Source organism: Chlamydotis macqueenii, chromosome Z (genome assembly GCF_036417535.1).
Source record: "Chlamydotis macqueenii isolate bChlMac1 chromosome Z, bChlMac1.mat, whole genome shotgun sequence".
Taxonomy (NCBI): Eukaryota; Metazoa; Chordata; class Aves; order Otidiformes; family Otididae; genus Chlamydotis; species Chlamydotis macqueenii.
The window spans coordinates 49229206-49371461 of NC_141593.1; the positions used below are offsets into that span (position 1 = coordinate 49229206).

The 142256-nt window shown below is 42.5% G+C and overlaps 2 protein-coding genes across 13 annotated transcripts; both read right to left on the reverse strand.

The window, feature by feature from the left end:
- Window positions 1-9785: 9785 nt before the first annotated feature.
- PIGG (phosphatidylinositol glycan anchor biosynthesis class G (EMM blood group)) lies at window positions 9786-99291 on the reverse strand. Of its 12 annotated transcripts, none has more exons than XR_015261448.1 (16): window positions 98851-99290; window positions 95105-95310; window positions 93800-94009; window positions 92124-92312; window positions 90445-90586; window positions 87776-87988; window positions 79356-79573; window positions 73387-73668; window positions 62218-62675; window positions 48979-49170; window positions 43675-43984; window positions 34013-34176; window positions 25747-25858; window positions 25255-25318; window positions 16347-16400; window positions 10012-10132 (listed from the first exon to the last, which is right to left on the reverse strand). XR_015261448.1 is itself a non-coding variant. In XM_086770641.1 (13 exons), the coding sequence occupies exons 1-13, from the start codon at window positions 99008-99010 to the stop codon at window positions 9993-9995; spliced, it is 2970 nt and encodes a 989-aa protein (XP_086626767.1). In that variant the 5' UTR covers window positions 99011-99289; the 3' UTR covers window positions 9786-9992. The 12 variants fall into 12 exon arrangements, 8 of the variants coding, with proteins under 8 accessions (XP_086626767.1, XP_086626771.1, XP_086626769.1 ...); XR_015261447.1 differs by having other exon boundaries at window positions 10088-10218; XR_015261450.1 differs by lacking the exon at window positions 34013-34176 and having other exon boundaries at window positions 10088-10218; window positions 98851-99291.
- A 25781-nt stretch (window positions 99292-125072) lies between these two features.
- On the reverse strand, window positions 125073-125933 carry LOC147596328 (E3 ubiquitin-protein ligase Topors-like). The gene has a single exon (XM_086771352.1). It carries the CDS (start codon window positions 125931-125933, stop codon window positions 125073-125075), a length of 861 nt encoding a protein of 286 aa, XP_086627478.1.
- Between the last annotated feature and the right edge of the window lie 16323 nt (window positions 125934-142256).

Below are 142256 nucleotides of genomic sequence, written 5' to 3' on the forward strand. Positions count from 1 at the left end.
TTGGGACCAGGTAGAGCTATTTTGACCCACTGGTAAGTCCTACAGCCTATAACTTCCCAACACAGCACTCTTTGAGCAGCTTTCATTTTTTGTATCAGGAAAAGTTCAGCTCAAGTCTTCCTGTCTCACCAGATATAACCAACTCTCAGGGTAACAGCTGCAGGGGATTTTGAGTATTTTGAACTTCCTGTCTTCCTGCTGGTGACCGATACACAAACCATGCAGTATATTTGCTGTGTGAGCTGTGTTGTGTCATGTTCTGCATCACTAGTGGTCTTTGCAGTAGACATCAAAAAATATAACACATTGCAGTGGTAACATCACAGGCATAAAAAAAGGCATAGACAATGAAAGTTTTACCAAGTATTTTGAAACTAAGTGTCATGCTGAAGCCCATCTCTAGTGGCTAGCACCCTCGTTCTTAAGTTGATAAATACATCGTGCAAAAACGATGCTATGGATCGAACTTGAGTTACACCATAAGCTAGTATCACACTGAAAATGTGTCCTCAACACTCTGTCAGTGGGGAGGACAACAGTGTTAAACTGAGTGGGAGAGACGGCTGCTGAAGGAACAGGGCTACCTCTCACAGCAACCCAAGCTTTTTACCAAATCTTGGGAGACAGAGGTCCTTTGGGATGAACCTATGTCCCCCATCAGGCAAAACGCAGGAATTAATGTTCACAGGCCTAGTTCTCAGGCTGAAGCCAGAAAAACAACTTCAAAAAGTAAGTCACCTTTGTGTATGTGTCCTACCAAATGTACCCAGCATGAGTCCGCAGAGATCACAGCAAGGCCACAACTTTGACTTCAGGCTTGATAGGCAAGATTAATACTTTGAGGAATCATCTGAATCATAACAGAAGCAATGACAAAATAGGACCCTTCATCATCGAATCTGGGAATCCTTAAGCTACAGAGGCACTGAAGCTGGCATGGCTAAGGACAGATGGCATTAAACCTCTCCTTTCAGGGATGCTAACTTCTTGCATCTAACACATAAATCTATGGCTACATAAAACAAAACCAAAATTAACAACAGTTTTCAGCTGTGATGTTTATCTGTTAAAAAAATGTTGTGGTTTAGGCCCAATTGAGACCAGACTATGCAGTCTCTCTCTCACTCCCCCCACCCTCCAAAAGAATAGGGAAAGATAATATAAGGAAAAAGGCTCGAGGTTTGAGATAAAAACAGGGAGAGATCCTTAGAGTTACCATTACAGGCAAAACAGACTCAGCTTGGGCAAAACTATTCATTTATTTCTAAAACCAGCAGGATAATGAGACAGAGAACAAGATAACCTCCCCCCACCCCTCCCTCTTCCCAGGCCTAACATTATCTCTACCACCTTCTCCCACCAAATGGCACAGAGGGGATGAGAGAATGGGGGTTACGGTCATTTCATCACACGTAGTTTCATGCCGCTGCTTCGTCATCAGGGAAAGAACTCCTCACATTCCTCCCCTGATCCAGCGTGGGGTCACTCCCATGGGCTACAGTCCTTCATGAAACTGCTCCAGCGTGGGTCATCTCTTCCACGGGGTGCAGTCCCTCCAGAACAGCTGCCCCAGTGGGGCCTCCATGGGCCACAGCCTCCTTCAGGCATCCGCCTGCTCCAGCGTGGGGTCCTCCACGGGCTGCAGGTGGATCTCTGCTCCTCCGTGGGCCTCCATGGGCTGCAGGGGGACAACCTGCCTCACCATGGTCATCACCACAGGCTGCAGGGGAATTCTGGCCAGGAGCTCCATTACTGCTCCCTCTCCTTCTTCACTGACCTTGGCATCTGCAGCCGTTCCTCTCATAAGAAATTCTTCACAACAGGCAGGCAGACGCCTCTCAGAATCATTTCACATCTCATCTCCTCTCCACTTCTTGCAGCCAGGCTGGGCCGAGTTGGGCCCAGTCGGCTGCCCAATGGGAGGCCAGAGGGTGAGGCCTGCAAGGCCCCAAGGCTCGCGCCTCACCCTCTCTGCCCCTGTTCAGCTTCTTCACATATTTTTTTTCTTTTTTCCTATTTTTCCCCTTCTTAGATACGTTATCGCAGAGGTGTTATCAGGGAACATTCTGCTACCAGCTGGCTCAGCCTTGGCCAGCAGTGGGTCCGCCCTAGGCCCAGCCGAATCCACTGAACAAAGGGGAGCAACTTCTAGCAGCTTCTTACAGAAGCTCCCACCATAGCCCCCTCACTAAATAAAACCAGAACAACAACAAAAAAAAACCAAACCCAAAACTGTGACACAGTTGTTTTATTTCCTGTTTGTTATTTTTTTTTCTTTTTGTTATGAAATCAATGACAAAGCTCATTGACTTCAGGAAACAGCCGGTGAAACAGCCAGTAAAAAATGGCAGAGTCAGCTTCAGAATCCTTGAAAAGCATTGGCTGGAAGAGACCTCTGGAGCTCACTGGAGCTCACCCAGTACAATCTCCAGCCCACAACAGGGCCAGATAAATGAGGCTGCTCCAAGGTGGGAAGATCTCCAGGAGTGGAGGTCTAGGCCCATCCCAGACAGTAAACACCCAGAGCAGAAAAGGCTCCTCTGATCTCCTGGCAATGTCCCCTACTGCAACTTGTGCCTCTTGTCTTTGGGGCTGTCCCTATGCCCTTCTGAGAAGATTCTACCTCCATCATCACCATGTCCTCCCTTTTGTGAGCTGACTACAGCCAAAAGGGCTCCCTGATGTTTTCTTATCCCCAGGCTGAAACAAGGCACTAATCACTAGGAACTTATGTAATTAAAATCTATTCATGGTTAACAAGACTTAACATAGATTGTGGTGTCCTCTATGTCAACGACCAGATGGAGTGCATGGAGCTCTCCCTGGGGATGTATGAGCAGCCCACGGAGAGCTTATGGGTCAGGATTAAAGGGAGGGCAGGGACATGTGACATTACTGTGGGGATCTGCTACAGACCACCCAATGAGGAGGACCTCGATGAGGCCCTCTGTAGACAGATAGGAGCAGCCTCATGGTCATGAGCCCTCGTCCTCATGGGGGACTTCAACCACCCCAATATCTGTTGGAAGGACAACACAGCAGGGCATAAACCATCCAGGAGGTTCCTGGAATGTGTTGATGATAACTTCCTTCTCCAAGTGACAGAGGAGCCAACAAGAAGAGGTGCTGTGCTGGACCTTGTTCTCAACAATAAGGAGGGGCTGGTGGCGAATATGGAGCTCAAGGGCAGCCTTGGCTACAGTAATCATGAGATGATGGAGTTCAAGATCCTTAGGGCAGCAAGGGTTGCAGACAGCAAGCTCTCTACCCTGGACTACAGGAGAACAGACTTTGGCCTCGTCAGGGATCTGCTTGGCAGAGTACTATGGGATAAAGCCCTGGAGGGAAGAAGGGCCCAAGAAAGCTGCTAAATGTTCAAGGATCACCTCCTCCAAGCTAAGGAGAATGCATCTTAACAAAGAAGTCAGGCAAAAACACCAGGAGGTCTGCATGAATGAACAAGTAGCTCCTGGACAAAATGAAAAATAAAAAGAAAGTCTACAGACGGTGGAAGCAACAACAGGTAGACTGGGAGAAATACAGAGATTGTCCAAGCAGCCAGGGATCAGGTAGGAAAGCTAAAGCCCTTACAGAATTAAATTTGATCCCTTGACAGGGATGTCAAGGGCAATGAGAAAAGCTTCTAGAGGTACATCAAGGATAAGAGGAAAACTAGGGAGAATGTGAGCCCTTTCCAGAAGGAAACGGGAGACCTGGTTGCACGGGACATGGAGAAGGCTGAGGTACTCAACAGCTTTTTTCCTCAGTCTTCACTAGCAAGGACCATCTAAGCAGCTGCTGAAGAAGGGCAAGTCCATGGGACGTGATGAGATGCATTTGGCAGGTCACGAGGAAACTGGTGGATGAAGTTGCTAAGCCATTATCCATATTTGAGAAGTCATGGCAGTCAGGTGAGGTTCCCATTGACTGGAAAAGGGAGGACATAACCCCTATTCTTAAAAAGGGAAAAAAAAGGAAGACCCAGGGAACTAGAGGCCAGTCAGTCTCCCCTCTGTGCCTGGCAAGATCAGGAAGCAGATCCTCCTGCAAACCATGCTAAGGCACATGGAAAATAAGGAGGTGATTGGTGACAGCCAAGATGACTTCACTAAGGGTAAACTGTGCCTGACCAATTTGGTGGCCATCTACCACTGGGTTACACTGTTGGTTGATATAGGAAGAGCAACTGACGTGATATACCTGGACTCGTGCAAAGCATTTGACACTGTCCCACACCTTGCCCTTGTCTCTAAACTGGAGAGACATGGATTTGACAGATGGATGGACCACTTGGTGGATAAGGCATTGGCTGGATGGCTGCACTCAAAGAGTTGCAGTCAAAGGCTCAATGTCCAAGTGCAGATCTGTGATGAGTGGTGTTTCTCAGGGGTTGGTCTTGGGACCAGCACTGTTCAACATCTTTGTCGGCAACATTGGCAGTGGGATTGAGTGCACTCTCAGCAAGTTTGCTGACACCAAGCTGTGTGGTGTGGAAGACACACTGGAGGCAAGGGATGCCATCCAGAGGGACCTTAACAGGCTGGAGAGGTGGGCCCATGCCAACCTCATGAAGTTCAACCAGGCCAAGTGAAAGGTCCCGCATGTGAGTCAGGGCAATCCCAAGCACAAATAGAGGCTGGGCAGAGAATGGATTGCAAGCAGCCCTGAGGAGGACTTGGGGTTGTTGGTTGAAGAGAAGGTCAACATGACGCAGCAATGTGTGCTTGCAGTACAGAAAGCCAATGGCATAATGGACTGCATCAAAAGAAGCATGGCCAGCAGGTTGAGGGAGGTGATTCTCCTCCTCTGCTCTGGTGAGACCCCACCTGGAGTACTGTGTTGAGTTCTGGAGCCCCCAAAATAAGGATGTGGACCTGTCAGAGCGAGTCCAGAGGAGGGCCATGGAGATGACCAGAGGGCTGGAGCACCTCTCCTATGAGGACAGGCTGAGAGAGTTGGGGCTGTTCAGCCTGGAGAACAGAAGGCTCCAGAGAGACTTTATAGCAGCCTTCATCTAAAGGGAGCCTACAAGAAAACTAGGGAGAGATTTTTGACACGGGCATGTAATGATAGCACAAGAGGTAATGGTTTTAAACTGGAAAAGCGTAGATGTAGATTAGACATAAGGAAGAAATTCTTTACAATGAGGGTAGTGAGTGTCACGGCCCACTCGGGACTCGTGATGGTTCTTTTAATGCGATCTCGAAGTGCAAAATTACGGCGAACACGCCAAAGGGGTTGGTTTCAATCAAACAGCACAAACTTTATTATTTTGCCCGTAAAGCGGAGTGCAATAAGTGAAAGGGAGTGAAAAGGAAAAGTAAAGATAGGGAAGGGAAAAAAGAAGATAATAGCTACCACCGCGGGTCCAAGGCGTCCCTATGGTCCCAGGTCCAGGCAGCGTCCCGCCGGTCCTCACGATCGATGTCGATCCTTGGTGGGGAGAGCTCTTTGGGGGTCTCGTTGTTAGGGGTCGACCTTTTATGCCAAGTGGCAAACCTTGCTCCTCCTTGCTTCGGGATCTCCGCCTGCTCTCGGCCCTTAAGATAGAAGTGTGGTTTTTGTACATTATAATTAGCAAAGTTCCGTTAAAGGGCACTTTCTCACCGTTGTTTTTGAGACAGCAGTTGTGATTCATCCTCCTCGATAGCAGCTGCACGGTTATCTCTGCCAGTTTTGACAACAGGGATGAGCCGTGGCACCTCTGCGCCACTCTGTCCGCCGTTTCAAGGATGTTGTACATTTTGTTGTTAGGCCAGAGTTGGCCTTGTCCATAACAGTTCTGTTCTGTTCCCGGGAGGAAAAAAAAAAACAACTGCATCTCAGGCAGGCTGCTCACAGCAACTCATGTCAAGCTGTGAGCCTAACTTTTAGGCCAGATCAAGTCCATAGTCCACCTGGAAGTCCTCGATGACAAGGTTGAGACAATACTGGTTTTCTGACCGACCCTTACAGTGAGGCACTGGAACAGATTGCCCAGAGAAGCTGTGGATGCCCCATCCCTCGAGGTCTTCAAGGCCAGGTTGGATGGGGCTTTGAGTGACCTGGTCTAGTTGGAGATGTCCCTGCCCAGGGCAGGGGGCCTGGACTAGATGACCTTTAAGATCTCTTCCAACCCAAACCATTCTATGATTCTATAAATACAAAGATCTGGAGAGGGTTAGATGAACAAGGACACGCTGAGGCTTTCTATTAACTTAATCGCTTTATCAGTAACTTATGGTAGTTTATTTATATGATAATCTAGTAATTCTCTAAGCAATTAGACAATTGTCCCTGGTGGGAGGCCACCAGGATTAGTCAACGAAAGAAACTCATCTCCTGGAAGACTTTGCAAACTGAAGGAGCTTACTGCTTGAAGGAGCTTGATTTGGTACCATCTCCTCATTCAGCTTAAGATCTTAAATTGCTTTGTCCTAGCATTGCCCCATAGGGACACGGGTCACCAGCCAACTGTGGGACCTCAGACCACTGAAGACAACCCCCAGAGCCCAGTGATCCAGTCCACCTTTAAGCCACACCTCACCACTTGGGCATCAAGTAGGCTATGCTGAAGGCCTTGCTAAAGTCAAGTTGTCCAACATCCAGTGCTCTTCCCTTCTCCACAGAGTCTGTCACCTCTTCAGAAAAGGCAACCAGACATCAGTTCTCTTGGTAAATCCCTGTTGGTCATTTCTCCTTCATCCAGTTCTTGGGAAATAGTCTCCCTCTCCATTATCTGCCTGGAGACGGAGGAGAGGCTGATGGCCAATCACTCCTCAGACCATCCTTACACTTCTGGAAGATGGTGCAGTACTAACCTTATGAACATCCCCCAGTTACAGCCTTCCACAGTTACAGAGAGGTTAGCCTACAACAACGTCAGCCAGCTCCCTCTCCTGCCCCACTGATCAGGGACCACGATTTCCTTCCCCTCCCTGTGCTGCTGAAGCACTCAGGGAAGCTTTGGTTATTCAGAGGAAGCCCTTCATGGCAACTTGCATGTCTGGCCCCTCCTGTGGCTGTGCAGTTGTGGAGATAAATCTTGTTTAATTTGCAAATACTTTATGTGAGGAATTCCGAAAATTGTCATGACCTTTACAAACAGCACCAGTGGGTTAAACCACATTCATCACCTGGTGCAAAGGCTCAAGTGCACAGTGTGGATGTTCTGCCACCTTATGTAGAGCCACGGAAAACCTGGGGTTTTCTCCTACAGAGCAGAAACACATATAGTATCTGAAATACAAATATTTTTTTTTTCTCTTTAAACCTGAATTTATTTACAGCTCAAGCTTAATCACACTCTGGATCTTTAGGACAATACCTGACATACGTTACAAGCTTTGCGTAGCAGTGAGCCGTACTGACTAATGGTGATCTGGTGAAATCTAGCAGAGGCAGCTATAGACCACTGTAACTGGCTGAACCTGGCTCTGACCAGCAGCAAAGATGTTGAGTGGAAAAATTTATCATGCTTCAAAACTTTATCCAGAGAGCCATACAACATCGCTCCTCAGAACATATCTGAGAAGTCTGTGCCTGTGCGCAGGGTACTCCTGGGGAAGCTGCAGTCTGGGCTGATACCACACCAGAGCAGGGACCATAGAGGACTTGGACAGAAGAAAATGGTATGCTTAGAATGGCAGAAACTACACCATGTACCATTCCTGCTTCCCACGTCACTTGTCTCCTTGACTGAGGGTTTGGGACATGCTGAACCTGACAGGGGGAGTTGGGATAAGGAGGGAAGGTGAGCAGCTAACTAGTAAGATGAGAATTTGTGTTCAGGCATTTGTTTTTTCTGTCCATTCAGACCAATTGCCAAAACTTTGTATTGATTTAAAATAAAATTATTTTCACATAACTCCCCAGTTCAAGTCTGTTTGCCTGCAGCAAGAACTGACTTATTTCTTCACTGCCTCAGCTTTGCATTGGCAGAACCTAAAAGCTAATGAAGTTAAAATAGTATTTCATTTGCCTATACCCAAAGAGAAAGGGTGGAAAATAATAAAAATGGCAATGTTGAAGTTGAAAGCACCATGTTTTCTTGAGGCATCACTCAAACTCATGTGTTAACTTGAGATAGAGATGCTGTCCAAGTTCCTCCTTCCTTCCTTTCCTGGTCTTGAAGACCTAAATAACAGTGTTTTTCCAAGCCATTTACTTTCTTCTGGATTCAATCTGGACATCTTCAGAAGAGAAAGGGGACGCTATGATTATTTAACTAAGTAATCTGAAGAAATGCAACCTTAATACACACAAAATAGTTTAGACTCCACTATTTGATAAAATGTCCAAGAGATATACTAGAAGCAAAAAATAGCAGGAGGAGTAAGAGCTCCTGTAAATGTCACTCCCACACATTGTTTTAAGATTCTGTACTCTGGAAGGAACTTCCCCTCCCCCTCTTCATTTCTTTATTAGCACCCTTTCTCTCCAAGTTAAACCTCTTATAAACATATTCTGTATGAAGGTTAGGGAGGATTGCTTAGGAATTAACCAAGTAAGCAAACAGAGAAGATATCAGTAATCCTCATATGGTTGCTAGGCAACAGGTAACCAGAAAAATACTGAGAATTATGAAAATGGTAGATGCATACAACATTCAGAAACACAAACTGTTTTAAATATTACATCATTGGCATTGAAAAACAATTTATTAGAAGTATTTCATTTTCAAACCAGCAGGTCACACTGAAAGACATTAAAATCCAGTAGTCTCTTCTCCAAATGACAGCAATATGTGACCAGGGTACTGAAAATTTTGTTGGTTTACAGTTGAAAAAAATTTCATTATTAGAGAACAGGATGGCCTATTACTAATGCACAGAAACTAAAGGCCTACTTTTTGAGATTTTGAAACATGAAATGAAAAGTGTATCCATGATCCTAACAAATGTGCTCTCAGCTACATAGGGCTTAAAAGCTTTTTATTTTCAGACTTAAAACAAAAGTTAAACTTCCCTGTATGCTTCTCTTCTGCTATACTTCTAATACATTTAGATTAAATCTTATATCAACAAAAATATGAGGCAAAAAACCCCACATAAAGAATACTGATACTAAGGATAGTCATCAATGTATATCTTCTTGACAGAAACAAGGAAAACATTGTTAGGAATTAATTATATCACATTTAACTGAGGCAGCTAGAGAGGTCATTAGGGGGAAGGTGATGCAAACATAAATTTATTCTGCTGGTAGCTTAGCCCATTAAACTATTTTCCTGCTCATGGCTCGTAACTCTCTACCCTAGTGTGGAAACCATGATCAAAAATGTTCAGTGCAGCTGCCACCAACTTGATTTAATATTTATACATTAATAAAAAGAAACACATTTTAGCAGTAAATGAACTCCACAGAAGATTACTTACTTTTTGTTAGCCCATTAGCATTTATCTGTTACAGATAATGACTGCACTCATCTTAAAAAGAAAATACTGCCTTTAAACAGAAATGTTGCCTATGCAAAACAAACAAAAATTCTCTTACCTGGGATATTTGTACAAAGATTCAATAATTTAATAATAATTTTTATGCATATGCTAGAAACAAAACAAACAAAACCCCTCAAGGCTAATGAATATAAGATCTTGTGAATGGCACCAAGAAATCCTGCATATTTTTAGGATTCAGTAGTCTAAGAAGGTAAAAATATTTATGTGCAAAAGATTTTTTTTTCAGTGCCTATGAGACACTGGTCTGTATTTATATTAAGATATACATTTTTAAATTAAAATAAGGTAGTATTGCCATTCTGTTATTTGGAGAGTGCTATAATGACAGCTATAAACAGAAGTTACCCATGAAAAAATAGTTTATTTCAATTCAACATTTGTAAAGCAAGCTCAGTTTTAAAACAGGACAGGCTCTTCAAATCCTGATCTTAACTAAACAAACAAGGTTACTCTTCAAATTCTGCACATCAATTCAAAGCCATTATTTTCCTTCTTCCATTCCAGTGACGCACTGGAAATTGCAGTGCAGAACTCTGTACCACACACTTCTTTTCAATCTTGCACTTTGTGAGAGTGGTTCTGATCCATGGCTGTGAAGAACAGGCAGACAGTGGCTGTGATGAACACATGCACTCCCTCATAAAGTAGTTTTGGCGAGAAGACACTCCATATGAACAGGTGGTAGCGCAGACCTGTTACCAAAACAATGTAGATGGCAACTGGAATTGAACGCATTAGAGCATAGCAGAAGCAGCCTTGACCCACTGCCGCTGAATTCCTGGTAACAAAAACAGAGGAGTTCATTCTCAGGCAAACTTAGTAAAGATATGTGAGTTCCTCCACTGTTTAGCATTATTTCAGCACATAAAGAATACTCACAGATCTCCACTTTGAGTTAGCAAACTGATTATTGATGCAACAATGTAATAATAAAGCTTGTCCTTATCACCTCTATATATCCTATAATAAGTAAGTATGTTTTGTGTAAGCATAGCAGCTGTCACCCAGTAGTTCACCTCAAACTTAGAAGGCTCTGTGCTTTAATACACTTTGTTCTAATTGTTAAAGTCTCCATCAAGCAGTTTCAAGATAGCTTCGTCTCTTGTTGGCCTTCCTGTGCCTTTCCACAGAATGTGGATGTTAAGAGGCAGACAAGCCAGACTTCAGTACTCCTCACAAAGCTGCCTAACCTATACAATGGATAATCAGATAAATCTGCTCCCCTTGTACAGGGCATAAAACTTGCCAGAAAACTGCTGCCCAAAGTCAGTAACACTGTAGAAAACAATATAAAAACATGCTATTAGAAAACTCTGTAAAGCTAGCTAACACTCTCCAGAGAATACCACATTCTTAGGCTTACATGAGCAATACGTTGCATTCCTGTTAACAGCAGCTTAGCTCAGCTGGGCCCGCTGTATTGCAAGAAATGTCTGCCCCGTACGTAACCTACATGGTCCAAATCTGCCATGTTGAGGTATTCTGGTGGGTGACTGGAGTCAGATGAAAATGGAAGTGAAAGGATTTTCTGCACTTTGATTGTTCTGCCTCCCCTGAGGTGCCAACTCACAGCAATGATGCTAGGTTGATATGTGTCCACTTTCCCCAAACTACATCTGCAGAGACTAATTCATATCAAATTCAGATGCTTACCTGTTCAGACAAAAGGAAGGAATAAAGCTATTTCACTGGAATAATAAGCAGAACATTATCCTCGCCTCATAAAAATATTTTACATCAGTTCCCAAAAGAACATATCAGCAAAAAGTGGAAATTATTTACACCAAAATCCTGATCTGAGAATCTGTTCTGCTCCTCCCAGTTTTTAATTCTGATTGTTTCAAGTAATAAAAATTTAAGATGACTAGCACTTCTGTGAGATGCAAATTAGTCACTTATGACTAAGTAAGCCACAGAATACAGTATTTTACATAAACCATTAAACTTATTATTCTTTAAATCAAAATAATTAGGATACAGTCCTGTTTTCCAGCAAAGTCAAGAGCAAAATTCCCAAGGCTTTCAATGGAAGGAAGAACAGGTCATGAAAGGAAGAGCTGAAAAATCACCTAAGAACAGCAGGTGTGAATGATTGCAAAACATACATTCGGTTCACAGAAAACTATCTCCCTTGCTGCTTGGCCAAGGAAACTGTGACTTGGGAGTGAGCTGATCCCTGCTTCTGCATAACAACTTTAGTCTTCAGTGACCTTGTGTAAATAACCAACTTTATTCCTTGTCAACAAAGTCAGTTATTAAAGATAAACAAACTGAAGTTCACTCAGGCTTAGCTGTTTTCACGCTGATATGAGTAAAAACAGTATTTGTATTAGTTAGGTGATACAACTGAATAAACAGAGGAAAAGGATTTTGAGTCAGATAAGCAAATAGGCAATTTTTAAACTATTTTCTATAGTGAAAAAATGCACTTGATAGACCAGCTAGAGGAAGGCTATCAGTAGTTGTGGCTATCACATTTACTAAGCTCAATGATGAGATTTTCAAGGGAATTCTAAAAGAGATAAGTGAGAGTGTTCACAAACTTATAAATTTAGGTCTTTCAAGATCCCTGCATTTTAAATTTAAATTTCAGTTCATATCTTCTTCCCTAGTCTGTGCTCACCAAACCATTTAGTACCCTGTTGTGAGGTAGCTCCTAAATGTAGATCAATGGTGTTAAAAATTGATAAAATGGCTTTTTTTAATCATGAAGAAACTGTCTGGAAGATTATTTTGAATCAAATCTCTGTGTGTTAACATATTTGGCTCAAAAATTAGGTAGATCTAACATTTTAGATACATTTTACACTGGAATGAGAGCACATAGTGATCTTTACTAGTAACATTTAAATTCTGCATTTTCACATTATGATTACTAGCAAAGAATCCCCAAGTCAACAAGTAAACAGTACAATTATTTCTGCATTTTGGTAGAGTAAAAATAATAAACTGTTTCTTTTTCTGCTTATATAATACTTTTACTTCCAAGAGGACTCAGCACTTGCTTCATCTCTCAACAAAACATAGACACCCACCTGCAGAAGGAAATCTTGGACAGTTTCACAGTATAACACAGCAGTGCAATTTAGAGAAGGCAACAGAAGCACGCTATATCCACAAACTATTAAACGGTTAACAGGGTTCAACAGCAGGATAATTTGGTTTATTTTGGAGCTAGTATAAGAGTCCACACATGTGTTGTTGCAGAAACAGCACTGGAATGACTGAGTACAAGCAGTTAGACCTGTTTGGCTATTCTGATGCTAAGGCAACGACTTAGTTCTTTGAACACAGCACCATTCTTTCTTCTTGCTTCTGCTGGGCACCAAATTTGCTGAATAGATAAGAATAATGACTTTGTGCACTCATTTTGCTCATTCTAAACACACATAGTGACCACACAGTATAGGGCTTGTCAAGACCACAAGGAACACAGTGGCCAGGGATCAGGCTGCTGCTGCTAAAGTGACCAAGAAAATCCAGGTAGTTCACCTGGTTTCTGAGTTATTCCAAAAGAAGTCACCAGAAGAGCACAGAAAGCTGGCTGTGGCATGCTCCTCATGTATCCTACTGTTTATAAGCTAGATCAGCCAGTAATTAATAACTTTGCAACCTCTCAGTGCTGTTTCAGTGAGAATAACAGAAGATTACAGGACACATCTAAAGCGTCAACGTGTAACTACTCCATACTGAACTATTTCTGCAGCAGTTAATGCCTTTTCTTATGTAAAGGAGAAGACCATAAAGGGATGTAAACTCTACATGCTACCTCCACATTCAGACAGAACCAGTCCAATATTAAGGCTTCTGCATAATGCAGGCATAAAAAAAAAGTACTCAGCTTTTAATATTGAATTCATTTAGCAAGTTAGCTTCCAAGGACTTTAATGAGGGATCCCAATGTGTTAAAGATGAGAAAGCATATCCAAACTTCATGTGAGATTGATGATGAAGATTGCTAGATCCAGAAAAAAAACCACAATGCCTTTGGAGACTTTTGCAGCAAAGAACACTACAGATTCATATCACTGAACACACTGTATTTGGATTTCAAACATTAAGTATAGTCTTGAGCACATATTGGCTTTCAACAAAAATCCGCTCTTTTAATTGAATATTTAATACATGGAAAAACAGGGCCAAGAAATTGTGCCATTAATAGGTTTTCGGCTTCTTTGGATGTCATAAATTCTAGTTGCAAATATTTTGTCAACAAATCTTTCACCTCTCAATCCATCTCCAACATGCTATCAAAATGGCAATACAAGGTTTGTAAAATGAAAAAATTATGATGCCAGAAACATGAAAGAAAAACAACTGTTTTCTTGTGAAAGGATGTCTCCCAGTTATATAGAATACTTGGCAGATAGTGGCACAAGTTTTGTAGTTTAAAAATCAAGCAAAAAAAACCTCCACAGACAGCCCTACAAATGTTTCCACAAAGAATTTTAAAATACACTACTTTACATTGTTCCAACCCTTGTTCTAAGCCACCAATTAAATAAACATTTTAGAAATCTGCCAGCATACAAGTGAGGAATACCCTAAGATTGTCATTTTTCTGCGATTGAGGGAGGTGGGTCATGTCTGGAGGGTTTCAGTACAATACGTTCTGAATCCTTTCAACGAAACTTATCCTCCAGCATTTCTACCCTTCCAGCTCTCTTTTCTAGCTGAATATCACTGCCTAGATTACCTCTTATTGGGGATACTGAATTTGCATATTTGAAGGCAATTTTACTGTATTAACATTTTTTACTGTATTAGAGGCACTTTTCTTTCTAGACTTCCTGTAGTTTCAGTTTGCTTTCTGAAAAATAGTTGCCACTTTGTTAATCTGTCCTGCATACATTAATAAAGGGTTGCAGTCAGAAACAAACCCTGTAGCACTCCAGTGTCTGTCTGTGACATCTTAGAGTATCTGCAATCTATAAGAAATTCCTCTGATCTTAGCAAATACCAATTAGTTTAGCAGCAAGAACAAATTTGTTATGTCTCTCCCACATGCCCTACTCTCACCTAGTATAATTCTTACGGTGCTATTTTAGATTATAGTATACAATCCTTCACTGTCACGGAAAAACACTTTATATTTATGGCAGATCCAAGGGAACCAAGAGTTGTTTGTAAATTTAAATGATCAACTCTGGTATAGACTATCAATCAGAATAGCATTAATTCTATAAAGTCACAGTTTTTTACACCAAACCCTATCAACAGACAGATGTCAAAAAGGGTGGTTGCCAGCAAGCTAATAGGGTTGTCAAGTATATTCTATGGAAATGAAGGAACTTGGGGATGATCATTGATATTCCTGTGCATCCTCTTTCCCAGTAGAAAGGCAGAGAAGCTACAATTACCTAAGCAAGGTCATCTCTTCGTGGCAGTAAGCTACAGTGAACTGTAGCATAGGTTCAGCAGGTTCTCACAAAGACTTAGCTGTAAAATGCTATTAAGACCTTTTCATTTCAGCATCAAGAGCAGGAAAAATAGGACAACAATGCTTTTGCCTGTTCTCACTGCTGGCAAAATCAGTTGTGCTGTGAGCTTCCTGTCAGAAAGAGAAGTAGTCTCAATCACCCAGCAGAGGTAACTCTTCTCATTGGCATCTACTATGAGCTAATTTGCTTAGAACAAAGCTCTGTCTAAAACACAGGGCATATATTGATTGAGTTTCAGATTCCTTTTGCCCTTCTTCAATTAGGCTTGGCCCCTTAAAATAGTTCCAGAGGAACTCCCTAACAAAGATGTATTTTAGATTGCTAGTAGGAATTGAATTATGCTGGTATTGGGCCAGACGGCCTGAACAGCCACTCTGAATGGCTAGTATAATCATTTAACTATTAGGGCAAGGAATCAACTGTACCTTTAGTAAAAGCTTCTAAAAATCTTGGCAACCTAACTCGAAAGAAGTCCACTAGATCCAGTTCATCTCCTGCATGTGCTCATTTCCTCAAACACTGATCCTCTGGCAATCAACTTACAAAGGACTCAAAACTCTCTGCTTTTCAGCTTCACACGATCAGTCCTCACCTTCCCTTATAAAAAAGGGAAAACACGTCACAACATCAAACATCTCAAACTCTTCACAACATCTTCACAAACTCAAACATCCGTGTCTATTTCAGGATTGCAGGCAAAGAGACTGCTAAACTGCACTCCAGGCAAGATGGCCATGTAATGTCTAGATTTCTTCACCACAAAGAAGCTAGTCCTTTTCAGTAGGTACCTTTGACTCAGGAAACCAGCTTTCCACATGTAAGCTATGATGGCTATTGATGAGTTCCAGCCCATTCTTCAAAGACAGGATTTGCATGAAATCCCGAGTGCTCTGGTTGATATATTTTTCCTCTCTACTTCTGTGGTGGGCCACACTGGGATACATGCAGTTCCTGCCCATTATCACTGCCTCAAGCGTTCCCATAAGGCTCTGTTCATGTTAATTCTTAGCACATAGTACTCTGTTCAGCTCCAAGAAAACCAAAAAAGTTAAATTAGTCTATTCCTGTTGACACTGGCCCAGACTTCAAAGCAACAAGGTATAATCAAATCATTAAAACTCCTAACAAGCAAAATACAAATCATAATTCTTTCAAAGCCCAGCATTAGTCAATTTTCTGCAAGTACCCTTCCAAAATCCACTTAGCACTTCTAAAGACTTCCAGTAGAAAAAAACCTGAAGTATTTTACATCAGCGTCATACATGCAGGGAATAACAAGGAAATTTACAGCTTAATCTTCTGTTAAAGTGCAACTACAGGCTTTCCTGCCGACCTGTATAAAGAAACAGCTCTTCTTCATCATCTTAGCTAAAGGTGGAAAATCTGACGATTGTGCTGGACAGGCAGGCTAAAAAGAGACTTAAAATAGATTGTTATCATGTTATTTAATTAAATTCAAACTTACCAATTTAGAATATACCAGTCTAACAGGACAGGTGAACAGCATCACAAGGCATTTCTAGAGAGATGAGGCACAAATTATTTAAGTAATGGGTAAGAAATTATTTAAGTATGAGTAAAAAACTGGCCAACAAGGCCACACTCAGAGGGTGGTATTAATGTTTTTTACTCAGTCTGTTACAAGTAGGGTCCCCCAAGGACTGATACTAGGCCTCAAGCTGTTCAACATCTTGACAAATGATCTGGATGATAGGATTGAAACCAGCCTCACCAAGTTTGCTGAGGACACTAAAGTGGGTGGTGAGGTGGACACTTTAGAAGGGAAAGCCATCTTACCAAGACACCTAAATAGGCTGGAAGAGTGGGCTAGATCTGTGTGAAGTTTAACAAAGACAAGTGCAAAGTCCTGCACCTGGGACAGAATAACCAAAGGGCCCAGTACACGCTAGGATCTGTGTGGCTGGGGAACAGCCTTCCTGAAAGGGACATGGAGGTACTGGTGGACAACAAGCTGAACAGGAGTCAGCAGAGCACCACTGCAGCAATGAAGGTAAATCAGGTCCTGGGCTGCATTCACAGGGACATTACTAGCAGAGATAAAAATGTGATTTTCTCACTCTTCTCAGTGCTTGTCAGGTCAGACCTGGAGCACTGTGTTCAGTTCTGATCAATTCAAAAAAGACGTAGACAGACAAGAGGGTCAAAAGGAGGGCCAGAGATGATCAAAGGGCTGGAGAGCCTGTCCTACAAGGTAAGACTATAGGAGTTAAGTCTCTTCTTCCTGGAGAAGAGAAGGCTCAGTGAGACCTCATCAGAGTATTCCAGTATTTAAAGGGTGGCTACAAAGAGGACGGAGGTTCTCTCTTCAGGTAACACACGGAGTTACAAGCAAGGGGTACAAGTTGCACCAGGAGAGGTTTCATCTCAGTGTAAGAAAGACATTTTCTACACCAAGAACAATCAATCACTGGAACAATCACCGCACAAATGTGGTAGAGTCCCCATCACTGAAGGTTTTCAAGATGCAACTGGACAGGATGCTAGATTACCTCACTGAGGCTCCCTTTTCCATGAAAGATTGGACCAGGTGATCTTTCAAGGTCCTTTTCAACCTGGATGTTCTATAGTTCTATAGAGCAATGCTCACTCTTCTGCATTGAGGACACAGTCAGTCCTTTCTTGTGTTTTTCCATTACAGTAACTATTTTTGAACTTGTGACTTAACTAAAATAACAGTGCTCTCCTCAAAATACTCCTGCCACCCCAATAACATACGCATTTGAGAAGAACTTGTGCACTTCAAGAAAAGGTGTGAGAAAAGAAGATAGAAAAATCCTGGATACATGCACAAGGACAGTATCACATGTACAGTCCTATCCACAGCTACCAGAACCAAGAAGTCAGCTTATCTTAGCCACAGAAAAGAGAAGGACAGAAAACTAATAGTGAAAAAGAAAAAAAACCTGCAAGTAAAAATAGTAAGACAAGGGCACTAACAGCAAAAAGTACAGGTTACATCTAGAAACACTCCTACAATAAAGAAACATGTAAGCAAAAGTCTACTAATATCATCCTCTCTTTCTAGAAGTGCCCCTCTGAATGGCTCTGCTCTTGCCTGAGCATTAATACAAACCACTGAGAACCCAGCATCATCATGTAGCCCTCACTAATAGTAGCGAAGAAATAAAGATGGTATTGTGCTTCAATCTAAAAATTTCTATTTCAGAATTACGCGGAAGGAATACCCAAAGTACTGAAGAGAAGGGGGAGAGAATTCATTCAGTGCGCTGTGTACACTTCACGCAGTGTATCAGCGTATTGCCCCCAGCTTTCTTCACAGCTTTTTCTGGTGCAATGTGCAGAGGATTCAGTTTGACCCAGGGTGCTTGAAGCCTGTTACAGCTGCTGTGTGGTAAGAAAGGGTCAAGAACCTGTACAGCTGCAAGGTGTAGAGCTTGGCTAAAAAACACAGCAGTTTGCACGGACGGGTGCAATGAATGGATCCTCATCTCAATTCAGACTAGCCAAAACATTCTCAGGCATGGTAGTAATGCACCAGAGTACATTCTCCAGCAGCTCTTGGAGCAGCTGTCCCAGACTGAGTTTTGGATAGCAGATGTGGGCCTGCAAGTCCCCAGTTGCAGGAATTGCACAGGGCCTCTCCCTAAGGCTTGCAGAAATGGTTGTCTTTCCTGCAGCAGACATGCTATTGTTGAAGAGGTGTGTCACCAAGTGGAAGAGTTATGGGAGGAAGTGAGCAGGCTTTGCAGCGTCAGAGAGGACGAAGGAGACATGATCTTCTCAGAGACCCTATAGCTTCAAGGCCTCTGGACGCCAACTATAGTACAGGCGCAGGAAAAGTCTGTTCCTAGCAGAACAGTAAGTGAAAACTCTGTGAAAGGCGAAGGCTGGAATATGGTGACTTCTGGCACCAAGAGGAAGGCTCCTGCTCCACCTGAAGGCTTTCAACTACAGAACAGGTTCACTGTCTTGAAAGCTAAGAATGATCTGTGTGTGTTTTCAAGAGAGCTTATAGGTAATGATTAAAGAGCAGAAAAGTACAAGTGACATTGTGTTCTGATTTTATTTAGTGGGGGGGGGATACAGTGGCAGCTTCTGTAAGAAGCTGCTAGAAGTTGTTCCTCTTTGTTCAGTAGACTCAGCCAGGCCTAGGGCGGACCCACTGCTGGCCAAGGCCGAGCCGATTGGTAGCAGAATGTTTCCTGATAACGCCTCTGCGATAATGTGTTTAAGGAGGGGAAAACAGAAAAAAAAAAAAAAAGAGAAGAGAAGATGTGAAGAAGCTGAACAGACAGAGAGGGGGAGGCGCGAGCCTTGTGGGCCTTGCAGCCTCCCGCCGGGCAGCCGACTAGGCCCGACTCAGCTCAGCCCGGCTGCAAGTGGAGAGGAGATGAGATGTGAAGAGATCTTGAAAGGCATCTGCCAGCCTGTTGTGAAGAATTTCTTGTGAGAGTAATGGCTGCAGACGCCAAGGTCAGTGAAGAAGGAGGGGGAGGAGTAATGCTGCTCCTGGCCAAGATTCCCCTGCAGCCTGTGGTGATGACCATGGTGAGGCTGGCTGTCCCTCTGCAGCCCATGGAGGCCCACAGAGGAGCAGAGATCCACCTGCAGCTTGTGGAGGACCCCATGCTGGGGCAGGTGGATGCCTGAAGGAGGCTGTGGCCCACGGAGGGCCTGCTGGGGCAGCCATTTTGGAGGGACTGCACCTCCTGGAAAAAGGACAGATGCTGGAGCAGTTTCATGAAGGAGTGTAGCCCGTGGAGGGACCCCACAATGGAGGAGGGGAGGAACGTGAGTAGCTTTTCCCCCAATGAGGAAGGAGCAGCAAGCGTCAAGTGATGAACTGACCATAACCCCCATTCCCTCTTCCCCCCTGTGCTGCTTGGGGCAGGAAGGTGGTAGAGATAATGTTATTCCTGGGAAGAAGGAGGGGTGGGGGGAGGTTATCTTGTTCTCTGTCTCATTATCCTGCTTTGAGTTTAATAATAAATGAATATTTTCCCCAAGTTGAGTCTGTTTTGCCCATAAGGATTTCTCCCTGTTCTTATCTCAAACCTTGAGCCTTTTTTCTTTTATTATCTCTCCCTATTCCCACTGGAGGGTGGAGGAAGAGAGAGAGAGACTCCCTAGTCTGGTCCCTAGCGGGGCTAAACTACGACACATTGTAATGTGTGTCTGCTACAGGCTGCCTGACCAAGAAGAACAAGTAGATGCAACCTTCTACAGATAGCTGTTAAGTAGCCTCATATTTGAAGGCTGTGGTCCTCATGACATACTTCAACCACCCCAACATTTGCTGGAGGGACAAAACAGCAGGGCATAAGCAATCCAGCAGGTTCTTGGAGACCATCAGTTAAACCTTCCTGACTGAACTGACAGAGATGCTTATAAGAAGAGGTGCTCTGCTGGACCTCATTCACAAACAGGGAAGGCCTTTTTGGGGTTGTGAAGTTCAAAGGCAGCCTTGGCTGCAGTGACCATGAGATGGGGACTCCTGAGAGGAGGGAAAAGGGCAAAAAGCAAGATCACAACCCTTGGCTTCAGGGAAATAGATTTCGGCCTCTCCAGGGATATGCTTGAAAATCCTAGGGGAAAAAAACCCAGAAGGAAGAGAGGTCCAAGAAAACTGGCTGATATTTGCGGATCACTTCCTTAAAGCTCAAGAGCAGCTTATCCTAGTGAGCAAGAATTCAGGCACAAATGCCATGAGGCCTGCATGGATGAACAAGGAGCTTCTGGAAAAAATCACCTTTCACTGGGCCTGTGAAAGAGAAAGCCAATCAGAATGAGAGGTAAAGCAGATCTGAAAGAGAAAGACAAGAGTTTCTCTTGGAGAGGGAAAACATGGCTGGGAGAGAGGGAGAGGTTGTGGGGCCAGAGGGAATTGAGACAGCAAAAAAGCATATTACAAAGAGGGAAAGCATGTCTGAGGGAGAGACACAAAGGGAAGGACAGAGAGAGGGAGTACAGAGGAAGCCCAAGACAGGCAGTGACAAAGAGGCAGAACAGAGACAAACGCAAAAGGGAGAATGGGGGGTAATTTGTGAGGGAGAAAAGAGCACATTTGAGACAAAGGGAAAGCCCAAGACAGATGGATAGCAAGGGGCAGAGAAAGAAGGATACCAAGAGCAAGAAAAAGAGGGATGGGGATAAAAGAGAAATAGCAAACAATGGAGGGAGAGCACAAGCAGAAGACTGAAAGCATGAGCAAGAGGGAAAGTGCATGCGAAAATGTGTCAGAGACAGAAAAGCATGTGAGGAATGGAGAAAGTGAGAGGCAAAGCAAGGGAGAATAAAAAAGGCCAGCGCAAGAGAAAAAAAGTCATGTCAGAGGTGAAGTGTGCAAGAGACACAGGTAAAATATGTGTGAAAGAGAAGGAAGGCTGGAGGGCAGTGACACAACTGAGAGAGGAAAAGCATATCTGAGGGAGAAGGAAAGATGGAAGACACAGAGTGCAAAAGAGACCAAGGAAGCAAAGGAGAGAGGACAGAAAGAGATGGAGACAGAGACAGATAGGGGAAAAGGGAAGAGGAGGAGAAAGATATGTAGAGTGAGGTGGAAGGTTCAAGAGACAGAGGAATGCTGGGCAGGGATGACTGAGGAAGGGATGTTGAGTAAGAGAGAGATGTATGGCAAGACAGAGAGCAGGACCAGAGGCAAGAGAAGAAGTGATTGTGAGAAACTGAAAGCTTGAGTGACGCAAAGTGCAAATAACCAAGAAAAACTAAGAGATGGAAATATATGAGATGGAGGGAAACTACGTTAGACAGGAAAGCAAGACAGAATGACAGAGCAAAGTGCCTAAATTGACCGAATAGTAGCAAAGCACAGACAAAGCAGCAGTGTGCACATGAGAAAGGGAGTGGCAAAGCATGCACACAAGAGTCAAAGCTTGCATGCACAACAGGTAAAGCATGAGCACAAGAGATTGAGCAGTGAGGAAGAGACAGAGAAAACATATGTGCGCACAAGAAAGAGAGAAAGGTAAAGTGCATGCATGTGAGAGAGGCAAGGTACAAATGAGGGAGAAGCAAAGCCAAACGGTAAAGCACACAAGAGGCGAAATGTGCAAGGTTAAGTGCATGTGAGAAAGACCACATGCATAAGGAAGAGAAATGCATGTGAGGGGGGAAGTGTGCAAGAGGGGGAAGTGCATGCAAGAAGGGGAAGCACACAAGAGGAGGGAAGTGCACACAAGAGACAAAGCACGCACAAGGGGCAACATGACAGAATGACATAGTGAAGTAGGGAAGGAAAAAAGCACAAGAGGCACAGCACAAAAGACAGGGGTAATGCAGGAGAGGCAAAACATGTAGGAGAAAAAGCATCAGAGAGCAGGGAAAGCCTATGAGAGGGAACAAGTAAAGAGAAGTAAGGTAGGAGGCAGAGCACTTAAAATAATTTAGGTTAAAAAAGACTCTTAAGATCATAGAGTCCAACCATTAACCTAACACTGCCAAGTCCACCACTAAACTATGTCCCTAAGAACCACATCTAAACCTCTTTTAAAGACCTCCACGGGTGACAACTCTACCACTCCCCTAGGCAGCCTCTGCCAATGCTTGACAACCCTTTCGGTAAAGGGATTTTTCCTAATATCCAATCTAAACCTCCCCTAGCAAAACTTAAGGCCATTTCCTCTCATCCTATCACTGGCTACATGGGAAAAGAGACCAATACTGACCTCGCTACAATCTCCTTTCAGGTAGCTGTGGAGAGTGGTAAGGTCTCCTCTCAGCCTTCTTCAGACTGAACAACCCCAGTTCCCTTAGCTCCTCCCAGTAAGACTTTTTCTCTAGACCCTTCACCAGCTTTGTTGCTGCTCTTTGGACACACTACAGCACCTCAATGTCCTTGTACTGAGGGGCCCAAAACTGAACACAGTAGTCGAAGTGTGGCCTCACCAGTGCCAGGCAGCTTTCCAGCCTCTCTTTCTAAAACCTGTAGCACTGCATGGGGTTGTTATGACCCAAGTGCAAGACCTGGCACGTAGCCTTCTTGAACCTCATACAATTGACCTTGGCCCATCAATCCAGTCTGTCCAGATCCCTCTGTAGAGGCTTTCTACCCTCAAGCAGATCAATACTCCTGCCTAACTTGGTGTCATCTGCAAATTGACTGTGGGTACATTTGATCTCCTCATCCAGATCGTTTATAAAGATACACATGAGGGACAGGCAAAGCACTTCAGAGAGAAAGGCAAAAGGCACACAGGAAAAGGGTGTTGGAGAGAGGGAAATATGGGGGCAGAGAGAAAGACAGAAAAAGAGGGCAAGCCTCAGAGTACGAGGGAATGCAAGAAAGGGAGAGAGGAGGAAAGGGACAACAGAGAGCAGGAAGAGAAACAAAGATAGAGAATGAGGGGAGGAGAGAGGAGGGAAAGCCTTTGTGTGTGGAAAGGGACTTCAGAAAGCTAGAAAGATAGAGGCAAAGCATATCCAAGAGACAGGAAATGCCCGAGTGAGGGGAAAAGCAAATCTAAGAAGGAGGGAAAGCAGATCTGATAGAAGTAGAAAGCAGGGTATAGCTGAGGGGGAAGCTCTACAGACTGACAGGACAAACTGTACAGACAGAAGGGACAGAGAGCAAGTCAGAAGAAAGTACAAGTCAGAGAATCCAAGCTTAGGAGACGGAAAGTGCATGCAAGAAAGGAAAAGTCTGTCAGAGAGAGGCAAGCATACAAAGGAGGGGGAAAGTAAGACACAGAGGCAAAGAGAGGATAAAGGAGGGAAGTGCAAGAGAAAGAAAATACATGTGAAAGCAGGAGGAGGAGGACACAAGTAAGATTTAATGTGCGACAGAGAGGGAAAGTGCAAAGCAATTTGAAAGAATTTGAGTGTGTGTGTGAGACGGGAAAGCATGCAAGAAAGGAGGAAATCCAGAGAAGTGAAAGGAAAATAGAAAAAAGAAAAGCAAGAGACAGAACAACATGCAAGACAAAGACATGCAAGAGAGCAAACAAGGGAAAGACAAAGCACATTCATGTGAGAGAGGGAGAGCATGTGTGACAAGAAGCGTGCATGTGAGAAGGAGAAAGTGCACATGCAAGGAGGAGAGCGTATGCATGAGAGGGGGAGTGTGCAAGAGGGGAGCACACAAAGGAGGAGAGGACAACACAAAAGAGATAGAAGAGTGCCAGCCAGAGAAAGAGCATAAAAGAGAGGGAAGCAGGCAAGAGAGGGAGAGAAGCACATGAGAGAAAGTGGAAGCACATGTGAGAAGGTAAGTGCATGAGGGAAGGTGGAAGCATGTCTGAGAGAGGGAAGTGAAGTGCGTGCAAGATGGAGAGAAAGTGCATGCAAGGCAGGGAGAATGCATGCATGAGAGGAAGAAAGCATGACAGAGGGAGGGAGAAAGTGTGTGCAAGAGAGGAAAAAGCATGAGCAGGGATCATGATGGGGGAAGTGTGAGGGAGGAAGCGTGTCAGTAGGAAAGCACATGGGGAAGCACGAGACTGGGGAAGCATGCTTGCAAAAGGGCAGATGTGCGTGAGAGAATAGAGATCACGAGTGGAGAAGCCCATGAGAGAGAGGGAAGCACGTGTGAGGAGGGGAAGCATGTGCATGAGAGGTGAGAAAAGCCTGCGCATGAAAGAGTTGGGGAACATCCATACATGAGAGATGGTGAAAGCCCAAGCATGAGAGGAAGGGAAGCGGGAAACGGAAGCGGGAAGAGGAAAATGCATGAGGAAGGGAGGCATCTGTGAGAGGGTAGGAAAGCAAGAGAGAGAGGAATAGATTGCTGGGTGTCACGACAGGAGTATAGCAAGATAGAGAGAGACAGAGACAGGGACAGCAAGAGAGAAGCATGAGTAAAGATACAATAACCCTGTGTATAACCACATTCGGGGTGCCCCAGTTTGGCTGGGACACCTCATGCCCATGAATAAATATTTACTCTTGTCATTCTATATTTATGTCCTTGCCTCTCTCCTCAGTTGGCACAAGGCAGTTGCAAATTTTTGTGACAAGACAGAAGATGCACAAGAGAGAAGGCAAGTGTGAGAGGAAGAGAAGCAAAGCACATCAAAGAGGTGTAAAGTGTGTCCAAGAGAGAAGGGAAGGGGGTAGTGGTGAAGGGATAGCAAGAGAAAGAGATGGGGAGGATACCAAGCAACGTAAAGAGAGGGCTACCAAGTGAGAGAGAGAGGGATAGCAAGCAAGAAAGAATGAGGGACACGGCGAGGAAGCACACAGGAAAGTGTAACTTCTTTTTACAGCAGCACCAAGCTTCAGGGTCCTTCCTCTACTAACAGCGGTGTGGACTAATCAAAGAAATTTTCTTAATGTCACTATAGACAAACCTAACCCCTTTCATCACAATTTACTAAAATTCCTTTTACTGCACCCCAGTATGTAGGATTTTTGAAAATAACGTGCCACATGATTACCTGCTATCCTGCAACTCCGATGCAAGTTAGCTTTCCTCTGTTAAGTTCCAATAGCCATGGCTCACTAACAATAGGAAGGATTACGAAAAGTTAATTTACAGATGCAAAACCTAACCAACCTTCCTTTCATTATTTTTTTTTTCATATTTGCAGAGGCTTTTGAAGTCTTTCTAGAGTCCTGCTAACAGATCCTGTCTAGACTGCCATTATCCTTTGAAGAAATTCTGGTTGCTTACTATTGGATCCCAAAATTTCTGTCTGAAATTGACCTCCCCATGGCTGCTCATACCCAATGTCATTAATGTTGATTCTCCTAATAGATTCAATAAGCCTTTGTGTGTATTCAATTTAATGAAGTCTTTTGTATAAGCAGCATTTGTAAATCTAGCCATACAGGATAGAAGAAAAATACTGTCTCACAATGCAGAGGTTCTAAACAAGAATAAAGGCCAAATACTGTACCCTTTTGTACACCAAAGTGATACTGCATACCTGCTCTCTAGGTAGAGTAAGAAGAAGCTTATAGCTCTACAGATACACTGAGAACTGGAGGGCTGTACAGCTAACTCAGCTTTTTAGTATACTTCTGTAAGTCAGAAGAACACTAGAACAGTAAGAGGAAGAAGATAATGGAACAATAAAAATCTCAAATTAGAGCTTTGTCAGAAACAAACAAACAAAAAAATCACAGAACCCTTTCCTTTCAATTCACAATTACCCACAAAGAAAAAGTGATAGACCACTTAAAAATTAAAAAGCATATCTGACATGCTTACTTAAAGTGGCCTCTACCTAAGCCAGCACTTCTGTCAGTGAGAACAATCTCATAGCAATGGTGGTACACAGCATCAGTAAGATCATTTAAGAGCTGTGTGGTCAACTCTACAATGCATTTGGGCAGTAGCTAGCACACTGGAGCACACGTTCTCAATTAGAGACATTATTTATTACTAGAAAATAAATCTCATTTTGGATATGCCAACTGTACCAAAAATTAGATCATAACTTTTTAAGTTCCAAGTCTGTTCAGATGCTTACATCTGTCTACACAAAGCAGAAATCACCTAACCCACCCCAAATCTGTGTACTTATAAATTCTGTGCACACAACTTTCCTTAACATTTACATAGAAAGTGTTTCAGTTCCTAAAACACAGGTGCATAGCTCATCCATGGAGCAAGAAGATTACATTTATTTTGCAAACGGCTTTGAAGCAATTTGTTGTTTGTTTCTAGCATAGAGGCAACTGTAGGGAACCCTATTTTGCTGGATCACTTTTCACTAACAAGAAAATACTTTTCAATACTAAGAGCCATGGTTGCCTGAAGGAAACCTCATAGGAAAAGCCAGTGTCTCACCAGCATGATAAAGGAATGAATGAAGAGGTATCCATCACAGAGGACTAACGACATCTAAGAGAAATCTCCAGCCATCACTGCAATGATAGCATGTCAGGAGATACCTAAGTGAGTAAAACACTCTTCTGGCTTGTAGCAATAAAATCCCATTCCAGTTTTATCAAATCACTTCCAGACCTCCATACACATCAACAAACAAACAGATATCTTCTCCTATACATTTTACTTATTTATTTAGACAATGGGACCGCTGGCAAACACAACAAATAACAGGTATTACCATTCTATAAAATGCATTTTTTCAGCTGTAATTAACCTAAGGAAGACAGAATGGAGTGAAAACAGAAGAACTAAAAACTACTTATGTAAAATACTGAACTGAAAGATTCAGAGAATAATGTTTGGATTATTCCTTTGTCTTTAAGGAGGGCTGCACTTTCTACCTAGGACCCAAAAAAAAATATATATATATTGAAACACTCACTGTGTGTCCACCTTACGTCAGAAAGAAAAATGAAGTATTAACATGGATTGTGAATGGGGACTCCATTAATCCAACACATTAGGTTGAAGATGGCAAAAGCTGATGTTAACTGCTGAAATTCCTTTAGCTAACATGCCTTCCTAATTCTGTTTACATCAGCATTATAAAAAAATTCACAGCAAAACTTACATTTGCTGTGCTGGCATTCTACATTAACAAAGTCATGGCATAACATTAAAAGTTTTGCAACTATTAACACCATCCTGTTGGGGATAACCTCAGTTTTCAATATGTGAAAGCCATTTGCTAACATGAATGACATAAACCATAACTTTTGATCACTAAGGAAGAAAAGCCAATAAGCATGCAGCCTTCTAATGCTAGGAAAGTCCACCAGTTTACCCTAACTCATTAAACAAATTAGAACACAGATTCCAATGTGCAAGTAATCTGAAAACTATCATGACGCCTACCTAAAGAGTGGTAATTACAAAACACTGTGAATGCCACCCACATGACAAGTTTGTTTGGGTAGGAGTTTGAAAACTGAATCCACCTGGACTGTACTGCAGTGAGGTCATAAAATATAGGTCCGATTATCCAGCAACATGGCCCTTTTTCCAGTCATAAGGATACCAAAATCCAAAGTTCTACTTCAGATCAGAACAATACAGTGGTCATTGTAAAAACTATTCTTTAAATGAATCAGGTGCTCTCTGGAATTTATGCAAGTCACGCAGAGAATACTTGGTTAAGTTTAGGCATCAGTTTAATCAGTACACCCTCTCTAAAAAATAGTTTCAAGAGTTATTGCACAGTTTCCATGGAGACTGAAGCCAAAAAGTTCTTCTTACTATTTCTGTCTGTGAAAATCCCATCACATTTTAAGCTGCCAAGTTTCTTAGAAGAGCCTGAAGGACTAAAAGTAGCAGTAATATCCATGTGACTGTCTATTACATGCCACTTAATTATTTTAGAAACGTATTTACCTTTCCATATGAGGAGAATATTTACCAGATCCATAACCGATCACGTGTTTGATCAGATGGAAGCAAATTGTTTAAGGAGTTCCAACTACATTTCCACAGCAAATATATTATTTCAAAATCTCCTTATCTTCTATCCTGTTTAACCATATCAGTCAAAGACATATGTATCTAATGCACTTTCATCTCACAAGGAGGCTTTTAATATCATGTTATCTCCCATAACATCCTCACAAGCAAACTGATGTAGTCCAGGCTAGGAAAACTGACACTAAGGTGGACTGAAAACTGATTCAGCTGCTGGGCTCACAGGGTTCTGATCAGCAGTACAAAGTCCACTTGAAGGACAGTAACTAGTAATGAATCCCAGAGCTTGACAGTGGGGCCAATACTACTTAACATCTTCATTAATGACCTGGACAATGGGGCAGAGTGCCCCCTCAGCAAGTTTGCACACAATACAGAACTGAGAGGAGTGGCTGATATAGCAGATAGGGCTGCTGCCAGTCAGAGGCACCTTGACAGGCTAGAGAAATGGGCTGACAAGAAACTCAGTAAGTTTAATAAAGGCAGATGCCACATCCTGCACCTGAGGAAGAATAAACCCACGCACCACAACAGGCTTGGGGCTGACCATCTGGAAAAACAGCTTGGCAGGAAAGGACACAGGTTGTTCCTAGTGGACAACAAATTCAATATGAGCAAGCAATGTTCCCTCGAGCCAAACCAGGGACACAAAGCAGAACCAGCAGGTTGAGGAAGGTAATCTTTCCTCTCTGCAGAGCTGTGGTGAGATGACATCTGGGGTTCTGGATCCAGTTCTGGGCTTCTCAGCACAAGACAGACATGGGTGTACTCGACCAAGTCCACTGAAAGGTCACAAAAATGATAGACTAGAACAGAATCATTAAGGTCGGAAAAGACCTCCAAGATCATCAAGTCCAACTGTTAATGCAACATTACCATGCCTACTAAACCATGTCCCAAAGTGCTATGTCTACACATTTTTTTTTAACTTCTACAGGGACAGTGACTCACCACTTCTCTGGACAGCCTGTTCTAACACTTGACCACTCAGCAAAGAAATTTTTCCTAATATCCAATCTAAACCTCACCTAGCAAAACTTCAGGCCATTTCCTCTCGTCGTATTGCTAGTTGCTTCGGAGAAGAGACCAACACCCACAAGGTACAAGCTTGTAGCATTGCATGGGGTTGTTATGACCGAAGTGCAGGACCCGGCACCTGGCCTTGTTAAAGCTCATATGATTGACCTCGGCCCATCGATCCAGCCTATCCAGATCCCTCTGCAGAGCCTTGCTACCCTCGAGCAGATCAACAGTCCCACCCAACTTGCTGTCACTTGCAAACTTACTGAGGGAGCACTAAATCCCCTCATCCAGATCACTGATAAAGATATTAAACAAGACTGGCCCCAAAACTGAGCCTAGGGAACACTGCTAGTAACCAGCCACCAACTGGATTTAACTGTTCACCACAACTCTCTGGGCTTGACCATCCAGCCAGTGTTTTGACCAGCAAAGAGTACACCTGTTTAAGCTATGAGCCGACAGCTTCTCTAGTAGAATGCTGTAGGAGATGGTGTCAAAGGCTTTAAAATCCAGGTAGACAACATCCACAGCCTTTCCCTCATCCATTAGGTGGGTCACCTGGTCATAGAAGGAGATCAGGCTGGTCAAGGAGGACCTGCACTCTCATGAGTGCATGCTAGCTGGGCGTGACCACTTGGTTGTCCTGCATATGCCTGGTGAGCGCACTCACAAAGAACCATTCCATAATCTTCCCTGCTACCAAGGTAAGACTGACAGGCCTGTAGTTCCCCAAATCCTCCTTCCAGCCCTTCCTGGAGTAGGGCATCACACTGGCAAGCCTCCAGTCGTCTAGGACCTCCCCTGTCAACCAGGACTGCTGGTAAATGACGGAGAGTGGCTTGGCAAGCTCCTCTGCTACCTCCCTCAGCACTCTCGGGTGAACCCCAGCTGGCCCCATAGACTCATGAGTGTCCAAGTGGCATAGCAGGTCATTAATTGCTTCCTCCTGGATTGTCAGGAGTTTATTCTGCTCTCCATCCCTGTCTTCCAGCTCAGGGGACTAAGGATAACTGGTCTGACTATTAAAGACTGAGGCAAAGAAGGCATTACGTACCTCAGCCTTGAGAATTATGAAGGAATTGGAGCATCTGACATAAAATGAAAGGCTCAGAAAGCTGAAGGTTTAGCCTTGAGTAGAGAAGGCACAGCAGGGATCTCATCAATTATCATATCTGATGGGCAGAAATAAAGAAGATATGCCCAGACTCTTTTCAGTAGTGCCCAGTGAAAGGATGAAAGGCAATGGACACAAACTGAAATACAATAAATTCCACTTAAACATCAGAAAACAAACGTTTTACTGTGAGGGTTGTCATATATTGGAACAGGTTGCCCAAGGAGATCCTGGAGTGTCCATCCTTGGAGATATTAAAAAACTAACTGGACATGGCCCTGCTCTAGTTGACCCTCTTTGGAGAGGAGGGTTGGAGTCCAGAGTCAAGTATTGTGTGACTTCATAAATGCAAAGTGCAGAGAGGGGGAATGGTATGCACATGTACTTGCCCCTAGAAACTGATGTCCTGGTGGAGCTCAGCTAAGAACTACAGCAAGAAGCTCTTGTAAGCTAACCCAATGGATGCAGCTAAAAATTACATGGGGTGCACTAAGTGGCTGGAATAAACAAATATACCTAGCACTGAAGTCAGGCTTCCCCGTCCAGGTCAACTTCCTCAGATGCAACAGCTCTAAAACAGGCTGCAGGATCCATTCAGCTGAGATTGCACCAGGATGAGTCACGAATCCTGACAACATCCTGTGGCAGTCTAATGGGACCCACTCAGCACAATAAAAAAAAAAAAAAAACAAAAACAGGGCAGCTGGATTCCTTTACACCTTTCTATCTGGAGGAAACGGGGAAAGGATCTTCATCTTGTACTCAGAACCACATTAAAAATAAAAAAAAAGGAAAGAGTTTGAGTTTCACTAATCAAGGCATATTGCTTATAAAACAGTTAATAAGAAGCCTTCATAAAGAACATTCTAAGCATCCAGCAGTTTTTTAAAGTGCTTAGTCTCTCATACGTTTAAGAAACAACATGAAGCAGCTGACCTCTGCCTTCTGTATCTTCAGTTTTGGCCCCAAGGAACAAAGTAATGAAACAATCATTTGGCCAGCAATAGCAGAACACAAGAGCAAAATAAAATGCGTAAGGACCAAGTTCCAAGCACCACAACATACCAATTTAAACAAGTCTCAGCAGCTACAGAGATTCCAGTCCAGAGCTATTCACTGTTTTGTAGAGGAAACAACCTTACCAGTTGACCCAAATGAACCTTAAAATCGCTACAGACACAAGCTGCTTGATGGAATCTACTTACATAAGTGATGTGGTTATTATAGGTCACAGCTACCCACTTGAGAGCAGTTTAAACCAGCACTGTACCTGGTTAAAAGCTGAGCTTTTAACCTGCAAAAATTCAATCAAAAACCATCAGAGAAACAGCCAACACTACTATAGAGGCACACTATTTGAAACAATACTAAACAAGTAAAGGTCATAAAAGATTTTGTTACAGAAAGTTTTTTATTAATTTGTTAGAAGATCTTTCAAAAAATATGCTGTATGGTATCATTTAACCTTCATTGTATGTTAGTGTTCATCACAGTCTGCAGCCTAGGGATTAAACAACATTAAAACTTCAGCTCTTTAAAAACATGATGGGAGCTCTTATTCTTTCTCTCTCCCTCCTCAGACAATGGCACTGAGGCAGTTTACTCCATGGTGCACAGTGTCCTCCAAGCACAAGCAAAAAGCTCCTGTTCCAAAGCACCTACAGTATAATAATGAAGACTGGAAAGTGGGACTGCTAAAAAAAACACCACCCCAGGATGTGACCAGTGAAAATGTTCAGCACTATTTTTTAAAAAAAGCATGGCAGGAGTATAAAGGAATTCAGAAAAATAGTAGATTAATAGAATGTAAGTAATACCCACGGTAATAGGTCACACATTTACTAGAAGACAAGAGGCGGGGCTTTTTATATGTAGATGGTAACTCTTTATATAGAGAGTTGAAAGAATGGAGAAAACTTGAAGAGCTTGGACATTTAGACAATGTACTGATAGAGCAAAATAGTAACTAAAGCTAAACTGAGAAGCATTAGAAACAGCATTAAAACTGAGTTTGGTATCAAAATACCAGGTAGTAAGGAAAATTCAAGACAGAAGTTTCTGTGGTTATACAAATCCAGACATCAGTTATTACTATATTCCACATCTACTCCTCCTGAAGCAAAAAAGTATTACAATGAAGAGAGAAAAGGCTAGTTTTCAGAGGTATTATACATAAAGACCAAGACTTTGACAGTACCAATCTAAATAAGACCAAAGATTACTTCAAGGTAGGTGACCTCAGACAGGTGATGTTCTACAATGATTCTCAATCTGCACTAAAAGGAGTGGATTACTAGAACGATACAACGTCCCAGCACTGGGCTGCATAATTCCATTGCAATAAAGTAGAGAGAGCTAGACATCTTTAGAGAACAACAGGCAAAACAACATGGCAGACAGATAAATCAATTAATAAGGTGACTAATAACTCTTCCTGTTAACATGGAGCAACAGACGCAATGACTGCGCAGGAATTTAGCCTGTTAGAATAGCCCCTTCCTGGTTCAAAAACCTCCACTAGTCTACATAGCTTGGTCAGCTGGGGATCGCAACTTCTTATGCCTTTGATGAACATACACATGCCAACACAAGTTCACGGTGTAGGTACAGCCCAAAACAAACAAGTGAAAGGAGAAAAGAGAAGCCAGAAAACAAAAAGCACCAACAGGGTGAGATCAGACAACACTCTGTAGATAAGGGAAAGTTAGAGGTTTACAGAGGATGACAATACATAGGGCAAAGAGTTGTGACAAATTAAAAACTGTCTAAAATCCCACCTGCCAAGCCTGCTGCAACATTTTCTTCCCCGTTAAAATTTAAAAAAAAAAAAAAAAGGGTACATTTTAAATTCCATAGATAACAGAGACAAAACTCTGGGATGGTAAAAATTTAGTCATTGTCTAACATTAGTTCTGTGAAAATATATCAAGTTTTTGCATTTGTGCATTGATACTGTATGACATGGAATTTACAACTCCTCTCTCTATTTTAATACACTGCATCCCTCAGTTTGAATGCCCTGGATGATGAGTTAAATGCAGTATTAGAGAGTCCAATTGGATTTTACATGCATACTCTAAATTACATAAGCATTTTCCAACTATATCTTCTTAAAATTCCAAATGCACTAATTCATGTTACATTAACCCATCCACTACACAAGATACCCAAAAGTACAAATATTTTATCTACAAATGAGGGCAATAACCAGTAACATATAATAAAATAAATTTGTTTTATTTATAAAACATTGTATATCACTACGCCAAACAAGGACAGACATTCAAAGAACAGCATGTTAGTTAAGTTTGAATTCTACTCTATTACTTTAAAAAGTTCTTCTCAGGTCTTCTACTTAATAGGTTCCAAGAAGAATGTTTTTAGGCAGCACATGCTGTTACAACAAAATGTAATAAATTTTTAAGTAATGTAGCACAGCAAACTAAGAATTCATTAAGAAACCAAATTAGTAAATTTGCACTATACTCCCAGTGCAAAACTTCTGCAGAGAAAACGAAACTGGAAAAGTGAGGTGATACAAACTCATACCATAAAAAGAACATGCATTTTCTTAATAGAAAACTAACTTCCAAGAAAAAAAAATTATGTGAACAAAAGTATTTGTTTGAAAAAATATACACTATATGGATGCCATTTATATCTGCAGTACGTAGAAGAGCATTACTTTAGTTCAAAATATGATTACCTGCTAACTTCAGAACTCAAGTAGCACAGGAGATGAATTGCCCAAAGCAAAGGTCCTGCATATGTTGCAAATGCTGTAAGGAAGATAGCTGGTATCTCCACATAGCTTTCTAGTCCCACAAAACCTGCTGAAACATCCACAGTAGCAATGCCGTTTGAATTTCCCTGAAAACACGAATAAAAAAGTAAAGGTTCAAATATCTCCAAAGAAACATTTAGAATACATTAGAATAATACTAATTATTGCACCAGCTAGACTTACTTTTTAAGCCACTTTAGAGTATGGCCATACTCTTTACATCAGAATTTCAATAAAGCAGCTTACCAAACAAGAGCTTCAACTTAGGATTTATAGACTAATGAAGGCATAAACAGCATGATCTTTTGCTTTTCTTATTTTTTACACAAATTAACATGCCTGTTCTTTAATAAATTACATCAAAAAAAAAGAATTTAAAGCAAGCAGCTACACTTGCTGATTTCAGTTACAGCAACGAAAAAAACCACCACATTTTTCATCATACAAGGTTCAAACTCAAGATTTTAGGCCTGTTGCCTAAAATTATGCAACAAAATAAATATTCTTGACCTTAGGAGACAACAGGCCTCTAATTTACAGCCACAGTAGAACACTACACCACCCACTTGCCTGCCCCACAATACAGTTTGCTGCCTGTAGCTGGATTACAACAGGCAAATTCAGAGAGGTTTCTGCTTCTGAAATCTCTATACCACAATAGATTCCATTGAAATACACCAAAAGTCAGCCTGGATTGCCTGAATCATCAATTAAAGGCATTTAAAACCTAGAAAGCAGAAAACATAAGGCACATAAAGCAATGAAATTACCAAGAGCTGTTCTAATCCTGTATGCTGTACCTGGTTTTCTTTTTCAGTGACTGACCACTAAATAACAAGTGATAACATTAAATTGAAGGAATTTTTTTCCACTGAAAGAACCCAAGCATTTAAATTTACTCAAATATCTAAAGCAGCAAACACACCTTGGGATTAAGGCAGAATACTTCTTAGCTTAGCCGGTCAGATAGAGCTTTTGGACTAGGAGCAGGAAGCCCGAAATATTCTTACCATACCTGGAGGAGCTGATCAGTTTGTACAGCACTGGTATTCTAACAGCCATCATACTCTCCTTTCCCCCCTACAGAATCCCAGACAGCCTGAATGTAAGGTCTGTCACCATCAACAGCCTCAGACCCAGTCCCAGCAGAGCATATGAGAGTGGCAGCTCCCCCTTTCCCTCTGACCTGATCTCCTCTGAACTTAGTGACAGCAGTTTTCTTGAAACTGCAAGTTAACCCAGTGAGGAAGTGCTATCATCAAATACATGTTTTGGTTGTCCACCAAATTCAGAGCACACAGGGAAGCATAAAAAATAGGTAGCTTTTTCAGGTACATAATTAGCTAGGCACCAGGGAGATAAAAAAAACTGTTCCTGAAGCAGCTTTGAAATCCAAGGATAAAAACGCGATTCATGTTGATAGAATAATTCAGAGCTCATCATCAGTAGTCACTATCCCTGTGAATTCTACCATGAAGATATCCACAGAATGTAAGAGGAGCCTAAGGCTGTAAGACAGCCATAAGGTATGGATTTTACCAAGACATCATACAGCAGACTTAACGACTGTCAGTCTTCCTCATTTTGACCTTCACCATGCACCACTCCAGGAAGTTATTGTTACGCTGCACTAGTGTAAATTATTGTTATGCATTTAGCATAATGTTCAGCAATGACTGAAGCAGAGGAAAGAGTAAGTAGTGACAAGCAGCTAAAGAAAAAGCGCACCTGTGCCCTAAAACCTGGTACTGGAAAATAAAGCTGTAAAACAAGCCTCCTCTTCAGGTTTACGATGTATTAGACTGAGGACATGGCAAGAGCAGAAAGGTCAAGTGAAGCACTCAGAGTAGGACAGTGTGCTGCTCCTCAACAAGCAAAATTTCGTCAGAGAAAAGAGAGAATGTGCTCTTTTTTTTCCCCCCAATCCCTGTTCACAGCAACAGGTCTTTCCCTGCCGCATCTACTTGTTTTCTCTCCCCTCCCTTTCCTCTGTATGATGCGTGCAAACTAGAAAAGCTGAGACACCAGGCAATCCTGCTCACCTCATGAAAAGGTGAAAGATCTCTTTCACACTGTTTGCTCCATATCCACAAACACATGGTTAATTCTTGGCACCTCAGGGCAACTCCCCATCCAACTGCATATGAGAAGGAACAAGAATAAATGCAGCACTGGGGAGTTCATGTCACTGGTCCTGCACAACAGGGTGAAAAGATGTGCTCTCCTCTGGAAGGTAGTAAGGGCAGAGGAAGGAACCAGGAGGAAGGAACAGTGCTTTCCACCTTCTCACCAACTTCCTGTGGTTCTTTTCACACAAGGCTCACTCCAGCTGTCTTTGACTTTGTTTGAAGTCATGTAGCCATAGAATAAGAAGAGCAAGGATGCACACACTTGAATGCACACACTGCTCCAACTGCACTGGATGTTAAGTGTCCAAACACCCCATCCTCACCAGGAATCTGTTGAGCTTCCTGGATGGCTCCACAGCTACTGTAAGAGCCCTGATGACCAGTGAGAAGCCTTTTTCTTCACATAGGGCATCTTTCTCCAAGTCTAATTCATATATTTGAACTGAATCTCCATAGCTTATAACTTCTAATATTCCACACAATAAATAAATAACTGACAATTCAGAGTGTCTGCTTTTATTTTAAAGTATTCCTGAAGTATTTCAAATAATGCAATAGCTTTATTGTGGTAAGGGCAGAAAGTGACAGGAGACACTGCACTATTGCATAAAAGCATTCCATATTTGCTACAGCAACAGAGGAAAACCCCTCCATACACAGTAATGAAAACAATCTAAAACTCTCTTCAAAGCTGCAACATTTTTTTCTGAAACCTTTTCAGATACCACATCACTCACTAAAGATGAGCTATTATCTGCAGTATCTCAATGATTCTTACTGAACTGAAAAGTACAGAGATGTAAGACAAAATTGACACTCTCTGGCTTGTTTAATGACTGATTTAACACAGCAGACTGTCATCGCACTTCCACTGAGCCCTTCACATAACTGTATGCCTTTCTAGTAACTAGAATTCTGTAAACAAGCATAGAATGAAGAATTTATCTTAATTATTTGAAGCGAATAATTTAAGGTAAAAAATTGAAGTCATTGGAAAAAGTTGGCAAGAAAGGTTCTGCTGTCTCCATTCGTGGAAGTTGCAAGACACTCAGCAACCTGGTCTCACCTCACAGCTGATGCTGCTCTGAGAATGAGGTTGAACTGTGGGGCTTCTGAAGTCCTCTCCAACATAAATTATCCTACAATGCTTTGAAATCATAACTAGAGAAAGCTAAAAGCCACTTTAAAATGTCACTCAGCCCATCTCTCTACTCAAAGGCAAAATGAATCAGATACAAATTATTCTGAAAATATACAGACATATTATGTTCTCCTCTAGTGATAAAAAAACAACAGAAAGTATAAACAAGTCTTAAGAGGTTTTGAGATGGTTTACTCTTTCTCATCTTCTGCAAATATACTGTTCTACAGATGGAAACAAAAAAAACCCACATGACTAATAAATAAATATATGAAATTTTTGTTCATTTATAAGCTTTCATCCAAGGTAACTAAAACATTTTAAGAAATATTTATAGCAATATAAATTTTTAGAAGCTGCTATTGTTAAGAGGAACAAGTAAGATATTTATTTCTATTCTCACTGCATTTGAAGGGCAAGTAGCAATCAAAGATACATTATACTTCTGGGAAGTGACTGATGATGAGGTATGACATGTGGACCAGTGAGAGCTTAGGACAGAACAATCAATCACTCAAGCTTGTTGAAAATGTCATCAAGAGATTCTCAAGCTTGCACTAGTACGCTGACAAATAAGTAGTGTTCTGACTAAATGTATTAATTTCATATCTGTTTGACAATACTGGAGTATTTTTAACTCTGCTTCTCTTATCAATTTACACAAAGCAACAAATAAAGCAAAGATCTTAACTACTAAAACAAGACTAAAAACCAAAGCGGTTTTAACTAGCTCCACATAAATAACACAGCAATTTATCCAGCCAAGCTTGGAAAACCTCCAGCATGAAGACTCCACAAACTGTGTGAGCAACACACAGTGGCATGCCCATGTTAGGACTGGATCCAGAGACAGTAATCAGGGCTAGACGGAGTCCAGGGATCACACAGCAAGCCTGTAGTCACAAGGCAGACACAAGATTAGGCCCGGAAGCTCAGTCAGCAGTTCAAGTCAGGATCAAGAAGCTACAAGACAGGCACAGACATTCCTACTTACACAGATGTGACAAAGCACAGGCAGTAAAGCATTAGATTAAAAGCAGCTCCCAAAGGAAAGGACGGCCAGGCCCTTCCTTCTATGTTTTCTACCAACAGCTCATCTCAGTGAAGGAGATGACCTTGAACTCCACTAAACTAAACTTCTAGACAGGAGATGCACTCTGGGCCCTGGCATAGAGAAGTGTAGAATGCAAAACCAAGTGTCAGCTCAAGGCATTTGTTTTCAACCTGTACTTCATTTGGGTTTTTTTCTACTTAAGATCAAAACATTAGCTTCCACACTCACACGCTTTATTTTTTTCCTGCACTTTCACCAACTATACCAATTGATTAATGAAAAATAGTATCTTGCTATGAACTTTGCTTACTCTGTACGCTTAGGATTTTCACAGCTATACTTCCATAACGTCTTTATGGACTCTACAATATTTTTTTTCGAAAGAACCATGCCTTATTCATTAAATATGCTATCCTGAACAAGGCTATTTTTACTCGCTATCATATTCAAACAGCTATCACTTACTTTCCACACTTAGTGAGACAGTTACTGCTTTTGTAATTACATACCCTCTTGCTTACCAAGATTTAATAAAGGATCAGCAACATGGGCAAGAAGTCTTATTCTCCTCATAATCACACCAGGACATGTGCAGAAAGTAGTTCTCCAAATCTCTCTCCTATTTCCAGATGGAATGTTTTATATTTAGTTTATATTTCTCTTCTCCTGCCTCATTTAGCTAGCACAGTTTAAATTTTGTATCCAATTTGATCCATATCAACAATAAATTTCAGTGTTTTTCCATTTCTGTATTTCAACCACAAACCTGCTATTGCTTTTGAATGCTACGTTAGATCTTTATGCCTGTCTGGAAATTAAAAACCTAGCACCACTCTGAACCCAGCCAGTTTAACAGTGGTAGCTCTAGTAACCACAAAAGTCGAGAAAAGTAAGTCACAGAAGACATTTAAATCTATGCCAGCAGTGCACATTGCACCTAATAATACAGTTGTGCTGCCTTCAGATCACTCCCCTAGCACTCAAGCATAGATATTGCTCACTCGAGACTCAGTAAATGAATGACTAGCTGGTACCAAGGCAGGGTGAACAGAGGTCAGTACTGAAGTTGAGAACTTCATGGACTTCTCCAGAAGAAAAAGCTCAGCTATATTTCTTTAATGTTTATTCAGTATTTGAGAACAAATGATACATACTCTGTCTGAAATACAACCCCTTCCTAAATCAACCAAAGTGTAAGACTTCAGTGTTGATAGTCACGGCCGAGACAGTTGCTAAATCTGGGATATCTGCAGTTTACTCAGTAAGAATGGTGTATCTTCACTGGAAGTCACAGAAGTAAGGAGGGAATCTGAAAGCTGCCACCAAGCAAAAACCTTTCTGTTTCTCCCACAGGGTAAAGGAAAAAGATTAAATAGTTTATTCAAACAATTAAAATCTGTTACTAAACCAGAAAGTTACGTGACAAGAAGTATGGATACTTACAGAGTTCCACCTTCCATCACTCAGGTAAGGAAGAGCTGGGAAATGTACATAACCACGTAAAATCACCTATGGCTTCTCCTCAGGTCACCTGGCTATAGTACTCTTAAGAGTACTAAACATCTCAAGCTTGAGTGCCTGCATCTGCCACACCAGGTGTGAGTAAACAGAGCAACCTGCACTGCCATGAGAAAACAGCATTTGTAACACACTTGAAGCAGGCATTACCTCTAAGTGTTTGGGAAAGGGGGTTCCTGGTGCAGGGGGTGGGGGCTAGATCTTTTTCAAATCATGTAGACAAAACAGCATAGAAATTGGCCAGTGTTCATCAGGTGAGTATCTGGTATACATCCTGCATCTATAGTTCAGTAGTTAATTAGGTGCTATTAATATATTATTGCCAGTTAATGATGTGTCATTAATAAATCAATAAAACACTTCAATCCTGATTTTAAGCTACACAAACTGAGCAGTTTTTCCCCTGCAACAAGTCATTCATGCTCTAGATTCTGAACTCAAAGGAACGGGAAGGAGAAACATTAATATATTCAAGAAGAATAATTAATGAACAAATGGGTTTTGTAGGTTGTCAGATATTAAATTTTCCCTGGTAGTACAGACCAGAATGCTACATATTGAGCAAACCTACATACAAAGAGCACAAAATTAAATATAACTTTTGGAACAAGTTTTGTCCATCCTTGGATTCACAGTCCCAGACAAGAAAACCTATTCTCAGAATAAATAGGGCTCCACAGCACAAGACAGACATGGATGTACTGGAGAAAGTCCACTGAAATGCCACACAGATGAACGAAGCATCTGTCATACAAACATCTATCTGAAAGAGCTGGGTCTGTTTACTCTCAGAGGAAAAAGCTCAGAGATCATAACTCAGCAGTGACTAGCAAAAGGATGAAAAGCAATGCACGCTATCTGAAATACAAGAAGTTTTGTTTAAACATCAGAAAAAGCTTTGTTACTGGCTAGGGTAGTCAAGCACTGGTACTAACTGCCAAGAGAGACTGCAGAGTCTTCATCCTTGCAGGTATCTAAAATCAGACTGGACATAGTCCAAATGAACCCGATCCAGTTGACTTGCCATTGGACAGGGGCAGGTTGGACTGAATGATCTCGAGAGGCGCCTTCCAGTCTCAACTCTTCTGTGATTTGGTGGTTCTGGGAAATTCTCAGCCAACTGTACCAAGAATTCATCACCACTGAAAATGCTTTATGAAAACATTCCAACCATTCTTTATTAGACTCTTTTCCATAACTAGGATTTTCTTGCCAGCTTACTCACCATTAATTTTCTCACAACTGCGTTTGCTTGGTACCTCATTACTGAGAGGGCCCTGATTTCAGCCTCTTGCTAATCCCACTACGGGCTGCTCTCAGAAGGCTGTAATCAGAGCTACTGCCTGAACAAAAACATTCAAGACATGCAAAAGCCATTCAACCAAGAAATGTTACATCCCCTGAGCAGGAAAACTGGGTAGGAAGGGATGAATCATGATGGTCTTATCCCCATCAGGAACTGGTGAGGTCTGGTGAGGTCCCCGATGACTGGAAGAGAGAGAACATAACCCCCATTTTTAAAAAGGGGAGTAAGGAAGACCCGGGTAACTACAGGCCGGTCAGCCTCACCTCTGTGCCTGGCAAGGTCATGGAGCAGATTCTCCTGGAAACCATGCAAAGGCACATGGAGAGCAAGGAGGTGGTTGGTGACAGCCAACATGGCTTTACCAAGGGCAGATCGTGCCTGACCAATTTGGTGGCCTTCTATGACGGGGTGACAGCATCGGTGGACAAGGGATGAGCAACGGATATCATCTACCTGGACTTGTGCAAAGCTTTTGACACTGTCCCGCACTACATCCTTCTCTCTGAACTAGAGAGACATGGGTTTGATGAACAGACCACTCTTATCGGTGGATAAGGAGTTGGCTGGATGGCCGCACTCAGAGAGTGGTGGTTAACAGCTCAATGTCCATGTGGAGACCAGTCACGAGCGGCGTCCCTCAAGTGTCCGTGTTGGGCCCGGCCCTGTTCAACATCTTTGTCGGCAACATGGACAGTGGGATAGAGTGCACCCTCAGCAAGTCTGCCGACAACACCAAGTTGTGTGGTGCCGTTGACACGCTGGACCTTGACAGGCTGGAGAGGTGGGCCCGTGCCAACCTCATGAAGTTCAACCAGGCCAAGTGCAAGGTCCTGCACCTGGGTCGTGGCAATCCCAGGCACAAATACAGGCTGGGCGGGGAATGGATTGAGGAGAAGGACTTGGGAGTGCTGGTGGACGAGAAACTCAACATGAGCAGGCAATGAGCCTTTGCGGCCCAGAAGGCCAACCGCATCCTGGGTTGCATCAAGAGAAGCATGGCCAGCAGGACGAGGGAGGTGATTCTCCCCCTCTACTCTGCCCCTGTGAGACCCCACTTGGAGTACTGTGTCCAGTTCTGGAGCCCCCAACACAAGAAGGACATGGACCAGTTGGAGAAGGTCCAGAGGAGGGCCACAAAGATGATAAAAGGGCTGGAGCACCTCTCTTATGAGGACAGGCTGAGAGAGTTGGGACTGTTCAGCCTGGAGAAGAGGAGGCTCCGGGGAGCCTCATAGCAGTCTTCCAGTACGACAAGGGGGCCTACAAGAAAGATGGGGAGAGAATGTTCAGTAGGGCCTGTTGCGATAGGACAAGGGGTAACGGTTTTAAAATAGAGGGGAGTAGATTTAGATTGGAAATTAGGAAAAAATTTTTTTACAATGAGGGTTGTAGAACACTGGACCAGGTTGCCCAGAGAGGGGGTGGAAGCCCCATCCCTGGAAACGTTCAAGGCCAGGCTGGATGAGGCTCTGAGCAACCTGATCTAGTTGGGGATGTCCCTGCTCCTTGCAGGGCAGTTGGACTAGATGACCTTTGAAGGTCCCTTCCAACCCTAACCATTCTATGATTCTATGTGACATGTACTTTCAGAGCAGAATCAAGCCAATCCTCAGTACTGACAGGATCAGAAACAGAGTAGGAAGTACCCTAAGCTTAGCCACAGTTTTAACATTCTCAGCCATGCCTCAAAAGTAAAGCCAACGAAGGCCTCAACTTGAAATTTTGCAACAAATTAGAAACCAGAACCAGAAACAACCTGATTCCCAACTTAGCAAATGCCTTCTTAAGGCAGTCTGCTACGCTAAGTTTTTGACGTTATTAGAAGTGGAAAGAACCTCTCCAGCTTTGATGCTACGGAAAGTTTTTGTGGGATTGCTAACTTATTTGCAATACAGAGAAGTTTAAATTAGTAAGAGTACTCGGGAAAGAAAATACCATTCAATATAACAAGAATGGCAACTAGTTCCGATTCTCATAAGAGACATTACTTTGTCAGAGAACTTCCCTTAAGTCTTACACTGTATGTAGACCTATTGTGCTGTTACCAAAGGTTTTGTAAGCCTCAAGAATCAGGGACAAAAAGCCATCTGTCTATAACTGGTATTAAACAACTCAGTTGAAATTTTTCAATTTTTTTATCACCAGAATAGTACTTAGGAGGCACCCTAAGGGGGGCCAAAATCACCACTGACACCGGTATTTGATATTTTTAAACACTTTCTGTAATCTCTATTGAAGATAAGTTATCAAGATACACATCTTTCCCTGATTCTGAAAACAAAATATTAATAATACAGTCAGAAACTCAACTCTCTTGAGAACTCAATAAACTCTTCCACTCTGAGATTTAGTTGGCATTTTACTCACAATGGATGGTATTTCTTTCAAAAACTATTTCCCCTCCCACCCTTGTAGCAGGGACAGTATTCAGCTTACCTGAAAATAGAAGAAAGCTTGGCCAAACCAGTAGTGTATTATAGTAATCTGTGCTCCATCAAATTTCAAAGGTCTCCAGATAAACTTTGTCATCATTGTCTGAATCAGCAGACAAAACACCAAGACTGGTAAATTGTGAGGTCTAAATAAAAGGGCTGCTAGCAGAACCAGTCCACTGTATACTTCCCATAATCCTGTACTCTTCACACTGGAGTCTGCAGAAATAACCTGTGACTTCAGTAAATCTTTAGTGCCAGTGAAGACTATGCCAAGAACAAAGACATAAACAAAACGCGCTTCAGTAATCCCCCTAAAGAAGAAATTAAAAAAAAAAAGGAATAACAATGAATAAATACATAAAATAGAAAAATGAGCCACTTACTAGTATCTACTTCACAGGTCAAAGTCTTTCAAGAGAGGTGCAAAACCAATGCAGTTTTGTCAAACAGATTAAATTCTAAGGTCAGTTTAATGACAGCTTTCTCAAATACAAAAACTCTAAAAAGTGGTTCATACTTAAATTACAACACCTCCAAATCAACTTTACAAAATAAAATAGGTTGTGCTAAAAACTAAACTAGCCTAAAATATAAAAATAAGACTGTATGTCAATTAATGTAACCAAAATAAATTTACATTATTACTATTTAAGGTCTAGATTCATAATATGCCATTTATATACCATAATGACTTTGCCCCGAAATAATCCTTAGGGTGATGTGGAAACTTTATTTCAGGAATTAAATTGACTTTAAAATTACTATTCCCTTTAAGCTGTTCAGTGATTTTTCCCAACTCATCCAGACAAACATATATTTCTTTTTAGCCAGTCATAACATAGTAATAGTATTTCAAGATCGTTACTTCAGTCTGAAATTTCTGCATACTTCAGACATTTTCTCACCTTACATAGATGCCCAGATACACAGATATGCTGGTTTATACCAGCACATTTTCTCCTTGTAACTGTACACATTTTTCAAATCCCTAAGCAACTCGGTTACAAAAAACCATATGTAATTAGCATCTACTGCTATGTTCAGTACACCTATAAATTCATTGGTCTCTTCATTTCCAGTGACAGTCTGCTTCCGAAGAAAGCACAGCATCTCGTTAAAAAATGTGACAAGGACAAGGACCAGTATTCTTAAAAACTGTGTGACCAGCTATTCTAGAAATGTAAGCTTCAAGGAACAAAGAAGTGAAACCAGATATCCACCAGAATGCACTGATATTCTTACATTTACTGGGGTGTGGGGGGGGGAATCACTGATCACGTTAGTGTAAGCTAAGCTATAATAATACTACTCCAATGAACTCACCAAACAAGTATATTAAAAATTTCGTGGTTATACATCTATTTTTTAATCTTAAGAAAGATAAAGATACACATTATCTACACACTTTGTCCATAATTTAATATACATTATCCTTAGGCATTACTAGTAATTTTATACATGAGTGGTGAATGAACATGGCCTCCTACAGAGTTCATATGGTTCACTCAGAAGTGAGGATGCCCAGAGACGCGGTAGGTGCCCCATCCCTGGAAACATTCAAGGCCAGGTTGGATGAGGCTCTGAGCAACCTGATCTAGTTGGAGATGTCCCAGCTCCTTGCAGGGGGGTTGGACTAGATGACTTTTAAAGGCCCCTTCCAACCCAAACTATTATATGGTTCTACGACTCTATGCTTGAGTCATCTGGACTTAATAATATATGGAGGATTAGACCATGATATCAAAAATAGTAAAAGCATACTACAGTTGGTGTAACTAGCTGACCACAGAAAATATCACTAGTTAAAATTTCTAAAAATAAATTTCTCCTTTTAAATTTATATTTTTTTTTCAGTCTTTGGAAAGTCAATTTCCTTCCCCAAAAAAGTACTAACAAATAAGCTTGAATTCAATCTTTCTTTTCCACAGACAGAGAATCAAAAAGCAAGAGGAGGAATAATAAGCAACAGTATCTACATGTTCAGTTTTCTTTTTGTACCCACAGAATCCAGAAAAAAGGCAAAACCACCACATAATAGTGATGTGGCCTTCCTAAACATGAATACAGTGCTCTGTTCCGTGGTTTAGCTTTCAAATGTTCAAACTTTGCATCATCTGTGCAAAGGAAGCTTTACTATTTTATTCCCTTAAGTAGCAAGCCTTTGTAAAATCCCTGTAAGGCCTATTGGCTTTTTCCTTGAGGAGGAAAAAAAAAAAAAAAAAAACAACGAACACACAAAAAAACCCAAACCAAACAAAACAAAAAAAAAACCCCAAACAACCCCTCCCAACAGTCAAGTTTAGAGAGTTCCTGTGTTTCTAGCTAATGCAGAAATTCAGTGCCCTATTTCAGTATCTCTGGTAATTCGGATGTAATTATTACAAAAAAAAATATTCAAATATATTCATGCCACTTATAAGTAAAAATTTAGGAAACAGCTTTGGGTATTTGCCACTATTAAATGAGCTAGGTTAAAACTGAAATTAACCAGCTGATGAAAATTCAAACTTAAAAAACCAACTTCTCAACAAATGGGCTATTACTTTGTTTGTGTCAGCATGGTATATACTCATCTTTTTCATTTCACAAGCGATCATTTTAAAAAAGAACTCTGAGGAAAACAGAAGGCCAAAATCTTTCCTGCATTTTTTAATTTAAAGGTTATCTTAGTGTAAGCCATAGGAGATGGGACACACTTCAACTGTGTCTTCTCCCTCATCTACCTCCCAGCAGTTGTCACATTCAAAGAAAACACTTCTCTTCAGTAAAAGGTACAGAGAAGGGGACGTTTCAGAGCAAAGATCCTCCATCTTACAGAAGAAAGCATTATGCCTGAGAAATGCAGCAGCTGCCTACAGCTTTTTCTCATATTACACAAACTACCTCTACCTTGGATCTGAGTCTGGAGCTATTCTGTATCACAAATACACTAAAGATAACTCTAGACACATTTAAAAGAAAGTCCTAGTTTTGCTCCCGGTAGCACTTTAAAAGGGCTTTTGCCATTTATCACATTAGCCATCCAATAAAGATGAGCTAGAATCACTACGTCAATCCATCAGCTAACATCTGGAATCTGCTAACATATGTCTGCCATCTTTTTTGACACACTGTATGGGGAGCCTTGCTGAAGATAATGCGTTTAAGTAGTAAGTGATCTTGGGCAAACTGTGTCTGGTCAATTAGTCCTTTAGCATTAATTAGTCCTATTAGTACCTATTATTCTATTAGTACTTTAGGCTTCAGAAGCCCACATGATAGCACAAGTAGCTGCTGCTGTGGAATCCCTGTGCTGGCCTGTGTTGTGTGCTAGTGGGCATTATGGCAGAGATAACTTTCTGACCTGGCAGGAGTAGACATTTTTTTGTTTGGTTTTTACACAACAGAAAAGGCATCATGGTATGGGAGGGAGATAAACCTCTGCAGGCAGGGCCACGTACCAGAGCATGCCATGGGAAGATTCATCTGCAGTTTGTCTGATGCCACACAAAAGCAGGGTTGCCAGCATCTGAAAGTACTCACTACCTATATTCCTCTTTTCCCTCTGTCTTATTAAAATAGCTGTCTTATTACACAGTTGCTGCTGGTCCTTTCTTACAAGATCCGGAAAGAGCTCTGCACCACACCTCCAGCCCAAGGCACAGAACATATGCAGACACAAAGGTCAGAACCTGCGTTTGCTAACCCTATCAGCTTTCACCAAACAGCTTACACAGAGGATCTAAAGAGTATAACCCTTTGAAACATGGCAGTAACTTTTAAACCAGTATATAATCAGAGACGTACAAAAAACATAATGTAAGCAAATCACCATGTTCAGTTTTAAGGTGAAATAAGATGAGTCTGTAAGCTGATTATAGAGTGAACAAGTTCCCAGTAAATGCTTTGCTTTTAGTATTTAAGTACTACACTTATTTCGCTAATTGCATTTTATTTGCAACTCAATTGCTGTATTTAATGTTCTGTTCCACACTGCAATATTTTTCTTCTTATTGCACGGACAGTATTCTTCTCCAAGGATTTCACTCAAACATAAAGCAAAACTAGAGATCATACTCAGAAATCAGGCACGTTTCAAACACAGAGCCAAATCTTGCAGATCAAGTAACAATTACATCACTTTCACATCCAGCAGAACTAGCACACAATATTAACTTAACACTAGAATACAACTAGAATTATCTTCAATATTCAGAAAGATGGAATGTATGTAAATATATCTAGATATAAACACATTAAAATACTTGTTATAAAACATGTCTCATTAGCAAATATGATCTTCTACATATCCTAAGATCTTCTCCTTGCAGGGTCTTTTTCCATCTCTGCAGATGTTGTGAATCTCTGGCCCCTGATAAAGAAGCTCCAACAGAAGCCATTTGTATCCATATTAAACCTGATCTAGTCTGAGCACCCTGATCTAGTTGAAGATGTCCCTGCTCCTTGCAGGGGGGTTGGACTAGATGACCTTTGAAGGTCCCTTCCAACTCTAACCATTCTATGATTCGATGAAAACTCAAAATGCATGTGAGAGAAAGTTTATTACATCCAGAAGACAACTGTTTTACAACTTCTCTTCCATGATCCCTTCCTCCTCATCAAACGTCCCAACTGATTCTGGAAGTTTTCCACAGCTCCCTGACATTTAGAAAAACCTGAGGCTGCATAGTCAGGTACAAACCAACAGCAAAAAGTATAATAAGAAAACAAAAGACACCTAGCTATGTTGCAAAAGTAGCTGTTGGTGAAAGAGCTAATAGCTTCCTTACAGTTACAGATTAGTTCTATAAGAAACTTAACATGCACATAAAATTCCTTAGTATGCATTGTGCAGCCCAGTCTAGACCTCAAGAAGGATTTAGTTACATCTTGAAAGGCCATACATTACAGAACACTCATCTGCAAAAGAAAGATACAGAAATGCAACTCTCCTAATTACAGCTTAAGCATTTTTCAAAACTAGGAAGTAGCTAATGAGCTTTAGCATGCACTCAGCAAAATGTAGTAAGTCCATCTAAAACAAGAGCAGTGTATTTGGAGTTTTTTAGTAGCCAAAACACAGGGTACGACTATTAGATTTTCCTCATACTAACTCTTATGTGACCGGCTTCCGACGTCTTACAGTCGAAGGACACTTCATGGGTCTCAAAATTATGCACACACCACAAAAACTGAGTACTGGACACCTACAAAACAGTTTTATTCATCAGTTTTATTCCAGCGTAGACATAACCTCCTCTCCCACCTCATCCCCTGATAGCCGAAGTGTTAACATCTCTGTTCATATATCTGCTGATTAACTTACTTTGAAATATCTTTGCTGGCACGTTGCCATGGAAATATGACATTTCCAATAGCTGCCCGGTAACTGTAGACTCCCAGGAGCCCAAGTCCCATAGCAATTTTTGAAACCAGGGAGCATCTTCTTTGAACCAGAAAGAAGATCATAACTAGGGAGACTGCCATCAAGAAGGAGAGTTCAGATTTATGTTCAGAGCTGGGGGAAAAAAAACAACAAACAAAAAAAAAACCATCAAACAACCAAACAAAAAACCCCTTTCAAACCACTGTCATTACTGACTAAGACATTTGACAGAGCCTTAGCTACATGTAGCTACCGTATTTCCAAATTAATCACTGCACTGACATCTGTTATGAACTTTCCAATCGGTATGGTAAAATACTTTAGTGTTTTTAGAAATGCGGTTTTATTAATAAGGTTTTCTATTCAAGTATGCATTTTTAAACATGTAGTTACTGTGTTTCACCATATGCTAGTTATTCTGTTAATTATACAAAACCTGAGCTGCATATTGCATAATGGGAAAGGGTCTAATGTTTTTAAACCAGGGTTTTGTTATTTATACATTTTGAAACAGTGCATTTTGCTTATACTACAGCATCTCATTTTCTAGCATAAAGTAGAAAAGATTTTTTGCAACACAGAATTAGAACTATTCTCCCTTTTTAAATAACTGCACATGTATTTGATGTTTAATTTTAGGCATAGAGAACATTACCTAGCCAAAATGACCAGAAATATACTTACCTAGTTAAAACATACACACACACAAACACATTAGCACAATATGATTCCCTTACACAGTGTCTTGTTCTGCATCAACACATACAAGAGAAAAAGATATACAATTTGCATCATGGCCAAGAAGATTACAGATACAGTTTGCTTGTTCCCCCACACCCTAAATAGGTAACACTTATTCCAGAATCAAGGGCATTTCATTGAGCATGCTGCCAGTGTTATGTCTTTAAATCTACAGTGATATTAATTAGCACTGCCAAATGTAACGGGGTAAGATAAATATCTGCAGTCAACTCCTACCATGGCTAGCTATGCAATTTCAGAAAGCTCACTCTAATCCACAAATTACTAACCCTTGTCTACTGCAAATATTCCCAGTATCCCAAATAACCTAGAACCACTAATTTTGTTAGATTTACCTTCTGTTACCTTCTGTTAACTCATGTTAACATCATATAGAGTGTGAAAGCCAAGGGCTCCATCTTCTGTCTTCCCACACTTCAAAACGTCATGATAAAAGATCACTTCAGTAAACTGACAGTGAGCCTGGCCTGTTATCTGCATTAACTCTGATCACACTTACGAAACTTCAGTTTTATCTTTGATTTAATCAAAACTGTAGTACTTCAAACAGGTTTACTTTCCTACTCCCTAGTATATGCTTTATCGGTTGTTTCAGCTGTTGTGCTTGGAAAGCCACAGAGCAAAGGATATAGGACAGAAAAATTGTCCTGTTAGTCCTCCCTGCAGGTCCCAGTCAAGCACTTACACAACTTAACAAGGCTCCCAAGAGATGCACTGCTCTCTGCAGGCCACCAGAGGAAAGTGAGAGGAATAAGAACTACAACACCATGGCAGACAAAATGTAGTCTTGACATTTCTCCTCACTATTGTTCTTCCTCTACAAGATGAGACAGTAGAAGCAGTGAATGGATTATTGCAGCAGCCTGCGACGACAGTGCATACATAATCTCTTATGGTCAATACAAAGAACTAATTTAGTAGTCACTGCATCTTTCAAATAAACCTTTGTGGAAAATTTTAAAAGCTTTCAGGCCATAATCTCTTTGGTTGCTCATTGTATGACAGCAAGATAAAACAAATAAGAGAGAAATAACAGCATATCATCATCATCTTTGTCTCTTTATCTAAAAAAGTCAATGTACTTCTGTTAAGAGACTCTTGCAGGCAAATCTAACACAGCACCAGCAATTACTTCTTACAGGTAGAAATGTTTTGTTAATTTTTATGTGTTGCTATCTCAAGCAATACACTAACAGCTGCAATTTCCTACAGTGAACATTTGAAATCGTACTCTAACTCCTCCCAAAAGACAGAAAATTCTTAGAGAATGTTCAGTGGACAGCAAGGGTATGTTCAAAGTCATGTGCACATCAGTTACCAATGTTGCATTCTTGACACCTAGCACAGGGGTTTTTATCCAACTCGTGTCCAGTTTTCTGATAACAATCCTCTGTGATTTCTCTTTTGGACTTTTTGAACAATGTAAACTTGTTGAAAAAAAAACCTTACTCCAATGTTTCCTAGAGTCTGCTGAAGAAACAACAAAGGATTTATAGTAAATGAAGTCAAGTCAGCATAAATCACCTATAGTTTCATGGTTTTCCAGTCAAGGTTCTTACAGTTCGGCAGCTAAGCGTGTTAGCACATATTTTGAAAGCAGACTGTAGCTGCTCAACACAAAGTCCAGCCATTTAGCAAAGTTCTAAATTATTTTGGCATTCTACTCAGAAATACAAGCATGAATATGCTAGTCTGATCTCAGCTGAAATGTAGTGGGGTTTGCTTAAACCTCAAAATTGTAAGAGAAGACCCAAGAGTTTCCTGAGAGAGAATCGGGGGAGGGGAGAAGGAAAAAGAGAGCTCCAGCTATATTTTCTTACTGTAACAGCTTCTGGTCTACACTTTCAGACTTTTGGTATCAGAATAAAGATTGAATACATTTCCTTCCACTGCTTTGCCCTCACCTTACTAGCGCACACAAGTAGAGTGAAAGGAATTACAACTGTGTACATGATTCATATATAATGTGGATAAAGCCTTTTTTAATTGTTTACTTTCATTCTACTGTGTACAGTAGAATACACAGGAGTCCCATGCTACATTAGCTTTGGCATTTAGGGACTGTTAAGTACACTATTAAAAGAAAATATTATCATCTTCCCACGCTGCTGCCTCTTATCCCTTCTCTTCAAGTTGACGCTGTCATTGACAGCGTCACCTCTTCCACGTGACTCATGTAGCAGCTCTGACACCTTCCGAGTAGCAGCTCTGACCAAGATCAACAGCCAAATGAAGCTAACTGAATATCAACTAATTGAAAAGAAAACCCAGCTTCTAGGCAAACTGAGGGATTTCATATTCTCTTCCAGTTCATCTACCAAGGTATTTTTTTTTCCTTTGTAGCAGGATTCATAGACTGTCTGCAAATAACAAAGAACGTTTTGCTTACTTCAGCACCACTGAATGCATCCCTAGTAGCCCCAGTAGCCACTACACACTACAAGTAGATTGATTTTCTGTGTTTTGATGCTTACATTTTAACATGCATAAACATGCACAATAGGCTCTTTGTCTCAAATGCTGAGCCACTTAACCACTGTCCAGAAAAGCAAAACATTAGTCTAAGCATGAGCACAGATGTCTAAAAGGTCAATATGAGGTTAGTGAGAGGGAGGGAAGGGAAGAAAAAAAAGAAAAAAAGAAAAAAAAAACAACAAAACCAAAAAAACCCAGTAGTTTGTTCATTAGTTTATCTTAGAGAAAAGAGAAGGCCAGCTAGAAAAACCCTGAGCAGCTTTAACTCAAACTAATAAGGGTACACATGATTTAAGTAAGGTTCTAATTCCTTATTGCTAAAAAAATGTGCATACTAAAAATACAATTACAATCAACCTTATAGACTAGCAATGCATTTTGGGAAGAGGAATAAGTGCTTTATGTAACTCAGATTATCACTAACTTTTAATTTATGCTATAAGGAAAACACATTATCTCAACCCTGATCAAAACACTAAGGAAATAGACATCTCTACCACCCTTTTCTCTTTTAAAGGAGAAGCAACAGAGACATTAAAACCTCCAACTAAAAAAAATGCAAGCATGCTTTCCAAGCAGGAATTCACAGATACTCTAAAAACCACTGAGAAGAGGGGCTAAGGAAACTTTAATAGATATGGCATTTATTGATTATTGCTGTGCATGCTGATACAAATGGCGCTTTATGCTTTGCTAACTAGCTATTGTAAAACTACCAGAGGGGGGGGAAGTCTTGCATTCCCCAACCGAGGGGCCTTGCTTTGTGCTTTGAACTCTTTATCTGAAGTGAGAAGTCCTGCACCTCCCGCACAAGGACAGTCCTGATAAGAACCAAGGGGCCTCCTGCGAGAAGTCCTGCACCTCCCGCAGAAGGACAGTCCGGATACCTAAATGACCTCTTGGAACTAATTGTAATACCTAAATGACCTCTTGGAACTAATTTTAATATGGAGCGGGGATAGCTCATGCATATGTATAGGCGTGTTTTTTTCTAACTTCATGCATATGTAACACTTGGTTGTATAAAATTCAAAGTGAATTGTCACGCCAGGCGCGCACGATTTTGGCGGGACTACCCCCCCGCCCCGTGCTGCCCGGTGCCGAATAAACATACCTACTTTACAATCTCACAGATTGTGGAGTCTGCTTTCTGCACGTCACCACAGGATGTGCAAAGATTTAGCTGCATTGTTGACTGATCTTTCCTAAGCTTGACCAGTGAACCATTTCAGACCAAATAACTCACATACATCCCATCATTGAAGTCCAAAAACTGTACACTTCAAATGCTGCTATTTGGGCAATCTTTTAACCCTATAAAGCAACTGAAACATATGTCAGCATGGTGACATATATATCATACGCTCCTGTTAGGCTAAAAATTGTTCCACTGATTTAAGTCCGGATGCAGCTTCACAGCAGCTCAAGCCAACCTGTGCCAGTGCTGTCACGGTGCTGCTCTTTTGCCTGCTCCTTAAACACGGCAGAAGTAGTTATGACATGCGGAAAACAGACTTCACAATCTGTAAGATTGTAAAGTAGGTATGTTTATTCAGCGCTGGACAGCATGGGGGATTGCTCCTCCAAATGTGTGCAACGTGTTAAGCAACAGGTACAGTATTTATGCATCACAGACACGCATATTCATAGAATTCCCGTGGACTTGGTTATATATTAGTTAGGTTTCCAAGAAATCATTATCATAAGTTTCCTCCCAGGAGAGGTTATTCCTGGTCTGGTCTCTGCATGGGCTAGAAAGCAAGGGGACTTTCCTCTCTACAAAGTTTCTGGTATGATTGTGTGACCACTATGAGTGTGTGGACATCCATGAGAGTGTGAGCACTGTGAGTAGCTTTGTATGTCGGCACGAAGAGAGATTATATGATTTTCTGTGTAAATTGTGTTGTTTGAACTGGATCCAAAGCGTGTGTGTGGTTGTAACCCCGGTAGTATCTTATTGCGTTTTGTCCTTGTAGAATTCTTTTTTCCCTTGTGGTGGGACCCCAACGATCCTGAATGGTGTCCTTCACACCACGATAACTCTTGTAAACCTGTATTTGTTCCAGAGTGTAAGTGTTGTAGTGAAAAGTTGTGGGTAGAGTTTGGCCGGAATTTTGAGTGTCCTAAGAGTAAAATTTAGACAGAGACTGGGATAGGAAAGAAAAGGCTGTGTTTGTGTATGGTGGAAAAGAGGAGTATTAAAGAAGAGTCCTCTGGGGTGTGTACTTGCACACTCAAAAGATTGTTGGGACTGGAGGTACGGAAAGTAAAAAGACCCTTATCAAGTATTGCAATCAATGGTGGCTGTTGTATAAGCTAGAAGGCGAGGCTAAGTGGCCGCTCAATGGGTCAATAGATTATAACACCCTTTTACAACTAATGCTGTTTTTAAGGAGAGAAAGGAAATGGGACATGGTTTCGTATGCAGATACGTTTTTCACCCTCCAAGAAGATCCAGAGTGGCAAAGGGACTGTGGAATGGTACCCCCACAGGACCCTATGGTACTCCCGCTTGAGCAAGAAAATAACAAGGAGCTAAGAGGTAAACTGAGGCGGTGTTCTTCGGAATTTTTAGTAGATACAGGGGCAACATACTCTGTTTTGAATCAAGCTTTGATGCCCCTGGGAAATGATTATGTCATGGTAAAAGGGGTGACTGGCCAAAGTGAAAAGGCATATTTTTGTAAGCCTCTGGAATACAAACTGGGAAAACAATGGGGTATCCACAAATTGTTATATATGCCTAACTCCCCAAAAGCACTTTTGGGAAGAGATTTGCTGGAACAATTGGGAGCAAAAATCACATTTAAAAAAGGAGAGATTACTCTGGAGGTAAAAGATCAACAATATGTTCAGATATTAAGTTTAACCCTAACTAGTCTCCCCTCAGGAGGGAAAGTTAATGAGGAAATCTTAAACCAAGTGTATCCAGGAGCATGGGCTACCGACATACCTGGAAGAGCGAAAAGTGCTCCACCTGTGGAAGTTAAGATTAAGGAAGGCCAAAGACCGGTAAGAATTAAACAATATCCCCTAAAAAAGGAATATAGGGAAGGAATCCGACCAGTGATAGAAAAGTTTCTACAGTTAGGACTATTAAAGGAGTGTGAGTCTGAATTCAATACCCCTATATTACCTGTTCAGAAACCTGATGGGTCATGTAGGGTGGTCCAAGACTTACGGGCAGTGAATAAGATAACTGAAGACCTCTACCCAGTAGCGGCAAATCCATATACCCTACTGACTGTGTTGACACCTGAACTAAGTTGGTTTACTGTTTTAGATTTGAAGGATGCTTTCTTTTGCCTCCCTCTCCACGAAGCCAGTCAAAAATTGTTTGCATTTGAATGTGAAAATCCTAAAAGTGGTCAAAAGACCCAGCTCACTTGGACGGTGTTGCCGCAAGGATTTAAGAATAGTCCTACCATTTTCGGCAATCAGCTTACGAAAGACCTGGAATCCTGGGAAGCCCCATGTGAGAAAGGAAAATTGTTGCAGTATGTGGATGACATCCTGATCGCTACCAACACAGAGGAAGAGTGTATGGCATGGACGGTGAGTCTGTTGAATTTCTTAGGACTCCAAGGATACCGGGTGTCTAAGAAGGCGGCCCAGGTAATGCAGAGTAAAGTGAATTATTTGGGATATGAAATTACTGCAGGGCAGAGAACTTTGGGACAGGCCCACAAAGAGGCTATATGCCAAACTCAGAAACCTCAGACGGTAAAGGAGTTGCGGACTTTTCTGGGAATGACGGGGTGGTGCTGATTGTGGATCTATAATTATGGACTGCTTGTTAAACCACTGTATGCGCTGATAGCCACTGAGCAGAAGTATCTTGAATGGAACAAGGAGACTGAACAAGCCTTTGAGCTGCTGAAGAAGGCTTTGATGTCGGCCCCGGCCTTAGGACTCCCAGATGTGAGTAAGCCGTTTCTTCTTTTCTCTCACGAGAAGCAGGGCATTGCCCTGGGAATATTAGCGCAAGATCTGGGTCCATATTGACGGGCAGTTGCCTACCTCTCTAAGCAGTTGCATACCTCTCTAAGCAAAGGGTTGGCCTGGATGCTTACAGGTGGTTGAAGCCGTGATATTAAACATACAGGAAGCCCGGAAGTTCACTCTGGGCCAGAAAATGACTTAGTGTCTCATGCAGTATCAGCAGTACTGGAAGCAAAGGGTGGGCCCTGGCTCTCTCCACAAAGATTCTTGAGATATCAAGCTGTGTTAGTAGAACAGGATGATGTGGAAATTGTGGTCACTAACATTGTCAACCCAGCTTCTTTTCTCAACAGGAACACAGGAGAACCAGTGCATCATGACTGTTTGGAAACCATCGAAGCAACATATGCAAGCCGCCCAGACCTGAAGGACAGCCCCATGGAAAATGGGGAAAACTGGTTCACAGACAGGAGCAGCTAGGTCTTAAACAGTAATCGACATGCAGGATACGCCATCACCACCAGTCAAGAGGTAATAGAATCAGGGCCTTTGCCCATGAACACCTCCGCACAGAAGGCAGAAATAATTGCCCTAACCCAAGCCCTGGAACTGGCCCAGGGCAAAGTTGTGAACATTTACACGGACTCAAAATATGCCTTCGGAGTTATACATGCACATGGAGCAATTTGGAAAGAAAGAGGACTATTAAACTCCCAAGGGAAAAATATCAAACATGCAGAAGAAATTCTGAAGCTACTAGAAGCTGTCCAGCTCCCTGAGAAAGTGGCAATTATGCATATTAAGGCACACCAGAAAGTGAGCTCAGACTTGGAAAAGGGGAATGAGCTGGCGGACAGAGAGGCAAAACAAGTGGCCAAAACAAAGGTGAAAATAGAAGCGGCTCTAATTCCTGATAGGCAAATCTCCCTAGAAGGTAAGCCAAAATATACCAAGGAAGATCAGAAACTTATTACAGACTTAGAAAGGTCACATAATGAAGAGGGGTGGGCTTATACCCCACAGGGAAGATTAATTATTCCCTCTTGTTTACTGTGGCAGTTGATACGGGAAGAACATAGAAAAAGGCATTGGGGAACAGAGGCTCTGTATAAACACTTGATAAGAAAAATTGTGGCTAGAAATTTATATACCACGGTGAGACAGGTGATTCAACAGTGTGACCTTTGCCTCCAGACTAATCCTAAAAATACCCCCAAACCAGAAATGGGCCAAATTGGGAAAGGCAATGGACCTGGACAACAATGGCAGGTTGATTTTACAGAACTTCCTAGAAAAGGGGGTATCGATATTTGCTGGTATTAACTGACACCTTTTCAGGTTGGCCAGAAGCATTCCCCCAGAACAGCTAAGGCTCGGGAGGTAACTAAAGTATTGGTACAAGAGATAATACCATGTTTTGGGGTTCCGGCAACCATATCCTCAGACAGAGGGCCACACTTCGTCTCAAAAATAGTACAACAAATCAGCCACCATTTAGGTATAGATTGGCAACTTCATACCCCATACCGCCCTCAGTCAAGTGGCCAAGTGGAGAAAATGAACCACTTAATCAAACAGCAAATTGTGAAATTGGGACAAGAAGCAAACCTGACACGGCCTCAGTCTCTCCCTTTAGCCCTTCTGCGTATACGAACAAGACCAAGGGCGAAGGAAGGACTCAGCCCCTTTGAAATTCTGTATGGACAACCCTATGGAATACAAAAAGGGATATCTATGCAAATTGGGGATGAAACTATGACTTCCTACATGGTGGCATTGAGCAAACAGCTCAATAAAATTAGAAAACATGTCATTGAGACCCGGGGAAGAGGTCTAGATGAACCTGTTCATGATATACAACCTGGAGATTATGTATATGTAAAGTCTCTTACAGAGAAAACCCCGGAACTGCAGTGGGAAGGACCGTATCAGGTACTCCTCACCTCCTTCACAGCAATCAAGATCCAAGAGCAGAGCGCCTGGATACACCACACTAGGGTAAAAAGAGCACCTAAGTCTACATGGAGGGTCACACAACTACAGCCTCAAAAACTTATATTCACGACGCTAATCGTTATCCTGACAAGCAAAGTCGGGGCATGGGAAAGTAACACATTTTTGCAACTCCACGAAAAGTGGCTAAAGTCATGAATTGGTCTGACTGCTGGCTATGCTCGCATCTACCGAAAAACATGGGGAGTGGACACCCCATAACAGCTATGGTCTTCCCAAAAGGTCTCAAAGCTTTCCTAGGCATGTCTCCCAAGGCATATGCAGAGATAAAACGGGAAGATCTTAATTGGCAGATAAAATTAAATTTATGGGATGAAACCCAAGGGGTACCATGTATTCAAGGGTGCAATTTAACAACTGCCACACCACTTGCGGGGGAAACTCGCACTGATCCAAGGTGTAAGGGGAAGATATTTGTAGGACAGTACCCCAATTGTACCAGCTATCTTCAGTGGGCAGGAGACCAGGCCCACAGGAGTGGAAAAATGAAACTAATGGGATTCCCCGGCCCACGTGGTTGTTACTGGGTTTGTGGACACACAGGATATAAAGTCTTACCATTTGATTGGGCTGGCCGATGTACTATAGGAATCATAATACCAAACATCACTGTTACGCGGAACCTGACCTACCTTAACACACCAAAATTCTTACACACACACATGAGACTCTTTCGGCAGAAGCGTGGTACAAACCCCCTAACAGACAGGCCCACTGGCTTCCATAGTTTTGTGAGGTGGTTTATTCCATCGTTGGGAGTGAGTGAGTTAGAAAAAGCTTTAGTAAATATTTCTGCTACTATGGAAGGTCTCGGTACTGCAACAGGGGATGTGATTCAAGCCCTCCAAGAGGAGACTTCTTCCCTGAAAAAAATGGTCCTCCAGAATAGACTAGGTTTGGATATGTTGTTTGCCCAGCAAGGGGGATTATGTACTGCTATAGGCGAACATTGTTGTACATATGTAAACCAAGAACAAAGGATAGAGAAAGACTTATCTAAAATCTGGGAACAAACTAAAAGTTTTCATGAAGTAACCAGGGACAACACTTCCTGGGGATTTTCTGACTTGTGGGAGAAGCTAACCTCTTGGCTACCAAATTTAACATGGCTGAAACAACTATTTTTTTGTAACAATTATAATTATAATTTCGTTCATAATCCTTTTTATAACAGTTTGGTGTGGCTTCTGGTGTTTCCAGAGCACAGGAAATTCCTATAGTAATTGGAAGAAAAACCAATTACGACAGAGGCTTGAGTCTAACCAATACTTTGAGAAAGTGCTAAATAAATAAACATTGTGCCAAAATTAGGTATAGTAAATGAATTTACTAATTCTCTAGAAAAGGGGGGACTGAGAGAAGGTGTTAAAGAAACCTTAGTAGAGATAGCATTGTTTAATTATTGCTGTGCATGCTAACACAAATGATCCTCTGCTTTGCTAATTAGCTATTGTGAAAACTACCTAAGGGGAGGGGAAGTCCTGCACTTCCTCACAAGGACAGTTCCTGATAAGAACTGGGGAACCTCCCTCAAGAACCAGCTAAAACCGATCAAATGACTCATTGGGACTAATTTTAATACAAAGCCAGGATAGCTCATACATATGTATAGGCGTGTTTTAAAACTTCATGTGTATGTAACAGAGTGTATGTACAGAGAAAGATACGGACATATTGGAGCAAGTGCAGTGAAGGACTATGAAAATGATTATGCGATTGAAGCACCTGTCATACAAGAAGCTCAAAGCACCAGGACTTCTCAAGAGGAGAAGGTGTGGCATGGACCTTACCAGCCTGATTGGAGATGGAGGGTGTTAAAAAAAAGATGAAGCCATAATTCTTCTCAGTGGTACCCAGCAAAAGGACAAGAGGCAAGGACACAAATTGAAATAAACAAAATTCTGTTTAAACAGAAGGAAAAATTTGAGAATAAAAAGAAAACAGGTTGCCCAGAATAGCTGTGGAGTCTCCATGCTTGGAGACATCAAAGGTGCAGCTGGACAAGGATCTGAGCAATCAGTTCCAGATCACTCTGCTCTGAGTAGGGGATTGAACCAAGTCATTTCCAGAGGTCCCGACCAACCTCAACCATCCTGTGATTCTGTTATCTTCAAAGATGGATAAGAATCCTGCAAAAACATGCTAATGCCAATTCCAATACACCGGAGAAGAAAAAATGAAATGCAAAAATAGCCTCCTCCCTCCCTTCTCCACTCTCCCCTCTCAAAAAAAAAAAAAAAAAACCAAACAAAAAAAATAAAACCAAAACAACCAAAAAATAAAAAAAACCCACCAAACCAAAAAAAAAAAAAAAAAACCAACCCCCGCCCCCAAAAAAATCACCACTAAGCCAGAACAGTTGTAAACAACCTTGGTTTACTTGAGTGGTTTGCTGGGAACCTCCTGACAGACAGTAGTGTTAGTGTTGGGCATACAGGATTTCACAGCTTTTGTTATAAATTAGGAAGCCCTAGAAGCAGCCACTCTAGTTATGGACTACATTCTACCTGTGCCATCTCCCTAAGTTCCCAACAGCCCAAGGCTGTAACAGGTTTTGCTGCTCTATAGGCATACCTGGCACAAGGAAGTCAGAGGTCAGAGCATGCTGAACCAAGACAGAATCTTTGGAAGTTATGTCTAGGCATGCACACACAATTTTTAGAAGGCTGGTAACATTTCCAAGTGTCAGTAAACATTCTTGGGGGACAATACAAGCAAAAGCACATTTCTGAAACGAACGCAATTTTTCAGCTTCAAGAATATCAAGTCTTAGTTTCACAGCACTGTGGCACTAGTGCATACCAGAGAAAAGAGCTGATAGTCTGAAGAACACATTTGCCTCAGGAAGTTATTAAGCAAACAAATCTTTGGAAGATGCTCAAGATTAATTACAAAAATCCTCCCAGTCGCACCAGATCACACCTAATCCCACTTACACACTGGCTTAGCTCATAATGAAGCAGTTCTCTATCACGTGGACTTAACATTGGGAATATGACACTCCTTCCTGAATCCCTGACTTCATGTCATGAGAAGGAATCCAGGGTGAAAGCTTTGGTATAGAACAAGTACTATAATGCGATAAATTCCCTCATAACTCATGTCTTTCACTTCTCATGCCTGTCACAGCAATTAGCATTTCATCTGTGAGGCTACCAATAAGTAATAAGTCTCATATTAGTTCATTTGTTCATGTCACTATTAATGAATAATGAATGACATTTCATCCACATGTTGTAAGATACTGGCAAGAAGTCACTTTATCTTACACAACAAAGCCTCCCCATCTGCTGTCTGCAAAACCTTGACTAGCCAGTCACAAAGTATTGATCTCTGTCCACCAGCTGAAGTACAGAAGACTGTTCAAATATCAAGTACTTTTTATGACTGAATAATAGTTGTAGTTCTTCACAATACCAAAAGATAGTAGAAAAGTATACGTCCTTCTCCAATGTACTTCAAGTTGTAAAAAATCCCCTTTCTTGTTTATCATACTACACTTGTAAAATTCCTTCAGTTTTTCACCTACATGTTAAATGTTTGTGATAGACAAGGAAGAATTTTATGTGCAGCATCTTCTCCTGCAACTTCAAAAAGTCTGGAATTGAGGAGAATCTTCTGCTTCAATTTCAAGGGCTTAATTCTATTAAGTGATTTTGGACTTCCCAAAGCAGACACTGCTGACTTGCTCATGGAAAATATTTGGATTTTGCCTCTGATAAATCTATCATGTATAAATGGCATTAATTAGATAAGTTATGATGCAGGGAAAAGATTTTAAACTATTGATAGTACACAAGGAATTACTCCTGCAGGAAACAGCAGTGAAAAATTCCTTATGTTGCTTCACTGTTTACCTGCTTTGCATGTTTACAGGACTTTGTAAACAGAGATTGTAGAGAAAAGTATATATATATATATCCCCAAATGAAATATCTATTAATTTTTAAATTAGATAGAAAGTATGACAATAAATCAGATACCCACCTTGTCAACCAATGTCCAAAGTCTGGCCGATGAGCCCACTGGACACCTGTCTGATTCAAGGATCGAAGCAGCCGACAGCAAATAAGGATGATCCATGGACTTGCTAAGCTTATCCACTTATCTGATCCTTTTATAAATTCATCTGAGGAGGTGGCCTTGCCCAATTTTGAATTACCTGTTGCTGGAATGTCTATGTTCCTGCACTCAGAGGCTTCCTCAATACCATCAAAATTTTGTTTCACAGTGGCATTATGCTGAGGGTCACATTCTTTCCGAAGAAAATTATTTCTACAAAGTTCCTGACATAGTACCAAACAAAGTGTATTGATAAGAAAATACCAGGTTTGATGTTCCTCTTCTATAAAACTGCTTGCCCCTAAACTCAAAACATGACCAATTGTTCCAGCCAGAATCAGCACATCTATTTCTGACCAGCTTGAACTCGACACAACTGGATTCTGCAAACAAACAAACAAAAAAATAGAAGTGGTGAAAACGTATAAAAATTTCACTTGTTTAAGCATTCATAGTGTCCTTACAGCAATTTCCACTAAGGAAACAAACTAAACAGTGAGACAAGTTATTTCTATCTTGACAAATACAGAAAATTTATAAAAGAATCATTTTAGTGTAGCCTCTTTAGGTAGCATTGCAACATAATCATACTGTTGAAAATGACATCCCGTTTAAGGGAAAAAACTTCTCTACAAATAATCAACACAACTGTACAGATTAAGACTCCCTACCACGCTGTGACAGAAAGTTTGAAACCAGTGTTCTCATAGTTGCACATTTGTATAAGTAAAAATAGAAATCCTGCAGAAATCAAACTTGAGATACAGATAATAGGTAATTTCCTAATGGTTTAAATCTGTGCTACCCTCAGCTAAGCACAGTGACAGCCTTCACTGCTCAAATTAACAAAAGTTACTTGCACACAGTTTGATGGCACCCTTTAACCTTGCTTAGCTTGAAATGTGTCTTTCGTCATAAAATCCACTTTAAACTTTACCCATCTATAATTTACTTCACACACTTTGCCTATCTAAAAGCATAATATTCTTTGCCTGATGCCTCCATTAGTTTGATTTCCTGCTCACAGCAGCTATTCAGAATTTCTTCATCATCACTGTCCCTTGATGATATGGCTCAAAAGAGAGTGTAAGGGCATGTTGAAGGGCATGTATTAACATTATCAGCTAAAGGACCTTCTCAGCTCACAGGGAATATGAAGTAACAGGAAAGCCATAAAAAGACAACACATAGACACAAATCTGATAAGTATGCACTAAGGGGGATCATAAAGATGACCAAAACTCTTCAGCCATTAACTGACAGGCCATTAAGAAACTGCAAACACAGCTCTGAAAGGTGTCAGCCTGGACTTTGTAACAGATTAGGAGGAAAGTGACAGAACACGAGTATTGATGGTATCTGAGGGTGCCTGTAGATCTATGCAAAATTTATTAAGCAATGCTTCAGGAAAGTGTCAAAGGCGGGGGGGTGAGAGACAGTGGTGAGGAATAGGCTGGAGGTAGGAGCCAAAGTGAGAGGATGAAGGATAAAAGGGACAGAGTCACGTATAGGCAGGCGCCAGTCAGTGCACTTCTCTGACTGAGCCCTGTGTCTGATCACTGTGGTCTATCCTGCCTTATTAAATCCTCTCCTAACTATATTTCTGTGGAACTCCATTCTGTGACCCATATGTGCGTGCTGCGAGGTCTCACTGCAAGTAACTGGGGACAAGCCTTCATGTCAGCAACTTGAGACCAGAAAGAGTAAAAACAAACGCCCGCAACTGGCGTGGGAGCATGGGTCATTTTACCCATGTGCCTGTAGTGCCAGTGATTGCAGCGTGTGAGGGTCCACATGCCAGAGACCAGAATGGGGACCACAGGCCATCAGGACAGCTGGAGGGATCAGACCGTAAGAGAGGTCAAGGTGTCAGTACCAGGAAAAGCGGCCATGGATCACCAAGCCTGTAGGTCTGCATCTGAAACTGGAGGGCTCAGAGTGCATACCTACGTGTGAGAGGTCACAAGGCCACTGACTGGAGGGACCTCTGTCTGTTTCACTTCAGTAGAAGTCAAGTCTGAGCCAGAGGTGTTGATGGGCATGCGCCTCTGGGCTCCAGCAGCAAGGCAGGAGAAATGCCCCAGTGTTTGCCCCATATCTTAGCGAGCAGAAGCTTCCTCACATACCTTAACAAACGAGGTTACACACCTGTGAAGCATTTTGGGAAAGATACTGTCAAAAATCATCCTCTATAATTTTATTTTCTTACTAATTTTTCCTCTATTAAAGAATATCAACAAGTATATCTTAAACCGGTATTTAAAACATCTGATAACAACTTAAAAGTCAAATCAAAACTACTGCATGCCATTTTTACTTCAGAACAAAGATCTCTGAATCTACTTTCATGTTAATTACTTTACACTGCACACTTCAACCACATCATCCTCCTACATTCGATCCTACCAAAAAAACTTTTAAAAACCACCTTGAATATTCATACAGAAAAATCCCAGAGAAAGTACTCACATTCAGAAATTACAGTGTACTGTGATTCCTGAACTGTTTAAACCATTTGTTAGAATATATAAACTCAAGAGGGCCTACAAGAAAGATGGGGAAAGGCTGTTTAGTAGGGCCTGTTGCAATAGGACCTAATACCCTAATATCTAACCTAAATCTACCTCCCTCTATTTTAAAACCATTACTCCTTGTCCTATCGCAACAGGCCCTACTGAACAGCCTCTCCTCATCTTTCTTGTAGGCCCCCTTGAGGTACCGGAAGACCGCTATCAGGTCTCCCCGGAGCCTCCTCTTCTCCAGGCTGAACAGTCCCAACTCTCTCAGCCTGTCCTCATAAGAGAGGTGCTCCAGCCCTTTTATCATCTTTGTGGCCCTCCTCTGGACCTTCTCCAGCTGGTCCATGTCCTTCTTGTGTTGGGGGCTCCAGAACTGGATGCAGTACTCCAGGTGGGGTCTCACCAGGGCAGAGTAGAGGGGGAGAATCACCTTCCTCGACCTGCTGGCCACACTTCTCTTGATGCAACCCAGGATGCGGTTGGCCTTCTGGGACGCAAAGGCTCATTGCCGGCTCATGTTGAGCTTCTCGTCCACCAGCACTCCCAAGTCCTTCTCCTCAGGGCTGCTCTTAATCCATTCCCCGCCCAGCCTGTATTTGTGCCTGGGATTGCCATGACCCAGGTGCAGGACCTTGCACTTGGCCTGGTTGAACTTCCTGAGGTTGGCACAGGCCCACCTCTCCAGCCTGTCAGGGTCCCTCTGGATGGCATCCCTCCCTTCCAGTTGTCAACGGCACCACACAGCTTGGTGTCGTCGGCAGACTTGCTGAGGGTGCCCTCTATCCCACTGTCCATGTCGCTGACAAAGATGTTGAACAGGGCCAGGCCCAACACGGATCCCTGAGGGACGCCACTCGTGACTGGTCTCCACATGGACATTGAGCCGTTAACCACCACTCTCTGAGTGCGGCCATCCAGCCAACTCCTTATCCACCGAGTGGTCCGTCCATCAAACCTATGTCTCTCTAGTTCAGAGAGAAGGATGTAGTGCGGGACAGTGTCAAAAGCTTTGCACAAGTCCAGGTAGATGATACCAGTTGCTCATCCCTTGTCCACCGATGCTGTCACCCCATCATAGAAGGCCACCAAATTGGTCAAGCACGATCTGCCCTTGGTTGAAGCCATGTTGGCTGTCACCAACCACCTCCTTGCTCTCCATGTGCCTTACCATGGTTTCCAGGAGAATCTGCTCCATGACCTTGCCAGGCACAGAGGTGAGGCTGACCGGCCTGTAGTTACCCGGGTCTTCCTTATTCCCCTTTTTAAAAATGGGGGTTATGTTCCCTCTCTTCCAGTCATCGGGGACCTCACCAGACTGCCACGATTTCTCAAATATGATGGCCAGTGGCTTTGCAACTTCATCCGCCAGTTCCCTCAGGACCTGCGGATGGATCTCATCAGGTCCCATGGACTTGTGCACCTTTAAGTTCCTCAGATGTTCCCGAACCTGCTCTTCGAGTACAATGGGCGGTTCTTAATCCTCACAGTCCCTGCTTGCGCCTTCTACAGCTTGGGTGGTGGGACAAGAACTCTTGTCGGTGAAGACTGAGGCAAAAAAGTCATTGAGAACCTCAACCTTCTCCATGTCCTGGGTAACCAGGACACCAGTTCCCTTCCGGAGGGGGCCTACATTTTCCTTGGACTTTCTTTTGTCCCCTACATACCTATAGAAGCTCTTCTTGTTGTATTTTATGTCCCTGGCCAGATTCAGTTCTGTCAGGGCTTTGGCCTTCCTCACCTGATCCCTGGCCACTTGCACAGCCTCTTTGTAGACCTCCTAGGCTACCTGTCTTTGTTTCCACCCTCTATAGGCCTCCTTCTTTACTTTCAGTTGGTCCAGGAGCTCCTTGCTCATCTTGTTCTTTCGCACAAGAACAGTCATAATCTGAAAAACTGCCCAGGCTCAATCTAAATTTACTAGCACTTGAAATTTCTTTGGTGGTCTAAAGACCATTCCTTTTTGTTTAGTACTCTACTCTGGAAACCAAATATCACAAGCAACATTCTGGAACAAAAGGACAAGGTAGAGACATAGTCCGTGCAGAGAGCAAAGACCATGAAAGTCCAAAGCTGAGACAAGAACAGTACATGACTAAACTACAAAGTTTAAACTCAATAATTCCATCATGCTGACCTTAAAGATCTTGGCTAACTAAATAATGTGCAAGCATGTAAGCACCATCTCCTTGCAGAGACAAAGGAGTCTGAGATTCTCAACAAATGAGAATGAACCAGTTTTCAATCCCACTGATTTGTCTTCTTTATAAGACATAACATAAAACCTACATAAGGATTGCTCTCTTGTACGCTGTCAGCACCAATATGAGAAGTGAAGAAGTGATGTATTATCAATGGGGATGCAAAAGCCTCAAGAAAATAATGGCATTAGTATGAAATGTCCCAGTGTCAGAAATCCGTATTTCTTGCCTGCTTGCCTAACTCTCACAACTCCAGTAAAAAGAGAAAAAAATTCCTCCTGTATTCACACCAAAGGGTTAAAGTCCAATGGCATTTATTGATAAATGACATTTCAGATCAGAGTTAGTCACTACGCAAAATGAAAAACTATCCTGCTAATTGTAATATCCTGAGCCTTCATCACCTAAGAAACACTGAAAATAGCTTCATCAAGTTTTTCTAAATTTACTGGTAATCCTTCATATATGAACTATGCCTTATTAGGAATGCTATCATCACAGTTTTTTATACAGTCTGACTTTAAATTACTTATATTTTACTTAGTTTTTAGATCTAGTTTAAAGGCACAGAAATCTATGTCCTACTCCAATATTCACATCTCTGTTTTTCTAGCTGCTAAACACCTCCAACACTCAGGAACTCAGTAGATACTCTCCAAACACTGAAAGACTTGTATTACTTGCACTGATATCTTGGCAAGTAAACTCAATAATCTTCAGTTTAGAAATTCATAAATGCTAGGCTTTCAATTTAAGTTTATAATCTGCCAAGCCAAGGTAGCTTTAATTACTAATGCTGATACATCAAATGTTAAGTAGAATAGAAACTGATCTCTTTGCCCTATCTGTGAACATACCTTGCTAGCTTGCAGAAGTGCCAGTACATAAATAATGGCATAGATGCATCTCTGCCCATGAAACTGGTATTTTCTTCACTTCGAAATAAAACCTCCTGTAGTCTACCTTCCAGGTCCAATTTCCATTATGTGGCTTCTGGTTGAGAGTAAAGCTCATTTTCACAAAAATTAATAACCCATAGTTAACACTTGAGGGATTTTACAATCACTTTTCAGATGAAGAATGTTTTATTTTTCATACTCGCCATTACTCAAAATTTAAATACCTATCATTCTGGTACCTTCTGATATTTGAGCTCCCTGTACCCAGTCTCGATATAACTGATGTGATTACAACTTTCCTATCAGAGATTGCTACAGACCACACTTGCACCTACATTTTCACAACAGTTTGGGATCATTTCTGAAAGCTACTCAGCAAAGGCACCACCTAGTCACTTTTTTTTTTTCCCCCAAGTAAAAAAAAAAAATTCAGGTACAATTGCATAAAAATGATTTATCATTCAATTCAGTAAAGAATATCACACAGAGGAGGAAAAACAACAATAATTTTAAATGAATAGAGTATTTTTAAAAAGGCAGAAAGAGGGACATTTTGTTTATGTAATGAAAAAAATCACTGTAATTCTGCCCAATGAAAATTCTCAAAAGCTGTATTTGACAAGCTTTAATTTCTGTGTTCTGTTTTCAAAAACTATTGGTTTTTATTTCTATCAGAAATAGGAAAAAATACAACTACTACTAGTAAATATTGTACTTAAGTCAACCAGCAAGCAATTAGAGTGAAGCTATGAACAAGAAGTTAAAATTCTTTACCATTTGTAAAGGGCTGTAGAACTATTTAAAGCCTGAAGTGTCACTAAAAGAAGGGACTGCTGCTGCTAGAAATATAGTAATCAGAAACTATAAACTGCCTGCACTGGTCTTCAGAAAATTAATTAATTTGGTAATCAGTTTCTATATTCAGCCACAGTGGGAAGAAAAGTATTACAAATTAGAAGCACTTCAGAGAAATCTTTAGATGTGAACAGAAACCATTTGAAGGAAAAAAAGCTCTGAAGTCAGTAAAAGGAGAGCTTATTTTAATTATTTTAAAATACCTACATTTTATTGTCTAGCATGAGCTCAGAAAAGGCTTTTAGCTTTTTTTAACTGGTATGACCCTGATTCAGGATTCTACTCCCGCCATCACAAAAGCAGAGCTTCAGAGCTCTTTCAGAAGTGGAGCCCATACGCAGATTCGTACTGTGGAGAAGCACAGGCCACGGGCACCTGGATTCAGAGATATTTTAGCATAAGTAATACTCCTGACTCACATAAAAGGCCCTTCAAGATCAACACACAGCATATAGGGACAACAGTTTATCTTCCAAAGTCTAGGTATTCTGTTGGAAAAGGGGTTGGAAGGTGGGACGTGAATGTTTTTGAATTATAGTGTTTGTGCTCCAGCTACCAGTAAATAACCTCTCAGATCCACATTGCAAGCAACACCAGATTATCCACTGCTCCTTTCACACTCTTCCACCTCTATCTTTGTATCAGCAGCCACCTCCAAAAAAACCACTATGTTGTTCTGCAACAGCCCTGAAACTGGTAAAAATGTAAATCAAATCCAGGTAACTGCTTTTACACATCTGGAATGGAGGAACTTACTGACTAAACTTAAAAAATACTACAAGCTTGCTTTGAAACTTGAACAGAGACAGCAAAGCCGACCTGACTGGTGAGATGAAATATAATTCCAGCAATCCAGACATCTATAGAATAGGACTAAAGATGGGATGACGAAAACTGATTTTTATGGGTCTGAATAAAAAATCATGTTTGTCTCAACCAGAATTACTATTGCCTACACTTCCTAAGACATACTTCAGCTTTCCAGATTTTCAGATGTCTCAGGTAGGAATATGATCACAGACAGACCTGGGATGGAGAATCCATTATTTTTTACTTCTATTTGCTGCAGCCTTAGAAAAACAAACATGCAAACCTCCCGAAAAACATTGCTAAAAACCTCCTTGTTGATGCATTATCAACTTTAAGCAGATGACCTGATCATCTTAGCAAGTCCTGAGGTTCCAGCTAGGTAATACTCCAGAAAACATGTACATACCAATTTCAGATACTTCTCCCCCTTTCCAGTTCAAATAGGAAATGTTTGAACTGATTACTGCTCCATTACAGCCAAAAGGAGATATTTTCAAAGTTGACATGAAAACAAGCATCTTCATGTCCAAGAGACACAAAATAATCCCTGTTCTAAAATGACAAAAGTGTTATTGCCAGTGACACTAAATTTCCCTTGTGAATAAACGGGCTTTTTTACACTTCTTAAAGTCCAGATGGTCTCATAATTGGTAACAAAGAGGAAAAGGAGAGAAGCTGCTGCTGAAATATCCTTCTTCCAGCAACAGGGGACTGGATCTAAAGCTCCAACATCAACCAGCAAGAAAGCTCCAGCTGCTGCGGTCTCTTGTATGCAGAATGTGGGGTGCTGGAGGAAAAGATATGAAACTGGATACACTTCTAATTGTAGAATCATAAAATCACAGAATAGTTTGGGTTTGACCTTTAAAGGTCATCTAGTTCAACTCCCCTGCAAGGAGCAGAGACATCTTCAACTAGATCAGGTTGCTTAGAGCCCTGTCCAACCTGACCTTGAATACTTCCAGTGGTGGAGTATCAACAACACCTGTGGGCAACCTGTTCCAGCATTTCACCACTAACATCATCGTAAAAAAAATTCCTTCCTTACATCTAGTCTAAATCTACCCTCTTTTAGTTTAAAACCATTACCTCTTGGCCTGTCAAATGAGCCCTACTAAAAAGTTTATCCCCGTCTTTCTTATAGGCCCCCTTTAAGTACTTGAAAGGCTCCCCAGAGCCTTCTCTTCTCCAGGCTGGACAACTCCAATTCTCTCAGCCTTTTGTCTTAGGAAAGGTGTTCTATCACTCTGCTCATTTTTGTGGCCCTAATAATCAGTTTACCTGGTTTCACTTAGTTTGTCCTCAAAGGCAGATGTGCAGACAAAACAGAGGTGAGAAAGGAAGACAACTGAAATAGGAGGTATAGAGAAAGACTTCTCACACATACTCCAGTCCTTGCTCCCTAGGCATAGCTGACAAGGTGAAATCATCAGGAAGCTCAACAGATTACGGGTATGGAAGTGGCACTTCTTCTGAAGTTCCTCTAAATTAATTCTAAAAGTGAAATAGCATGGATTATATGGGTTTTATGTGTTCCTTGAGGAATTATTTGCCTCTGTCAGTGAGCTAGCAATTAATTCTTTTATTAAGAAAAGACTTTCAATCCACCTCAAGTTTTGAATACCAGGAGACATTTTGCAATTGCTGCTGTGATCACTGACAGAGCAGCTGTATTAGCAATATATAAGCCACCCACAGGAAATTGTTCAGCTGCTGCCTCTCATCAAGAAGGATGAAAAAGTGTCAAGAACAGACGGGAATGAAACCCTAAGACTCAGGCCAAACTAGAAAGGTATAGCTCATACCTCTCAACTGATACTTGATAACAGCCTATTCTAAATTTAGTAATAGTCAAGGAATTTCAGCATCTTCCTAGATTCCGGTCTTTGATCTAGTAGGAAAGGATTTTTCCTGTAAACATTGAGTTTCTGTAGAATACACTCGATCATTAACTATTACTTCAAGACCGTATTCTTACTTTTTCCAAGAATAATTGCTACCTTGTTTACAATAAAATACAGAAAGCTAATAAAGTAGTAAGAAATGGCAGAAGTGAACTGAGTCCACTTAAAGAGCAACATGACCTTCAGTACCAACAGCATTACCAAACTGCATAACTATTCAGCAGATTTCTCCATTCACACTGATTCATTTTACTTTCTTCTTTTCTTTGCCTTTAAAAAAACCCAAACAAACATTACTAGCTTTGATAGCAAAACACTAACACTACTTTGACACTAAAATTTTCAAAAGCAAGCTATGATTTATGCTTACAAGGACTACTCTGCTAGTAGCTACACCTGAGATGAAACTTATTTTGCCAATTTCATTAAGCAGACACTGTTATCTGACTTGTTACTCTATTTTAGTCTATCTAAATGATGAACAGACACACCTAAATCTTATGTGACTGATAAATATAAATATAAGAATGAAACATGATGTTCTATCAACAATTCCCTTTTTAATCACTTTCAATACACTGACATTTAAAAAAAAAAAAAAAAAAAAAAAAAGAGAAGTGCATTACTTGTAGTCCAAGGTTTCTCTCAGAAAAGCACAGAAAAGCAGCATTTCCAAGAAAGAATAAAACAAATTCAGAAAATACAGAAACAAAATTATAAACTGGTATCGTTTGAATAATAAAAATCAACAGTCTTATTTATAAGAATTTAAATTTATAGTTAAGCTCAGGAATCACAGCATACAGTTGCATGGAGTGCAATATTAATCTCCACAAGTAGTGAATTCTCTGAATTACATGAAATATAGCTGTTATTAAGTGTTTCTCTAAGTCATAAAGTTTGCTTTTTAGCTTGAAGGAATATATCATCATAATATTAAAGCAATATACTTGCCATATGTTGTTATACACTAAAAAAAGGTACTAAAACCCTAAACGTGATTCAAAGAAACCCAGATTGACAAAGGGTTGTACTGCAAAGAGGTTGTACCATCAAATAGAGAGTATTGAAGTTACTGAATTTCAGAGACCTTTGAAAGATATGACTAACAAGCACCAGAAAAAAAAACAGCTAGAAGCTAATTTTATGGTGTTACTGACAGTTCTTGGCATACTAAGTTTTACAGTGAAAGAAGAGTAAGACATCACAAATTCTATTTCCTTGGAATTACCTGAATTCTATTCAATACAACAACAAAACTCCTCAAGTACTTCACAGAAGGTAACTACTCGCATAGCTGAGAACATTTCTGAGCATTCTAAAGATCGCAACAAACTCAATTTCTTAAACTTAAAAAACTTTAAAAGTCAAACTTAAAAGTAGAAGAGATTAATTTTGCTCCCTTTGTTAGACTTTCAAAACTATTTTTAAAAAAGCATTAAGAATATCAATATAAGAAAGGGTACTGCCAAAGTATTTTCTTATCAGTCTTAGGGCATTAATGTCTGTGATATTTGGCAAAGGACAGATCATCACTAGTGCATGTTGTTGCAAAATATCATACACCTTGCTTTAATTGCAATTGTGAAACATCACTGTGTAACAGAATAAAACTAGTACACAGTGTAACTGTTTCTGAGCTCATAAAATCAACTGCAAAATAATTTACAACAATCAGCACATTTTTTAAAGTAACGTGAAAATAAGCGCTTCTGTGATCTTCATTATAGCAACTGGTATCATGCCATAGGGAACACATCACATTGCAACTACAATTTTAAACTATTCAAATTACATTACAAATAACAATTTCTTTAAGTACATACAGAGAAAACTTTTACAGAACTTCATCTGAAAGTATGTCATAAAGAGCAGGACATTTTAAACCGTACTTAATGCGTGCTCTCACCTTCAGTGGAAATCTGGAATTCTCAAAGATCTTGGCAATGGCAGACAAAATACCACACATGAGTGCAGAAATCAGCATCATCACTCCAACTGCTGTTAACCAGGACATACTGCAGAAATAGCATAAACTTCCTGCTGATGTGCACACAATGACATGAACTGCACACAGCATCAGACACATCAAGTAAAACAGCAGAGAGAAGAGTGGAAGGGAGAGGGGCACTTCAAATTCTGCCTCGTTGCTCAGGGCTTTTGGAACACTGAGCAAAAGCAGCAGCAGAACCTAGAAAAAATAGCAAATTAATACTTAAAGATTTGGGGTTAGCTAAAACATACAGTGAGAACTGACATAAAAAAAAAAAACAAACCCATATAATTGTCATCCACATCACTCTGCTGGTATATATACTTCATCTAAAAAAACCCTTTGAAGATCTACGCTGGATCTTTTGGCCCCAGAAAGATATTACCATATAAATTGGAAAATCAAAGATTGTGTTTTCATTCACTAAGAGCTTGGACACACAAGTTACCAGAGTTTAATAAATTACCATTTGTCTCCTACCCTGTGATAATTGATCACATGCATGATCTTCATTCTCTGCAAAAGCAAGAGCTTTAACATACAATATCATAATAGTTCTTATGTGGACAAATTTGACCCATTACTTGTCACCTGTAGATGCCGGAAGTTACATACACAGTCTGCCAAAGGCCACTTATCTCACATTGTTGAAGATACACATACACAGAATTCCTGGCTGAGTAAACGCTTCCCAGATCAGGGAAAGTTCTCATACTATCACACAAGTCAAGTTTATGAATTCTCCTTGTATTTATTTCCTGTAACCTTCCTCATCTTGATTTGATCTATTGCTTTTACTTTCACTTTGCTCTAACTTGCAGACAGATCAGGCAGAATTCCTCTCAGATAACTGTAGCAGTGGAGAGGACTAGTACAAAGAAAAACTTCTGCCACCCATGTACAAATATGTAAACGGAAAATTCAGTCACACACTAAAATGCTCTGCAGGGGGCACAGATGGAGCCAGACCTAGACTGAGCCCCATCACCTTGTGCTAGGGCAAGATTAAAACAAATCAAGATAAAAACAACTATATCAGACCATTGACAACCTGCAATCTTTCACTGTCATTTGTGAAGACATCTGCCTAACATATTTCCCGCAATACAGTGAGGTATAGTGAAGTCAACCAAAAAAATCTCCCAAGGGCACTGTGAAACTAATTCCTGTGAAGTGGTCAGTAGAGTGATAAACCCCACTGAGAAGTCTATCAGAAAGCCATTTCAGATGTACTCTGTACACAGAGAACGGTGCATCTGAGATACAGCATAGAGCCCTGCTAGGACAAAGGAGACTCTAATACTAAATAGCTGCCTATGTACTGTTATCCATTCCAGGCACTGAACAAGGCCAGTGCTTCAGCAATTACACTGCACACATGCAAGGACTAAATTAAGCCTGTAGTAGGTGTTTCCACTTGTTCTGGTTTTGTTAGTGACGGGGGGCCTAAGGTGGTAGCTTCTGTAGGAAACTGCTAGAAGTCGCTCCCCTTTGTTCAGTGGACTCGGCCGGGCCTAGGGCGGACCCGCTGCTGGCCAAGGCCAAGCCAATTGGTAGCAGAATGTCCCGTGATAACACCTCTGCGATAACGTATTTAAGTAGGGGAAAACAGGAAAAAAAAAAAAAGGAGAAGATATGAAGCAGCTGAGCGGGCGGCAGAGAGGGGGAGGCACGAGCCTCATGGGCCTTGCAGGCCTCACCCTCTGGCCTCCCGCAGGGCAGCCGACTGGGCCCAACTCGGCCCGGCCTGGCTGCAAGAAGTGGAGAGGAGATGAGAAGTGAATGAGATGTAAAAAGGATCCTGAGAGACATCTGCCAGCCTGTTGTGAGGAACGGCTGCAGATGCCAAGGTCAGTGAAGAAGGAGGGGGAGGAGTAACATGGCTCCTGGCCAAGATTCCTCTGCAATTCGTGGTGAAGACCATGGTGGAGTGGGTTGTCCCCCTGCAGCCCATGGAGGTCCACGGAGGGGCAGAGATCCACCTGCAGCCCGTGGAGGACCCCACGCTGGAGCAGGTGGAGGCCTGAAGGAGGCTGTGGCCTGTGGAGGGCCCGCTGGGGCAGCTGTTCTAGAGGGACTGCACCCCGTGGAAGAGATGACCCACGCCGGAGCAGTTTCACGAAGGACTGTGGCCCGTGGGAGGGACCCCACGCTGGAGCAGAGGAGGAATGCGAGGAGTTCTTCCCCTGATGATGATACAGCGGCATAAAACAATGCATGATGAACTGACCACGACCCCCATTCCCTTTCCCCCCCCGTGCCGCTCGGGAGGGGACGGTAGTAGAGATAATGTTAAGCCCGGGAAGAGGGAGGGGTGGGGAGAGGTTATCTTGTTCCCTGTCTCATTCTCCTGCTAATTTTAGAAATAAATGAATAGTTTTCCCCAAGTCGAGTCTGTTTTGCCCGTGACGGTAACTTTAAGGATTTCTCCCCGTCCTTATCTCAAACCTTAAGCTGTTTTTCTTATATCATCTCCACCTATTCTATCGGAGGGTGGGGGGAGCGAGAGACAGACTGCGTAGTCTGGTCCCGATCGGGGCTGAACTACGACACCACCCTAGAGAACAATGATTATTCTTACAAAAGTTGACACTTGTGTCATCTAACAGGTCAATGGAAGTTTCTGTACATAAAAGTTCAGTGTCCAGGCATGGTATCCTTCAGCAAAGTTCTCAAACCATTAACACACAGAATATTTCCAGCATCTGATCTTTTGCCCAAAAGATCAACTGCAGAGAACCACTTAAAATTCCGGACATGGGATATCTTATCTTTATTCCTACATGAGATACGATGTGGCAACCCAGCACCTTACAGCAAGTATTTATTTCAGGGCTCTACACCTATCAGTACAAAGTACAATTCCTGGAATTGTGACAACTGCCAACACAAAGTATTGCCTGTTCTGAGAAGCTACGCTCACTGTCAGATAAAGATGAAAAGGTAGGGACTTTCTTGCTAATTTTTTTTTTTTTAATGCAGTAAGGCTACTCTCAAAGTTGAAGGGCCAGCAGGAGGAAGAGGCTTCGCCCAAACCTGAGGTGCCCCTGCTGAACCGTTTTGCTGCTCTGCAGGCTGAAGAAATAAGACCCAGCACCTCGGGAGAGACACTGGAGCTGAGCAAGGTTGCCCGACCAGCTCAAGTTAACAACCAGTGCAACCAAGAAAAGGAGACGCGTGGTAGTAGTGGGTGACTCTCTCCTGAAAGGGACAGACACCCATCTGCCGACCTGACGCGCTCTCTGGGGAGGTATGCTGTCTGCCAGGGCCTCATATCAGGGATGTTACTAAGAGAGTAACAGACCTCATACGGGACATGGACTACTATCTACTGCCGGTTTCACATGGGTACCAGCAACACAGCCAGGAGCAGCCTGAGGAGCATCAAGAAGGACTTCAGGGTCCTGAGAGCAACAGTTAAGGGCTCTGGGGCGCAGGTGGTCTTTTCATCAATCCTCCTAGTCAAAGGGAAGGGGCCTGAAACGGCCAGTCCAATCTGGCAAGCCAATAAATGGCTATAGGAGTGGTGCCACAGCCATGCCTTTGGCTACTTAGACCACGGGACTTGCTTTGAGAAGCCTGGTCTACTAGGGATGGATGGGGTACACCTAACTGAGAAGGGGAAGAGCATCTTTGGCCAAAGACTTGCCAGGCTCATCAAGAGGCCTTTAAACTAATGCTGCCAGGGGAGGGGGAGCACAGTCCAGCCCACCACTGTCACCATGGCGTCAGTGCCAGCACCAAGTGCACAGAGGCTGAGGAAGGATCACAGGTAAGTGCCGGAGAACCTAGCATGCAGTCCAAAGGAACTCCTATTGCTTCAGTCAACAAGTCAGCTTCACTGGGGGCCCAGCGTAAGTGTCTCTATGCCAACACATGTAGCACGGGGAACAAACAGGAAGAGTTAGAGATGTGCGTGCACATGCAGGGCTACGATCTTGTTGGTATCACGGAGACGTGGTAGGATGGTTCCTATGACTGGAACATTGGGATGGAAGAGTATAGGCTCTTTAGAAAGGACACGCAGGGGAGATGAGGAGGGGGTGTTGCTCTCTATGTCAGCAACCGCCTGGATTGCATGGAGCTCCACCTGGACATGGAGGAGGACCTGACAGAGTGCTTATGGGTCAGGATTAGAGGGAGGGCAGGATCAGGGGACATTACAGTGGGGGGTGTGTTACAGGCCACCTGGCCAGGAGGACAGAGTGGACGAGGCCCTCTACAGGCATATAGGAGCAGCCCTGTGGTCGCAAGCCCTGGTCATCATGGGGGACTTCAACCACCCAGACATCTGTTGGAGAGAAAACACAGGCAATCCAAGACGTTCCTGGAATGTGTGGATGACAACTTCCTCATCAGGTGATAGATCGAGCCAATGAGGAGGGGTTCCATGCTTGACCTCGTTCTCACCAACAGGGAGGGGCTGGTGGGGGATGTGAAACTCAAAGGCAGTCTTGGCTGCAGTGACCATTAGACAGTGGAGTTCAAGTGTTGTCCCGCACAACATCTTTCTCTCTAAACTGGAGAGGCATGACTTTGATGGATGGACCACTTTGTGGATAACAAGTTGGCTGGATGGCTGCACTCAAAGACTGCTGGTCAATAGCTCAACGCCCAGGTGGAGACTGGTGACAACTGGGGTTCCTCAGGGGTCCGTGTTGGGCCTGGCCCTGTTCAACATCTTTGTCAGTGACATGGACAGTGGGATACAGGGCACCCTCAGCAAGTTTGCCAATGACACCAAGCTGTGTGGTGTCATCGATACGCTGGAGGGAAAGCATGCCATCCAGAGGGACCTTGACAGGCTGGAAAGGTGGGCCTGTGCAAACCTCATGAAGTTCAACCAGGCCAAGTGCAAGGTCCTGCACCTGGGTCAGGGCAATCCCAGGCACAAATATAGGCTGGGAGGAGAATCCAGCCCTGAGGAGAAGGACTTGGGAGTGCTGGTGGATGAGAAGCTTAACATGAGCAGGCAATGAACCCTTGCAGCCCAGAAGGCTAACAGCATCCTGGGCTGCATCAAGAGGAGCGTGGCCAGCAGGTCGAGGGAGGTGATTCTGCCCCTCTACTCTGCTCCAGTGAGACCCAACCTGGAGTACTGCATCCAGTTCTGGAGCCCCCAACAAATGAAGGACATGGACCAGTTGGAGAGAGTCCAGAGGAGGGCCACAAAGGGCACGAAGAGGGCTGGAGCACCTCTCCTATGAGGACAGGCTGAGGGAGTTGGGGCTGTTCAGCCTGGAGAAGAGGAGGCTCTGGGGAGCCTTATAGCAGTCTTCCAACACCTAAATGGGGCCTACAGGAAAGATGGGGAGAAACTCTTCAGTAGGGCCTGTTGTGACAAGACTAGGGGTAATGGTTTTAAAATAGAAGGAGGAAGACTTAGATTAGATATAAGGAAAATTTTTTTTACAATGAGGGTTGTAGAACACTGGAACAGGTTGCCCAGAGACGTGGTGGATGCTCCACCCCGGAAACATTCAAGGCCAGGTTGGATGAGGCTCTGAGCAACCTGATCTAGTCCCTGCTAGATGTCCCTGCTTCTTGCAGGGGGGTTGGACTAGGTGACCTTTAAAGATCCCTTCCAACTCTAATGATTCTATGATTCTATAATATGAGAGTAATTAGGTTGTAGCACGCCTACATATTAACTGGAACTAGTTACAACAAACTGTACGTAGCTTACATCAAAAACATTCTTGAATCATTTTAAAGGGTGAGTTGCTGTTTTAAAAGAATACTAAACTCATCCAAGCAGAAAGTCAGCCAACTGTAAGAGTTCATACTTGGTAATTCTAAAGTAAGAGTATATGCTAAGTGGTCAAAACCCAGAAACTTTCATGTTTCTGCACTCAGCTTTTTCAAAGGAAGATGTACTTTCTTACCTCCATAATAATCACAGTCCCCACCATCATCGAATACATGTCATATTGTGCCACTTGTTTGCTTAGTGAAGAACTCAGAGACTTCAGGGCCTCCAAATACTGCTTCAGAACCTTTTTGCCAAGATTTAACAGTATTTCTGAATTATTCCCCTCTAAATACAGTTTGATCCAATTACCATGGGACTTTTCTGCTATCTTAAAATTTTCATATCCAGGATCTAAGGAAGGGAAGAAAAAAAAAAAAAAGAAAAGACGAAAGAGGATCCATGAAAAGCGGATTAATTAGAGACACGATCACATTTTTATATTTGCTTGTAGAGTACATTAAAAAAATTATGGAGGTTGAAACTTTTTCCACACTTAAAAAGTTACATTATCTTCCTCCAGCAAGACCATAATGAACCAGTTACACAAAATAAAAGCAATTAATTCCTAAACTGATAAAATGTCAAGACCTGTAAAAGTGACAAATGTATCAAAATATCCATTTACTCTTAGAAAAGGTTTCCAGGACAAACTTGTTCAAATGCTTTTAATCCTAAAAAAAAGTAGTGTTTTCCACTGGAGCCATTCATTATCCAGGCCATATTGTACAAGCCAAGTAGGAAATCACCAAATAGCTGATCTCTGAGGGAAACATAAAAGGACACACACACACACCATACTACGGATCCCGATTTTGCTGCAAAGTTAATGAGAGTCAGTTGGTAACACAAAGTCAAATACACAGGATGCTAGATTTTGAAGCAGTAATAGAAAAGCTAACAGCTGAAGTGCACAGTTTAGTTTCAGGCATGTGGACTATGAAGCTGGTGCAAAGCAATCCTCAGCAGTGAAACTCAGTAATTCTGCTACAGTGTAAGGATGCAGTTTAGCTCAATTAAAACAGAGAAAACCTGATGCTGCCACCAACCTACAGAAGCAAGGCTCTTGTGGCAGAAGGTAATTTCATTATAGTCTATCTATGCCTAAAAAATTATGACCCGAAGAAAAAAAAAACAAACAAGAACAAAACCAAACTAATAATAAAGAAAAACTTGGGAGAAAAATACCCAAACTATACAGGAAATATATCTGTTGTCCACACCTAGGTAATATTTTCTTGTAGAACTGTAGTTTTGATTAAGTCTTATGATAAATATTTGTGTAAATGGGACTGCAGGTGAATATGGACAACACATATGAAGACTGTGGTCTGCTTTCAGAACTGGGGATAAGGACAAGACTAGCACCGGATTACGTTCCTCAAGGAACATATTTTAAATCAAGTGAGGACAACTGGAGACACAGGAAAGAAGCAGACAGACAAACCCTGCATTTCAGAAGTCCTTTGCAAGTACAGCAGCAATATCTTTTCTCCTAGATGTACATCCTTTACTGGTTATTCCACAGAATCCTGACTTTACACGACCTGCACTGGTTGATACACACCAAAAGGTAAGCATGCAGAGACTGCATTCAGTTCAAATTCAGTTCAAATACTCTACTTTGACACATGGCACACTCAATACACGAAAGGACTCTACTGTTTTATTCTCCTACCAACTACTGTTGATTTTCATCATCAGATTTTCCATTACCAAACATTTATACAGAAAGCTGCAGCACAAAAAGCTGAGTCTTGATAGCCTTTTCACTTCCTAAAAGATATATTCAGCAGTGACAATAACCAGATTCTGCAGGCGAAAACAGAAGCATCAATTTGTTCACATATGGAAAAAACAAACAATTACTCACTACAAGCATAAAAGCTAAAAAAAATCAAAACAATTTTTGACAAAATTATTAGCGTGGGTCCTACACACACCTGAAGAGCATTCTATTCAAGTTTAATTTCAAGAGCTTTTATTTAAAATAGCGCAATTAAGTCAGTTTCTGTGTTTTATTGTAAATGTGGAAAACTGTGTTGTTCCTGAAAGCACTTAAGACATGTTTTCCCCTCTTCATTTTATAGGTGCATCACCCAATACTCCAATACGGCATATGATATTTAAAATATTAGTCACTGAATACAGTATGCAATCACAACATAAATTCAGTTGACAACACAAGGAAAACACATGCACAACTTCCAAAAACTTGTATCTCACTTGACATTATGCTATCTGTAAACATTCACATATATCTGTATTTTTCACAAGAAATAAGTGTTAGTTTCACTTCACATTAATAATCCTTGCTTTCTCCCTGCTGTTTCACTTAGAAGTTAATGACAACCTAAGGGCAAAAAGGCCAATTTGGAAATTTTTATACAATCAGTCTATCATTATCTTCCCATCGTGCAATCTTTTCCTTCTTAGCTAAAAGGAGGACAAAACATTTGCTGTACAGTTTCAGACAACAAGGGTTAAAATAATGACTGAAGTAAGCCTGGTGTAGCGAAGACTTCAGTTATGCCTCATTTTCACTGGTAGTAGATAACAGAGTATCAGACTTGGGAAAAAAAAAAAAACAAAACGAGCACGTTCTTTGTTAAGCCTTTTCACCAAAAGTACGTTATTAAATCCAGAAACATTTTTAATTTTATTTCAGGTGAACGGAGATGAATGAAGTATTCCTATTCACAATTCTTGTACGGTTATGAAAGAATTGTGCTTACTGTTTGTAAGTCTCTTATCACTACAAGACACTTTGCAATCTACTGCAGGTTGAATTAAAAGCGAGAACTTTATAAAGTAATTTTAGCTCAGAATGTCCAGTCTAATCTCCTAAGACTTCTAACAGACTCCAAAGCATGCTGATCCTACTATGCAGGAGGCTTGCAGGTATTTGTAGAAAGTACCATTCAGCCAGCAGCAAAAACTTTTATACCAAGACAGGTACCAGTGTGCATGGAGACTTCAATTTCCCTACTGTAGTTCTTTGAACAATGAACTCCCTAGAAAGTTCCTCTTCCAGTATATTTGAAATAAGAGTTAAATATTCATATTTTTTAAGAAATCCATAAATCCAGAAAGGATGATCTAAAATGAGCTTTAATCAAACTGAGATTTGACATGACACTATTTCATTGAACAGAACATTGAAACAAGTTCAAGTTATATTTTGAAATCAAATACTCTCCACATCTGCTCCTCTTCTGCTCCTCTCTCCCGCTTTTTGCCTAGACTCTCTCTTCATTCCTTTTAGCATTTTTATTTCACTCTTATTACCTTTTTCTCCACGCTACTGCCCACCAAATTCATTCTCTCCATCTTATGAAAAATGACTCTTCTAGTCAAACCCATATTTTTATCTTTGATCTATATTAAGTGAATGATTTAAAGATCTTGCAGAAAGGAATAAAGGACCACCATTGTCAAAGTTCCTTTGAGAACTCAAATAATATCTGTTCAATAGCACATTTGCATGCAGTAAGTATAAAACAAGAAGGGTCATAGACTCTCAGTTGTTGGAGAAGCATTTTGGTAGCTGCTGGGTAACATTTCCAAGTCACTCCTGCATGGGATATTCACAAAACAAGTTAAAAGTGAAAGCCAGCTTGCCCAGTTACTGGTTTCCCAAATCACTGGCAATGGTTTACTTGCATAGTATTACACTAGCATTTTCTGCTTTAGCCTCCCTCCAATGTTATCACAAGTAAATGGCTATGCCTTCCAAGTATCCGTTTGATGACAATTTCACTTACTTCCAGTCACACCCAGCAATTACTTAAAAAAAAAAAAAAAAAAAGAGAATGGATAATGTAAAAGTGACTTATCCAGTTTCAGTATATAAATCCCTCAGTAACAATCAAATTTCAGTCAATATGCACATCTAATACAAGTTCAGGATTAGTTTCAAATTGAAAAGTGGACACTCATTTTAATAACGACAACCAGTCTGCCCTCAAGCATGACCCTTCACTCCACTGCAAAGTGCCTTTCGAAGAAACAATCCTAGTTCATCGTTCAGATGAATGTTGAGAAGTTCAGAACATGAGGGAAGCATTACTAGTTACCTACACCTGCCTGCCTTACACTGAGGTACAAACTCACTCAGAAACCCAAAATCTGTTTCTGGATATTTCTCCTTTCAGCTTCTTCATTTTCGTCACTGTTTTTATTCTCCTTTTCCAAACTTTTCTTTTTAGCTCCATGAGTCCATCTCTATCAAAAGAAAACCTAATGCCTCACATAAACATCTATTAGTGTGTTTAAAAAAGTCTTTTTCAAAACAATTGAGCTCTTAGTTGAGCTTCAAGTCTTTCATTTAAAATTTAATTTACCTGAACACAGGTTTAACTGTGAAGATTCTTTTGTACCTCAATAAATCAAAACACAAGTCCCATGAAATGCTGTACCACCTCTTGATTTTAAAATGCATGTTTGTACGAACAAACATTGGGAGGGAAAAAAAACAAAAAAACCACCAAACAGTAAAAAGTTACTGAGCTGCCCCCATTCTGCTCTTTGTTAACAAATATACTTAAAACACACTTGAATACAAAAATATTTTTTGTGCACTGTTCCAGTTTGTTCTTAATATTGGAGGTGCTAAATTCAGGCAGCTCCATAGCTTCTCCATTAAATGGTACATAAAGGTCATTCTACCTTCCCATCTGACTGTGATTCATCTCAACATCTGACTTCATCTTTTTGCATTTAAAAGGAAATTAACACTGCACAAAAAATAAATGCATACATTATGCTGTAGCTTGCAACGGGTGAATCTTTTCTTATCATGACTCAGTCATCATATTCAAAGTACTAATAACTAGTGCCCTACCTCTGTGCTGCAAATTACAATACTGTCCACAGGCACTCCATGTTTTCCCCCTCAGAAGAACCTACTATTTTTGAGCTGAAGATTTGAAAATAATAACTTTTTTTTTAAAGCAGCAAGGCTTAGGCTATCCCTGCAAGTATCTTTCACTTTAAACTGAAGCTCCAGTCATAGGCATTTCTCTTAACATTCAACTGAAATGTTATGATCTGTTAGTTTTTAGCAGCTGAGAATTTGCACTAGAAAGCTTCAACCTGCAATCAGCAAATGTGAGCGAGATGTGTGATTACATTATCTTCTTGGGTTTCTTTCCCTCAAAAAAACGGGCAGCACACCTTGTCTGTGGAATTCAGAAATGGTATGGCCCAAGACATGCCAGCACAACTCTGATGCATGTCCAGATGGTCCACAAATGAAAACCAAAGGCTCAGAGAAGGGTGACCTACAGCAGATTGCTCAGAACTGTGTCCCATCAGGTCTTGAATGTCTCCAGGTATGAAGACTCCACAACCTCTCTGGACAACTCATTCCAGTGTTTGACTACTCTTACACACACACAAAAAAAAGTTTTCTTTCATTTAAACAAAATATCCTGTATATCAGTTTATGCCCGCTGCCCCTTGCCTATTCACTGGGCACCACGAAGTACAGCCTAGTTCAATCTTCTTTATTCCCTCCCATCACGTACTACATACATAGACAAGATCCCTGCTGAGTCCTCTTCTATCCAAGCTGGACAGTCCTAGCACCCTCAGCCTCTCCTTGTATGACAGATATTCCAATCCCTTCATTATCTTTATAGCCATTCACTGCACTCACTACACTATATCCAAGTCTTTCTTGTCCTGCAGAGGCCAGAATTGAACTCAGGACCCCAGATGTGTTGTCACCATAGATAAGGAAAGGGGAAGGACTGATGTGCTGATGACTGTCCTCCTAATGCAGCTCTGTATGCTACCAGCCTTCCTTCCACAATGGGACATTGCTGGCTGATATTCAGCTTAGTGTCCCCCACAGCCCCTTGTCCTTCTCTACCAAGCCACTTTCCAGCCAGCCTGCACTGATGCATAGGATTATTTCCTCCTGGGTGTAGGATGCAGTATTCCCCTTTGCTGAATCTTAAAAGGTTCCCATCAGCCCAATTCTCCAGCCTCTTGAGGTGCCTCTGAATAGCAAGCACACAACCTACTGAATGATAGAATCAGAATAGTTTGGGTGGGAAGGGACCTTTAAAGGTCATGTAGTCCAACACCCCTGCAAGAAGCAGGGACATCTTAAACCAGATCAGGTTGCTCAGAGCCCCGTCCAACCTGGCCTTGAATGTTTCCAGGGATGGAGCATCTACCAACTCTACAGGCAATCTGTTCCTGTGTTCCACCACCTTCATTGTAAATTTTTTTTTCCCTATGTCCAGTTTGAATTCACCTCCTTCTGTTTTAAAACCATTAAACCATCACAACAGGCCCTGACAAGGAGCTTCTCCCCATCTTTCCTACAAGCCCCCTTTAGGTACTGGAAGGCCGCTATAAGGTCTCCCTGGAGCATCCTCTTCTCCAGGCTGAACAGCCCCAGCTCTTTCAGCCTGTCCTCATATGAGAGGTGCTCGAGCCCTCTGATCATCTTTGTGGCCCTCCTCTGGATTCGCTCCAACAAGCCCACATCATTTTCATGTTGGGGGCCCCAGACCTGGATGCAGTTCTCCAATACACAACACAAAACAATACATATGTCTATTTTGCATATACATATGTGTATGTGTAATATGTGGAGTATATAATACAAAACTGGAGGACATAGTCCTCCAAATTTTGTATTGTGTGCAGACTTGCTGTCCCATCACGCAGGTCATTAATGAAGATGTTAAACAGCATCAGCCTGTGTCAAGCCCTAGGGCTGATCACTAGTGACTGGCCTCCATGTGGACTTTGTGCTGCTGATCACAACCGCGTGAGCATAGCAGCTGAGCCACTTTTCAGTCCACTTCACTATCCAGTTATCTAGCCTGGAACATAACAGGATGGTTGAAGCATGAGCACCACAGGTGGTGAACATGGGGTTTCCTCAAGTTGTCTGAAGATCTCACCTGCTAATTCTTCCCAATTAGTAGCGGATACCCATAACAATATCACCCATGTTGGTCTGTCCACTAGTCCTGACCTGTAAGTTCTCAACTGTTTCATCACCCACCTCCAGGACAAGCTCCATGCATTGCCACAGCTTCCTCGCATAAAGGGCAACTCTCCATCCTCATCTTCCCAACTTAAAACCATAGAATGATTCAAGTTGGAAGGGAAGGTACCTTTAAAGTACACAGTTCACCACGACCACCATGGGCAGAGACATCTTTCACTAGATCCCCACTCGTTACTGGTTTCCACTTGGACACTGAGCCATTGGCTGTAACTCTTTGGACACGGCCATCCAGCCAGTTTCTTATCCATCTAAGAGTCCATTTGTCAAACTGGATCTCTCTAATACAGCAGCAAGAACACTGTGGGAGGCAAAGGCCTTACAGAAGTCTAGGCAGATGACATCTGCAGCTTTTCTCTTGTCCACTGATGTGGTTACTTCGTCACAGAAGGCTACTAGACTAGTCAGGCACAATTTGCCCTTGGTGAAGCCATGTTGGCCATCTCTAATCACTTCTTTGACTTCCATGGGTTAAGTTAGGAAATATGTGCAGAAAAAAATATCAGAATAGATGGAATTTGGGTCCTGCTATTTACACGTTGTTACCATAAGTTGTATTTGTTTTGTTAGATTCCTGGACAGTGTTTAATTATTACTAGAAGTCATGATGTTGAAAGATAATTTATTCTTAACCTACAATTATCATGTTGCTAAACTTTTATGATGTACCCACTACAACCATTTATAGCTGTAACCAATATTTGCATTCTCATCCAGTTATTGTAATGATTCAACAAATCATAAATCAAGTGACAAGGACTTCAGGCTTCACAGTCACTTCAAGATAACAACAACTTAACAACTTATGTCCATGCTAAAATATTCTCATTTCTCCTATTCTCAATCCTCTAATTTTTTTTTCACTTAATTATCATATTAACTTGCTTACTTTGTATCACACTTCCTAATTAAATACTACATTTTGTTAGGTTTGGTTTATTTTTTCCACTTGTTTGTTATTCTTTCCTCCAAAGACACACAAACATATATATTCACACCTATGTGTATTTTTAATAAGCAACTTTGCAGTTCTCTAGACTTTCACCCCAAGTAAATTCAGACATAAGAATGAAATAAAAAGATAACTTACCCTAAATTATTTCCCAGCTTTACTTGAAGAATCTTTTTATTTAAACTAGAAAATTCACACCATAATGCTAGTCCTCCAAATAGAGAAGAATTAGTGCCCTATGCAGGATACCTCAGAAACAGCAGACATGAAACCACTGAGAGTTAAACTACTACTTTAATCTTACTCTTTCATCACTCTTTTGCCTACTAGCAGTAGTACTGGTGACAAAAAAAAAAAACCAAAAAAAAAAAACAAAAAAACCAACTTTATTCAGAGGTAGTACGCCAGACTAAGTTACAGTGAAGACTGAACTCAGTATCATTTCTCTGAGCACTATTCTCAACTTAATGGCTAATTTGCAGTGCCATGCTATACTCTTGAACCTAAAAGCCCAAACTGGGTTATAAACAATACCATTTGGTATATATAACTTCTTTTTTTTTTGCTTATTTACCTTTTTCATATGCAGGTGTATTCTCTTGCAGTAGTCTGCTAAGCTGGAACCCATTCAAGTGCACAAAACGTAGTTGTTCTCTCAGTGTCTTGCCTCCCACAACTGGCAATATAAGGTTTCCAACACTGTTTCTTGAAATTGGTAGACCAAGACCTACTGCCAGTGTGCTAGCTAAATCAGTTTGGTGCACAAGTTCTGGTTGGGTTAGAGGACCTAGAATCAACAAAAAAAAAAAAAAAAAGAAAAAAAAAAAAGAAAAAGAGAAAAAAAAAAAAAAGAGAGGAAAGAAGTATTTCATTAGCAGGTCTGTTGTACTTCTCCAGACACAGCTGGCGTCTTGTTAGTTTCAAAGTTTTTTCACTGGTGTTAGATCAGCTACTTCAAGTGACCTACAGAGAGCTGAGTGATCTTTCTCAGTTGCTATCCTCTGCTCTTGTAAAACCAAAATTTGTTCTCGTTCTCTTCAATGCTAGCAACTACAGTAAACACAACATGAATGTTATAAAAGTGCAAGTAAGAAAAGAGATGGTACGGGAGATCACCTTAATGTCAAGTTGCAGCCTACATCCTAAGAAGGTTTTCTAACTTTTACATTAGAAAGAATAGCAAACACTCCAGTAACTTAATTCACGAATGAGACTAAAATAATGCTGACAGAATTCTAGAAACTTCTCAATACAATAACAACAGCTAATGATTTAATTAATATCAAGTTTCTAGTCACCACAGAATTAGAAGTCAGGTAAAGAATGCTGAGGCCCAAATCTACGGCTCCACGCAGGTAATGTCACTGATTTTAAAAGGTTCTGCACAGAATTCCATTACCTTACTGCAGCTATCAAGATCAGCCTTCAGTCTAACAGACATCTACATGCATGAATGATTTCACTAATGTAAGTAACCTTCTGTTTAAGATTGTCATGCCAATTGTTTCTTTGTATGCTTTACTAGTTACATAACAGTGTTTTTTGATTATGCTTTTATTTTGTTCTCTTTGTAACTCCAGGCATTGAGTGTTTTGACTTAAATATAGGGCAAAAAGAATTCTATATGCAGTGTTTATTACTCTCAAGGCTTCCTTTTAGAGTATTAGAACTTCTCTCATTTCTCATTTAGCTCTGATTAATCCCATATTTGTATAGAATGCCATCTATAATCCCTAAAGCTTCTTTGCATGAGTGCCTGTATGTCAGCAGTTTTCAGATTTCATCTTTAAAGGCAAGTTCTTAACTGCTTAAAAAAAGCCTAACTACCAAACGCATTTAGCCAATCACTGGTGACACATCTCTGAGAAGGCTACACAAGTAACACTCTGACAGCATACTAAATGCAAAAGCCCACAGGATTACTATTTTGAGGGCTACCAAATTAACCACAGTACATTTTGTCGACAATAGGATTATAAGGAGCAGTCACTAGAATTCTGATTATTGTAGCAATGAGAAGCAAGCTGCTGAATAATTACATGGGCATCATTAGAAACCACAAACTCAATCCAAAAAGATAGATTAATAGCTATATTTCATTGTACTGTAAGAACTGCACACTCAGTTTAAATCTAAGAGAAACTAATCACAGTGAACGCATTTACAGCATCTACACTCACGTGACCTAGTTGTCAACACATATTGGTGAAATTTATAAAGCAAAAACTTACCCGAAAGCTCTGGTCAGCTCTCAGCTTTGTTTTGCTTTATACGTGAAAAGATTTCAATGACTTCTCAAGCAATGCTTTCTATTGCAGCTGGGTAACAGCTTTATAAAAGACAGACAGATAAATGTACTTCCACTGTGCTGCAGGAACCTCCAGCAAGACAAACAAGGCAAGGTTCTGCAAACAGGCTTTAAAAGCAAGGAAATCAGACGGAAACAAGCAAGAGGCAGAATGAAAGGTAGAGGGAAGTGTTATTTTGAAGAAAGTATTTACCCCTGGCACAACTACATTTCACCAATTCACTCAGTCAAGGCATTTATTTAAGCGAGTCTCTACAAGTTAGACTAAAGATACTCTACCACACCTCTTACCTTAAGCTTATCATACAAGTAGAAAATGAGTTTCAGAAACAGATAAACTCATATTAATGATTTGAAATTAACTGCCTGGCCAATACAATAAATACACTCATGCTCCATATTCTTTCCTTAACACTTAGCAATCAATAGTCATGTTTTCATTGCTGTCATCTCACACCCTTTCACCAGAGCAATTCTTCCTCTTTCATGTTACTCTCAGCATGAAAAATAGTCATTCATTCCTCCATCCTGGCTGTCTGAGAGGGAAGAAAGGTGGTCAGGGAAATATTTTGGCAAAGAAAGACAAAACTTAAAAGTCACTTTAAATAGGATTTTACTTCTAATGCTATCCATTTGCCAGGATCCTAGGATCCTGGCAACAGATCTCATTAGCTGTCAACACTCAAGCAGGACAGTGCTGCAAAAGGTTATCATCTGATAAATACTCAATTCTCTCAGTGGTTACATTAGCTTTGTAAAGTCATGGTTTCAGCATGACACAGTTGCAAACTCTGGCTAAAACCAGCTTCAGGTCACACAGAATGTGCCTTGACAGATATCTCAAATCAAAGCATTTTTCAGGAAGAATTCTGGTGCTAATATAAATTATAGATCGTAATGTGTTCTAAAAAAGGTCAAACTTCTTTGATCCTTACCACTCCTCTTTTCAAAAGTGGAGCTGATAAACAGCAGCGGTGTGTGCACTTCTCCTTCTGAGGAACCACCATGACTACCTGTTTCAGACATCCCATGATCTCCACAAACAACTAGCAAATTAGGCAGAGAAGCTGCTTCTTCCTGCAAGTCACAGAAATAAAGTTACTGTACAAACAAGATGCATATGTATAATGCTTCATTATCCTTAACATTTTCACACATTAATATTTCTCAAAATAAATTCAATTTTTTAAACTGCCTCACAACACCCAGGGCAGATTACAAGAGTTGTCTGCAACTAAGTGCTGTGCAGTAATATTAATTTTTAACACTTAAGGCACACATACGTATCTAACATACTTCTCAGTATGCTAGAAAACCTGCAAGAAAGCTTTTAAAAAAACAACAAACAAACAAAAAAAAAACAACCCCAAAACCCCAAAAACTTCATTTACAGAGTTAAAAGTAACTGACTGAAGGATTAAACACAGGTTGTCGTACTGTGGAAAAAAAATCTCAAGTATGGGAGCAGCAGCATTAGCAGAGGAGTATTCCCCCCCACTATCTCTTCGGCTTATTTTTTAATAAAAATGCTAAATTATTAATATTGTAAATATTAATATAACAGTAATTTAATATAAAAAGATGATCCTATTTCTAACAGTCTTCAGTGTCTCAAGTGCTTTGGGAGTAGATATCTGACTTGCCTGATGTCAAATGATGTTTATTTTCCTGAAGAAAGAGAAATAGAAGCATAAGTGAAGCCTGAGCAACAATTCTGAGCTAACAAATCAAAGACAGGATAAAATAAGTATTGTCATTCCATAATAAAGTGGCTTTTTGTCATCTCTAGTTATTACACGTACCTGTTGTATCCAAAAGTAAAGTGTTTTTATTATTTCTGTATTCTAAAACTGAGATAAAGGCTTGCACACAGTTGGCAAAAGCAAAACATACTAACAAATTGCAGCAAAATCACTGCAACGTTCATGAGATTGTAACCACCACAAGTAGGATTTGACCTCTGTTTTCAGACAATAGTATCCTTTCGTCTAAAAATACTATAGAAGGTTTAGGGGCAGTTCTGAATTACAGTTGCCAAAGACAAACAAGAAAAAAGCTTCAGGCCACTTGGCATTAGGACTTGGTATTTCAACATACAGATTATCTATATAAGAGACGTCTTATATTTACAAATCTAAAAACAGATTCAGATTTGGTAATTTATGTGTTGCATTTAGCATAAGAAAAATGCTGTTTACTATCATCATTTCCATTTCAATCTTTTCAATATCTAAGAATTAGATATGCCTTCAAAATTCTAGAAAATCAGAGCCATTAGCTGTACGTGCCCATTATTCCTCCTGCTGAACTTCACTACTAGGAAGCACACCAACCACCGTTTTCATTCACAAGCAATAAAGAGAATTTTGGCATGTATTCCTCTCCTCTTCCCACATCCAAAGGGGGCGTTATTTCCCACAGCTGTTCAGAAGAGACTATAAACAGATGTTAACTAAGGTCAGAACTGGGGAATAACCAGGGAAGGAAAATAACAGAATATCCACTCTGGTCTAGGAATAAACAAGCTATCACTCACAAACAACCATCATTTTAAAGATTATTAATGCAATGCTAGTCCACAACTAACTGATAAGGATCCAAGGAGCTATATTACCTTAGAAAGAAGAGAAATATGAATCTTCTTCAGGATGTTATCCATTTCACGAAGTTTTGGTCCCACTAATGGGCTGCTTGGCCCACTCATGTGCCCAATATGGTCCAGTCCCAGATAATGTAGTATTAGGAGATCCCAGTCTTCTCTCTTTAACACTCTATCCAAATGCCTGGTAACATTATCATCAACCTCAGAAATAAAAGGAAAACAATTAAAAGATAAAAATAATTTTCATCTTGTAAAAAGCATAGAAAAATTAGATCACACCACTCATTAAAATTCTGTAGAAGCTGATGAGATTAACTGTTACTCACAATGTTTACAAGGGAAAAAAAAAAACAAACAAAAAAACCCAGATTGATTACTTCAATGCTAGTCAGTCAAAAAAAAAATCTGCCTTACAAAACAAATTTTTCACCCCATTTCACTCTTTTCTGGTTATGAGGCATCAGATCACGTACCAACAGAGAAAATGGGTTGCCGTGCTTCCACAGATACTTTTAAAAACTGTTTCAAGAAATTTTCAGTCACTTCATCCTTCACACTCATTTATCACTTCACAAGAAGTAGGGAAAAGCCTCTCTGGTGCTTGGAAGCACAGGCGAAAAAACTCACTCCTGCTCTTTCAACTCGATTTTTGCTACTGTGTAAAGACAAGAAGATTGTACTTGCTGTGAGAAAAAGAAGTGATGACATTTCTAATATTTTTTCTTTCCTGCTGAGTGCTATCTGCAGCTTAACTCACATGTTCTCCTGCTTAGGTTGACAATCTATTTTTAGTGGCATATATTTCTTTCTGGATATTAAAAATCCTTACAAAATTTCACAAGCAATATGACTTTTGCCTTTGAATGTAACTATCTAAAACCTTTCTGTTTAATGGACTATATTCACAAAGCATAAAGACTGCATAAAGAGCTTGAGAGCCACATAATCATAGGCCCAGCAACATATTTGCATTTTTCCACTCCACATTGAAGATTCTGCAAGTCTTATTAGAGAAACCAACTAAAAACGTCTTCCAATTGACACATTAGACCTAACTTCCTTAAACGTGATAAGAAAATACATCCATAGCAGCAGATAAACAGCCTGAGGTTTTACAGATCATAAAGATTCAAAATATGAACTAAAATTGCCAAACCATTTACTCTTCTAGTGTGCCTAGAATAGGAATTTTGAAAACTTGTTTCATTTACTTTCTGTGCTTCCTTTTTGATAACATACAGCAACACTACTCACATTGCAACTATAAATACAATACTATGGAAAGTATGGCTCTAAGAGACCAAGATTATATACTTGTGGGCCTTTTAAAGATGGTACATACTAATACAAATGTGATAGCAAACTGGAAACATAGATACTGGAATTTTTAAACAAAGTAAGTGGTTTAACTTCCTACCACAACAAGTTTTGTGAAAATATCATATGTTTAGGAAAGTTATACAGTGTTTGTTAGCGTATCATCCAAGCACTTCCCACAGCATACGCATAAGGGACTGAAACACTTAGTTTCACATTGCCAGTACTGAGAACACATACAAATCCAATTTCTATTTAATTGCCGGGTTTGTATTTTAGAACAAGGATAGTTTTACTCATTCATTCTTAAAAGTTGCCACTATGTGTTTGTACTCACATTATTTAACTTGGGATTACACAAAGCCTCTCACCTCTGTAAAGTCTGACACAAAAAATGATGTTGTTCCATCATACTCCACAAAGTGCTTTGGAAACAATTTAACCCAAGTATCATCACCATAAAAGATTATTCTTTTCCCAGCTGTTTTTGCCTGCCATATCAGATTGTCATCCAACAGAGCTGGAGAATTGAGGTTCACAATAACATCAATGAAACCAGGTATGCTACCCGTCATCAAAGCCTACATTGAACAAGAAAAGAAAAGAGACATTTTAACAGAAACCAGAAAGTTTCCAGTACTCAGAAGAAAGTATTAGTGCAAGAGGAAGCAATGAAGTAGAGAGCAGAGAAATTATATTCTCAATAAAGAAACATAATAAAGAACATACGGGCTGCCATGCAGTAACACAGTGCTAGCTGATATCAGAGATAACTGCTCTAGAGAGTGGTAAAAATAGCATTTTCCTAATTAGTCAACAGCAAAGTGGCTTTGTATGCCAGCTGAAATTTGCTTAATTTACTGGTCATTAAATCACCAAAAACAGGTTTAGAAGACGTGAGTAAACTGACTGAACACAACAATAACAATGGTAGGACATTCAAAACAGTTAATGAAGAATCTTCTGGAAAATGCAATGAAGTCTACCTATCAAGAGTTATCAGACTGTCTCCCCCTCACTCTCTCACTGGCCTTCTAGCTGACCTATCAAAGATCACTCTCTCAGCTTCTTCAATGCAAGAAATGTCACCCAGATCCACCACTGAGAAGCCTGGACGATCAAGTATCTTGATGACACAGTCACAATTCATCTTTTAGTTACCTGGAACTTGGCACTATTTTATTTTTAAGCTCTGCTAAAACATCCCTATGACAAAACAAATGTACAGCAAACTGCACTTTCTAGCAAAAGTTACAAGAACACAGACAAATATCAACAAAAATGTTCTTAGATAGAAGACAAATGTAAAATTTGATGACTGAGAGACTACTGCCTTCCTGTGATTACAAATTAAAAGATTACATCAATCACTTAAGCCAGCAGTAGGGCCTTAACTGCCCTTAACTGATTCTCACAGACCTTCCCACCACAGAGCTACCAAGTAGAGGAACAAAACAAGGCAAAGCGTCTTAAGCGGAAGCTGCCACCTCTTCCTCTTACTCAGCCTCTCTGCTTTCCTTTAATGCCTGACCTGACCTGTCCTGCACAAAGCACCTCTGGGCCACAGCAAATCAGGACTCTATCACAGGTACTACTACAGTAACGCAAGTTTCAGCATTTCCTTCATGGCAATTCCGAGCGTACGAAACAACCCTAAGTGGAAAAAAACCACTTACCTTAATCCGTGGCATAGTCACAGTGGGTGGATTCGCTTCAGCAATGAAACTGTAAGATGTTCCTTTTTCAACAACTTGTGTAGTATATGGCATGAACTGTTTACCTTTGGATCCAAACACAAAGTCACCTCTCAAACCATCTATGAGCATAATGACAACTTTTTTGAAAAGTGGTGATGGAATTTTAGTCCAGTTAGAAACCATTCCTAAACAACAACAACAACAACAAAAAGATATAAAAGTCATCAACAAATTTTAAAAATGGCTAGACAGAAGTTGAAGGACAACTTCACCACAGAAGTTAGTGGTTCCAACTTCTTTATTAAGTTTACATCCAAAAGCAAGAAGTTGCAAACAACAGCAAACATGAGAAGTAATCAAGGAAGTTGAGTTTGCGGCCACCCAGCACAGGAAAAAAACAACAATGAGAGAAAATCCAATAAAGCATCTAGAAAGGAAAATAAAATGTGAGTGGAATGTATGATGTGAAATTGTGAGAACTAAGAAAAAGCTACAAAATGTATAATGTTCAAAGGAATAAGATGGGAGAGCTGCTACCTTTTCTCTGGTTAACTTGGTAAAGCTGAACTACATATATCCAACAGACAACTTTTGATAGAAAACAGAAGCAGTATTCACCTGTGCTAACAGTCAACTTTGCACATCAGAATATAGCTCAAGCAACGTGTCTCAATCAAATCCCAACATAAGAGGGGAAAAAAAAAAAATACAAAAAAACAGACAGTTTCACGGAAATTTGAAGGCAAAAGATTTGTATACGCTTGCACCCTTCAAGGTAGAAGACTCTATGCCAGGACAGCTAGGTGATGGCAGCTGCAGAGCCAAAATTCAAACCCAGAATCCCCCAAACATGCTATGTGGGCAGGCACAGCAAAATGCTGCCGTGCACCAGGTAGCAGGCAGCGTCACACCCTCAAGTCCACCTCTTTCTCTTGTACGGATCGCAGCAACTCGCGTCTGGCCACTGCAACTCTTTATTTGCATTCAGCTTGGTCCCCACACTGACATTTAGCTGTTACAGCAGCAGTTTTTGGCCTGACCTCTACAAGTCCCATATCTCTACTGGGAAAAAAAACACAGAAGGACAAAATGGAAGTAAAATCCATCCTACCCACAGATCTCTACTCAGACAACATTGTGGTGAGTCAACATCTCTGTAGATGCATTATACGAAGTGAAGGGTTTTACACTCCTTTAGAGTAAGATGTGCTTCTGAATAAGCAGCTGAGCGTTTGGAAAGGTCATTGATAATGTGTGTGACAAGAGACCTCAAAAAACAACCTCAGAAATTATATTTTTGGGTACATCGGTAAGCATCAATAAGCTGACATTCAAAGATTCACTACTGCTAGTAATTTTTCCAGATAAGAAAACCGGGGAGAAAGGCAGTGCAGGGGTAAGAAGTAAATTCAAACAACAACAAAATGCTAACTGCCAGCAACACTGATTAAAATGATAATTTTTTTTTCCAAGACTTATCAGGCATGCTTTGGCTCTTAACGAAAAAGAAGGCAGCACAACCGGATGTACTGTACTGCTAGTTAAATCTTTCTCATAATTTACTCCTATCCACTTGCTTAGGGAAATAAAACCTGCTGGACTCCAAAAATGTTCAGATTACAAACACATACACCCTACTCACAACTCCCTCCTACAGTGTTATTCATCAGTAAGTGGAAGTATTGAGAAGTGCAAAGTAATTAGCAGTCAACTACAAGCCATCTGAAAATTCTTATTATAAGATAGCTAAAGCAACACATTGTGCAACTCTTGGTATGCTTTAATTATCCCTTGCATGGTTATTTAGAAAACAGTTACTTTAAATGAAGTTGAATTTCTGTAAGCAGTAAACAAACAATAGGTTCTACCAAAAACTTACTACAATACTGTGCTGCGAGGATTCACTATTACACAGGCAACCAAGCAATTTTGTCAGTCATCCCACAGGCAGGACAACATAGACCCAATGGTAGTTAGGGGCTCACAGAGTGAAACGTTCAGGAAATACAGAACCACTGAAGAAATATTATTTTCTGAACAGATCTAAAGTAGGCTGAAAGCTTTCTGTATCATGATTTAGTAAGCAATCCCCTGCCTTTAGAGCTTATCACCAGATGAAGAGATCTCTCTGCAAGCAAATTGTAACCCAAGAACTAGAGAAAGGAAGTATTCTTCCGCTGTCACTCCATTTTTGCCTGCCTGTACCTAGGATTACTACTGACATGTCTAAATTTAAACTGGTATACATTTATACTCTTCAACTCCAATTAGTCTTTTCAAAACCCAACAGTATGACTCTTCCCTCCCACCCAAACAGTCTCCCGCTAATAATCACATGCAAACATAACATGTCACTCACAGTAGCCTATCAAACATCTCTGACAGTCCTGGTAATCTCCAGCTAAAAAGCAATCTGCTGTTTGGCGGCATCCACTCAGGTCTGCTACCAGATTAGATTATTTCAGTATTCCTGCTTAACTAATACCAGCACACCACACTCTAATTTACACAATCTTCTCTTTCCTCTGCCCTTTCTTGCAACTTAAGTAAGCCTGTCCCAACAAGCACAATGTACTTTAGAAGAGTTAACAAGCAGCTGAAGACCTAGTTTGGCTGTTACAGCAGTCCTGTTCCACCAAGTTAACCATAAGTAGATGTCCTGAGCAAGAACTTTGTATGAGCAAAATACTACTCAATTCAGCTATCCACTGAACCTGAAGGAACTCATAAGGTCCAAACACTGATGAAGAACACTCCCTCAAGTACACATTCCTGTTCTACACATTATTTTAATACAGCTTGTGACTGGACATATAAGACAGCTACATATCAGCACATTCTTTACCAACTCTTCATTAAAAAGATGCTCAAAAACTTTAGTTTCATAGTTCCAGCTAAGGAATACAGCAGGACCTCCAGAGATCATGATTTCAGAGAAACAGTAAAAGACAGTAATATTGTGCATTTTGCAATCTGACCGGACTGCAAAGGAAACCCTTATTACTACAGTTGCTTTCCTCACTACTGAAGCATTAAAAGTCTCACCAAAGTACGAAGTACTAAGACACTCAAACACCCCCATGAGCATAATAGAAACACTGACTCTCAAGTAGAACACAACCACTAAGTTAACAGAGCAGGCACATGAAGCATTAAAACCAAAACGGCATTGCCTAATGCAAACAACTTAGCATTATAGAGTTTGGGTATGAGGCCTGTATCAGGTAGAGAACGGAAAATAAAACAACAGCAAAGTACACCCTCCAAAAACGCAACAGCTGATGCTTACGGCTTTTTGCAACTGTGAGCAAATACTGTTGGCAATGACAAATTAATTTAGTTGGCAATGACAAATTAATGTAGTTTTACACTATTTCGGAAAACGACGGTGCTACAGAAAGCTGTCCTGCAGCACGGAACTCAGACAACCCTGCAGCTGTCCTCAAGGCACAGGGCTCACATCGGCTGCTCCTGCCTCGCCAATCCCACAGCCCAAGAGACCCAACCGGCGGCGGTCACCGCAACCGTGAGCGGCAAAGACACCCAGCCCCGCCGGGCTCTGGCCGACGAGCGAGGCACAGCCGAGGCCGTGCCGGGCCGGGCGCGGCGGGGGGGTCACCGCAGCAGCTGGGGGAGCGCGGTTGCCCTGGCGAGCAAAAGCCACTGGCGCTGGGCGAAGGGGGAGGGACGTTGGCGATGAGGGCGGGGGGGGCGGCTCGGGTTACCTGGGCCGGGAGGGGCTGGTTCGGCGGGAAGGTCCCCGTGGGCTTCTCTGCGGGGCAGGGATCTGACGGGCAGCGGGAAGAAGCCGCGGAGGAACAGTGCGACTCCCAGGGCCTCCACCAGGAGGCAGGCAGAAGCGAAGACACCCGAGCGCAGCCGCATCCTCCCCACACCAGCGCCGACCTCCGCCACACCCCGCGCCCCCACTCTCCGCGGCGACACCCGCAGCGCTCCGCCCCTTCCCGCTCTCTCCACTCCGCCGCCGACCAACCGGTGGTCACGGTGCCCGTCCGCTGAGATCTACTATTGGCTAGCGGCCAGCCAACCGCCTCCTCCCGCCTCCGCGACAGGTGTGACCTCGAACCGGAAGTAGACCACTGCGCTCGCACCAATGGGAAATCAGCATGGCGGGGTGACGGGGTCAGTGGCTGCGCTGCCGCAGGGTTCGGCCTGGGCGGGGCGGGAGCGGGCAGCGGAGAGCTGTGGCGTTAAGGGCTGCTATCAGCAGGCTGCTTCGGTCTGGCGGCTGGCAGCTTGCTGGAGCCTGGCGCTGTAAGGGCCTCGGGAGGCGAGCTGCCCTGCTACAGCAGGGTGAGGCCGTTCCGCCTTGGAGCTTCGGTGCTGAAGGGAGAAGGAAGTGAGAAAGGAAACTGATATCAGTGACTGTTGGAGGTGTCCGGCAAGAAGAGTCTTCCCCCCTCTTTCCCCCTTTTTAATACTGCTGAATGGTATTAACTTTCCAACCTTTCCTTTCCATTGGGAAGGAAACAGACTGTAGCAGATCAGTCATGGCAGATGAAAGGGGATAAATATGTTTTTAAAAGGCTTTAATCTTCTGGAAAAGTAAATAAAAGATGCTCTGCAAACTGAAGCTGAGTTCATACTGGTCTTGCTATGCTCATTGATACAGCAAAATATCCTCAAAACTCAACATTTCATTTCCCCCAAGAAAACTGCTTTTCATGTCCACCCAAGCAGTTTCAGTGTGTCCCACCTCTTTGCTAGAAAGATGTCGGAGGCTTTTTTGCAGCATACTTTAACAACTCCGTGTCTTTACCTGTAAATGGCACATCTCCCCTAATCTGACAAGTACAGTGCTCCACCAGCCACAGACTGCACGTGCCAGTCACCATCCTAGGCTCAGCTAATGGGAGTCTGTTGCCAGACAAAGCTGCACTACAACAGCTTGATGACAGTGCAGCACCTGGTGTGTTTACTGCCATTATCTTATAGCTACTTATATGTTGATGTGACTCTACAAGCACCATATAACTGGACTCTGGAGCAGTTTTCCTGCAGGGCCATTTCCCTCAACACAAATGGTTTCAAAATAGAGGGAGGTACATTTAGATTAGATATTAGGAAAAATTTTTTTACACTGAGGGTAGTAGAACACTGGAAACAGGTTGCCCAGAGAGGTGGTGGATGCCCCATCCCTGGAAACGTTCAAGGCCAGGCTGGATGATGCTCTGAGCAACCTGATCTAGTTGGGGATGTCCCTGCTCTTTGCAGGGGGGTTGGACTAGATGACCTTTGAAGGTCCCTTCCAACCCTAACCATTCTATGAGTCTATGATCTGTTTTGTTTAAAGACAGACCAAATGCATTGCACCGTACTTTTACAAGTGTTTTCCCACTTAGGTTGGTCAGTTTGTGCTTTTTGCTGGCCAGCTGTTCATTCTGGGCTTTGCAACAGTTGTCATTAGGCAAAGCTGCCTTGATGTGAAAGGCATGTGTGACTGTGTTTGGGATAAAAGCTTTTTATAACTTCCTAGGGCCTCCAAGTACAGAGAAGAAATTGAGAAGCCAGAGTCCTGCGGGCTCACACTGCTTATGTGGCAGATTGGGTACTATATCCATGAGCACTGTATTACTTTTAGATCACCTAGTAAGTGTTTTTTATGATCCCTCTTACCACCTTGTGCTTCTACTCAGACTACTTCTAACATTTCTGTTTCCTAAGATGCAAAGCCACTATGATAAAAATAAATTGCATTTTTGTAGGTAAGGTTCAGTTTTATAGGTAAGGAGTGTGCAGCATATCAGTTAAGTGAAGCTGTAATTTAAAAAAAAATTACTTTCCAAGGTGATCTGACACTCTGAAAGCACTACTATGTATTTAGAAATCCAGAAGGACACATAGTAATTTTTTCTCTCCTATCATTTCTCCATTCTTCAGTTCCTGGCAATTTGCATGTCTGTCAGATCTCTGGTGGTTTTAAGCCATGGTAAAACATCAGAAAAGGTTATCAAAGACTGTCTACTGAAGTGTGAAACTCCCTCCTCCATTCTGGTGCCCGGCAAAGTCTCCAGAGGTTTGTAGTTGCTGAGGTAAAAAGACAATGCAGAAGCACTGTCATTGTAAACCCCACTTCTGAAATCTGTGACCGAATGCGAATTTCTGCACAGACAGGAGTGTTAAACATTTATTTTATGTATTTATGTATTTAAAAATAATTCAATAGCTTTATCCACATCAAAATATTGATTGTCTGTCTTTACACACACTCAGGTACACACATAGGCACAGAGACTACCTTCAGATTGGATACAATGCTTGCAGGGTTTATCAGATTTGAGATTGAGGCAGCCAGGGATCACTGAAGAAGATAACCGCTGATAACCGCTGAAGTGGTGAGCTGTATGAAGTCAACATCTGTTTTGTTTGTATAGACTGCAGACTTCGTCCTTGCTGCAGTATGAAATTACTTGCTTTCAAAGGAGAAGCAAAGCTGGAGAGCAAGAACTAATTGAAGAGGTTGCTCGTTAGTTTTCCCCAGAGCCCTGCACTCAAAGCTTATACTGCTTAGTAGCAGTATCTCTATCCCCCTTTCTCTACACAGTGTTGTACAGAGATGAAAACAGTCCTTCCTGCTTAAGAAACCCCTGGCTTTAGAACTGCATTTGTGCTCCCATCCAGACAGATTCTCTGAGAGCTGCAAGCATAGGCTGAAATTGCTGAGCCAAATTCCTGCGTACTGCTGGTCAGAACAGATCTCGGGATGCTCTGACCCACTGTTAGCTTTTTCTTTCAGTCTAAATGGCCTGGATAAAACACAAATAAAAAAGAATAAGTCCTTGAGGAAAACTTCCAAAACCACTTAAGTAGATGAGCCAGTTCTTGTGGTATGAATGTCTGAAACCCCCACAAATGTCAGCAGACTCCACCAGCTAGAATAATGTCAGCCGCCTAGCCTTCAGGGCAGGCAGAAAGAAGCAGCCAAATCAGGACACAGCTGAAGCAACAGCTTTACTTTATACATGAAAACAGACTAAAATCCCTCCTCCCTCTAATTTTGCCCCCTTATCTTATTGTCTCCTCCTTTAATCTATTTCCTTTCCTACTCCACTTCCTGTTCCTAAGGAAAAAGATTGTGCAGCCATGTTTTATATTTGACAGTCTCCCACCTGCTCTTTAGATCTCCTGACAACTTCAGGTCATTTCTAGAGAGACAGTGAAGAGAGGTCTCAGTGATACTAGGTTCTTCCAGGTTTAATGAGAACCTGGAAAAAACAAGCAGACTCTATCAGTCCCCCCACCAAGAAAACCCTCTGTGATGTAAGCTGACCCTTTAGCAGGTGCCAAAGAATCCACAGGGCAGTGGGAGAAAAGGGGCATGATATGAATGTCCCAACCAGAATACATGCAACAACCATGTTTGCATCTTGGTCACTGGGGAGACCAGCAACAGCACCCTGCAGCTACAAGAAAGAGGACTGCCCCTTTTCCTGCTTAGCTTCTCTCTCTCCATGGCATTAGTACATTTGTCCTCAGCATGCAAGTGATGACTTCAGCCCCCTCCAGCCCTTCTTATTTGCCTGATCTGCCTAGAGCTGTAGGGCTTTCTTTAGTCACATGGTCTTTGTCCTACTCAGTATTTTGCATGGAGCAAAATCCTCTTTTCCTAAGTCCCTATGAGCAATGCCAAGTCCCTGTGCAACAATTACAATGCTGAAGTAGGAAATGTAATTACATTCTGCCATGAAATATGAATTTACTGAAATAACCTTCCTAAGCAAGAAATCCTAGCCAAGCTTTTTTTTTTATCTTTATAGCCTTCTTGCCCAACATCTCTCCCTTCTCTGAGCCTAACTAACTTCAAAATTCACCTGTAGGTGCCAGATGTTCAGTAACAGTCTTTAATTTACTTTATGTCTAGATATTTAGTAGTAGCTAAACACCACATTCTTTATGTTTAAAAACACCAACGTGTAATGTAAGTACTACTTGTTTTAGAAAACAGCTTCTCCTCTGACACTTCTTACCATGAATACTTGTTTCCAGGAGAGGGGTCTTTATGTGTTGCTTTTCACTACTGTACCAAGCTAGCATCATAAACCTGCTCATCTTAATGCTCAGGTGCTTTTCAACTTAGCTTAAGAAAGAAGAAAATTAGAAAGGCTAGCAGGTATTAAAAGTGCAGGCTGTTTTCCCATTTGCTAACTGAAGAGTGCACTTTGTTTGCCAAATCTAATGCCAAATAGCCAAGCCATCACCAAGGGAGAATCTGAACCTATGTGTGGGCCCTTAATAAGATGTGTCAGTGGCTGCAGAGAGGTCAGGACATGCTGCTTGTTACTATGCAGGCACAGGAAAGAAGAACTCATCGGTGGGGGCAAATTATTAAAAGCAGAAGTGGTGGTTCTGAGAGGGGAAGAAACAGTAACTTAGCTGTCTTTAGTGACCTAAGGTAATGAATTAGTATTGTCAAACTGTAGCATCAATAAATTCTCAAAGAGGTTTTCAAGCACTTATGTTTTCAGGATTAATCTCTTCCAACATCCTGTAGCTAGAACTTCGTGTTTTGTCACCAATAAACAGGCTGCCAGTCAGATGTACCCACTTCCTCCCCTGTGAGGAAGGGCTAGCTTCTCCTGCGTGGGCCAGAGTCATTCTGCATTGTACCTGGGCCCACTCTCCTCCATGACCCAGATCAACTAGGGCTCCAAGACCATCGCTGCGGGGGTTTTCCCAGCTTGTTTCTGCAATTGCCAAGTGCTGCGTTTTCTGTTGGGTGAAGCTGAGTGTCAGTTGTTGCGTGCCCTGGGAAGAAGCATAGGGTAGTAGAGGGAGCTCAGCCTGCCTGGATAGTCACAGGGAGCCAGGCCTGGTGCAGTGTCACCCAATGGAAGCTGGTTCCTGAAACCGAATTATCTGCATCACTGCATCTGAGCTACCTGCTTCAATTCCAGAGGGAAAATGTGGACAAATCAAAATATATGTAAATCTAGACTGTCTGGGACCAAGACTGAGGAGGTGGGGGTTTTGTCAGTGTGAACATTCCTGAGCATGTTACCTGGGCAAGGAGACTCCCTGGGTTTTGTCCCCATGTTTGCACCTGCCCACTGCAGCCAGGCCAAGAAAACAGTGATTTGCCAAGCAGAAAAGCAAAACCGTCTAGGTTTTCTACAGTTTCTTTTCTTAAGATGGCTGGACTCTTGCTTCCCCTGCCATTGAGGCATTTATAAGTCTCACGGATTCCTAAGATCTAATAAGACCTAATTTTGCTTTACTACTTCCAGCCTTTCATAGGTCCTCCTCTCTTTACTCAGCCACCTGTTTCCTCAAGTCATGCAGCGTTGCTGCTTCTCTGCCATGTTTCTGTGTACTTGTTGAGAGGATTAAAACATTAAGATGGACTGACACTGACATACAAAGACACTATGAGCCTCTAAGTCCTGTTTCTAGAGGAAATCAGTCAAGGAGTTCTTACATCCAATTGCAGGCTGTTAAGCTTAGCTGCATTAGTAAACTGACAAAGTTTCCTTGTCTGAGCTTTCTTTTAATTTCCAAAACACTTCTGGCACATCTATCAAGTTAAACAAGGCTTAAGCAAGATCTCTCTCTTACTTTAGCTATTGTCAGTGCCTATGTTCTCAAGGTGTAGATGGAAAATGAGGCCTGGGTCCCAGCAACACTGAAATTGGCTGAGCTTTTGGAAGATTTTCAAAGGTTACCAGTGTTCCTGATAGCAGGGGGAAAAAAAAAAAAAAAAAACAAACTATTTTGTGTCCATTTTAATGACTTTTGAAAGCTTTCAGTTAGCATAAGAATTACTATAACTAAGAATCAAGAACCATCAAGAAAATGAGATTTCTATATAGCTCTTAGTAACAGTGGTTTTCCATTCCTTGAATGTTAGGACAAATATCTGAGTATTCTCTTTTGTTGGAACAAAAGTCTTCCATTACCCACTGCAGCAGACTAAACTGTGAGTTTAACTACCAGCATATCAAGCATACCAAAACCATGCAGTATAATAGCTACAAGAAAAGGTCAAGATTTTTTTTGTTTTTCTCTCTCTTTTGTGTCAGTTTTTATTTTTAACAGTGCTTAAGCTCAGTTCCAGAAAGCTGATACAACTCTACAAGGAAGAACTAATTATGACAAATCACATCTCTTTTTTCAAGCAACATGGCACAGTAAAGTAGATGAAGAGGGGACCCCTTAGCCACTGAAACCATCCCTTTCCCATCATCTTATACGCTGTCTTCCATAAACCTATCACACTCCATCTTGCCGTTATTCAAGCTTCTTAGGCTGTTTCAAAAAGATAACTTGCAGTTGCTAGAAAGCTGCTAATTTCCACCCTCAACGTATTTGTGATCCCTTGTTCATGTGTCAGCACTCTGTCAATCCAGTTTAGCTCCTCTCACTCCCAGCTGATTTTCCATCCCCCTTCCCTGCTGACTTTGGAGAGGACACTGTCATTGCACCTCAGCCTGTTTCAGCAGTGCTGCATCTGCCAAGATTATAATTTGTCACACCAGGCCTCATTCCAATGTTGCAGGTGACCTGCGCTGCGCGCAGTGTTTCAAAGGAGGCCTCAATAAGTCACTTGTGGCTCCGCTGGCAATGGCCATGACATAGCTGAAGAGCTTCTCCACAGTTGTGCCCCACCAGCAGTCTTGTAACTGGCATGCTCCTACATTTCATTTCTCCTACACCACCTCTGACAGATTTCCAGCAGATTGCAAAGATTCTGGCTGCTGGTTCTTGAGAGCATAATCTTACTGATTTAGGTTACTGCACCTCATTCTGTGCCATTGCTCTCATTTCCTTAAATAATCCAGTTCTAATTCTTGTGCCAAAAATCATTAGCAAAAATACCCATAGGATATCACAGATCAGTCCTGTCTCTGAATGGGCTATTGCAGTCAGCACCTATGGCCTTTGTGCTTCCTTCTTTACATCAACTATTCCTCAGCTTCCCAAATGGAGTAACAGTAAGTCTGCATTCCTCATTTTCTTGTTTTAACATGACTTTATTGAACAGACATTTTCTTTCCTTCTGAACCTCATCATTTCCCTTACCAGATGAGGAACATAATCCTCTCCATCTGAGAAGAGGTTTCAACATCACTATGATTCTCTCCCTGAACATTTCTGTTATCCTGTTTTTATCCGGTCCTATGTCCCCTTTCTGAGTACTGAATGCAACAACAAAAATTATTCTTTGACTTTTCTTCAAACTGTAGCAGTAGAAATCTTAGTAGTTATTGACAGCTTAGAGGTCCCTTATTAGGTTGTGACTCTATCTGGAGAAAAATACATAGAATCACAGAATAGGTAGGATTGGAAGGGACCTTCAAAGGTCATCTAGTCCAACCCCCCTGCAAGGACCAAGGACATCTTCGACTAGATCAGAGCTCAGAGCTCAGAGCCTCATCCAACCTGGCCTTGAACATTTCCAAGGATGGAGCACCTCTCTGCACAACCTGTTCCAGTGTTCTACCACCCTCATTGTAAAAAAATTTTTCCTAATATCTAATCTAAATCTGTATCTCCCTCTATTTTGAAACCATTACCCCTTGTCCTGTCACAACACGCCCTACTGAAGAGTCTCTCCCCGAGACAACATAAAAAGTTGTTTTGGTTTTCTTTATGTAGTTGAAATATGAGTTAATAATGGCAGCAGTCAGAAAAAAAGACATTAAAAAAAGGGAAAGAAACACAAACACCATAGATAGTAGAAGTATGGAAATGTAGAGCTGCAAAGAAGGATACCAGGTTGTGAGCATGGTGCTTCAGGATATACCATCTATCCAGGTACAGTAACATCTTGCTATCAGCTTCTTGTTGCCTGCAATACTTGAAGAATATTCAAAGATGACAGAAGAGAAGATCTATCATGGGTGAAGGGGTTTGGGGAGAGCACAGCATTGTGAAACACTGACAGGCAAAAAGAACGAAGCTGTTTCTATGGGGTAGGCTCCAAAAACACAAAGAATTAATCAATGCCATCACCAAGCCATGGTTCCTAGGAAGCAGCCCTTCCTTCTGTGTGGAAGAATATAGCGTTTCTTCAGAGACTGTACACTCCTATGAACTTTAAAAAAAAAAAAAAAGGAAAAAAAAAAAAACCCCACAACACATAAAATGGCCAAACAGTGCCATCTGGGGACTGCTGCTGTAAGACTAGGGTAAGAAAAAGGCTGTAAAGTTAACCAAGGACCTGCTTTTCCCACCAAGAATGAGCAGAGCTTTATTCTGTGGGAAGTTTTGATTCAGTAATCAATGCGGCCAGTTTTGAGGTCAGGCACTGGCTGGTGCACATGGCTGCATTAACAGGCAGGACTGCTCCAGGAAAGGAGCACCAGCACACCTCTAAATGCAAGAGTCGTAGTCAAGTAGCAGCTTTAATATAGTTTCTCAGTACAAAGAAATATTTCATTTGCAGTTTGTAGGGAACAGAAAAAAATGGAAATCGGGGAAAGGTCAATATGACACAGCACCCAGGGAGAAATGCTTTCAGACCTTCCTGTTTTATTACGCTGCCAAACAGGAGTTCATTTACAAAAATCTCCAGAGCACAGTATTCTCCCATTTAAACCAAATAATTCTGAATGAATCCCTGGAATTTTGCTTGGGGACTGCAGTGAAATGGCAGCAGCTGGCAGATCCCTCTTTTGATGAGAGCAAGATTCTGCTAGAAACCCTGCACAGTTTTATCACTGCTGGGAGTCGCTGCAATGAAGATGGTCCACTTTTTGGACAAGGCACAGGCATTTACATGTGTCTCACTCTATCTAGAGATGGAACACAGCAAGCACCACCATGTTTATACAAGCAGCAGGAATATGCTTGTTTTCCAGGCTGCTGCAGCTGATACAAGTGGCAGTGGAGATCTCTTGGAAGGACAGTTGTGTTGTTTCAGAACTGGCATGGGGCAAAGGAGGCTGCAGGAGCAAAGCACCTAGTAATGCCTTCAGTCAGCTGCAGATGCAGTCTGGGCTCTTGCAGGAACACAAGCTTGATGGCTGCCTGGAGATCACAGGGAAGCTTTGCAGGCTTTTCAGCAGAATGTAGAAACCCCACAGACGGACCAGATCTGCTGAGCTGGCTGTTGTGCAAACAAAACACAGAGGGGCTGCTATTATCCCAAAGTGTTATATACAAAAATAAGTATAAAACTAACAAAGACTATAAATTTTGGCATTACTTTCAGAGGCCTTAGATTTCTTTAAAGGATTGTGAGTATGGTATTAAGACTTTCAGCCTAAGCTGGATCAAAGAGAAACAAAGGAACCAGAGAATGTGGTCTTCAGCAAGAAGCTATAGAAGGTACATGGACTTTTTATTTTGTTTTACAATCTAGTGGCTCAAAATTACTATGAGAGAGAGCCAGACTAGTTCTTATAAAAACAAAATAACAAAACTAGGCTTCATCAGAAGTCTGTGCAATGTTTGGCTACCCATCTGTGGCATTTTAACATCTTCCAGCTTTCAAAATGTTCAGTACAAGTATTCCCTTCTGTTATATTTATAGAATTTATATCATATGATATTTATTGACTTGAATATTTATACTGCATTCATTTCAATTCACTTGCTGCAACACATGGTTCATTTTCCATACATTACTTCTCATTTCAGTTCTTTTGCAAAGTCTGCTTTCTCTTGAGCTAAGCCCTGGAACTCTGTTCTCATCCAGAGACCAGGGGCTGAAAAATCTGCTTAAACAACAGCACGTGCTCTGCGTCCTCATGAACCTGCCTGACATTTAGGGTCACTGCAGAGCTGATGTTAGGCCTGCAGAGTCTGGAAGGAGAACAGTAGGCACCAACCTCCTTCCCTTTTACCTAGACAAGGAAAGCAGAACAAGTCACCTGACCATTACTGCTGGAGTGAACCTCAATTCTCCACCTTCCTGCTCAGTGTGAGCAAACAAACCCAGGTGATGTTTTGGCCATCTCTCTGTCGTGGCCACACTGGCCGTGGTGCAACTCTGGAGATACCATGAGCCTTACTGGGACGCTTTTTTGTTAGAACAGGTACTAGACAGCCTGCTCATGAGGAAACTCATTGTGAATGAAACAGAAATAAAGGCGTAGTAAATGAACTCCCTCCAGCTCGCAGCACTTTTCAGGCAGGGCAGGCAGTTCCTGGCAGGCATACGTGTCCTCCCAGCACTCAGTAATTCCCCTCAGTTGCAGCCAGATCCCCGCTAGGTCCTTGGGGAAAGTTTCTCCTGGCATCCTCTCTGAGGCACAGCTGTTCACCGGTGCTCGCAAGCCCATGCCTGAGCTCTCTTGCATGCTCTATTGCTGTCTCTTCTTGCACCCAGCTCCCTGTACAGTTTGACTCCCCCTGTAGCACGTTTGGTTGTTGTCACATAGGTGCTGCATCCTCTGGTTTCACAACACAGTGTTCTTTAGAAGATGTGTTACAACAGAGAAGAGAGATGCTGTACACCAACTGGCAAAAGATGTCTTTTGCTGGTAGGACTTCTTTGCTTGCTGGAGTTGCAAAGTCCATGCAAGTATACTGGGGTGAGAAAAGGGGTTAAAAGAAAACTCCTAAGTAGGTATAGCATTAATCAATTGCAGCTGTGCATACTAAGACAGATGGTGCTTTATGCTTTACTAACTAGCCATTGTGTAGACTATCTAAAGTGAGAAGTCTTGTATCCCTCCCAAGGACAGTTCTTGATAAGAGCTGAGGGGCCTTCTGTATGAACCAGCTAGAACCGACCCTGCAGGTTGGACAAGAACCAAAGCATAACCGAGTCTGTGCGAAAAAAAAGGGTTACTAGCGGTGACGAAGAGGAGCAGCTCATCTTCATCCCCACGACCCCTGACGACCACCACCACGAGGCACTGCGCAAGCGCAGATGGGGGGAGTTTATGAAAATGACCCCTTGGAACTAATTTTAATACGATGCGGGGATAGGTCATGCATATGCATAGGTGTATTGTAAAACTTCATGTATATGTAACACTTGGTTGTATAAATTCAAAGTGAGTTGCCGCGTCAGGCACGCAAGATTTTGGCGGGGCTACCGCCGCCCCCCCCCCCCCCCCCCCCCCCGTGCTGCCCAGCACTGAATAAACATAGCTACTTCACAGTCTTACAGATTGTGGAGTCCGTTTTCTGCACATCAGGGGGACCTAGTCTAACAAGTGTTCTGGTTTTATTTAGTGAGGGGGGGCTACAGTGGCAGCTTCTGTAAGAAGTTTCTAGAAGTTCCTCCCCTTTGTTCAGTGGACTCATCTGGGCCTAGGGCGGACTCACTGCTGGCCAAGGCCGAGCCAATTGGTAGCAGAATGTTCCCTGATAATGCCTCTGCGATAATGTGTTTAAGAAGGGGAAAACAGAAAAAAAAAAAGAGAGATGTGAAGCAGCTGAGTGAGGGCAGAAAGGGGGAGGCGTGAGCCTTGTGGGCCTTGCAGGTCTCACCCTCTGGCCTCCTGCCAGGCGGCCGACTGGGCCTGACTCGGCCCGGCCTGGCTGCAAGAAGTGGAGAGGAGATGAGATGTGAAAAGATCCTGAGAGGCGTCTGCCTGCCTGTTGTGAAGAATTTTTCTTGTGAGAGGAATGGCTGCAGACACCAAGGTCAGTGAAGAAGGAGAGAGAGCAGTAATGCAGCTCCTGGACAAGATTCCCCTGCAGCCTGTGGTGATGACCATGGTGAAGCAGGCTGTCCCCCTGCAGCCCATGAAGGCCCACGGAGGAGCAGAGATCCACCTGCAGCCCGTGGAGGACCCCACTTTGGGACAAGTGGATACCTGAAGGAGGCTGTCACTTATGGAGGACCCACTGGGCAGCCATTCTGGAGGGCCTGCACCCTGTGGAAGAGATGACCCACACCAGAGCAGTTTCACAAAGGACTGTGGCCTGTGGGAGTGACTCTCAGGAAGCTCCCTGAGCTCCAGGGCAGGCAGTGCAAAGCCCCTCGCCTGCAAGAGCCTGCCCCTGGACCCTGCAAAGCTCCCTCATGATTCATAGCAGGTGTACAGGCACCCCATGACAACACACTCACGGGTCCCTCTCCTGGCCCACTGCTCTGGAGAGGGTGCAGAGGGCACTGCTGGAGGACACCGCTTATGCTAACTGCTTGGCATCAATCACCCCTTTAAAGCTAATTTCCTCTCCAGGGCCTTTGGAGGTAAGAAAGCTTGATCCATGCCTGGCTTTCAGGTATTATGAGAAAATCCCTTTTAACTCTGTAGATGTGGACAGCCCTCACCGAAGACGACACAGGCTTGCCAGTGGCTGCCTTAGCCTGGAATCCAACTTTATGCATCACTGATGGGACTTGGTGCCAGGCCAGGGCTCAGCTGCTGGAGGTGCCTGGTTTCTGCACAGCGTGGAGGGCTGGTACATGGCAGTGGAAGCAAGTTGGATGCCCAAATAAACAAGGGGCTAAGACTCTTCAGAAATTTGGCTTCCCCAGATGGCCTGTGGGTCAACATGAGCCAGCTTCTATGGCAAAGGGAAATGTGGGAGGAAAGGTGGGGAGGAGGAAGCATTTTTGGGAGCCTGTTGCTAAGGTAACTGCATGTTCAAGCCAGTAGTTCCATGCACTACTCACTAGATTTCTGAATTACAGCTGAATACCAGGTAGACACCTCTGAGCTGCATACTACCTGATAACATCGGCACAGGTGTATCAGTTTTTCCAGTTTGCAGCTGAGTCTGCCTGCCTGATTTGCCAACACATCAGGAGCAGCAAGGACAGGACAGGTGCTTTGCTGCAGCAAACAGCCACAACTGTAGCTTTCTGTGGAGTGCGGGGGCAGACCAGAGTGCAGCCACTTGCACATATGATGACCTGTGCCATTTTCATTTTGAGAGCATCTCACATGCAGACAGCAAGTGTCCTCCCAGGACTGAACTGGAGCCACTATTGGAAGTCATCCCAACTCCACTAATAAGGCAGGCATTTCCTTTCACAGGCCAAGAGCTAGTCATCATTTTTTTACAGGTGGCTTCTGTTCACTCAACTCTGTATTGCTGGTAACCAGATGACATTTATTAAAGTGACTTGACCCTTGTGATTTTTCAAAAAAAGAAAAAGTTTCTTTCTGCCTTTATCTGTCACCTGCAAGAAGGCATGTCCTGGACAGGCTGGGACAGCAACAAAGATCAGCTATGTTCACAGCAAGATTTGACCATGATACATTTAATGAAAAATTAAATTATTTTGGAAATTAAGGACTGCTAAAGAATTTTTGTTTCTGCTTCCAAAAACCCCCAAACCTGTGTTTACACCCACAGATTCCTTTACTAACAAGGGTGGGATGTGTTTCCTTTGCAAGAAACTAGAGTATACAAATAGTGGCAGATACATCCCTGCCCATTTTTAGGCTGTCAGGAAGCGGAGCATGGCATTTCCAGCATAGGAAAAGCTGCTTCCCAGGGTTTCTTTGAACAACTCCCGCTCCAAGCCTCAATCCTGCTGACTTGACAGCAGAGGTGGGAAGCTGCTGTGTCACTCTCAAGGGCAGAGCTAAGGCTGAGTAAGTATTGAGATCATCGATAATGCTGCATTTGGGTTGCCAAAGCTGAGGGAATGCTGTTCCCACATCCCAGGCTGCACACAGGGAGCACTCTCCATTTGGAAGCTGTGGTTCACATGTTTCTGTGCTTAAGGAAGGAGTGGAAGTTACCCTGGAGGTCAGTTTCCTAAACAAATATAGAGCCCTTCTGAGATCCTGGGATAGTCATAGCTGCAGGTAACCAGCTACCAGGGCATATTTCAATGCAGGTTTGTGTTGTTCTGTAGCTAGACTGCCTGAGGACACGTTGCATCTCCCTCCCTCACAGCTGCTCTTTGCTGATCAGCTTTCCATTGCAGGTGTACGCAGGAAGGGAGAGTGTCATGTAAGGTACTGTCTTCCTACATCAAGATCAGGCTAGGAACTCGTGTGATTTTTGTTTCTGTGCAACTAACTCCTACCAAGAAACATACTGAAAAGAGGGAGAAACAAAGCCTCTTTATTCCCATCAGCAGAAAGGAGATTTTGTGAGCTACTAGGTAACAGATGTGACAGGGTGGTGAGGAGCTACTGCCTTTATAAGGGTTTTTTTTTAACAGCTCTTTGGCTTGTAGTGTTGCTTGGAACAATGAAACATGAGTATTATCTCTGCTCCCTGGGGCTCCCAGTGATGATTCCACATAACAGGATCCAGAGCAGAGCTAAGGACTTGTACAAAAGCTTTAAGCTTGCTCCGTATGAAGAACACGAACTACAAGGCAGCTTGTCTCATGGACTATTATGCTATCAGTACAGTTCGAGACCATTCTAGACTTTCTGGGTGTCAAAGTCAGTTACTTCACTCTTCCAGCAACATCCCTGCAGGATGCCCTGGTGAATGACCCCTCAGGCAGTTTGCAAGGCAGGAGGAAGATATTGCCCGCCCACAGCATAAGGCCAGCATGCACTCACGGGAGTGGGGCTAGCTCCAGTGCCAGCTCTGGGGTGGCACATTGTCCAAGGAGGGGAATAGGGAGCTGAAGCCTACCTGCGATGGTTCCAGCTCTATCCACCTGGGAGGACACATGAGGAGGAGGTTCTGTGCCCAGTCTCCAGAAAAGCCTCACAAGATTAGCTGGGATATCAGGATGCTATAGGAGCTTCAATTAAAAGTCAGTCACAAGGCAGCTGAGCCATGTCTGTTTCTCCTGAGTCGCACCTCCCCTGTCCTTCCTGCCCTCCCTGCAAGAAGAGGTCTGCTTGCAGACCAGGAGGGGAAAGAGCAGCTAACCAAAAGGAAACCTCTAGTCAAAGCCAGAAGGTGAGAATTCAGAAAGTCTTTCTTGGATTAAAATGCAAACTGAAGTGTGAGTAGCGGTAAGCAGACCCTTTAGGTCAGCCTTCCAGTGTTCCTGTTTTCATACACCATTAGCCTTACTAGAGCAGTAAGAGCTGCCTGAAGTCCCCTTAATGTAATCATTGCTTGTGGAAAATTTCCTCTTGCATCTTTCTCCCACAACATTTCTCTCTGAGTAGGTGATCACTTCAGTCAGAGAGTGGGAGGAAACATCTGGTCCCATCTGGCTCAATTAAAGTGCCATGTTCCAAAAGCATAACCCATCATTTTCTGTTCATCTTGTTGTATTTTCACTTTTGTCTGAAATTAGGACACACTTGGAAACGCTAATTATTTCATGAACCATCTGTTCATCTGTTCTGGTTTTATTTACGGGGGGGGGGGGGCTAAGGTGGTAGCTTCTGTAGGAAACTGCTAGAAGTTGCTCCCCTTTGTTCAGTGGACTCAGCTGGGCCTAGGGTGGGCCCGCTGCTGGCCAAGGCCGAGCCAATTGGTAGCGGAATGTTCCCTGATAATGCCTCTGCGATAATTTAAGAAGGGGAAAACAGAAAAAAAAATAAAGGGGAAAAGATGTGAAGCAGCTGAGCAGGCTCAGAGAGGGGGAGGCACGAGCCTTGTGGGCCTTGCAGGTCTCACCCTCTGGCCTTCTGCCAGGTGGCCGTCTGGGTCCGACTCGGTCCAGGCCAGCTGCAAGATGTGGAGAGGAGATGAGATGTGAAGAGAACCTGAGAGGCATCTGTCTGCCTGTTGTGAAGAATTTTTCTCATGAGAGGAACGGCTGCAGACGCCAAGGTCAGTGAAGAAGGAGAGGGAGCAGTAATGCAGCTCCTGGCCAAGATTCCCCTGCAGCCTGTGGTGATGACCATGGTGGAGCAGGTTGTCCCCCTGCAGCCCATGGAGGCCCACGGAGGAGCAGAGATCCACCTGCAGCCCGTGGAGGACCCCACGCTGGGGCAGGCGGATGCCTGAAGGAGACTGTGGCCTGTGGAGGACCTGCTGGGGCAGCCGTTCTGGAGGGACTGCACCCTGTGGAAGAGATGACCCACACCAGAGCAGTTTCACAAAGGACTGTGGCCTGTGGGAGTGACTCCACAAAGGAGCAGGCAAGGAATGTGAGGAGTTCTTCCCCTGACAACGAAGCAGTAGCGTAAAACAACGTGTGATGAACTGACCATAACCCCCATTCCCTCTTCCCCCCTCTGCCGCTCGGGGGGTGGAGGCAGTAGAGATAATGTTATTCCTGGGAAGAGGGAGGGGTGGAGGGAGGTTATCTTGTTCTCTGTCTCATTATCCTGCTTTGGTTTTAGTAATAAATGAATAGTTTTCCCCAAGTTGAGTCTGTTTTGCTTGTAACAGTAACTTTAAGGATTTCTCCCTGTCCTTATTTCAAACCTTGAGTCATTTTTTCTTATATCATCTCTCCCTATTCTCTTGGAGGGTGGGGGGAGTGAGAGAGAGACTGCCTAGTCTGGTCCCAGTCGGGGCTGAACTACAACACCGTCTAACATCAGACTTAATACATCTTTGTTGTTGTTGTGTTATTATGCAGAACTCTTACTTATGGTTCTTTTGTCCACCAATACTAACGTAATGCTGTTCAGCTTATCTCATTTCACAGCCACTAAAACCTTCCTAGCAGTAAATCTGGCGGTGCGCATGGCAATGTGTTCTGCATATCCAATGCATCTGATTGCTAGCAAATGAAGTCTGTGTGTGCTCCAGCGTACAGAGAGGGAGTGAGGAGGAGGCAGATCGTGCTGTGTGGATGACTGAAAGAAGATGTTGTCAGCCAGTTCCCACCACCCAGATCCCCTGACTGACAGGGTGCATCGCCCCAGGGCTCTGCATCATTTGCACCCCAACAAGCCTTGCACCCAGACAGGCAGCAGGACTCAAAAGCACATAGGTAAAACCTGTTCTGGGGCCAAAGCACATGCAGTTCCAGATGCAGACCTTACAATCTCAGACCCAGCTGCCAGGCAGCTCCTCAGGCAAAGGGTGGGTAGTTTTAAAAGGTTCTGTGTCCAATAGCTCAGAGCAATCCTCAGACATGGGGAGAGGAGGGGAGCCTGTGGGAAGCACACGCCTCACTGCAGCACTGAGGAGGAATTGCGTTGAAGAGGAGAACCTCTTGTGCTGTTGTATGATGCAGAAGGGCATGTAGAAAGCTTACGAAGTGCAACTTTGTACCATAAGGAGAACGTTATGTTCCATGCTTTGTAGCTGCTGTGGCAGGAAGAGGAGCCGGGGCAGGGATCACCTGCTTCTCCAAGACATTTGGCACAGGATTTACAGGACACACAGCATGGGCTGGTTCCTCTGGTCTCCTGCCCAAGAATGAGGTATAGCAGGGGGAAGCAGCAAGAGCAGGACAGGCTGGCTGAAAGCACCCAAGTCATTTTACTCAGTCCCTTACCCCACAGCACAAAAGGCTACATTGCCATGACTTGAGCCCATGGAGAAGGGCAGATCCATTCTCTGATGCTGAGCTATTAAAACTGCATGGTCAGCTGTCCCAATGCTTCAGGCTCACACCATCACAGACAGTGTATCAGTGAGCCTTCCAGAAACCCTGAGGCATCATCTGCCCTGGATCCACAAGAGCAGATGCAGCAAACTCCTGTTCCAGGGACACAGACCACGCATGGCAGGTGGATCTAGGAAGCAGTCCTTGGAGATGCAGCATGCAGATTCCCAGGTGTCATACGCTGTGTTTCCAGAATGTCTGCCCTGGAGTCAGAGGTTCAAGATCACAGCAGGAACCCAGCATCCCAGAGGCGCCCTGCTCCCTACAGCAGCCCCTGCAAAGCCTAGGGCAAGCTTCTGCAAACTGTCCTCTCCGCAGCAATGCTGACCCAGCTCCCATGTCAGATTTTGGTGTTCAGTCTGCAGCGGCAGGAGCAGAACCAATTCTGCCTAGTGAGGTATTTCTGCCAGCTACCACACTCCAATCACCAGCCTGTGTAACTGCAAGCTGCTCATGCAAAGTCCCATGGTCAGCAGTGGCTCCCAGCGCACAGGATGCGTCTAATCCTGATGAATATGCAAACCATGATGCTGCAAGTAGAGAGGAGGGATGGCTCATGCCATCTCATCCTCCACATCCCTAGGGCTGAAAGGTCCATTTTGGCAGAGCTGAAAGCAGGAAAAATGCTAAGTGGAGATATTATTTGCTAGAGATCAATTATGGACCAGCTGATTTCCTAAGGAATTCACTTCTTTATTTTGCAATTTATTGCAAGATTATTCAGACAGCTCAGCTGGATCTTATTAGCACTTTAATATTTATTTTGCCCTTTAGCAAAAAGCAGAACTGCAAAGCCTAAGTTCTTACTAATTTCTTCTGCTGGGGAGACAGCATGTTGCTAAAGCCACAGAAACCCTCTCTCTCTCCTCCACAAAGGCTCATGGCCTCCCACAGACCCATGCTTGGGCCCAGCCTAGGGGCACAGCCCAGGTAGCAGAGGCAGCATGGTGCCCATGGGTCACCAAGGAGGCCCATCTGCCCAAGCCATGTACCCAACTGCACAGGCTGTGGTCTTTGATGCAGAAACCTGAGTCATAGCTGAAAAGCTAAGTGAAGGTATGACTGCAGTTATACTGAAGCCGAAAAAGCTAAAATAAGAGAAACTTAATAGTCCATGTAACTTATTAAGCAGGTATTCTTTATTACAGTGCCGGGCAGCACAGGGGGCGAGTAGTCCCACCAAAACCGTGTGTGCCTGACGCAGCAACTCACTTCAAATTTGTACAACCAGGTGTTACATATACATGAAGTTTCACAATACACCTATGCATATGCATGACCTATCCCCGCTTCGTATTAAAATTAGTCCCAAGGGGTCATTTTCATAAACTCCCCCCATCTGCGCTTGCGCAGTGCCTCGTGGCGGTGGACGTCGGGGGTTATAGGGATGAAGGTAGGTGACTCCTCTTCATCACCGCTAGTCACTTTTTGTTCTTGCACAGGCGCAGTTATACCTTGGCTTTTATTCAAGCTCTAGGATCGGTTTTAGCTGGTTCTTGAAGGAGGCCCCCTAGTCCTTATCAGGAACTGTCTTGTCATGAAGAATTGCAAAACTCCCCACGAAAGGTTTAGCAAATCGATAAGCAAGTGGTTCAAGCACTATTTATCATCTTAGTATTCACAGCAATAATTAATCTAGGCCATATCCATTAAAATTTCTTCAACCCCTTCTCTTAATACTTAACACCAAGGGAACCGCTTCAGCTTTCCAAAAATGCTGTAGCCAGAAAAATAGAAAAATCACTACTATTTCGGATGACTCCAACACTGGAGTTGCAGAGAGGTTGATAATTCTGCAAAAGCCACAAATCTGAAAACAAGGTTCTGCCTCAGTGCACGTTTGCCAGGAGCGCCAGACTGCATTCTCATTCATGCTTATTGCTACCAAACTGAACAGGTTCAGCATCAATAACTAGACGTGTAAAACAGGGACAAACATCTCAGACACAGTCAAACATCCAAATATAGAAAACACACCGGCCTGTATATTCAAGGTACCAAACCTGAGGTTTTTTAGAAACTATCTAAATAATCAGAAGTATTGATCTCCCTTTGGAAAGTCCATGGCAGTGTAGGTTATTGAAGGACTTCATTGCTCCTAATTCTTGGAAATTCTTTACAGGGGAAGGTGAGGGTTTGCTCGCCACAGACATATCACTGGCACACAAAAATTTCTGAAATTTCAGGTCTTAAGAGGTCTTGGACTTGCATTTTCTAACCTAGAAATTGTAGCTTTGTAGCTCAGCCATACTCATAACAGACCTCAAGCTTTATAACATTGATTCACTATACTAGAGCTCAGATCTCATCATGCTCTTTGCTTGATTTCAACCTCTCTGCAAAATTACTTCACATACATTCCCTGCACCTGCAACTTACCATAGACACAGATTGTTCAGCTTGGCCAGTGAAATTGTCCAATGGCCAGTGTTGGCTCTTGTCCTGTGGTTTTGAATTTGGTTTTGTTTTTCTTTCCACACTGTTGCCTAGCTGCTTTAGCACAAGTTTTGTTTAGCTTGCACAGTTGTGTGGTCCTCCCTTCCTAAGAAATCATGTTGTATACAAAGAAATAGCAAACCTGACTAATCATGGTATAATTAATCCTGTGGACCCACAGGAGAGGAGAAAGGATAACCTATTAGCAAGTGTGGAATTGCAACATACAAAGATCACCCTAAATATACTCAAGAACAAGGAAGAAATTGCCGGCTATCAACTTAGCATTTCTCCTGGCAAAGGACAGGGGATACCAATAAGCACTGCACAAGAAGGGCAAGATGTTGACAAAGTAACTAGTGCTAGAAATAAAACATTGTACTTTTTCAAGTAAACTTTTTACACTTGTCCTTTTGTCGCATTGGAGGAGCCAGCTCAGAAGCAAAGTTGTGCCCACACATGAAGCCAGGACACATCCAAGCTCTTGGACTCCTAGCAAACACGTGCCTCTGGGTTCACACAGGCACTGATGCCAGCACTGCTCCCGTGTAGACAGTCCCCAGCAGCCTTTAGAATGCTTTCCTCCCAGCCACGTGCACCTTCCACAAGCTCTCCTATACAAGCTTCATGAAATTTTTGTTTGTAAGACTCAAGGCGTTTCCAAGAGAAGCATGTGGGAGCATCAGGTGGATCTGTGCCTTCTCCTGTGCATTGTGCAGTGGGGAGCATTACAAATTATGCAGCCTTTGTCCAGTTAAGGAATGCTGAGATCCCCCAGTGTTCTGCAGACCTGACGCTTAATTTCACATTCCTGGATAAAGTGCATGGTCTTTTAGCACCTACTTCCTCGCATGCTTCTGCAGAAACAACAAATACTTGTGCTAGGAAAAGTGCCTTTGGGAAATGCATTTGCATTTCAGTTTAACTATGGAAAATAATAAGAAATATTTGTATGAATCATATAATCATAGAATAGTTAGGGTAAATGCCATTATGGGGATCATGACCATAGATCAGCCAGCCTATGCTAATCTTCCAGCAGATGCTGATCTTCCAACTTCAGGAGTAATCTTCTAATACTGTTTAGACAGTGCTGAAATTAAAGAACTGCATTTAGCATTCTCAGTTTAAGCAGACATATTACACTTGACAGCAACAGAATTACAAGTTGAAGCTCATCTAATTTTATTTACCATACACAAGATGCTTGGTCATATTAAAGATGCAGTTTCCAACCATTCCACCAGGTAAAACTCAAATTTTCCTTTTAAGATCTTGTTGATATCAGCTCCTTGTGACTTGCTGTCACTTATGCCGAATTTAATATCTTCATGCATAAGGGTAAATAAATGCAGATCAAATTTTCTTTGAAGCTGCTGGCATCCTTCCTGAGACAGGCAATTTGCTGGAGCAGTTTGAGCACCTGAATTTCAGTATTTAACATGATGATCAGATTAATTTTGTGGTGTTCATGGTAGGGCATAGGAATACTGGTGAGAGACCAGTCTTTTCTATGAGTGCATGTTGAGGATGCCAGCCCTGAGACTACTGCTTGACAGTGCAGGCAGGCATCCTTTGCAACAACCCAGAAATAGATGTCTGCTCAACAACCTCACTCACCATCAGTGAAGCAGCCTGGGCTGAACAGCCAATACAGCCTCATTTATCAGGGGCTCTGAGCAAGTATTGGGACACCATAGCAGATTGCACAGTCAGGAAGCTTTGGCTGCTTTGTTTACTCTTCCACCTCCCATTGCAGGCAACTCTGTCTGAGTATCTGCACTCTAAACATTTACACGAAGGTCACATTTACGCACCACAGCCTGGGCACATGCAATGCACAGGCCTGGAATCTACCTACTTAGCCCATTCCTTTCCTATCCTGTTTTCAGTGCTGTCCCACTCCCGAGCCACCTGCCTCACCCACTTCAGAGACTCCTGTGGTGCATGTCTCCTCTTGCCCTTTTCTCCAGTTCTAAGACAGCAAGGTAGATTGCAAGCTCCTGCTGCCACTGATGGTGGGTGCATCCACGGCTCTTCCAGCCCCAGCTCCATAGGCAGCCGTGATCCCTGCTTCAAGCATCATCAGCTTTATGAAGCCAAACATACAAAAGCAGCCCCTTCTTTGCAGCACTCAAATACAAAATACACAAACGCATGCAAAATTATTAGTGTGGGACAGGTGTGGGTAAAAAAAAAACCAACCCTGTGTGGTCTAAGTGTGAAACGGCTATGAACACGTCTTGCCAGCAGATGGCAATCCAAACAAGGAAACGCCATTACTTCTGCTCAGCAGTTCCACTTGCAGTCAGGCGCGTTTTCTCGGAGGCAGCTGCCACCCACCTCGAGCGGTGCGTGGCAGAGGGCTGGTGCTCCTCGCCCGCCAGCTCCTGCCCCCTCCAGCAAGCATTCCAGCTGCATCTGCTTCTGCCAGAGCTGTGCCGGCCACGGCCTTGCCTGCCATCAGAAGGGCTGGCTCAGGGCAGCCAGTCACCTGTCACCTGCCCTCCTTTCCTGGCAGGATAGGGAGGATGATCACCTACTGTGGAGCGCACAAGGCTGAGGACAGGCCGAGCAGAGCTGCCTACACTGGGAAGCGCAGAGCACAGAACTGCCACTGCCTCTTGCAGTGGCACACAACTGCACATTTCTGCCTCTCCCCCTTGGCAGAATTCCTCGTGTTGTAGCTTAGCCCAGCTCGGGACCAAGCTACGCAGTCTCTCGCTCACTCTCCCCACCCTCCAAGGGAATCGGGGAGAGATAATAGAACTAAAAGCTCAAGGTTTGAGATAAGGACAGGGAGAGACCATTGAAGTTCCCATTGCAGACAAAACAGACTCGACTTGGGGAGTTTATTATTTCTTAATAATAAAATCAAAGGAGAGTGAGAGAGAGGAAAAAAAACCAAAACACACAAATAATAACTTCCCGCCTATCCTCCTCCCTTCCTAGGCTTAACTTCATCCCAAATTATCTCCACTTCCTTCCCTCTTTGAGCAGCACAAGGGAAATAGGGAATGGGGGTTGTGGTCAGTCCATCACATGTTGTTTTCTGCCACTCCTTCCTCCTCGAGAGAAGGAATCCTCACATTCCTCCCCTGCTCCATCATGGGGTCTCTCCCATGGGCTGCAGTCCTTCAAGAACTGCCCTAGCGTGGGGAGCTTTTCCACGGGGTGCAGCCCCTCCAGAACATCTGCCCCAGCAGGCCCACCATGGGCCACAACCTCCTTCGGGCATTCGCCTACCCCAGCGTGGGGTCCTCCACAGGCTGCAGGTGGATCTCTGCTGGGGGCTGCAGGGGCACAGCTGGCCTCACCATGGGCTGCACCACGGGCAGCAGGGGAATCTTGTCAGGAGCAGCATTACTCCTTCCCCTCCTTCTTCCCTGACCTTGGCGTCTGCAGCCATTCTCCTCACAAGAAATTATTCACAATCAGCTCAGGCAGACGCCTGTCAAGTTCTCTTCACATCTCATCTCCTCTTCATTTCTTGCAGCCGAACTGGGCCAGCTCAGGCCCAGACAGCCTAGCAAGGGGCCAGAGGGTGAGGGCCGCAAGGTGCACAAGACTCATGCATCCTCCTCTCTGCCTGTGCTTCTGTTTCCTCACTTTTTTTTTTTTTTTTTTTTCCCCCTTCTTAAATACCTTATCACAGAGGTGGAATCACTGTCACCAGTTAGCTGGGCCCTGGCCAGTGGCAGGTCTGCCCTAGACCCAGCCATGTCTACAGGAAATGGGGAAACTTCTTGAAGACAGTCACAGAAGCTGCCACTGTTGCCCTACCCTGCTACACAGAGACAGCACACCTCATAAAATTTTGTAGTCCTACGAGATCCCCAAACACCCTTTTTATGTCTGGAGACAGTAAACAATTGCAGCTCAACTCTCCATGGGAGATGTGCTCCTCATGACGCCCCACGCACAGGAGAAGAAATACAGAGGTCTGAAAATGGCCCAGGCCTTGTGTGTGAGGGGAAGCGGCTGCAGCATGTACACACAGAAGCAGAACCCTGCCTCCATCCCTGGTTTCATGATGTGAGGTTTCAGTGAGGGCAGAAGAGGCACATTTAGCTGTAGAACCACCCAAAAGACTCAGAGGGAAATGACACAGACCATGCACTCGTTCAACAAATTTACTTCAGTCTATTGAAACACTTGTGGGAGTCCAGTTCTCATGGTTCATACATCACTATAATAAACCTGCACCTTGTGTGCCTTTCAAGTGAGCCACAGCTAGGATGCAGACAGTGCAGTCATGCATTCTGGGCTGCATCCAAAGAACCAGGCTGGCCAGAGAATGGACTGAGAGCAGTCCTTCTGAGAAGGACTTGGGGCTGCTGGCTGACAAGAAGCTCAGCATGACCCAGCAATGTGTGCTTGCAGCTCAGAAAGCCTGAGACCAGCCCCTGAGAAACACCACTCATCACTGGCCTGCACTTAGACATCGAGCCTTTGACCGCAACTCTTTGAGTGCAGCCATCCAGCCAATGCCTTATCCACCAAGTGGTCCATCCATCTGTCAAATCCATGTCTCTCCAGTTTAGAGACAAGGGCAAGGTGTGGGACAGTGTCAAATGCTTTGCACAAGTCCAGGTACATCACTTCATTTGCTCTTCCCTTATTCACCAACACTGTAACCCAGTGGTAGAAGGCCACCAAATTGGTCAGGCACAGTTTGCCCTTAGTGAAGCCATCTTAACTGTCACCAATCACCTCCTTATTTTCCATGTGCCTTAGCATAGTTTCCAGGAGGATTTGCTCCATGATCTTGCCAGGCACAGAGGGGAGACTGACTGGCCTGTACTTCCCTGGGTCTTCCTTTTTTCCCCTTTTCAGAATAGGGGTTATGTTTCTCCTTTTCCAGTCAGTGGAAACCTCACCAAACTGCCATGACTTCTCAAATATGATGGATAATGGTTTAGCAACTTCATCGGCCAGTTCCCTCAGGACCCGTGGATGCATCTCATCAGGGCCCATGGACTTGTGCACCTTCAGGTTCCTTAGATGGTCTCAAACTTGATCTTCTGTGACAGTGGGTGGTTTTTCATGCTCCCAGTCCTAGTGCACAATTCAAATACTTTCACAGAATCACAGAAAGGTAGAGGTTGGAAGTGACCTCTGAATGTCAACTTGTGAAGGCTGCCTGCTCCTGCAGAAACAGCTAGAGCTGCTTAACCAGGATCATGTCCAGACTGCTCTTCAGTGTTCCTTCTCCTGTTCCTGGGCACCACTGGAAAGAGCCTGGCTACATCTTCTTTGCAGGCCGTCTTCACGCCTTTTCAGACATTGATTAGATCCCCTCTGAGCCTTCTCTTCACCACCCTAACCACTCGCAGCTCGCTCACCCTTTCCTCAGAGGAGGGATCCTGCAGTGCCTTAATCATCTTCATGCCCCTTTTGGTGAACTCTCTCCAGTATGTGCACTTCTGTCTTGTACTGGGAAGCTCAGAACTCAATGCAGTGCTCCAGGTGTGGCATCATCAGTGCCAAGTAGAGGTGAAGGATCACCTTCCTCAACCTGCTGGCAAAACTCCTCCTAATGCAGCCCAGCACCCCTTAGTCCTTGTGGCAAGGGCACTTTGTTGGCTCATGATCAGCTTGGTGCCCACCAGGATCTCCAGGGCTTTTTCTGCCAAGCTGCTTTCCAGCCAGGCAGCCCACCACATGTGCTGGTGCCTGGGGTTGTCCCTCTCCAAGTGCAAGACTTTGCACTTCCCCTTGTTGAACTGCTTGGGGCATGTCATGACTCAGCGCAGGAGGACGGATTTGCATGTTGCCGTAGCAATGCTGCACCCAGCAGTGCAGGCTGTTAGGAGAGCAGAGCACCAGGAGGTGGGGGCAGAGAGTGTGGTGAGGAGGAGGCCAGGCCTGGGGTGATGAACGGTGGAGCACTGGCTGGCCCTGGTGACCCCCTAGCTGGAAACATCTGCCCTGGGACCAGCTGTTGAAATGCAGGCCTGGATCTGGGCAGCACTTGCCTTCAATTGATTTTCTTTGATGGATCTAGGCTACCAAGAGCCTTCTGATGGACTTGTGGGCCGGCACATGCCCCAGCTTCTGGCCTGGCCCTGGTTTTGGCAACTCACAGGGCCTTGTTCACTTTCACTGGTGGGATGGCCTCTTGTGGGGCTGGGAAGAGCCCAGGCAGCTGTCAGCCCTCCTCTTTGGCGATCACTATGGCCCCCCAGGGGAGCCATCCCTGCCTCAGCTGGGAGTGGAGGACCCGGGAACAGCCTCCCCTGAATGCTGGTGCAGCTCTTCCTGCTCCCTGTGGGTGAGAACGGGGGTGGCAGTGGGGCTGCTGGAACCCCGACGAAGAGCTGCGGCTGAGGGGGCAAGGGCAGGAGACCCCTCTCGTGAAGCAGCAGGATGAGTGGCAGCCGCGGAGGTGTCCTCGCATTCCTCAGCATCGTGGCCATCCTCAAGGCCCAGAAGATTGTGGGCCTCACTGCTGCAGCGTTCCACGGCGATGTTAATAAGCCGGTGTATGAACGTCACCGTGTGATTCTGGAGGCTGATCTGCAGTAGTGGGACCAGGATGTCTTTGTCCAGCCCAAAGAGGCCTAGGACGGACAGGATGAGGTCCTCCATCACTACTGCTGTTGATGGCTCCTCCAGAAATATGAGCTGCATCTGGTGGTGCAGCCAGGGCAGGAAGCATTGGAGGAGAACAGGATGGTTGTCAAAGAGGGATGCCCAGCTCTCTGGCTGAAGGCCACCCACCAGAGCCCAGGCCACAGACTCCACCACCACCGACTGAGATGCTACAGGGTGAGGCGAGCTGTGGGTGGGTGGCTGCCTGGGCGCTCTTCCTGCCTGGTGGGTCCTAGCCGATTTCATTGCCAAACCAGGCCATCTGATGACAACTTCTTCAAAGTCATTGTCCGCCTGCACCGAGTGCACGATGGATTGCACTTGCCTCTTGCAGAGGGGGCACTCAGGCTTGCTGTTTGCCCACTGCAGGATACATGCATAACAGAACTGGTGGAGGCATGGGATGATGTAGGCAGCATCATCCCAGCTGTCCAGGCATACTGGACAGTGGTTCTCCATCTCTGTGGCCATGCTGCTTACTCCCTGCAGTGGGCTAGGTGGAGCTGGGGATGATGAACTGCTCACTTCCTTTGGCGCTGCAGCAGCCAGTGTCATGCTAGGAAAGGAAGAGAGGTCACAGTCATTAGCTAGGCCAAGGAGGGGTGGAAGAAATGCCCAGGTCCCTCAAGAAAGAAACCCTCCCAACTCCCCAGGGTGACGTGTCCCTGCACAGCTCACCTTTGCTGCTGTGAGTGTGCCTCCTGGGTGCACTGGTTGCCTGAAGCTTACAGGGCCAGGGATAAGCCTGAGATGGCTCTGGGGTCAGTCACAGAGCGCTGTAAGGAGCAACTCCCCAGTCAGGACACCAGCACCAAGGCTTTGCTCAACACTCCAGCCTCACAGACTGCTTAGCTGGAGTCTGGGCACGAGCCAACTAGGTGGGACTCAGAGCCCAGATATAAGCAGTGAGGGATGCCTGGTCACAATTCGTCGCTAGGTGACAAGAGAACCCATTGCCTGGGGACTTGGTGACAACAGAACCCATTCCTCACGATGGGCCATCCTCACCTGTGATGCTCACCCCGGCATATCTGTGGCCTCAGCACATGTGCCTGGAGTTACTGTGACACTGCTGTGCAGTCCCTCCCTCCATCTCTTGCCTTGTGCTCGGTATCAGTGTTTCATAACAGTTGACGTGGCCTCAGTCGTGTCTTCCCAGGGCCCCGTCATGTCACTGTCACTGTGGCAGACATCTCCAGGCACATATGGCAAGAGGACTCATTGCATCACATCTCATGCCTCCCTGGGAGACTGCAGGACAAAGTCCCACAGGCTCTCCCCACACCCCAGCACTGCTGGCCAGCCCTCTAGGCTCCCCTGATCCCTCCCACACAGGGTCACAGGCAGCACTTAGCTCACTCTCATGGGTTTTCTCCTGTCTTTCTTCTCTGTCCTGTCTTTCTGCCTCCTCTAAGCACTACGTCCCATTTGGGGCCTTGGGCAGGAGGGAGGCTGACAAAGCAGAGGGGCTCAGGGGAGGCAAGGAGGGTCTGTGGGGCTGGGGCTGATTCAGCAAGAAGCAGAGAAGATGTTGGGACCCCTCATAGCACACCCTGGTGCCTCTGGGAAGAGATCAATGGGATGGGGACAGGTGCTTCCCAGAACTGTCTGGTGGGAGGATGAGAGACAGTGGAATCTCCTGAAACTAGAGAGGTTCGTGCTGGAGATAAGGAAACCTAAATCCCTATGGAACAGTGGAAGCTGACATGTCCTTAAAGAATCAGACATCCAGTTAAATTCCATGGTGTATGTTTCAGGAATGGCCTTGGGAAACACTGACACTTTCTTCTTCCCCTCTCCCCAAGCAGCTAGTGCTGGAGTATTCTGTGGAATCTTTTAGACATCCACATGGATTCTCCTTGCAGGGGGGTTAGACTAGATGATGTTTGAAGGTCCCTTCCAACCATAACCATTCTATGATTCTATGATTCTATATACCTTCCATCATTTAACATCTCAAAATTCCAGTGTAGACTATAAGCATACTAGCTTACGCCAAGATACAAAAGCAGAACTGAACTAATTAATTTCTTTTTTTTTTTTTTTACTCTGACAAGACTGGGCCACAAAACATCTTGTCCATGGTTTTGCAACTAATCCTTCTAACATGAAATACAAGACCTTCTTCAGTGCGCGCTTCATGAGGAAATGTAGCAAGGTCATAGTTCTTCCTGGTAGGTCATATTAATAAATTAGTGTAGGAGGTACTGTAAGTGATCCAAACCATGCGCCTTGGGGTTCTCCTTTGCAAGTGAGCTTTTATACCAAGTCTACTTTCAAAATTCTATGATGTGGATTCTACTCTCACTCACAACAATTTATCTAAGGACAGAATGTAGCATGTAGCTCACAATGTTACTTACCAAAAATCTTTCTTTTTTTAATTCTTATTTTTTGTGAGTGTGAAGAGTTTTGCAGACACTTACATTTACAACATACAATTAAGAAATATTTACATTAACAGTAGATCATCTTGTTTTATACATTCTGCACAAAAATGTACTGAATTTGACAGGTATTAAAATGTGACACAATTCATATAATTTTACATTTTCTTTTGTAAATATATTTTTACAATTCAACAGTAATTAAAGAAATACAAATAAAATATTTCTATACAAAAAGAATTGTGTTGTTCATAAACTGATTGTATTTTAAAATGTTCTATACCACAACTATTTTACAAGGCATTTTGAGAAATTACAATGTTTTAAAGCACTCTTTCACTTATAATTACAATTGTGTCAAAAGTGAAGTGGCATCCATGTGAGTCCACCATGGTGGACAATCTTCTTTGTGACAGGTCTGAAAAGCAATCAGATTTCCAGAGTCTGTGGTGATTTACAGCAGGAACAACATTGCGTGTCAGTCTGAAATTCTCTGTAAGACAGTTCTCATAAAAACAGTCAAACTAATCAGAAAGATGCTTCAGTGTGTACAAATTTCTGATGACTGCATCTTCTTTTTGGACCTTTCTCTGCTTGTAGGTCTACAAAATGCCTGAGTGAGTGACTAGTGTGGAACTCATTTTTTGCAAGTGAAGAAGTAATATGTCACTAAGATGAGCACTGAAGACAGTAGACCTGAGTCCATGATAGTTGCCAGTAGAGAGTGCCTAGGAAACAGCCCAAGGCAAAGGCAAGCAAATGGCGGTATTTTTTCAGTACTCTCACCCTATAGTTTGCAGCTCTGAGACTTCCTGAAGTTTTTATGTTTGATAGCTCTCCTCTCTCTGGGGCTTGGATTCCCTGGTTTTGAACATTTGAAAAGCTTAGAATGCACAGAACTGGGCAGCAAGAAGTTCTGTTTCTTCATTACATTCTTGTGCTCAAGATCATAATATAACCTGATCTAGTTGAAGATGTCCCTGCTGCTTGCAGGGGGGTTGGACTAGATGACCTTTAAAGGTCCCTTCTGTCATGATCCACTCAGGACTCATAATGTTTCTTTTACTGTGATCTCAAAGTGCAAAATTAAAGCGAACATGCCAAAGGGGTTGGTTTCAATCAAACAGTACAAACTTTATTATTTTGCCCGTGAAGCTGCATGTGATAGATGAAAGGAAGTGAAAAGGAAAGATAAGTAAAGATAGGAAAGAGGATTATACCTACCATTGTGGGTCCAACGCGTCCCTATGGTCCCAGATCCAGACAGCGTCCCACCAGTCTTCATGATCAATGTTGATGTCGATCCTTGGTGGGGAGAGCTCTCAGGGATCTCGTCGTTAGGGGTCGACCTTTTACATTAAGCAACAAACCTTGCTCCTCCTTTGGGATGGAGGTGTTTTTTGTATTATAACATTCTAATGAGCAAAGTTCAGTTATAGCCGTTGATGATCCATCTTCCTTGGCAACAATTATGTGGTTACCTTAGCAGCTCAGGTCCTCCCTGGAGAACAGACAGTCCATTCAACCTCTGTTCCAGGAGTATTATACCTCTTGTATCCATAGAAACCACATTGCACTTGTGGGAGCAGCAACTGAGGCTTACAGCAACTCATCCATGGAAACGGCATTCCACTCATGGGAAAAGCAACTGCATCTCAGGCAGACTGCTCGCAGCAGCTTATGTCAAGTTGTGAGCCTAACTTGTAGGCCACATCAAATCCATAGTCCAACTGAAGGTGTTGTGTCCCCAATGTATCATGTCCCTGATAAGCCATGTCCTTGGTGACAAGGTCGAGACAATGATGATCTTCTGACTGACTCTTACATCTTCCAACCCTAACAATTCTGTGATTCTATGATTACATGACAGCCACCTCCTGTGTACTTTAAATCATCCATCTGCTGCTTGCATTTCATGCCACCTTTCTTTTCATTACACTATTTTCCTAAAATATACCTGAAGGGAATGAGACACGGACTCCATTGTTTGGGGGAAACGGAGACATTTATTGTTCTTTTTCTTATTATATCTTTTTTTCTTGTTCACACACCGAGCATACGTGTTTATGATTGGCTGTTGGCCCTGATTGTCCTTACATCTGATTGGTTATTGATGCTCTCAACCAGTTTCTCCTTAACGATTCCACTTCCTCATTCTTACTCGATTACATTTTTCGTTTCTTGCTTCTGAGTGCAGTTTCTTTTCCTGCACCTGTGTTTTGCCCTTTTCCTGACCTTATTTTACTGCTGTATCAACTAGGTCCATATAGGTCTCCGTCGAATCTCCCACATATACCAACACATTGCATGTTGCTGTTATTCAGACTGTCCATATCTCTTGCTTTGATGTGGGTGACTGTATTTGTCACTCAGAAATTATGGAGATTCCCCACTAAAACAACTGCTGTAGAAGGTTCATGCAGTTCCCAAGACACATCTTTAGTCCATTTTTTTTTAGATCTCTTCTCTTTCTTTGCAAGTGCAGTTACCACTAGATCAGCTTTAATCACAAGATTAAAGTACTTTATTGATTTTGAAGAGATGATAGTTTCCCAACTTTTAGTACTCTTACAAGTGCATGGTATAGCTTGTGGGGCTCTCAAAACATTCTCTGATGAGGGTTTGCTTTTCAGCTCTGCATACTCCTTAGCTTCCAGAGCATGATATAAGCAGTCTTACAACTGAGGAACACATATTTCCTTAGGCTAATTAAAAATAATAACTCCAACGATAACACCTCAAATTCAAAGTGATAATATCCTGGAGAATGTTTACAAGATCCTGGAGGATTTTTACTAGGTCCTGGGAGAATTTTACAAAAGCAGTGCAGTTAACATTGCATAAAGTGGAATCATTTTAGGTGATTGCATAGAAGTACCTCTCATTTATAAACTTTCCATTTTTAGGGCTGTAAAATGTCTCATGTTTTAGAGCTGTAAAATGGCTGATGTTCTACTGCTTTGTTGCAAGTAAAAGAGCTTTACTTCAGCAAAGGTAGGTATGGGAGAATGCAAAATACTGTAATACCCTGGAACTGGCTCTTCCAATATGCTTACAGTTAGAATTACTCTGAGTGGGAAAATGGCATTTGACCCTGGACCACAAAATGATGCATACATTGATGATGTTGTGTGCACACATCTCTGAAAATACATATACAGTCCTGTGTCCATTGGAGCTACTCTGGTCAGTTAGTTCCATACACGTGTCTGCTTGCAGGGAAAAAGACACGAGTTCCAAAAGCATCATTTTGCATATTAGGGTGACATAGTGGGATTCTGTTCATGGTTTCTTGTCATTGGCATTGTTATTTTTATATCAAACTACATACCTGGAATTTACTTATCACTACAAGAAATGTGTTTGCTTGGATGGATGTTTTTGCTACCCTTTTAAGTTATATTAGTGTCATTTTCAGCTGTAAACTGGAAACATGCATACCGATGTTCTTGTTCATCATGGTGAGAAAGTCCAGTATTCCAGCAGTGCGTACCTCCAGGTGGGGCCTGAAGGCATAAGAACAAGCAGAAATGAAAGTTTTTTTATTCCTACAAATATTTCATCTTATCTCCTAAAAGGTACTGGCTAGTGACTTACCATGAAGTTTTATCCCTTATAAAAAAAACCTTTATCTGCATTGGTCAGTAGAATTTGGAACATGCTTGCTGATTAAAATACATATCCAACTTCTTAAAAAGATTTCAGCTAGTCATCTAAAGAATGTCCTGTGCCAATAAGATGCACTATTTGACTCTGAGCAAAGGAAAATATTGATATTCTATTGCAAAATTTAATTTTTCTAGCTGCAAATAGTAATTAATTTTTTCTCTCTTTTATCACAGAAACTATACCCAAATATGATTAAATTGATTTGTAGACATTGGGATTTCCCCTACTCCCACCCCACCCCAAATGCTGGAACCAGTGGCATGGGGGTATAGAGTATCCATCCTTGGGACGTTCAAGACTAACTGGGACAACACTCTGAGTGACGTTTTCTAAATTGACCCTGATGTGTGTGGGCAATTGGACCTCCAAATGCCCCTTCTGATCTATACTACCCTACAGTTCTCTAAATTCATTTTAAAAACAAAAAGACCCAAACCCACAAAGAGATGCATATGTAGGAAACAGAAGTAACGACTTCACTGTCCCATTATAGGGTTGACTGAGCATGGTAGACCTAGGCACATACTCGTAAGGCACTGCAGCTCATTTTTGAGGCAGGCATTTGGTAGCAGTTCTGAACACAGAGTGAAATGCAAGATGCACTGCAAAAACAATGCTTTTGGACATGGCTCTTTCACATTTGAAGAAGGTGTCTTCACCAGCTCTCTACTGGCTCCAGACTCTTTACGTATGCCATAATGGCTCAGGCTTCTTTACTAAAGGTACCAGTCAAAAGTAAGATAGGCTATATCCTGGCAGCACAGGAAGCTGCTTTCCTGTGATCATGTCCCTGGACGTGATGCTGTTCTTCCACATTACCCCCATCCCTGCCACATCCACCTAATCTTAGTCCCTACCTTGTTCCCCACCTGTTGCATTCTCCGCATGTAGACATGTTGTGGCTGGGCAGAGACAACCATGTGCCAATTAACTAGACAGCAGGTAGCATGCCACAACATCTTCTTCCTTAGGGAAAATTACTGATTTTCTTTGGGCCTCTCCCCTGTTCTCCACTTGGATGGAAATTGGTCCAGAGTTTCAGCAGCTTAATAATGCCAAGCATGAAGTCGTGCCCCACTTGCAACAGCAGGCCAGGAACTTTTTAGCAAAACAAATTTTGCTAAAAAATGCCAGCTCAATGCAGCCCCTGCTTTCCAGGAAAGTGCACCACTTGTGAAAAAAAACTGTCCCAGCAGAAGATTTGCAGCTCCACAATACCAGTGTGGACACCAGGTGAGCAGGCATTAGCTGGCATTCATACATCTAAAAAAAATCTCAGTGTTCATGGGCTGTAGAACTGTTTTTATTCCAGCACTGTCCATATAATTTGTCAGATTATCTTATCATAACTTTTCACAAGCTCCTCTCTTGGTGATTGAGCTGAGGCTGTCTTCCAGAATATGTGAGTTCATTTGGGAATGGCCATCCGTGTTAGTAGTAGGCAGTGTTAACCATTCAATAGAGACTTTCAGGAAAATCAGAAACAGCATTTTTGGTAGCCTTTGGGCAAAAGTCATACACAATTATGAATTCAGTTTCAAGCCTGGTGTTTCAGTGCATCATTAATTTTGCAGAAGCTGTTGTGCTGTCTGCAGTCACAAGGCACAACACCACCTTTTCTTCTTTTCTTTGTTTCTTCTTTTTTTTTGCATTGTATTCTGCCCCTCTACTGTGGTCTGCATGTAAAGTTGGCTTTCAGTTTTATTTCCCAGTGCTACAGTGGATCTCAAAGGGATTACTCTTAAGCCTTTCGAGACCTCAAGGACCTTTCTCCAGCCCATCACCTAATAGTCGTCTTCCTGGCATTCAACAGCACTTGTGGTATTTCCTCAAAGAAAGATGGATCTTTTAGGAACCAACTAGATTCTTCCATTAAAAAAAGTCTATTGCTTTGCCATTTCAACACCAGTGTAGTTAGTTATAAGAAAGTGGACAGCATGGTAAATTCTGAAATTATATGTTGATCAGGAATGCTGCACATGCTTCCAGAGTGAAATGGTTGCTGATGAAAAGGCATATATTAGAATACAGCTACATATTTAAGCATGAAATACGCACAGAGAGAAATAATATTTTACATACAATCTCAAATGAAATAATGCATTGAGAAGAAAATTCAAAGCATGATTCTTCATTATCAGGCACAAATATTTTCCAGGGGACATAGTCAGGATTGACCATCTTTCCATGATTTGAATTAGTTTTCAAATAAGTTTTAGTTTTAATACATTGTTTTTAAAGTGTTAAAACATATTTAAATATAAAAATATGAGGTTTGTCAATATTTTTAATATTTTTATTGTAGTAATAAATTTTCATGTTTTAATAAGCAAGCCTTACAAATGGAAGAGCCACCATATGCACACACGAACATCAAAATTATAAAGACTGTATGTAGGGCTCTGGGATTCATCTTAAATATATGTTCTTGTATCTATTTTATATCTCTTCTAAATGGAAAAGACGTTCCAAGAATAGTTGTGATGGGTTGATCTGTAGAATGCACCTGATCAGAGATGTCTCAAATCAACTCCTTCAATTATTTCAGAAGTCTATCTTGTTCGTAGCAGGCTTTACAGCATTTATTCCTGTCTGGGTAGTGGTCCCCTTCTTGGAGCTCCCACCACGGAGCAATGCTGCGCTGTCCTTATCCACAGACTTTATATGATCTCAGATTTGCTTACTGTTAAGCCATATCGGCTCAGTTTTTTTTGCAGATAGAATTAAACTTGCTCTGTCTGCCGGTTGTGATGTAGCTCTGAGCCTGGAGTCAGTCTCTCAGCAAGATTTACTAACTTGGGCATAGCACTGTACTCACAGCAGTTTCCAGATGAGTACTGGCTGGCATCCAGTTGTGTTAAGCATAGGCAGAGGCTTGGTCTGTAGCATAGTTCAGCCCCCATCAGGACCAGACTATGCAGTCTCTCTCTCCCTGCCCCCACCATCCGAGAGAATAGGGAGAGATAATAGAAGAGAAGGGCTCGAGGTTTAAAAGAAGGACAGGGAGAAATCCTTAAAATTACTGTTACGGGCAAAACAGACTCAACTTGGGGAAGACTATTCATTTATTACTAAAACCAGCAGGATAATGAGACAGAGAACAAGATAACTCCCTTTTCCCAGGCATAACATTATCTCTTCCACCTACTCCCCCCACCCCAAGCAGGACAGGGGGGAAGAGGGAATGGGGGTTGCGATCAGTCCATCACACATTGTTTTATGCCACTGCTTTGTTGGAGGAAGAACTCCTCACATTCCTCCCCTGCTCCTTCGTGGTGTCCCTCCCACAGGCCACAGTCCTTTGTGAAACTGCTCCAATGTGGGTCATTTCTTCTACAGGGTGCAGTCCCTCCAGAACGGCTGCCCCAGTGGGGCCTCCACAGGCCACAGCCTCCTTCAGGCATCTGTCTGCCCCAGCGTGGGGTCCTCCACAGGCTGCAGGTGGATCTCTGCTCCTCCATGGACCTCCACAGGCTGCAGGGGGACAATCTGCCTCACCATGGTCATCACCACAGGCTGCAGGGGAATCTTGTCCAGGAGCTGCATTACTGCTCCACCTCCTTCTTCACTGACCTTGGTGTCTGCAGCCATTCCTCTCACAAGAAAAATACTTTACAACAGGCTGGAAGACGCCTCTCAGGATCTTTTTACATCTTATTCACATCTCATCTCCTCTCCACTTCTTGCAGCCAGGCTGGGCCGAGTCAGGCCCAGTTGGCCACCTGGCAGGAGGCCAGAGGGTGAGGCCCACAAGGCTCGTGCCTCCCCCTCTCTGCCCCTGCTCAGCTGCTTCACATCTTCTCTCCTGCCCCCCCCCCCCCCCCCCCCCCCGTTTTCCCCTTCTTAAATATGTTATCACAGAGGTGTTATCAGGGAACATTCTGCTACCAATTGGCTCTGCCTTGGCCAAGAGGGTCCGCCCTAGGCCCAGCCAAGTCCACTGAACAAAGGGGAGCAACTTCTAGCAGTTTCCTACAGAAGCTACCACCCTAGCCCCCCCTCACTAAACAAAACCAGAACAGTCTGCGATTATGAGGGCTTGCTCTGAATATGCTGAAGCACTTTCTTCTCCCAAGTAAGAGCATCTTACTTAGAAGAAATATCTTTTATCAGAGGCTTGCCAAGCTGGTGAAGAGGGATCTCCCCCTCTCTGTCAGGTGGACCCCATCAACCCCCACTAGACTAGGCTTCTCAAAGCAAATCCAATGGTCTAAGTAGCTGAACCCCTTGTTGGGGCACCAGTCCTGTAAGCATTTGTTCATTTGCCAGATTCAACTGTCCCTTTCAAACCTCTTCCCTTTGACCAAGAGGATTGATGATCTGTGCTTCAGAGTCCCTTACTACCACTCCCAGCACTCTGAAATCCTTCTTGATAGTCTTCAGACTGCTCCTGGCTGTATCACTGGTGCCTATTGAAACAGAGGCAGTGGATAATAGTCCATGGAATGTACGAGGCTTGGGAGTCTCTCAGTGACATCCCTGATACAGGCCCTCAGTAAGCAGCACACCTCTCTAGAGAGTGTGTCAGGTCAGCAAACTCTGTACCTCTCAGAAGAGAGATGCTTACTACTATCACCTGTTGCTTTTTCTTAGTTTCTGTGGTTGTTATACAGGGAGCACGTCAGGCTGCCTTGCTCAGCTGTAGTGTCTCTCCTGATGTGCTAGGTCTTTCCTCTTTGGTCTGCAGAGCAGCAAGTGGTTCTGCAAGGGCACCTCAGGTTTCAGGCTAAAGTCTCTTCCTCCTGCTGACCCTTGCCATTGCAAGCTTCCATTCTTCTGAATCATTGCCCCCTCCCCCGCCCTTCTCTGTATGCTGGTGTGGGAGTTTTTGGTTGCAAGTTCATTGCAAACTGTACTTGGAACCAAGAATCCAACTCCTTCTCAGCCTCCCTGTTGTCACGCAGCCTCCTCACCCCCTTCTGCAGCTGAGCCACCCACCACAGGAGCTCCTCCACCTGATCACACCTTCTGCAAGCAGGGCTGCCGCCTGTCTCTGCCCCAGGAGAAGGGTCCAGCCACTTGCTGCAGCCTGAGTTCTGCGCTGCAGCCTCTCTCTTCAGCAGCTCCGTCTACATGGAGGCATCAGCCACTGCTGGGGTGGATGGTGCAGACCTCCCAGCCAGAGCTGCAGCCTTTGCTCTCAGACGAGTGGCCACCATTCTGCCTTGAGGGTCAGGTAGGGTGAGTGCACAAACCTTAACCTGCACAGATGGTCACAGAACAGTGACTGGCTGAAGGGTTACATGTACTTCAGGTCTCCCACTCGCCCACCTGGAATGCCCATCCTTCGAAGAGGCACCATCCCAGGCAAACTGCCACATTGTGTGAGCTGCAAGATCCTGGTGGGTCTCTCGTCTCTCTCTTAGGCTCCCTGAGCAAGGGAACACCCCTGTGCACTAGGGCCGTCTGCTATGGATCATGCTAACACAGGAGGAGTTGCCTTGGCAACTGAGAGATATTATCAGAATTTCCATTCTACTTTCTACATAAGTTGTTCCATAAACACAGTATTTCTCTTTCCAAAGGCAGCAAGGTATAGGCTGGTACTCAGAATGCACAGCTATGTACTTCAGCTTGTTTCATAGAGGAGAAAAAGATTTAGCAGCTGCAATCTTAAACCTCTGAAGAGGCCTGTCATTTAAATTTGTTTCCTGAGCAAGATGGATGAGCTGTCCCTTCAGGTTTCATCTTGCATATTAGAACTCTGCTGAATACACTGAATATTGTTTGGCAGGGAGGCAGCGCACTAACAATCCCATCTCCTCAGAGTGTAACTTCCAGAGTGCTTCTGCTGTCTTGTGGCTCACCAAAACCATGTACAAGGAAGCAAGCAGCAAAGTTCACCAATTGATAATGGCCAAGTGAGGCCTTCCTAAATGTGAGCCTCTAAATATCCACACAAAGCTAACTAATTATTGGATCTGTCCAGCAGCGTTTTCCACCCTTCTCCTTGTCGATCCCCTGTGGTAATCCTACACTGCTATGCTTTTATTTTATTTTTTTTTAAAGAAACCTTCTTAGTGTCACCAAGCAGCTTGTTCCCAGCTATAAAAGACCTTGCTTCCCCAATTCTTGTTTGAGCAGGGAGTCAAAAGATGTTTCTGGGCACCTTGTTAGTACTGTGCCAGAAGCAACTGCCCCTTCTCCAGCACTCCCTCACAGATTCCCCAGATCTGCAGTCCTTCATCACTGTATGTCCCACTCTCCCTACCAGCTGCTCATTCCTCTCTCTTGCCTCAAATCTTTCTTGTGTCCACTTGTTCCTGCTCTCCTTCCCTTTGATTACTGTCACACCTCTAGGCAAGAGCTTCCCTTGAGGGACAGGATGGCACTGCATTGCACCAGGTGCTGGGCAAAAACCTCTTATAGCCCAATACAGGCAGCAGTCTAAGAAATCCAGTTGCCACACTGCAGAGCACGCTGCAGTGACTCCTCTCCAACAGAAGACACACTTCTGAACAGAGTTTCTAAAAGGTTCAGTCAACTTCAACATGCTGATGAGAACCATTTCTCTAACATTTGCATATTGTTCTGAAAGAGGCAGTGGAAATGCCTTGGGTATTCAAGGCATTTTTCCCCTGCTAAAGAAAGAAACTTGCTAAGTCATTTTGTTTGCTTTAATTCACCAGTTAAATTGTAATACATTTCAAAGCAAAATATTCTGTTCAAGGACATTGTGCCAAACATTAAATCTACTTTTAAACAAGGCTTAATTTGACTATATTACCTTTATATACACACAGGTATAATTTTTATTTCACTAGTAGCAAAATTACGTAGTACATTGCATTTCCTGAAACATGGCAAAAAAATAGGACTTCAGTATCTGTTCTGCCCTTCCACACACCCCAAACCAGAAAAATCACAGGTATAGAAAGTACAATCACAGCTACACGTAAACACAATAAAGATCTCAGAACAAGTTAAGTTCTTATCAGAGAAGATATTTGCTTCTAGAAGTCTACATTGCAAATATACAGTACATTCCACTAAAGTTCTCACAATGCCTTCTTAATCCTTTTTTTTTTTTTTGTAGTTAAAGTTTCTCTGACATGTATCCTTCATTAAAATTACTACATTTGTAATTTTGGAGCATATGTTGGAAGCTTAATGCAGTCTAAACTGCAGACTACAAGAAGCTCACCCAGAAAGCAAGCAAGCATCTCAAGATTCATCAAGATCTGATGAGTCACCCTTTGCTCTGATCAGGTGATCTCATCTGATCAGGTGAGTCACCCTTTGCTCATAGTCACTGGGCACCTGGTAGCCAGAGCTACTTTGCACAAAGGACAGATTGAAAGGGTGAGAAATGATACATTCCTTCCTCAGCTGTCACAGATCAATCACCTGGAAGTTCTTGACAAAAAATGTCAACTGACTTAAAGCACAAGCAACTGTACAAAACTAGTTTGAACTTATTTACAAAGCATTCATTACATTCCAATTGTTAGACATAAAGGACACAGCTAACGAGCAACAAAGTTTCCACATTTATGCTACTCTTGAAATATTCCTGTGAACAGCAGAGAATGCAATGGCCAATGACTATGCAAACATACTGCCACTCTTGGGGAAACTGCCGTCCAGCCTTAGGAAGTGGAATGGTGCATGCAGCCCAGCACTCCCAAAGGGGAGCAGAGATTTCAGTTACACTCGAATTCTGCTTTGGTTTGTGCAAAATGTTAATCCTGTGCATACAGCTTTGAGACATAGTTTGTGTTCAGGAACTGTTTCAGTGCTTGGCAAGACAACATTGGAGGAACTTGATAGAATTAGCAAGAAAATGGAGGTAAAACAAGGCATTTTTCATGAGCACTAGTTACCCTCACAGGTGCAATGCCACTGTTCCAAACGTACTTCACCAGCACTGTTCCAGGTTTTCCATTCTGTACTTGCTGAAATAAGCTATCATTGATTATCAAACTTTACCAAAGTTAGAATGCAGAGGAACTCTTCCTCTCAGGCCTGATGTCTAGAAGTCACTAACGATATTGAGCATAACCCCATAATGCAATATGAATGTAAGTGCTTAACTGCTCATTCTCTTTCTCTTCCCTGCTGTTAAGTTCAAGGAAATCTGACAGCACTATAGGAAACATCAAACAGGCATGTCTCAGGTTAGACAACTGATTTCCTCCAACATGGTCATCACTCTTCTCCATTTAGCAGGTTCTAGCCATATACACTCTTAACACCAATTGTTATTCACAGACTGCCATTTTAAAAGTTAGATTGCCATACTCTCCAGATCTAACAGCAATGTAACATAAGCAGTGGAAACCTGCCCTATCATTTTATAAGCCCTCCTTTTAGCAACTTCTGGGGAAGAAAAAAAAAAAAAAAAGGCCAAGCACTTGGTACTGTCACTTGACAATAGCCACCCAGTAGCACTTTTGAAAGGGCTGGAAAAGCAGGCTAGAAAACAGGTTCTTTCTACTACTATAGATCTGTTTTTAGCACAGGCAAAGGTAGGAAAAGGTCAATGAAAAGAGAATTGGAAAACAACATTTAGGATGCAAGTTAGAGTCTGGATGATTTTCTCGACTCTTCCCTTAATCTTTGTTGTATTTTTTTTTCTTTGCTTTTGCAATAATCATGTCAAGCTACTTACTTTTAATAACTGGATCCTGGTAGGCTGCAAAGAAGGCATGGTATTAGTTAGTTGTCATTAATAGACAAAGGAACTACAAACATGGGCCAAAAAGGCATAATGATTTGCTGCAAGAGTCAAGGAGATGCTTCAAAATAGAATTTCAAGTGCCACATGTGAAGTCCAGTAGACGCAATATCAACCTACTGGCCTCACTCAGTTACCTCAACCTCAAGCTTTGCAGGCAGCAGAAGTACATACAAAGTCTAGCTTTCAGGACATTAGTTCACTTCAACATTTCAAAATGTAACTGTGCAATGAATAAGCATGAAATAGTTTACTGAAAATAGAAAATACACATTTTAAACCCAGAGAAAATTCACAGTATCTAATCAAGTCTCAGCTTAATGTTTTTGTAGACTATTCTAAAAGTTTTTTCAGCTTGTGGACATTAAGAATACAGCTACAGTGAAATGTGCATGTAGTAGTTTGAGTGCAGGCCTATCCCTATACAGCAGACAACCAATTAACAAAGAAGTACAGAGCATGAGAAAGGTTGAAAAGCTCTCAATCCTAGGGTTTTTTAATAATTTTTTTTTTATTACTGTGTTAAGATTAATTCAAACAGAACTTTTGGACTTTTTCTTCCAAATGACCCTCTCCTTTAAAAGCAACATAAAGACTCAATAGGTGTTTATATCAAATTTACCCTAACTTCCCTCTTCCCAAATTCCTGTAACTAAAAGGCTTACTATATTAAAGCCTTACACTATGAAAGATCTTTAGTGGTCCTTATGCTGCTTTATCTTCTAAAGAAAACAAAACTTCAGTTTACTATGTTTATCACTTAAATTTTCAAAGTTTGCCCACAGGGGCCTTACTGAAATCCAACTTTTTGCACATTCTTGTATGCAACACAGCTAAATGACACAGCTACACAAAAAAAAAAAAAACCCACCAAAAAACAACCAACCCAAAATAGGTTCATTGTCAAGATTCGAGAGTTTACTAAAATAAGCTTCTCCCAGATTCTTAGCACCACAACTCAACTACATAGAAAGGAGCAGGACAGAGGAATCAGCCAATTCCCCCACTGAGGACCAGAGCTGATTAAGCCATAAAATAAGTTGAGGGGTGCTGTCAACCTGACTGAAGTTTCGGTAATTATCAAATGGCTCTTGGAAGAATCCACAGCCAAACATCATGACTTTCCATAATTTTAAAAAGGTGGAATCGATTTTGAGAGATCTTTACTTCCAGATAAAACACTTGCACTCGTGTTTCCCTACTCACTTAAAATCACATCTAAGTTTCTCTTCTGCTGTTAAACAAAATTTTGCAAACAAGAGTACAGGAATAAAGAGAAATGTAGACGTTACCCAGAAAATGCTACCAAATATACAAAGCAGAGGAAGATATTTTCCTCCCAATTTTCAGTTTTAATTTTTTATACACATATGTCAAGAAAAGAGCAATTAAAAATGTGCCCCTCAAGCTTAAGTTGCTGAAAGGAACATTTTTTTTAGGTAGTCATTCCTTACTAAAAGAAGTTCCCTCAGAAATGCTTTCTCTCATATGTATATAGGAGTGCAGTCACAGTTATTGTATATCTGTGTATGTCTTTTTAAACCTATTGCTAGATATTATTTGCCCTAGAACTGTAAAAAGCCATGCAGGTCTCCAACAAACCTATCCTACCAGCAGAAGCCTTTAATTTCCATGGATGCAGACCACAGATATAAAGAATTAATGAAGTGTCCCAAGGAAAAAACATTAGCTCTTACTCTAAATCGGACAGCAAGTTACCAGTTTTTAATGTGGCAATCTACTGAGATTTAAGACTGCTTCAAAGCAGTAACTGAAATACAACTGCAGCTATGAATAATATATAACCCCCTGATCCATAACTGACCCTGGCTTCCATCTTAAAAAAAAAAAAAAAAAAAAAGACAGTTACTGAGTATGTATGTGAATATGCACATACAAAACTTTATATCAGATATTAATAAGTAACTGTGTTGGATCTGAGCTTAGAGCCTATAAATTGTAACTTGTGTTCCAAGTCTCTAACCCATCAGCTCTCAGGCTGGTGTGGCAGTGGAAAATCTCATCCAACACACTGTTCAGGTGACATTAGAATCTCATGTT

Excerpts from the sequence above, each read along its gene's own strand:
- LOC147596328 (XM_086771352.1), bottom strand. The coding sequence starts at position 125,933 with ATGGCCACAGAGATGGAGAACCACTGTCCAGTATGCCTGGACAGCTGG.
- PIGG (XM_086770641.1), bottom strand. The coding sequence starts at position 99,010 with ATGCGGCTGCGCTCGGGTGTCTTCGCTTCTGCCTGCCTCCTGGTGGAG. Across the intron at positions 94,010-95,104 it reads TGACTATGCCACGGATTAAG|GCTTTGATGACGGGTAGCAT; the intron begins GTAAGTGGTTTT and ends TGTTCAATGTAG. Across the intron at positions 87,989-90,444 it reads CACTTTTGAAAAGAGGAGTG|GTCCTCTAACCCAACCAGAA; the intron begins GTAAGGATCAAA and ends TGTTGATTCTAG.